The following is a 143,367-nucleotide window of genomic DNA, read 5'->3' as shown; positions in this document are numbered from 1 at the left end:
AAATCACTGCTGCAATAACCTAACTTTGCACACTTGCAAACTTCAGGACCCCATCTTCAACAGTGACATAGGGAAAATACCCTGATGTTGGGAAAGAGTGAAGGCTGAAGAAGGGGGTGACAGAGCTTGAGATGGTTGAATGGCATCACTATTTCACTGGACATGAATTTGGGAAAACTCTGGGAGATGGTGAGGGATAGAGAAGCCTGGCGAGCTGCATGCAGTCCATGGGGCTGCAAAGAGTCAGACAGGACTTGGCAACTGAAGAACAACGACAAATCATGATAAAAACTCTCTAGAAAGTAGGCATAGAAGGAACCTACGTCAACTTAATAAAGGCCATATATGACAAATCCACAGCAAACATTATTCTCAATGGTGAAAAACTGAAAGCATTTCCTCTAAGATCAGGAACAAGACTAGGGTGCACACTCTTGCCACTATAATTCAACATTGTTTTGGAAGTCCTAGCCATGGCAACCAGAGAAGGAAAGAGATAAAAGGAAACCAGACTGGAAAAGAAGAAGTAAACTCTTACTGTATGCAGATGACATGACACTATACATGGAAAACCCTAAAGATAACACTAGAAAATTACTAGAGCTCATCAAAGAATATCATAAAGTCACAGGATATAAAATTAATGCACCGAATTCCCATGTATCCCTATACAGTAACAATGAAAAATAAGAGAAGGAAACAATCCCTTTCAACACTGCAACAAAAAGTATAAAATACCTAGGAATAAATGTACCGAAGGAGGCAAAAGTCTTCCCAGGTGGCACTGGTTGTAAAGAGCCTGCCTGCCAATGCAGGAGACTTAAGAGACGTAAGCTCGATCCCTGGGTCAGGAAGATCTCCTGGAGGAGGGCATGGCAACCCACTCCAGTAGTCTTGCCTGGAAAATCTGAGAACCCCATGGACAGTGAAGCCTGGTGGGCTATTGTCCATGAGGTTGCAGAGTCAGACACAACTAAAGTGACTTAGCACATTGAAGTTAAAGGGCTGAAAGAGTGGATTTTGATTATCAAAAAATCCAGACTATCTTATTCAGTTTGACCCTAATGCTATAAAGAATTTTAAAACTCTGGGAAATTTTAAAAATATTAAATCTCTCCAATGAGTTCATAAGAAGTTAAGAATTCTTTGGTTAGAAACAAAGTGAACCTACAGAGTATATTCAAACTCTTTCTTCTTGGAGATCTTTGTCTTACCAAGTGAAAGTTTGAGAGTCTGAAAAACAGAAAACAAATCTCAGGACCCACCCAAGGCAATAACTGTAAAAGAACAGCCTCCATCTCTAAAGCTGGTACCACAAAGGGCCATATACACAGGATTGAGAGTGAAATAGGAGCAAACTGGCATCCATTTCAGAGGAGAGTTGATTGTCTCCAGTTTGGCTTAGGAGGATAACCTCTGAGAATATCAAAGTGAGAGGTGGTCCTCACATGAGTTTACAGCCTGAATTAATATTACCTGGGAAAATCTGAAAATTGAGAAGTAAATTTAGAGTAAATTCTGGATTGGGAGTCCTTCCAGGAGCCTGGAAGACACAAGCACAAATCCCCTCTGGAAAAATACACATTTTATTCTAGGCCTCAAAGAATTTCTGAAATAAAATTCCAAGAAAAATGAGCGTCTGATAGTCGAAAATAACACAAACAGAAACAAGGCACCATGAGTGAGAAAAAACTCAAACATTCAAGAATTCTAAGTAAATGGAATTATTATCCATAGATTTTATAGTAACTATGTTTAATATTTTTAAAGAAATAAAAGATAATCTTAAATATATTTATCAAAACATGTGAATGAGATTTGAAAAATAATCAAAACAAATAAATTATAATTAAAATCACAAGTGTAATGGGTGGGTTTAACTGCAAATTAGACATACTGAAAAGAAATTGGTGAGTTGAAATATAGAAGTTAAAAAATTATCTAGAATGGAACAAAAAGTCAAAGATAAAATATGAATAAGGGTTAAGAAACACAGAAGATGAAGAAAGTTTAATGTATATGTAATTATTGATCCAGCTGGAAAGGAAGGGAATGTGGAGAAGAAGCAATATCTGAAATACCTGCAGCAATATCTGAAAACATAATGACTAAGAAGTGAGGAAAGGGAACAACTCACAGATCCAACAAGCTAAACAAATCTCAAGCTGAAGAAACAAAAAGAAATCCATACCTGGTTATATAAGAATGAAATGCATAATACACAGAATATACTCTAGGGAAAAGGAAAATTAGCAGGTAGAAGATCTGGGCAGCAAGAGGTAATAAAGAGCACAAGAAGCAGTAACTTTGTGGATAAATTTAAACTAACATTGGCCTTAAAAACAATAAGGATGTATTTGAGGCGGCTGTGACCGGCGCACTAAGTGGGGCCGTGAGGAGCTACCCCACATCCGAGGTCAGGGGCAGAAGCCGGGAGGACCCCATGCCTGAAGGGGGGTGGCAAGAGGAGTTACCCCACGTCCAAGGTCAGGGGCAGCAGCCGAGAGTGCCAGGCTGCGACGGCGCAGGAACAGCCAAGAGGAGCTACCCCGCGTCTGAGGTCAGGGGCGGTGAAGAGAGGAGTTATCCCATATCCGACGTCAGGGGCAGCGGCCGGGAGGAGCTACCCCATGCCTGAGGCCAGGGGCTGCAGCTGGGAGGACCAACCCCACGTCCAAGGAACAGTGGCTGCGCGGATGCAGAACGGCCTAGAGGAGCTATCCCACGTTGAAGGTCAGGAAGGGCGGCGGTGAGGAGATACCCCTCGTCCAAGGTAAGGAGCAGCGGCTGCGCTTTGCTGGAGCAGGCGTGAAGAGACACCCCACGCCCAAGGTAAGAGAAATCCAAGTAAGACGGTAGGTGTTGCAAGAGGGCATCAGAGGGCAGACACACTGAAACCATACTCACAGAAAACTAGTCAATCTAATCACACTAGGACCACAACCTTGTCTAACTCAATGAAAGTAAGCCATGCACGTGGGGCAACCCAAGATGGGCAGGTCATGGTGGAGAGATTTAACAGAATGTGGTCCACTGGAGAAGGGAATGGCAAACCACTTCAGTATTCTTGCCTTGAGAACCCCATGAACAGTATGAAAAGGCAAAATGATAGGATACTGAAAGAGGAACTCCCCAGGTCAGTAGGGGCCCAATATGCTACTGGAGATCAGTGGAGAAATAACTCCAGAAAGAATGAAGGTATGGAGCCAAAGCAAAAAGAATACCCAGCTGTGGATGTGACTGGTGATAGAAGCAAGGTCTGATGCTGTAAAGAGCAATATTGCATAGGAACCTGGAATGTCAGGTCCATGAATCAAGGCAAATTGGAAGTAGTCAAACAAGAGATGGCAAGAGTGAATCAGGAATCTAGGAATCAGAAAACTAAAATGGACTGGAATGGGTGAATTTAACTCAGATGACCATTATATCTACTGCTGCAGGCAGGAATCCCTCAGAAGAAATGGAGTAGCCATCATGGTCAACAAAAGAGTCCGAAATGCGGTACTTGGATGCAATCTCAAAAATGACAGAATGATCTCTGTTTCCAAGGCAAACCATTCAATATCACAGTAATCCAAGCCAATGCCCCAACCACTAACACTGAAGAAGCTGAAGTTGAACAGTTCTGTGAAGACCTACAAGACCTTTTAGAACTAACACCCAAAAAAGATGTCCTTTTCATTATAGGGGACTGGAATGCAAAAGTACGAAGTCAAGAAACACCTGGAGTAACAGGCAAATTTGGCCTTGGAATACAGAATGAAGCAGGGCAAAGACTAATAGAGTTTTGCCAAGAAAATGCACTGGTCATAATGAACACCCTCTTCCAACAACACAAGAGAAGACTCTACACATGGACATCACCAGATGGTCAACACCAAAATCGAATTGATTATATTCTTTGCAGACAAAGATGGAGAAGCTCTATACAGTCAGCAAAAACAAGACCAGGAGCTGACTGTGGCTCAGATCATGAACTCCTTATTGCCAAATTCAGACTTAAATTGAAGAAAGTAGGGAAAACCACTAGACCATTCAGGTATGACCTAAATCAAATCCCTTACGATTATACAGTGGAAGTGAGAAATAGATTTAAGGGCCTAGATCTCATAGATAGAGTGCCTGATGAACTATGGAATGAGGTTTGTGACATTGTAGAGGAGACAGGGATCAAGACCATCCCCATGGAAAAGAAATGCAAACAAGCAAAATGGCTGTCTGAGGAGGCCTTACAAATGGCTGTGAAAAGAAGAGAAGCGAAAAGCAAAGGAGAAAAGGAAAGATATAAGCATCTGAATGCAGAGTTCCAAAGAATAGCAAGAAAAGATAAGAAAGCCTCCCTCAGTGATCAATGCAAAGAAGTAGAGGAAAACAACAGAATGGGAAAGACTAGAGATCTCTTCAAGAAAATTAGAGATACCAAGGGAACATTTTACGCAAAGATGGGCTCGATAAAGGACAGAAATGGTATGGACCTAACAGAAGCAGAAGATATTAAGAAGAGGTGACAAGAATACACAGAAGAACTGTGCAAAAAAGATCTTCACAACCCAGATAATCACGATGGTGTGCTCACTCATCTAGAGCCAGAAATCCTGGAATGTGAAGTCAAATGGGCCTTAGAAAGCATCACTACGAACAAAGCTAGTGGAGGTGATGGAATTCCAGTTGAGCTATTTCAAATTCTGAAAGATGATGCTGTGAAAGTGCTGCACTCAATAGGCCAGCAAATTTGGAAAACTCAGCAGTGGCCACAGGACTGGAAAACGTCAGTTTTCATTCCAATTCCAAAGAAAGGCAATGCCAAAGAATGCTCAAACTACCACACAATTGCACTCATCTCACATGCTAGTAAAGTAATGCTCAAAATTCTCCAAGCCAGGCTTTAGCAATATGTGAACCGTGAACTTCCTGATGTTCAAGCTGGTTTTAGAAAAGGCAGAGGAACCAGAGATCAAATTGCCAACATCCGCTGGATCATGGAAAAAGCAAGAGTTCCAGAAAAACATCTATTTCTGCTTTATTGACTATGTCAAAGCCTTTGACTGTGGATCACAGTAAACTGTGGAAAATTCTGAAAGAGATGGGAATACCAGACCACCTGATCTGCCTTTTGAGAAATCTGTATGCAGGTCAGGAAGCAACAGTTAGAACTGGACATGGAACAACAGACTAGTTCCAAATAGGAAAAGGAGTACGTCAGGGCTATATATTGTCACCCTGCTTATTTAACTTATATGCAGAGTACATCATGAGAAACGCTGGGCTGGAAGAAGCATAAGCTGTAATCAAGATTGCCAAGAGAAATATCAATCACCTCAGATATGCAGATGACACCACCCTTATGGCAGAAAGTGAAGAGGAACTAAAAAGCCTCTTGATGAAAGTGAAAGAGGAGAGTGAAAAAGTTGGCTTAAAGCTCAACAATCAGAAAACGAAGATCATGGCATCTGGTCCCATCACTTCATGGGAAATAGATGGGGAAACAGTGGAAACAATGTCAGACTTTATTTTTCTGGGCTCCAAAATCACTACAGATGGTGACTGCAGCCATGAAATTAAAAGATGCTTACTCCTTGGAAGGAAAGTTATGACCAACCTAGATAGCGTATTCAAAAGCAGAGACATTGCTTTGCCAACAAAGGTTCATCTAGTCAAGGCTATGGTTTTTCCTATGGTCATGTATGGATGTGAGAGTTGGACTGTGAAGAAGGCTGAGCGCCAAAGAATTGATGCTTTTGAACTGTGGTGTTGGAGAAGACTCTTGAGAGTCCCCTGGACTGCAAGGAGATCCAACCAGTTCATTCTGAAGGATATCAGCCCTGGGATTTCTTTGGAAGGAACGATGCTAAAGCTGAAACTCCAGTACTTTGGCCACCTCATGCGAAGAGTTGACTCATTGGAAAAGACTCTGATGCTGGAAGGGATTGGGGGCAGGAGGAGAAGGGGAAGACAGAGGATGAGATGGCTGGATGGCATCACTGACATACGCAAAGGCGGGATCGAGCCTCAGGAGTCCCCCTGGAAATCCTCGAGCGTCTACCCCCATAACCAGAGCCTGCCTACTTTACTACTTTGTGCTCTTACCTACACCTCTGACTTTACGGGGGGCTGTCCCCCACCACCTCTTTCGGAGAAGGAGTTAACCTAGAGCTCCAGTCAATAAAAACTCTTGGGTGTGACAAGAGTGTTTTAACCTACAAACTCCTCTGTAGGTTCTCTAGCCTGCCTGACAGGCTCGTCCGGCCACATGTGATTGCTCACAGCCTCCCAACCGTGAGAGGCACAAGATGCTTCAAACCCTCTAAAAACAGGTTCTTTAGAGAAGTTAGAAAACTATAAGTATAGTGGGCTAATTAGAAATTGTGTTGGTGAAGGGTTTTTCATTTGTTGAGCCAATGTTTGTTGCTAAGTCTCCATATCCCCTGCCCTTACACACATTAATGAATATATAGAATTAACCTTTGATATTAATCACGTTAGACCTTAGGCTAAGTAAATTCTTTCCTTAACTAAAACCCACTACACCCTCACCCTGTAGGAATGTAACTTTATTTGGGTGGCATCTGTTTTGAGAATAATCAGCCCTGGAGAAATAAGTGTCCTGATTGACTGACCGCTGTCACAAGGAGAGGGTCGTAAATTGTCAGCAGGCCCCCCTGCCCATGAATACTAGGTCTCTTTGCCCTCGCTGTCAAAAAGGATATCATTGGGCAAGGGACTGTAGGTCACGATTCCATAGAAACGGAATTTTTTTAGGCCCCGACCAGCACTCGGGAAACGGGTTGAGGGGCCAGCCCCAGGCCCCGACAACGATTGGGGCAGCCTCACTGAACCCATTCATTCCCTTCGTCCCGTCGTAGAGCTTCTTAGAGCAACCCCAGGCAGTGCAGGACTGGACCTCAGTTCCACCACCTCAACAATATTAACTCCAGATAGCCCGAGTGTAAAAATTCCTACAGGAATTAAAGGGCCATTACCAACTGGCCTGGTAGGAATTATACTAGCTATGCAAGGTCTTACAGTTATTCCTGGAGTAATTGATTCAGATTATACAGGAGAAATTCAAATAATGATTTCACCCCCGACTAAAACTTTCCAAATACATCAGGGACAGAGAATAGCCCAACTTTTACTTTTGCCTTATCATACTGCAATTGGGCAAACAGCCACCCAAAATGAAAGACAGGACAAAGGATTTGGGTCTAGGGATATGGCTTTTTGGGTAACAGAAATTACTAAAAAGCGTCCTATGAAATCTATTCTTGTCAGTGGCAAGTCTATTGAAGGGCTATTAGACACAGGAGCAGATGTTTCCTGTATTTCTGGGAAAGACTGGCTCAATTCCTGGCCCACACATACTACCGCAAATAACTTAGTGGGCATCGGGAGAGCTCCTGCAGTAGCCCAAAGTGCAAAAATTTTAGACTGGCAATTTGAGGATACCCGTGGAACATTCCAACCATATGTGATTCCTTCGCTGCCCTTCTCGCTGTGGGGGAGGGATGTGCTGTCTCAAATGGGCATGTTACTTTTTAGCCCTGATGATAAAGTAACTTCTCAAATGCTACAAATGGGCTATGATCCCTCAAAAGGGTTAGGTAGACAGCAGACAGGAATAATTGAGCCAATTTGCCCTGCTCCTCTAAAGTTCCGTGCTGGATTAAGGTATCCAAATTTTTGATGGAGGCCATTGTTTTTGCTGCCGACCCCATTACGTGGAAATCTCAGGACCCAGTATGGGTAGAACAATGGCCTCTGACTAAAGAAAAACTTCTGGCAGCTAAAACATTAATTTTTGAACAACTAGATTTGGGACATATCGAGCCCTCCAATAGCCCCTGGAATACTCCTATTTTTGTTATTAAGAAAAAGTCTGGTAAATGGAGACTTTTACAAGATTTAAGAGCTATTAATGCCACCATGGAGGACATGGGGGCCCTACAACCTGGGCTCCCTTCCCCAGTAGCCATTCCAGAGGGATACAATGTAATTGTAATTGATTTACAAGATTGTTTTTTCACCATTCCCTTAAATACTGAGGATAAAAAGCGATTTGCCTTTAGTCTTCCGTCAGAAAATCTTAAACAGCCTTATCTATGGTTTCAATGGAAGGTTTTGCCTCAAGGAATGAAAAATAGCCCCACCCTATGTCAAAAGTTTGTTAGTGCTGCTTTAGAAGATGTTAGAAGTAAATATGAACAAGTCTATATGATCCATTATATGGATGACATCTTAATTGCCCACCCTGATAGGGCTCATTTACAAACTGTCCTCCAGGATTTGACCCAGGCATTAACAGACAGAGGCTTAAAAATTGCCCCAGAGAAAATTCAAGTCAATCCGCCCATAACCTACTTAGGACGGGTTATCAGTTCAGAAACTGTAACTCATGCCCCCTTAAAATTGAGAAAAGATCACCTTGTTACTTTAAATGATTATCAAAAATTTTTAGGCGATATTAATTGGATCAGACCTTATTTGAAGTTAACCACTGCTGAATTAAAGCCTCTTTTTAATATTTTACTTGGGGATCCTGACCCAACTTCTAAAAGACAATTAACTGCTGAAGCTCAAGAAGCTTTAGACAAAGTAGAAGCGGCCTTATCTGATAGCTATGTAAAAAGAGTTAATTTACAGACAAACTGGCAATTCCTCTGCTTAGCTACTCCAACTGCACCTACGGGAGTTTTATGGCAAAACGGCCCCCTAGAATGGGTCCATCTCCCCGCCCAAGCTAAAAAAGTAGTGGCTTCTTATCCAGGACTGATAGCTACATTGATATTAAAAGGGAGAAAGCGGAGCATTGAAATGTTCGGTGAAGAACCAGCAGAAATTGTAATTCCATATAATAAAGAACAACTTGATGCTCTTCTAATGTTTGATGAGGACTGGCAGATTGCCATAGGAAATTATTGTGGTCAAATTCTGCATCATTTACCTTCGCATGTTTTGCTGAATTTTATATCCAGACATCCAGTTATTTTCCCTGTCAGATGTAAACAATCTCCTATTCCAAATGCTCAGATAGTTTTTACTGATGGGTCAGCAAACGGTAAAGCCTCCATAGTCACTAAAAATCACCAAAAGGTTTTAGAAACACGGGAAACTTCAGCTCAAAAAGCTGAAATAACAGCAGTCATAGAGGCTTTTGCTATGTTTGCAGATGAAGAATTTAACCTTTATTCTGATTCTCAGTATATTGTCAGGTTGTTTCCACACATTGAAACTGCGGTTTTGCCTGAAAATAAGACTACCATATTTCATTTGTTAAGTAATTTACAGCAACAAATTTGGAAAAGAAATAAAATATTTTTCATTGGACACATTCGGGCTCATTCCGGATTGCCTGGCCCTTTAAATGCCTTTAATGACTTGGCTGACTTGTTAACCAGAAATACAGTGGCTACGGCGATTGAGGAAGCCAGAGCCTCTCACTTACTTCATCATCAAAATGCTACTGCTTTAAGATATCAATTCCAAATTCCCAGAGAAACTGCTAGGGAGATTGTGCGCTCTTGCTTACACTGCCCCACTGTTTATAATAGTCTACCTATGGGAGTTAACCCTCGTGGTCTCAAACCTAACGTACTCTGGCAAATGGACGTAACTCATGTCTCTTCATTTGGAAAACTTTCCTTTGTTCATGTAACTGTAGATACCTTTTCTCATGTTATTATTGCAACTGCTCGTACCGGAGAGGCAGTTAAAGACGTTATACAACATCTCTTTACTTGTTTTTCATATCTAGGTCTGCCAAAGGCTTTGAAAACTGATAATGCCCCTGCTTATACTTCTAAGTCTTTTCATGAATTTTGTTTACAGTTTCAAATTAAACACAATACAGGCATCCCTTATAATCCCCAGGGACAAGCCATTGTGGAAAGAGCACATCAAACATTAAAGCTTCAAATTCAAAAATTAAAAGAAGGAGAGTTTAAGTATAGCTGTCCCCATCAAATCTTGCAACATGCTCTTTTTGTAATAAATATTTTAAATGCCGATTCGGCCGGAACTACTGCAATGCTTCGCCGTTGGTGCCCGGAGCAACTGAATGCAAAGCCATTAGTCAAATGGAAGGACCTCCTCTCCGGACAATGGAAAGGTCCCGACTCATTGTTAACCAGCGGTCGAGGATATGCTTGTGTTTTTCCACAGGACGCAGATTCTCCAATTTGGGTTCCAGACAGATTGATTCGTCATGTCTCAGCCCCTCGGATACCGAACTCCACGGCTGCCACGACCCCGCAAGAGGAAGGACCCCCTCTGCCTCCGCTTCCCCCGCCAGCACGGGAGATGTCGCCGACATCGAGACAATTAACTTCAGGGACCTCGGATGAGCAAGGAACGGATCCGCCCACCAAACAGATGTCTCAACTACACATACGGGACACTACTCCCCCTGATTCCCTGCACCGCAGAAACATCCCAGGCCGCCCAACTCAGGCGACCCGGAATGCCCCCATAGCCACATGGGGACAAATAAAAACACTTTGTCACCAGGCACGAGGAATGACTTCCTCGCAGGGATCTCCAGCTTCTCCTGAGAAAATGTTTATTGCCATGCTTGCCTTGCTTTCCTGCTAGGTAAGCGCCTCTCCTATTCCAGCTAAGTATTGGGCATATCTCCCAGATCCTCCAACTTTCCAGGTTGTTTCCTGGAATAATGAGCCTATACAGGTCAACACAGACCAATCTCAGCTTTTGGGAGGATTCTATACTTCTTACACCAAAGATAAATATCCTATTAATTTTAATTATACCTTCAGGGGATTAGTAGACGACCTTCCTGTTTGCTTTAACTTCCCCAATAATCCAAAGAGTTTTATTACACCCACTAAAGAAGGGTGCATTGGGGCCTCTACAAAAATAATTGTAACAGATTCCTCAAAAATAGATTCCCAGTCTTTACGTCATCGGGTAGTTTGGGTATTAGTGGCCCGCTTGCCCGGGATCCGTGACCCTTGTGACCCTGCGTTTTACACCCCCTCCCGGTTATCCAGAGTGTTATAAGGTTGCTCCTTCAGATGAAGTGTGGAAGACCATAGATGGCCGTACTGGGTATCCGACTTGGACAACTTGTACTTATAGTTCAAGGATCAATTATAGAATACCAGGCGGTGGGAATTATACTATTCAGGACTGGAGCAACCCGTATCCGGGTGAGGATCCATTGATCAAGATAACATTTAAAGGCAGATTTGAGAATTGGAATAGGATTCCTCTCCCTTGGCCTGCGCAAGCCACTAGATGGCATATTAACCAATTTGTTCCTCCCATGCTGTCTTATACAACTAAAAGCAAAACCTATTGGCAACCTGAGATTTGGAGAGCCCTTGCTGCTACTGCCCCCGTTTCTTTATCTCGCCCAGATAACGATTCCACTTATTCTGTTTTAGCTTGTTTACCCTCACCTTATGTTTTCCTTTTTACTAATGACTCCAACAAACTTAATGTACGCATGAATTATTCAGGTGGACCTAACGTGGTAAATTGTGAACAATGTATGCTTTCATCCTGTTTGACCCCTCAATATAATGTTTGCTCTTTTGTGGTGTTGCGACGCCCACCCTATCTCATGATACCCGTGACAGTGACCTCCCACTGGTATGACAATTACGGTCTCGCCGTGTTACAACAACTACAGGATTTAATGCGATCACGACGGTTTGTGGGCTTACTTATTTTAGGAATATCAGCTTTAATAGCAGCAATTAGTTCTGTTACTGCAGCAGCAATATCATTGACTCAACAAGTGCATACTGCGCAATATGTTGATACCATGTCTAAAAATGTTTCTTTAACTCTAGCAACTCAGGAAGCTATAGATAGGAAATTAGAGATGAGAGTAGACGCCTTAGAAGAAGCAATTATGCATATTGGGACTGAGTTACAGGCTTTGAAGGTGAAGATGGCTTTGACATGCCACGCTGATTACAGGTGGATATGCGTGACATCTTTGAAGGTAAACGAGACAGATTATGAATGGGAAAAGATTAAAAATCATATCTCAGGTGTTTGGAATAGTTCTGATATTGGCCTGGACTTAGGGAAACTTCATAATCAAATACAGACCTTGGAACACTCTCGACTGGATTTTACCGCCACTGGAGCAGCTAATGACTTTTTTCACACCTTCTCTAATTTTATTTCTGGAAAAAATATTCTGTCTAATATCCCTAGTTATGTTGTTTTTGGTGCTCTAATCCTACTTCTCATAATCATTCTTCCTTGTATTGTCAGGATTCTTCGGCAGAGCATTCGGAGGCTCGCGACTGAGCTGCATCTGGCTGTTTTAAGAAATAAAAAAGGGGGAGATGTTGGGGGCCAGAGTGAGGTACTCCGCCCATGGCAAAGGTCATGAGGAAGGAGGCTCAACATACGCAAAGGCGAGATCGAGCCTCAGGAGTCCCCCTGGAAATCCTCGAGCATCTACCCCCATAACCAGAGCCTGCCTACTTTACTACTTTGTGCTCTTACCTACACCTCTGACTTTACGGGGGGCTGTCCCCCACCACCTCTTTCGGAGAAGGAGTTAACTTAGAGCTCCAGTCAATAAAAACTCTTGGATGTGACAAGAGTGTTTTAACCTACAAACTCCTCTGAAGGTTCTCTAGCCTGCCTGACAGGCTCGTCCGGCCACATGTGATTGCTCACAGCCTCCCAACCGTGAGAGGCACAAGATGCTTCAAACCCTCTAAAAACAGGTTCTTTAGAGAAGTTAGAAAACTATAAGTATAGTGGGCTAATTAGAAATTGTGTTGGTGAAGGGTTTTTCATTTGTTGAGCCAATGTTTGTTGCTAAGTCTCCACATCCCCTGCCCTTACACACATTAATGAATATATAGAATTAACCTTTGATATTAATCACGTTAGACCTTAGGCTAAGTAAATTCTTTCCTTAACTAAAACCCACTACACCCTCACCCTGTAGGAATGTAACTTTATTTGGGTGGCGTCTGTTTTGAGAATAATCAGCCCTGGAGAAATAAGTGTCCTGATTGACTGACTGCTGTCACAAGGAGAGGGTCGTAAATTGTCAGCAGGCCCCCCTGGCCAGAAGATGATGTAACACCCCTAAGACCTCTGTATACCTTTGTATGAAGCACCTGACTTTGATAAAAGTCAGGACTGCTGACCCCGCGTGACTTTTGCATAACATCTCAGTGTATAAAAGTAGACTATGGAAAATAAAGAATTGGGATCAGTTTCTCGAAATACTGGTCTCCCCATGTCTCTCTCTCACTCTGGCTGAGTCTCCATCTGGAGCGCGGAACCCACCAAGCTTACTAATTTTGCCTGGGCTTCTAAGATCCGACCGGGGAGGCCTCAGTGTCTCCTCTCCTTCGGGAGAACGGAAGGACGCCTGCGGCCTACGTAAGTGGTGCAAGCTTCTTGTCTTGAAGTTTTATTGGTCCCCCGTGTAAACCAAGCTGCTCAGCCTCTTTTCTCCACTGAATTTTCCTACTGAGCTATCCTTATTCTATTACTCTTTATATCTCTAATTAATATCTAATTGAAGCTATCATATCCTGACCCTCGCCGACGCCGTCCCCACTTCGAACTCCCTGGATCAGCAGAGGCTGGACCCCGGCACTTGCCTTTCATGACCTTGACACTTTTGAAAAGTACAGGTTCAGTATTTCAAAGAATGTCCTTCAATTTGGGTTTGCCTGATGTTATCTTATAAGTAGTCTGAGGTTATAAGTTTTGGGAAATATCACAGAAATATTACTCAAATTTTTCCAGCTGTGATAACGGGAGCTCTTTCAGGCTGACTACTGTGTCTTTCTACATGTTCCCATTTTCTCTCAGGTTTCCCCTAGCACTTCCTGACTTTCTGCTACAAAAGAAACTCCAGAATTATCTCACATTTTCCTTGTCTCAGCCCTGAAATTAACCACTTCTCCAGGGGGCCCTGGTCATTTTTAATGGAGAATGGTATTTAGAAACCAAAATCTCTGTGCTAGGTAGTTAGTTCATCACCACTGTTGTGTTGCTGCTTCTAGGTCCTCTCAGCTGGCAGAAAAAGGAAATATGTATATACTAAGTCATATAGACACACATCTATATTTAAAAATCCATTAGCACACACACACACACACACACACACATATATATATAGGCAGAAAACAAAAAGTGTTGGCAAGGATGTGGAGAAACTGGAACCTTTGTGGGTTTATAGTGGAATTATAAAATGGTGCAGTCATTGTGGACAAATATGGTTGTCCTCAAAATATTAAACATAGACTTAACATTTAACCCAGATATTTGCCTCTGTGTATGTAACTAAAATAATTGAAAAGATGAACTCAAGCAATTGTCTGTAATCAGTGTTCAAAGAAACATTGTTCACAATAGCCAAAAGGTGGAAATGACCAAAATGTCCATCAGTGGATGAATGGATAAACAAAGTGTGGTATATATAGTCTTTAAAAAAGAATGAAGTTCTGATACATGCTACAATGTAGCTATACCTTGAAGACATTATGCTACATGAAATAAGCCAAACAAAAAAATATAAATATTGTATGCATACATTTATATGAAGGAGTTTGAAGAGTTAAAAACACAAAGAAAGTTGAACAGAAATTATAAGGGGCTGGGGGGAGGGAGAATGGGGAAATATTGTTTAGTAGGTGCAGAGTTTCAGTTTGGGATTATGAAAATGTTCTGGAAATTGATAATGGTAATGCTTGTACAATGATGTGAATATACCTATTTTCACTGGACTAATACTTTAAAATTATCAAAATAACAACTTTGTGTTATGTATTTTTACCACAATAAAAATACATATTAAAAAGGTCAAACTAATACCTCAGAATCTAATTCACTGCAAGCAATAGCATAGCATTTTTCCCTCTGACAGTGAAAAACATGATGTTCATTATCATAGTATATATCAGAATGCATGCAACTTTTATTGATTAAATTCACTGTCTTCCTTAAGGATAGTTTGTGGCATCCCAAAACAATTACTGTAGTAATATCAAGATCACTGATCACAGATCACCATAACAAATGGAATTCATTTTCTAATGACTGCATAATAAATAACCCATAGTAAAGATGTACTCTAGTTTGGCCAAACATTCTATTGATTGGCATTAAGGTAGCTTTCAGTTGTTAATTGTGTATATATTTATGTCCATAGAAAAATATCTGTGGAAAATGCATGTTTGTTTGTGTTCACGTAAGCTTAATTTTCACAAGATACATTATCTAAAATGAAATTTCAGAGAGTATGTGTATTTTTCATCTTAAATCGACCTCCAGGCTTTTATTCCCAAAGAGTAGAGCAATCCATACTCCCATCAGGAGGATCTGAGGCCCTGCTCTGTAGTATTGTGACTATCTGCTGAATGGAAAAGAATATCCCTTTGTTGTTTTTCAATTTCATTTTCCATGATCACTAATGAGGCTAGGAATCATTTCAAACTGTCTTCAATCATTGGATTTGCTCCATTGTAAGTTGTTATTCATACTGTTCACCTGCTTTTTCCATTGAGCTTTTTCCTTATTATTTTTTTTATTGGAATATAATTGCTTTACAATGCTGTGTTAATTTCTGATGTACAATAATGTAAAATAGCTATGCTGTGCTAAGTCACTTCAGTCGTGTCCGACTCTGTGTGACCCCATAGATGGTAGCCTACCAGGCTCCCCCGTCCCTGGGATTCTCCAGACAAGAACACTGGAGTGGGTTGCCATTTCCTTCTCCAATGCATGAAAGTGAAAAGTGAAAGTGAAGTCGTCTAGTCTTGTCCGACTCTTAGCGACCCCATGGACTGCATCCTACCAGGCTCCTCCATCCATGGGATTTTCCAGGCAAGAGTACTGGAGTGGGGTGCCATTGAAATCCCCTCCTCTTGAGCCCCCTTCCTACCCCTCCATCCCACCACTCTAGGTCACCACAGAGCATTGGGCTGAGCTCCCTGTACTATACAGCAGCTCCCCACTAGCTTTCTATTTTATATGTGATAGTGTATATATGTCAATGCTATTCTCTCAGTTGTCCCACCCTCTCCTTCCTTTCCTGTGTCCACAAGTCCATCCTCTACATCTGTGTCTCTATTCCTGTCCTGCAAATAAGTTTATCAGTACCATTTTTCAAGATTCCATGTATATGTGTTAATATATGGTCTTTTTTTTTTTTCCTGGCTTACTTGACTCTGTATGACAGGCTTTTGTTATTGTTCTTCACTCACTTAGTCGTGTCTGACTCTTTGCGACCCCATGGACTGCAGCATGCCAGGCTTCCCTGTCCTTCACTATGTCCCAGAGTTTGCTCAAACTTATGTCCATTGAGTCAGTGATGCCATTCAACCATCTCATCCTCTGTCATTCTCTTCTCCTTCTTCCTTCTGTCTTACCCAGAATCAGGATATTTTCCAATGAGCTGGCTCTTTGCATCAGGTGGCCTAAGTATTGGAGCTTTAACCTCATCATCAGTTCTTCCAATGAATATTCAGGATTGATTTCCTTTAGGATAGACTGGTTTGATCTCCTTACTGTCCAAGGGACTCTCAAGCGTCTTCTCCAGCACCATAGTTCAAAAACATCAGTTCTTCAGAACTAAGCCACTCAGTGGTCCAATTCTTACATCTGTACATGATTACTGGAAAAACCACAGCTTTGTCTATATGGACCTCTGTTGGCAAAGTGATGTCTCTGCTTTTTAATATGCTGTCTAGCTCTGTTACAGCTTTTCTTCCAAGGAGCAAGTATCTTTTAACTTCATGGCTACAGAAATATATCAAGATACTGTACCTTCTGCTTCTGTAAATACTTTTGTAAATACTATTCAATTGGAAATAAAATTACATAGCTCTTTACTTAAGAGAGAAAATATAAGTGATGTAAGAGATGAAAATACAAGAAAAAACATAGTGAAAATTTAAAATCCTGTTATCTAATGTAACATGATTAATGAACTTTTCCTCAAAAGAGGTAGATTAGGTGTAATAAGACATTTAAAATTATTTTCTTTTCATGTAGATTATTTGGTATTTGTGCATATCAATTAAAATTTATAATATATATATAAATTTATCATCAGTTCAGTTCAGTTCAGTTCAGTCGCTGAGTCATGTCCAACTTTTTGTGACCCCATGAAAGGTTAGTTTCCTGTTTTCTTTACAACATAGTATTTCGTTATATTCTCAGAATTGGATTAGAAGTTTCAAGCCTCATTCAAATTTTATTTTTATTAAAAAAAATTTTTTAGTCTCAGTCTTTCTTTTCCTTTTATTATTTTTAAAATTTATTTATTTATTTTATTTCTTAATATAAATTTATTTATTATAATTGGAGGCTAATTACTTTACAATATTGTAGCGGTTTTGCCATACATTGACATGGATCTGCCACAGGTGTACATGTGTTCCCCATTACAACCCCCCTCCCACCTCCCTCCCCATCCAATTCCTCTGGGTCATCACAGTGCACCAGTCCTGAGTACCGTCTCATGCATTGAACCTGGACTGGCGATCTATTTCACATATGATAATATACATGTTTCAATGCCATTCTCCCAAATCATCCCATCCTCACCCTCTCCCACAAAGTCCAAAAGACTGTTCTATATATATGTATTCTTTTGCTGTCTCACACGTGGGGTTATTGTTACTACCTTTCTAAATTCCATATATATGCCTTAGTATACTGTATTGGTGTTTTTCTTTCTGGCTTACTTCACTCTGTATAATAGGCTCCAGTTTCATCCACCTCATTAGAACTGATTCAAATGTTTTCTTTTTAATGGCTGAGTAATATTCCATTGGGTATATGTACCACAGCTTTCTTATCCATTCATCTGCTGATGGACATCTAGGTTGCTTCCATGTCCTGGCTATTATAACAGTGCTGCGATGAACATTAGGGTACCCATGTCTCTTTCAATTCTGGTTTCCTCAGTGTGTATGCCCAGCAGTGGGATTGCTGGATCATAAGGCAGTTCTATTTCCAGTTTTTTAAGGAATGTCCACACTGTTCTCCATAGTGGCTGTACTAGTTTGCATTCCCACCAACAGTGTAAGAGTGTTCCCTTTTCTCCACACCCTCTCCAGCATTTATTGCTTGTAGACTTTTGGATCGCAGCCATTCTGACTGACATGAGATGGTATCTCATTGTGGTTTCGATTTGCATTTCTCTGAGTGATGTTGAGCATCTTTTCATGTTAGCCATCTGTATGTATTCTTTGGAGAAATGTCTGTTTAGTTCTTTGGCCCATGTTTTGATTGGGTCATTTATTTTTCTGGAATTGAGCTGCAAGAGTTGCTTGTATATTTTTGAGATTAAATCTTTGTCAGTTGCTTCGTTTGCTATTATTTTCTCCCATTCTGAAGGCTGTTTTTTCACCTTGCTTATAGTTTCCTTTGTTGTGCAACAGCTTTTACGTTTAATTAGGTCCCATTTGTTTATTTTTCCTTTTATTTCCAATACTCTGGGAGGTGGGTCATAGAGGATCCTGCTGTAATTTATGTCAGAGAGTGTTTTGCCTATGTTTTCCTCTAGGAGTTTTATAGTTTCTGGTCTTAGGTTTAGCTCTTTAATCCATTTTGAGTTTATTTTTGTGTATGGTGTTAGAAAGTATTCCAGTTTCATTCTTTTACAAGTGGTTGACCAGTTTTCCCAGCACCACTTGTTAAAGAGATTGTCTTTTCTCCATTGTATATTCTTGTCTCCTTTGTCAAAGACAAGGTGTCCATAGGTGCGAGGATTTATCTCTGGGCTTTCTATTTTGTTCTATTGATCTATATTTCTGTCTTTGTGCCAGTACCATACTGTCTTGATGACTGTGGCTTTGTAGTATAGCCTGAAGTCAGGCAGGTTGATTTCTCCAGTCCCATTCTTCTGTCTCAAGATTGCTTTGGCTATTCGAGGTTATTTGTATTTCCATACAAATTGTGAAATTATTTGTTCTAGTTCTGTGAAAAACACCATTGGTAGCTTGATAGGGATTGCATTAAATCTATAGATTGATTTGGGTATTATACTCATTTTCACTATATTGATTCTTCCAATCCACGAACATGGTATATTTCTCCATCTATTTGTGTCCTCTTTGATTTCTTTCATCAGTGTTTTATAGTATTCTATATATAGGTCTGTTGTTTCTTTAGTAGATATATTCCTAAGTATTTTATTCTTTTCATTGCAATGGTGAACTGAAGTTTTTCCTTTATTTCTCTTTCTGTTTTCTCATTGTTAGTGTATAGGAATGTAAGGGATTTCTGTGCATTAATTTTATATTCTGAAACTTTACTATATTCATTGATTAGCTCTAGTAATTTTCTGGTGGAGTCTTTAGGGTTTTCTATGTAGAGGATCATGTCATCTGCAAACAGTGAGAGTTTTACTTCTTCTTTTCCAATTTGGATTCCTTTTATTTCTTTTTCTGCTCTGATTGCTGTGGCCAAAACTTCCAAAACTATGTTGAATAGTAGTGGTGAGAGTGGGCACCCTTGTCTTATGCCTGACTTTAGGGGAAATGCTTTCAATTTTTCACCATTGAGGATACTGTTTGCTAAAATGGTGAAAAATTGAAAGCATTTCCCCTAAAGTCAGGCATAAGACAAGGGTGCCCACTCTCACCACTACTATTCAACACAGTTTTGGAAGTTTTGGCCACAGCAATCAGAACAGAAAAAGAAATAAAATAAACTGTGGAAAATTCTCAAAGAGATGGGAATACCAGACCACCTGATCTGCCTTTTGAGAAATTTGTATGCAGGTCAGGAAGCAACAGTTTGAACTGGACATGGAGCAACAGACTGGTTCCAAATAGGAAAAGGAGTACGTCAGGGCTGTATATTGTCACTCTGCTTTTTTAACTTATATGCAGAGTACATCATGAGAAATGCTGGGCTGGAGGAAGCACAAGCTGGAATCAAGATTATTTGGGAGAAATATCAATAACCTCAAATATGCAGATGACACCAACCTTATGGCAGAAAGTGAAGAGGAACTAAAAGGCCTCTTGATGAAAGTGAAAGAGGAGAGTGAAAAAGTTGGCTTAAAGCTGAACATTCAGAAAACAAAGATCATGGCATCTGGTCCCACCACTTAATGGGAAATAGATGGGGAAACAGTGGAAACAGCGTCAGACTTTATTTTTTAGGGCTCCAAAATCACTGCAGATGGTGACTGCAGCCATGAAATTAAAAGACGCTTACTCCTTGGAAGGAAAGTTATGACCAACATAGATAGCATATTCAAAAGCAGAGACATTACTTTGCCAACAAAGGTCCGTCTAGTCAAGGCTATGGCTTTTCCAATGGTCATGTATGGATGTGAGAGTTGGACTGTGAAGAAAGCTGAGCACAGAAGAATTGATGCTTTTGAATTGTGGTGTTGAAGAAGACTCTTGAGAGTCCCTTGGACTGCAAGGAGATCCAACCAGTCCATTCTGAAGGAGATCAGCCCTGGAATTTCTTTGGAAGGAATGATGCTAAAGCTGAAAGTCCAGTACCTTGGCCACCTCATGCAAAGAGTTGACTCATTGGAAAAGACTCTGATTCTGGGAGGGATTGGGGGCAAGAGGAGAAGGGGACGACACAGGATGAGATGGCTGGATGGCATCACTGACTCGATGGACGTGAGTCTGAGTGAACTCCGGGAGTTGGTGATGGACAGGGAGGCCTGGCGTGCTGCAGTTCATGGGGTCGCAAAGAGTCAGACACAGCTGAGCGACTGAGCTGAACTGTCATATATAGCTTTTATTATGTTGAGGTATGTTCCTTCTATTCCTGCTTTTTGGAGAGTTTTTATCATAAATGGATGTTGAATTTTGTCAAACCTTTCTCTTCATCTATTGAGATAATCATCTGGTTTTTAATCTTTCAATTTGTTAATGTGGTGTGTTACATTGATTGATTTGCAGATATTGAAGAATCCCTGCATTACTGGGATAAAGCCCACTTGGTCATGATGTATAATCTTTTTAATATGTTGTTGGATTCTGTTTGCTAGAATTTTATTAAGGATTTTTGCATCTATGTTCATCAGTGATATTGTAGTTTTCTTTTATGGCATCTTTGTCTGGTTTTGGTATTAGGGTGATGGTGGCCTCATAGAATGCGTTTGGAAGTTTACCTTCCTCTGCAATTTTCTGGAAGAGTTTGAGTAGGATAGGTGTTAGCTCTTCTCTAAATTTTTGGTAGAATTCAGCTGTGAAGTCGTTTGGTCCTGGGCTTTTGTTTGTTGGAAGATTTCTGATTAGAGTTTCAATTTCTGTGCTTGTGATGGGTCTGTTAAGATTTTCTATTTCTTCCTGGTTCAGTTTTGGAAAGTTGTAGTTTTCTAAGAATTTGTCCATCTCTTCCAAGTTGTCCTTTTTATTGGCATATAGTTGCTCATAGTAGTCTCTTATGATCCTTTGTATTTCTGTGTTGTCTGTTGTGATTTCTCCATTTTGATTTCTAAGCTTGTTGATCTGATTCTTCTCCATTTGTTTCTTGATGAGTCTGGCTAATGGTTTGTCAATTTTATTTATCTTCTCAAAGAACCAGCTTTTAGCTTTGTTGATTTTTGCTATGGTCTCTTTTGTTTCTTTTGCATTTATTTCTGCCCTAATTTTTTAGAGTTCTTTCCTTCTATTAACCCTGGGGTTCTTCATTGCTTCCTTTTCTAGTTGCTTTAGGTGTAGAGTTAGGTTATTTATTTGACTTTTTTTCTTGTTTCTTGAGGTTTTGCCTGTATTGCTATGAACCTTCCCTTAGCACTGCTTTTACAGTATCCCACAGGTTTTGGGTTGTTGTGTTTTCATTTTCATTCATTTCTATGCATATTTTGATTTCTTTTTTTATTTCTTCTGCGATTTGTTGGTTTTTCAGCAGCGTGTTGTTCAGCCTCCACATGTTGGAATTTTTAATATTTTTTCTCCTGTAATTGAGATCTAATCTTACTGTATTGTGGTCAGAAAAGATGCTTGGAATGATTTCAATTTTTTTGAATTACCAAGGCTAGATTTATGGCCTAGGATGTGATCTGCCTGGAGAAGGTTCCATGTGCACTTGACACAAAAGTGAAATTCATTGTTTTGGAGTGAAATGTCCTAAAGATATCAATTAGGTTTAACTCGTCTGTTGCATCATTTAAAGTTTGTGTTTCCATGTTAATTTTCTGCTTAGTTGATCTATCCATAGTGTGACTGGGGTATTAAAGTCTCCCACCATTATTGTGTTATTGTTAATTTCCCCTTTCATACTTGTTAGCATTTGCCTTACATATTGTGGTGCTCTTATGTTGGGTGCATATATATTTATAACTGTTATATCTTCTCCTTGGATTGATCCTTTGATCATTATGTAGTGTCCTTCTTTGCCTCTTTTCACACCCTTTGTTTTAAAGTCTATTTTATCTGATATGAGTATTGGTACTCCTGCTTTCTTTTGGTCTCTATTTGCATGGAATATCTTTTTCCAGCCCTTCACTTTCAGTCTGTATGTGTCCCATGTTTTGAGGTGGGTCTCTTGTAGACAACATAATAGGGGTCTTGTTTTTGTATCCATTCAGCCAGTCTTTGTCTTTTGGTTGGGGCGTTCAACCCATTCATGTTTAAGGTAATTATTGATAAGTATGATTCCCGTTGCCATTTACTTTATTGTTTTGGGTTCGAGTTTATACACCCTTTCTGTGTTTCCTGTCTAGAGAAGATCCTTTAGCATTTATTGGAGAGCTGGTTTGGTAGTGCTGAATTCTCTCAGCTTTTGCTTGTCTGTAAAGCTTTTGATTTCTCCTTCATATTTGAATGAGATCCTTGCTGGGTACAGTAATCTGGGCTGTACTTTTTTTCTTTCATCATTTTAAGTATGTCCTGCCATTCCTTTCTGGCCTGAAGAGTTTCTATTGAAAGACCAGCTGTTATTCCTATGGGAATCCCCTTGTGTGTTATTGGTTGTTTTTCCCTTACTGCTTTTAATATTTGTTCTTTGTGTTTGATCTTTGTTAATTTGATTAATATATGTCTCAGGGTGTTTCGCCTTGGGTTTATCCTATTTGGGACTCTCCGAGTTTCTTGGACTTGGGTGATTATTTCCTTCCCCATTTTAGGGAAGTTTTCAAGTATTATCTCCTCAAGTATTTTCTCATGGCCTTTCTTTTTGTCTTCTTCTTCTGGGATTCCTATGATTCAAATGTTGGGGCATTTAACATTGTCCCAGAGGTCTCTGAGTTTGTCCTCATTCCTTTTAATTCATTTTTCCTCTCTGCTTCATTTATTTCTACCATTCTATCTTCTATCTCACTTATCCTATCTTCTGCCTCTGTTATTCTACTATTGGTTCCCTCCAGAGTGTTTTTGATGTCATTTATTGCATTATTCATTATATATTGACTCTTTTTTATTTCTTCTAGGTCCTTGTTAAACCTTTCTTGCATCTTCTCAATCCTTGTCTCCAGGCGACTTATCTGTAACTCCATTTTGTTTTCAAGATTTTGGATCATTTTCACTGTCATTATTCTGAATTCTTTATCAAGTAGATTCCCTATCCCTTCCTCTTTTGTTTGTTTTGATGGGCGTTTATCCTGTTCCTTTACCTGCTGTGTATTTCTCTGCCTTTTCATCTTGTTTATATTGCTGTGTGTTGGGGGCCAGCGTGAGGTACTCCGCCCATGGCAAAGGTCATGAGGAAGGAGGCTCGACATACGCAAAGGCGGGATCGAGCCTCAGGAGTCCCCCTGGAAATCCTCGAGCATCTACCTCCATAACCAGAGCCTGCCTACTTTACTACTTTGTGCTCTCCCCTACACCTCTGACTTTACGGGGGGCTGTCCCCCACCACCTCTTTCGGAGAAGGAGTTAACCTAGAGCTCCAGTTAATCAAAACTCCTGGGCGTGATAAGAGTGTTTTAACCTACAAACTCCTCTGAAGGTTCTCTGGCCTGCCTGACAGGCTTGTCCGGCCACATGTGATTGCTCACAGCCTCCCAACCGTGAGAGGCATGAGATGCTTTTAAACCTTCTAAAAACAGGTTCCTTAGAAAAGTTAGAAAACTATTAGTATAAGTATAATGGGCTGATTAGAAATTGTATTGGTGAAGGGTTTTTCATTTGTTGAGCCAATGTTTGTTGCTAAGACTCCACATCCCCTGCCCTTACACACATTAATGAATATATAGAAGAAATAAGTATTAACCTTTGATATTAATCACGTTAGACCTTAGGCTAAGTAAATTCTTTCCTTAACTAAAACCCACTATACCCTCACCCTATAGGAATGTAACTTTATTTGGGTGGCGTCTGTTTTAAGAATAATCACCCTTGGAGAAAAAAGTGTTCTGGTTGACTGACCACTGTCACAAGGAGAGGGTCATAAATTGTCAGCAGCCCCCCCTGGCCAGAAGATGATGTAACACCCCTAAGACCTCTGTATACATTTGTGTGAAGCACCTGACTTTAATAAAAGTCAGGACTGCTGTCCCCACATGACTTTTGTATAACATCTCAGTGTATAAAAACAGACTCTGGAAAATAAAGAATTGGGATCAGTTCCTCGAAAGACTGGTCTCCCCATGTCTCTCTCTCTCTCTCACTCTGGCTGAGTCTCCATCTGGAGCATGGAACCCACCATGCTTACTAATTATGCCTGGGCTTCTAAGATCCAACCGGGGAAGCCTCAGTGTCTCCTCTCCTTCGGGAGAACGGAAGGACGCCTGCGGCCTACATAACTGGTGCAAGCTTCTTGTCTTGAAGTTTTATTGGTCTCTCGCGTAAACCAAGCTACTCAGCCTCTTTTCTTCACTGAATTTTCCTACTGAGCTATCCTCATTCTATTACTCTTTATATCTTTGATGAATATTTAAATAGTCGCCTAAGCCGTCTCCCCTTCGAATACCCTGGATCAGCCAGGGCTGGACCCCGGCAGCTGGCGCCCGAGACAGGGACTTCGAAGGTAAGTCCCCAGCCCTATTCCCCCAGTGTTGAGTTTTCGGGACGGCTAGGACCCCACTTAGGGTGCTGCAGACCCCCCTGTAGGATAGACAGGGTGAAGAGGAGTGGGAAGTGTTGAAAGTGTTGAAGAGTTAGTGATAAAAAACGGATTCCAAAAAGGCTGACAAAAAAGGCCTAATCTTTTGATAGCTAAAAGCAAAATCTTTTACTATACTTAATTTTCTGACATGGGTAACACTGAATCAAACGAAAGACAACTCTTTATATGAGTAATTTTTTTCCATTTGTACAAAAACAATGTCCTTGATTTCCAGAAGAGGGTACTGTTAATTTAGATACATGGGTGAAGGTAAAAAAACAAAACAAAACAAAACAAAACACAACTAAAAACTTATCCTATAAATATGATTAAAAATGTTCTGGAACCCCGTCATGAGGCTGTGGGATAACCTATGGGAGAGGCTATAGCGGTGGATGGTAGTGGGTCTCCACCTTCTGCGCAGATCATATTTTCTGCCATTGACGAAGAAAAGGAGGGAGACTGTGCTCTACCTCCCGAGGAGTGAGAGGGCTTACAGGACGCTGCGGCGGGGCGCCCTGGCGAGCCCCCTCTTCCTCTACACAAACCTTTAAAAAAATTTATCCAACAATTTCTGATTTAAGATGACTACCCCACCTCCGCTTGCACCTCCCAGGGCCTAATAATTCCCCAGTTTACATCCAAAGCCTCCCAGAGCATTGCCTAAAGCTGAAAAAGATAAAAAAAGTTTTCTTTTTAAACAAAGGAGCTTTAAAAAAAATACACAATATACAGAGCCTGCTCCTTGCAGAAATCCCCCTCAGGGGGCGCCTCGCCCAAGCAAAAAAAAAAAAAAGAGAGAGAGAAAAAAAAAAGTGAAAAAGAAAAAATAAGGAAAAAAGGAAAGACAATAGAGAAAGATCTAAAGATAGAGAAAGAACTAAAGAGTGAAAAGGAGAGAGCAACAGAGGAGGAAGGAATCAGGGAACGCAGCAAGATAGAAAAAGGAAAAAAGGAAGTTAAAAAAAAGAGATACAGAGAGAAAGAGGGAGGAGGGAAGAAAAAGTTAGAGAGAAACAGGGTAAAAGGAAAGAAACGAAGGAAAGAGAAGGTAGCAAGAAAGGAAGGGGGAGAGAAAAGTGAGAAAGGCAGGAAGAGAGGGAGAGAGGGAAAGAGAAAGTAAGGAAGAAGGGAGAATGAAAGAGGGAAACAGGAAGGAAATGATAGAAAGTAAAAGAAGAGAAGAGGAAGGAAAAAAGATAGACTGAGGGAAAGAAAACTTGAGAAAGATTTAAAGAGAAGAAGGAAGAAAAAATCAGCAGAGGAGAGAGGAGAGGACTTACAGGACACTGTGGCAAGGTGCCCTGGCGAGCTCCCTCCCTCTCTGCGCAAACCTTTAAAAAAACCTATCCACCAGTTTCTGATTTAAGGCGATCGCTGCCACCTCCGTTTGTGCCTTTCAGGGCCCAAAAGTTCCCCACTTTGCCCCCAAAGCCTCTCAAAGTGTTGCCTAAGCCTGAAAAAGATAAAAAGTTTTTTAAAGAGTGGAGCTTTTAAAACAGACTGCATGCACAATATGCAGAGCGTGCTCCTTGGAGAAACCCCCCTCAGGGGGGTCTCACCCACGCTAAGAGAAAAACAAAATGGTAAGGGGATTTAGCAACAATATTAACCCCTGACAAGCCAACGGGAGTGGCTGGCCCCCTACCTGAGGGCATTGTAGGACTTGTGCTAGGGCGTAGCTAGCTTTCTTTAAAAAAAAAAAAAAAAGAAAAAGAAAGAAAGAAAGAAAAGAAAAAGAAAAAAGGAAAAATTTCGGTGGTGCATGGTGTAGTAGATTCTGATTATATTGAGAAATTAAAGTTTTGACCTCACCACCTACTAAAACTGTGCAAATTAATAAAGGTCAAAGAGTAACACAGCTTTTGCTTTTTACCTTATTATCAGACAAGAAAAAACTTGACTTCTCAGGCTAGGAGCCACAGAGCATTTGGATTTAGTGATCTAGTCTTTTGGGTGCAGGAAATTACAGCTTCTAAGCCTTAAAAAAAATTTTTTTTTAATTCAAAAAAATAAAAAGTCAGGTGCTTCACACAAATGTATACAGAGGTCTTAGGGGTGTTACATCATCTTCTGGCCAGGGGGGGCTGCTGACAATTTATGACCCTCTCCTTGTGACAGTGGTCAGTCAACCAGAACACTTTTTTCTCCAAGGGTGATTATTCTTAAAACAGACGCCACCCAAATAAAGTTACATTCCTATAGGGTGAGGGTATAGTGGGTTTTAGTTAAGGAAAGAATTTACTTAGCCTAAGGTCTAACGTGATTAATATCAAAGGTTAATACTTATTTCTTCTATATATTCATTAATGTGTGTAAGGGCAGGGGATGTGGAGTCTTAGCAACAAACATTGGCTCAACAAATGAAAAACCCTTCACCAATACAATTTCTAATCAGCCCATTATACTTATACTAATAGTTTTCTAACTTTTCTAAGGAACCTGTTTTTAGAAGGTTTAAAGCATCTCATGCCTCTCACGGTTGGGAGGCTGTGAGCAATCACATGTGGCCGGACAAGCCTGTCAGGCAGGCCAGAGAACCTTCAGAGGAGTTTGTAGGTTAAAACACTCTTATCACGCCCAGGAGTTTTGATTAACTGGAGCTCTAGGTTAACTCCTTCTCCGAAAGAGGTGGTGGGGGACAGCCCCCCGTAAAGTCAGAGGTGTAGGGGAGAGCACAAAGTAGTAAAGTAGGCAGGCTCTGGTTATGGAGGTAGATGCTCGAGGATTTCCAGGGGGACTCCTGAGGCTCGATCCCGCCTTTGCGTATGTCGAGCCTCCTTCCTCATGACCTTTGCCATGGGCGGAGTACCTCACGCTGGCCCCCAACAGCTATGTTTGAGGTGGCCTTTCTGTATTCTGGCTCTTTGTGGTTCCTCTTCATTGTGGAGGTTCCTTGCTGTGTGTGGGGTTGGATGAGTAGCTTGTCAAGGTTTCCTGGTTAGAGAAGCTTGTGTCAGTGTTCTGGTGGGTGGAGCTGGATTTTTTTCTCTCTGGAGTGCAATGAAGTGTCAAGCAGTGAGTTTTGAGATGTCAGTGGGTTTGGAGTAACTTTAGGCACCTGTATATTGAAGCTCAGGGCTATGTTCCTGTGTTGCTGGAGAATTTGCATGGTATGTGCTTGGTTTCAGTGTAGGTATGGAGGCGTTGGATGAGCTCTTATTGATTAATGTTCCCTGGAGTCAGGAGTTCTCTGGTGTTCTCAGGTTTTGGACTTAAGCCTCCTGCCTCTGGTTTTCAGTCTTATTCTTACAGCAGCCTCAAGACTTCTCCATCTATACAGCACTGATGATAAAACATTTAGGTTAATGATGAAAAGTTTCTCCACAGTGAGGGACACCCAGAGAGTTTCACAGAGTTACATGGAGAAGAGAAGAGGGAGGAGGGAGATAGAGGTGACCAGGAGGAGAAGACAGGGAAGCAAAAAGGGAGAGATCAGGCTAGCCAGTAATCACTTCCCTATGTGCTCTCCACAATCTGGATCCCTCAGAGATGTTCATGGAGTTACACAGAGAAGAGAAGAGGGAGGACGGTGACAAAGGTGGCCAGGATAAAAGGGGGAATCAAAAGGAGAGAGACAGATCCAGCCAGTAATCAGTTCCCTAAGTGTTCTCCACAGCCCGGAACACACATAAAGAATCACAGAGTTGGATAGAGAAGAGAAGGGAGAGGGAGGAGATAGAGGTGACCTGGTGGAGAAAAAGGAGTCCAAAGGGGGATAGAACAATGAAGCCAGTAATTTCACTCCCAAGTCAAAATGGATACTGAAGATTGGGTTCTTAAAGGTACAAAATTGATAACAAATACCAAAAAGCAAAGTTTAAAAATCTTGAGTAGAGATTAGATTCTCAAAAATACAATATTAAAAAAAAAAAAGTCACAACAATTGTAAAATATATATGTACGAAGGTCTTTCTTTGCAGGGTAATAGTAGGTTATAAAAATGAAAATTAAAAGAGTAATATAGGACTTAATTTTTTTTTAATTTTAAAAAATTATAGTAGTAAAAATATATCTAGGAATTTCTCTGGAGCTGTTGCAGACAGTGTGGGGTCAATTCATTTTCAGATAGTTCCTTGATCTTGCTTATATTTCTTCTCAAGATCTATAGGCCCCTTCCTATGTAGTTAGTGCTAACTACAGGGTTTTAATCTGTTGCACCTGTCACTTCCAAAGCGGTTCCCTCTGTTTATTTTAGCTTCTGTTTGCTGGTCTCTTCAGTGTCTAATTTTCGCCCTGACACAAGGGGGCGATGGTGGTCACTTTTTTAGCTTCACTTGTTCAGTCGTGTTGTGGGGAGGGAGGAACACTTCAAACATCACTGGCATGTGTGGGGAGTGCTAGCTGTCAGCCGCACTGGGTTTGCCCCCGCTCAGGGCTTGTGTGCTTTCATGGTCTACACTTCTCAGGCTCTAGGTTGCTCTGCTGGGAACTGTCAGAGGCAGGCCCTGGGTTGCGTGCGCTTCCCAGGTCTAAGTTGCTCAGGTTCAGGTTCTCGGGTACTCCACAAAGGCGCAGACTCAGTTGGGCCTGCGTTTTGTGCCCTTCCGAGGTCCGAGCAGCTCACGTGACCAGAAAAATCACTAAGATAATACCTTTCTAGACTTTTAGCTGTAATATTAGATGCCAGAATAAGTGGAACTATATCAAAGTTTTGAGTGAATAAAATTAGAAATCTAACATTCTATTCATACTTAGTCAAACAAGTGGAATTAATGTTATATTGTTTTTATTTATGCAAAAACATAAGTTTTCTAACATATGTATTATATTATACATGCTATTTATAGATATATATGTATACAAAAGCTTTCTACTATACTTGATAAAGGCTTAAGAATGAACAACAAAAAAAGAGATCGAGAAATTGGAAAGTATAGATTAAATGAAATGGGAGCACTGAATATGGAATAGAAAAAGTGAAACAGACTAGATAAAAGATCATGATATAGTCCAGTTTTTAAACATGGCTGCTCATTATAATTGTATCTGGAGCTTTCGAGAAAAAAAAACAATACCTGGGCATTCAGTTCAGTTCAGTTCAGTCACTCGGTCATGTCTGACTCTTTGTGACCCGATGAATCTCAGCACGCACCTGGGCATTAATACTTTTCAAAAAATTCCAAGATAATTCTAATGTACATTTGGATTTTGAAAAGTAATTACAGGTTTTTCTATAAATGGTAGTTTTAGTGATATAGAATTATATCATTTTATGTTGACCAATAAAGATACTATTAAAATGAATAACAGTTAATTTCAATAGTAAAAAAATATTTATCATTTTTTATAAACAATAGCCAGGGAAAAGAAAGATTATTGCATTTGTGAGCCATAATGGAAAAATGGTTCACCTAATAATATAAAATAATTAAATACAATTTTGGAAGTTAAGTAGAGTGATATGGCAAGTGAAAGTGCATACATGCACATGTTTTCATTCACCCAGCTAGTCTATGTCTTTTGATTGGTGTGTTTAATCCATTTACCACATTTTTTTTTTTTTTTGAGTTATGGTTTTCTCAGGATGTATGCCCAGTAGTGGGATTGCTTGGTCATATGGTAGTTCTATGTTTAGTTTTTTAAGGAATCTCCATACTATTTCCACAGTGGCTGTATCAATTTACCTTCCCACCAACAGTGTAAGAGGGTTTCATTTTCTTCACACACTCTCCAGCATGTATTGTTTGTAAATTTTTTACAATAGCTGGTGTGAGGCAGTATCTCATTGTAGTTTTGATTTGTATTTCTGTAATAATTAGTGATGTTAAACATCTGTTCATGTCCTTCTTGGCCATCTATGTGTCTTCTTTGAAGAGAGATCTATTTAAGCCTTGCATCCATTTTTTGATCGGGTTGTTTGTATTCTTGATATTGAGCTTCATGAGCTATTTGTATATTTTGGAGATTAAACTTGTTTATGTTATTCATTTGCAAATATTTTCTCCCATTCTGACAGTTATCTTTTCATCTTATTTTGGTTTCTTTTGCTGCACAAAAGCTTTTAAGTTCAATTAGGTACTATTTGCTTATTTTTGTTTTTATTTTCTTTATTCTAGGAGGTAGGTCAAAAAAGATCTTGTGTGGTTTATGTCAAAGAGTGTTTTTCCTATGTTTTCCTTTAAGAGTTTTATAGTGAATGGTCTTGCATGTAGGTCTTTAATCCATTTTGAGTTTATTTTTGTGTATGATGCTAGGTAATGTTAATTTCATTCTTTTATATGTAGTTGTCCAGATTTCTCAGCACCACTTCTTGAAGATGCTGTCTTCTCTATTGTATATTCTTGCCTCCTTTGTCATAGATTAGGTTACCACAGGTGCATGAGTTTGTCTCTGGGTTTTCTATTCTGTACCACTGGTCTATATTTCTGTTTTTGTGCCAGTACCATGCTGTCTTGATTACCGTAGCTTTGTGGTATAGTTTGAAGTTGAGGATCCTGATGTCTCCACTTCTGTTTTTCTTTCTAAAGATATTTTTGCTATTCAAAGTGTTTTGTGTTTCCATACAAATTGTAAAATTATTTGTTTTAATTCTGTGAATAATGTCATTGGTAATTGATTGGACTTGTACTGAATCCATAGATTTCTTTGGGTAGTATATTCATTTTCAGAATATTAATTATTCAAATACAAAACATGGTATATGTCTCCATCTGTTTGTCATCTTTGATTTCTTTCATCGGTGTTTTAAAGTTTTCAGAGTATAGCTCTTTTGCCTGCTGCTGCTAAGTCACTTCAGTCGCGTCCGACTCTGTGTGACCCCATAGACGGCAGCCCACTATGTCTGCCATCTGTCCCTGGGATTCTCCAGGCAAGAACACTGGAGTGGGTTGCCATTTCCTTCTCCAAGGCATGAAAGTGAAAAGTGAAAGTGAAGTCCCTCAGTCGTGCCTGACTCTTAGCAACCCTATGGACTGCAGCCTACCAGGCTCCTCCGTCCATGGGATTTTCCAGGTAAAAGTACTGGAGTGGGTTGCCATTGCCTGCTCCAGCTCTTTTGCCTCCTTTGTTATTATTGTTCTTTGGATGGTGGCTGCAGTCATGAAATTAAAAGCTGCTTGCTCCTTGGAAGGAAAGCCATGACAAACCTAGAGTGTATTAAAAAGCAGAGATATCACCTTGCCAACAGTGGTGCATATAGTCAAAGCTATGGTTTTCCCAGTAGTCATCTACAGATGTGAGAGTTAAACCATAAAAAAGGCTAAACACCAAAGAATTGATGCTTTTGAATTGTGGTGCTGGAGAATACTCTATAGACTCCCTTGAACAGCAAGGAGAACAAACCAGTAAATTCTAAAGGAAATCAACCCTGAATATTCATTGGAAGATCTGTTGCTGAAGCTAAAGCTCCAATACCTTGGCCACCTGATGAGAATGGTCAACTCATTGGAAATGACCCTGATTTTTGGAAAGATTAAAGATTTGGGCAGCAGAGGATGAGATGGTTAGATAGCATCACCAACTCAATGAACATGAATCTGAGCAAACTCTGGGAGTAAGTGGAAGACAGAGGAGCCTGGCATGCTATAGTCCATGAAGTCACAAAGAGTCGTATTCTTAGCAACTGAACAACAACAACAAGTCTTGGATTTGATTTTTGACTCCATTATTCACAAGGCTGTCAAAACTGTCAAGATCAAAGATTAAGTTTCCAGTGCACATGGGCTCAATTGTTTTTTTTTTTTTTTTTTACTGTGATGAAATATACATAACAGAGACACAAAAGTGCTTGCAGAACAACAGCTGAACATGGACAGGAGTACCTAACCACCAGAAAGGAATATATAGACCAATGCAAAACTTGGATGAAGGAAGTAGGGGGGGAAACAGGAGAGTTAGTTGGACTGGACCTGCCTTAGGTGGGTGGGGGAACTGAAGGAAGGGTCTGATCCCCACAAAAGAGCACTTGTTTGGGTCAGAGGAGAAACATTTGAGGCTCAGAGTGAAGCAGCTGATCCGTGGCGGCCTAAATGGAATAAAGATCAGACTATCTTTGCTGCAGCCATTTGTACCCTGGACAGGGACATGGGTCCCCTAGAAGGTGTCGTCTGCATATCTGAGGTTATTGATATTTCTCCAGGAAATCATGACTCCAGCTTGTGCTTCATCCAGCCAGGCATTTTGCATGATGTATTCTGCATATACTGCGTATTCTGCCAGACGTCCTGGAATGTGACATCAAGTGGGCCTTAGAAAGCATCACTATGAACAAAGCTAGTGGAGGTGATGGAATTCCAGTTGAGCTATTTCAAATCCTGAAAGATGATGCTGTGAAAGTGCTGCACTCAATATGCCAGCAAATTTGGAAAACTCAGCAGTGGCCATAGGACTGGAAAAGATGTTTTCATTCCACTTCCAAAGAAAGGCAATGCCAAAAAATGCTCAAACTACCACACAATTGCACTCATCTCACATGCTAGTAAAGTAATGCTCAAAATTCTCCAAGCCAGGCTTCAGCAATACATGAACCGTGAACTTCCTGATGTTCAAGCTGGTTTTAGAAAAGGCAGAGGAACCAGAGATCAATTGCCAACATCCGCTGGATCATGGAAAAAGCAAGAGAGTTGCAGAAAAACATCTATTTCTGCTTTATTGACTATGTCAAAGCCTTTGACTGTGGATCACAGTAAACTGTGGAAAATTCTGAAAGAGATTGGAATACCAGACCACCTGACCTGCCTCTTGAGAAACCTATATGCAGGTCAGGAAGCAACAGTTAGAACTGGACATAGAACAACAGACTGGTTCCAGATAGGAAAAGGAGTTCGTCAAGGCTGTATATTGTCACCCTGCTTATTTAATTTCTATGCAGAGTACATCATGAGAAACCCTGGGCTGGAAGAAGCACAAGCTGGAATCAAGATTGCCGGGAGAAATATCAATAACCTCAGATATGCAGATGACACCAATCTTATGGCAGAAAGTGAAAAGGAACTAAAAAGCCTCTTGATGAAAGTGAAAGAGGAGAGTGAAAAAGTTGGCTTAAAGCTCAACATTCAGAAAACGAAGATCATGGCATCTGGTCCCATCACTTCATGGGAAATAGATGGGGAAACAGTGGGAAATCTTTCCTCTGCTCACTGTATATTCTAAATGTGGTTTGATCAATGGTAATCTTGTCTTGACATTTCACGTCTATTAAAGCAATAGTTCTTAGAATTTTCATATTGTTTACTTAATCCTTCTATGTTTTTATTTTATTATGACTTATTTTATATTTTATATATTCTAGCTGCTTCAATGCAAGTAATTTATTATCTTCTTTATATTTCTTCCCTTCTTTTGTCCCTATTATAAATCCTATGCTAGGTTCTGGAGCTTTAGAAATATCCAAGTTGCAGTCACTGCTGAATATACTGTAGAAGGTGTTTCCCTGCCGAAATGAAAGAATTAGGGTCATTTGGCCTTACTTGCATAATCTAATTTTTTATGTTTACTAAGCAACTACCACAGCAGCATTTCTCACCCTCATTCTATTTCATTTATCTCTGTTCTGATCTTTATGATTACTTCTGAGAAGTTGTTGCTGAACCATGAAAGACGCCGGGATTCTTCACCACTGGGGGAGAAGAATTCAATCCGGGGCCAGAAATGAGGCTTGATCGCTCAGAGCTTTTGTGTAATAAAGTTTTATTAAAGTATAAAAGAGGTAGAGAAAGCTTCTGACATAGACATCAGAAGGGGGCAGAAAGAGTACCCGCCTGTTAGTCTTTAGCTGGATGTTGTATGGCTACTAGCAGTCTATTAATTAAAGAAAGGAAATGTCTCAAAACTCAGAGGTCACCAGGCCCCTCACCTACAAGATGCATTTTGAGATAATCTTGGAACCATATGAGTCATCCCGGCCATAAAACAATTGACTTGAATCTTGAAGAAAAGCAGGTTACCATACAAATAATTTCATTTACATAGATTAGGAGAACAATGTAAGAGTATAACATACTGGTTTGTCAAGTCAGTTCTGAGCCTAAATCTGAGCTTTTAGGCAGAACCGAAGGCAATGGCAAACCACGCCAGTACTCTTGCTGGAAAATCCCGTGGGCGGAGGAGCCTGGTAGGCTGCAGTCTATGGGGTCGCGAAGAGTCGGACACGACTGAGCGACTTCACTTTCACTTTTCACTTTCATGCCTTGGAGAAGGAAATGGCAACCCACTCCAGTATTCTTGCCTGGAGAATCCCAGGGACGGGGGAGCCTGGTGGGCTGCCATCTATGGGGTCGCACGGAGTCAGACACGACTGAAGCGACTTAGCAGCAGCAGCAGCAGCAGACGTGAAGATAGAATCTAGGGTAAATGCATAGTACATTAACATAGCTTAAGACAAACATTTGCATAAGAAAAATGCACTGGTTAGCTCAAGATTTGAGAAAAGTTCAGGTGGAACCAATTATCATTATGGCAGCACAGTATTTTAAGAGAAACCTCTTTTTAAATTTGTATAGAGAAGGGGAAAAAATATATCACTGGTTTGTTTCCCCCTTTCGCTTGAGAGAGAGAAAAAAATGACACTTGGAGCTTATTTCCTCTGTTTGGAGACCCCTGGCCTTCCTGCCTGTTAGCCTCTCACTTCCTTTCTACTAAGTTGCTTTAGGTATAAGGTTAGGTGTATACCTGAGATATTCCTTGTTTCCTGAGGTAAGACTTTATTGCTGTAAACTTCCTTCTTAGAACTGCTTTTGCTGTGTCCATAGGTTTTGGATTGTTGTGCTTTTATTTTCATTTGTTTCCAGGCATTTTTAAATTTTCTCTCTGATTTCTTTAGTGATCCATCCGTTGTTTAGTAGCATATTCTTCAGCCTCCATGTACTTGGGGTTTTTTTACATTTTTTTTTTCTTGTAGTAGATTTCTAATCTCATAGCATTGTATTCAGAAAAGGTGACTAGTATGATTTCAATTTTCTTAAATTTACTGAGGCTCACTTTTTGGACCAGAATGTGATCAATTCTGGAGAATATTCCATGTGCACTTGAGAAGAATGTGTATTCTGCTTCTTTTGTACGGAATGTTCTATAAATATCAATTTAGCCCATCTGATCTAATTGGCCATTTAATGCCTGTGTTTCTTTACTTATTTTCTGCTGGATCATCTGTCCATTGATGAAAAAGTAGGATGTTAAAATCCCCCACTATTATTGTGTTACTGTTGATTTCTCCTTTTATGGTTGATAGTATTTACCTTAAAAATTGAGGTACTCCTATTTTGGATGCATATATATTTACAATTGCTGTGTCTTTTGGGGGGATTGATCCCTTGATCACTATGTAGTGCCCTTTGTATCTCTTATGATAGTCTTTAAAGTCTATTTTGTCTGACATGAATATTGCTACTCCAGCTTTCTTTTCATTTCCATTTGCATGGAATACATTTTTCTATCCCCTCATTTTCAGTCTACACGTGTCCCTTGATCTAAAGTGAGTCTTTTGTAGACAGCATGTGTGTGTTAGTTGTTCAGTTGTGTCTAACTCTTTGTGATCTCATGGATGGTAGCCTACCAGGCTCCTCTGTCCATAGAATTCCCCAGGCAAGAATACTGGAGTGGGTAGCCATGCCCTTTTCCAGGGGTTCTTCCTGACTCAGGGATTGAACCCGGGTTTCCTGCCTTATAGGCAGATTCTTTACTGTCTGGGTCACCAGGGTAGCCTATACAGGTCTTGTTTTTTCATCCATTTAACCAGTCTATGTCTTTTGGTTGGAGCATTTAATCCATTTACATTTAAGGTAATTCTTGATATGTATGTTCTTATTGCCACTTTGTTCATTGTTTTTGATTAGTTTTTGTAGGTGTTTTTTCCTTCCCTTCCTCTTTGGTCTCTTGTGATCTGACGACTAACTCTAGTGTTCTGTTTGGATTCTTTTTTCTTCTTTGTGTGTATCAGTTCAGTTCAGCCACTCAGTCGTGTTCAACTCTTTGCAACCCCATGAACCACAGCACACCAGGCCTCCCTGTCCATCACCAACTCCCAGAGTCCACCCAAACCCATGTCCATTGAGTGTATATCATTATAAGTTTTCAAATCGCTGTTCCCATGAAGTTTTGATATAGGAGTCTATATATGAAAAATAATATATTGTAATATCAAATGCATTTCCAAAATTCTGTATTTGTACTCTCTTCTTCTCGTTGTTGCTGGTTTTGATACCACCCTTGGGTACAGATGATTTCCTCCCTAAACTGTACGTATGACTTTACCAGTGAGCTTTTCCATTTATAATTTTCTTGTTTCTAGTTGTGGCCTTTTATTTTCCACCTAGACAAGCTCCTTCAGCATTTGGTGCAAAACTGGTCTGGTAGTGCAGAATTCTTCTAGATTTCACTTTTGTGTTAAGGTTTCACTTTCTCTGTCAAATCTGAATAAAGATGTTGCTGGGTAGAGTATTCTTGGTTGTAGGTTCTTCCCTTTCATCAGTTTAAATATATTGTGCCACTCCCTTCTGGCCTGCAATGTTTCTGCTGAGAAATCAGCTGATAACTTTATGGGTTTTCCTTATGTATTATTTGTTTTCCCCTGTTGCTTTTAATATTTTTAATTTTTCTAATTAAATGAAAAAATTTAAAATAAAAAGTTTTTCATTTTTAATTTTTGTCAGTTTGATTACTATATGTCTCAGTGTGTTCCTCCTTTGGATTATCCTGGCTGGGACTCTGCACTTCCTGGATTTGGGTGACTGTTTACTTTCCCACGTTAGGGAATATTTCAGCTATTATCTCTTCAAATATTTTCTCAGGCCCTTTCTCTCTCTTCTTTTCCTGGGACCCCTATCATATGATTGTGCATTTAATGTTTTCCCAGAAGTCTTGTACACTGTTCTAATTTTTTTTTTTTTTAATTCTGTTTTGTAGCAGTTCCACCATTTTGCCTTCCAAGTCATTTATCCATTCTTCTGTCTCAATTATTCTACTATTGTTTCCTTCTAGTGTAGTTTTCATTTATTTTATTATTCACCTTTGTTTGGTCTTTAGTTCTTCTAGGTCTTTGCTAAACATTTTTTGTGTCTTCTCAGTCTGTGCCCCCAATATTTTTCTGAGATCTTGGATAATCTTTAATATCATTACTCTGAATTCTTTTTTGGCCAGATCCACCTCGCTTAGTTGTTTTTCTGGATAGATTGCCTATCTCCACTGCTCTTAGTCTGTTCTTAGTTGTTCTGTTCATGGTTTATCATTTTCCTTTATCAGGACATATTCCTCTGCTGTGTCATTTTGTCTAACTTTCTGTGATTGCAGTTCGATGTTGCTGCAGGGTTGTAGTTCTTCTTGCTTCTGTTGTCTGCCACACATAGCTGAGGCCTCCTGGTGGGAGAGACTAGTACTTGCCCAATGGTGGGTGGCATTCAGTCTTATCCCTCTGGTGGGCAGGATCATGTCTGGGTGTATGTTTATTATTGGGCAGCCATGTATCCTGAAAGACTTTAAGAAGCCTCTCTGCTAATGGGTGGGGTTATGTCCCCACTCTGTTGGTTCTTTAGCCTTAGGCACCTCAGGTCTGGAGCCTTCAGGCTGTTGGGTGGGGCCAGGTCTTAGGGAAAAAGTGGCAGCCTCCTAGAGGGCCCATGCCAATTAACACTTGACAGAGTCACTTTTACCAGTCTCCCTTTCCCCACAGTACATCACAGAGGCCCCCTGCCTCTGCAGGGGACACCATCACTTGCAGCTAAGTCTGGCCCAGTCTGTTATCAGGTCACTGCTGTTTTTCCCAGGTCCTGGTGCACACAACACCTTCTAAGAGTGGAGTTTCTGTTTCCCCAAGTTCTGTGGAAGTCTTATGGCCAAATCCAAATGGTCTTCAAAGCTAAACTCTCTGAGGGCTACTCCTCTCATTCCCAGACTCCAAGGCTGAGAAGCCCAATGTAGGGCTCAGAAGTTTCACTCCTGTGGGAAAACTTCTGTGGTATAACTATTTTCCAGTTTGTGGACTGCTCACCCAGCGTGTTTGAGATTTGATTTTACCATGATTGTGTCCCTCTTATCATCTCCTTGTGGCTTCTTCTTTGCCTTTGGATATGAGGTATCTTTTTGGCACGTTCCAGCATTTTTTGTCAGTGGTTTTTCAACAGTTATTTGTGATTTGGGTGTTTCCATAAAAAAGGGTGATCTCATGACCTCTCCTATGCCATCTTGCCCCTCTTCTGCCATAAACTCTATTCAGAGTCAGATTTTGTTGATATACATTTTTGCCTTTGAATGGGTCACACTTTTCTGTTTCTTTGTATGTCTTGTGATGTTTTTGTTGAACACTGGGCATTTGAATGTAATAATGTGGTAGCTCTGGAAATCAGATTCTTCCCCCTTCCCCAAGAATTTGCTGTTGTTGTTTTTGACTGCTGTTGACTGTCTCTGTCCTGAGAATCAGCCTAAGGTGTAAAGTCAAGGGCTTACATATTTTCTGAGAATTTTCTTAGGCATTTGCAATTACCTTCTAATTTTATCCATATATGCAATTGTTCTTTTTTAAATAGTCTTGTCTTTAATTCCTGCCTCTCAAAGAAAAATCTGAAAATGAAAGTGTGAGGAAGAGTGCTAGCTTTTTAAGTATCTTGGAAGACACTTGAGCTAGGAGGGGTAGGAGCTTGCAATAATGGGAAGAGGTGCAACCACAACGGCTCCCTTCTAGCTCTATTTATCTGCACCTCGCTGTTCAGAAGTAGCAATCAACAATTATATCAGAGATCCCTGATACTTGAAAGAAAGGATACTTGTTGCCCACCCTGACTCTCACAAGTTGGGTACAAGCCACTTCAGGAACACAGTTACAGCTGCCTTCAATGTAACTGTATGTTGGAAACTGGTAGCTGCCACTGCGCTAAATGTTGACTGCTGACATAAAATTTACCATCCAGATGTTCCTGTAAATGTTACTTGTGTTCAACAGACTCCAGAGCTCCACAATAGTTTCATAAGATAATGCAGCTGTCAAGTTATTTGCCCAGATAATAGTTGTCGAGTTGGGTAGACAGATTTGTGGTGCTTCTGCCTTCACCATCTATCCAGAAGACTCTTTTTTTTTCTTCAGTCTATCTAGGTAAAAATTGATTTTACATGTTCTTTAAATAATCCTTTGTTTTCACTCATTTTCTCTATAATCTTTCTAATTTATATTTCATTCATCTCTGTTATAATCTTTAGTATTTATACCTTGTGCTAGATTTTGTTCTAATTTTTCCCTCCCTTCTGAAGGACAGCTTTTGACAGATAGAGGATTCTTGATTGACACTTTTTAGAGTTTTTCTTCAGCACACACTTTGAATATACCAACCCTGGTATATATTGAATATATACCAGGTTGACTATATACCAAGGTTGAATATGTCAACCCTGACCTCTGGTCTCCAAAGTTTCAAGGGAGTAATCTTCTTATAACCTATTGAAGATCACTTTTATGTGACAAGTCACTTCTCTCTTGCTATTTTCAAGATTTTCTTTTACTTTCAACAGTTTTTGTGTCTCTGCACATCACATGACTTAGAATTATTCTGATTAGGTATTCATTAAGGTTCTTGAGTGCTTATGTTCAGGTGTTTCTTCAAATTTGGGAAGTTTTTAGGCATTATTTCTTTCCCTTTGCTCCTGTTTCTCTCTTCTTCTGGAACTCCAAAATGTATGCTGATCCTCTGGAAGATGTTCCACAGATTCCTTGCACTTTTTTTCACTTTCCTTCACTCTTTATTCTTTGTTCCCCAGACTTGACAATTTCAATTATTTTATCTTCTAGTTCACTGATTCTTCTCCTACTCAAATCTGTCTTGATTGCCATCTAGTGAGTTTTTTATTCAAGCTATTGTACTTTTCAGTTTCAGAATTTCTTTTTGGTATGTTCTTATATTTTCTCTTTATTCATATTTCCATTTTGTTCATACGTCATTATTAACCTTCTCCATGTCTTCCTTTAGTTTTATGAACATCTTCAAGACATTTTTTCCCCCGATTTTTTGTCTATTGTGTCTGCTATCTGGCCTTTCTCACCAGTTTCTGTTGATTTTTTTCCTTGGAATAGAATTTTTCCCCTATTTCTTTGCGCATCTTATATTTTTTTCTAAAAACTTGATAAGTGAGTCCAGGAATGGAGTAAGTCTGTAAATCAGATTGTTTCAGTTCTCAAGGGATTTCCTTTTGCTTTTGTTTATTTTATTGATATTTTTGTTGTTTTATGTTCTCTTTCCAAGGGATTCGCCTGAGGTATAAACTTAAGGTCTTATCAGATCTTTCTGAGCCTGTATTTTTTTCCTTAGGCATGTATGGTGACATGCATATGTAGTTGCTTTTAAATGTCCTAGTCCTTTAATGTCTGGCTCCCAAAATGAAGAAGAGATAAATAAAAATGGAGAAAGAATTGCCAGCTCTTTAAATCTCCTGGAAGTTGCTTAAGCTATAGAGCAAAGGGCTTGCAACAATGGGAGTGGTGGTGCAGCAATGACTGCCCACCTCTTTGTCTGTACTTCCATTATCAGAAGCAGCAATCAGCAATCAGAAAACAGATCCCTGATATTCGGAGCACAGAGTCCTTATTGCCCACCCTGGGTCAGCAAGCTGCATGTAAACTGCTCCTGGTAGAAATGAACAACTGTTTGTCTCAGAGATATAAGTGGAGGATGGGTAGCCATTGCTGAAATTGACCAAAATTAACTGTAATTCCCATTCAAACCCTGTCCTTGAAGTTCCAAGTCTGAATAGACTCGAGAGTTACAACATAGCTATATCAAGCAGATTCTGACAGTACAACTGTCTAGGAAAGATAAGTTCCTGACACTTCATACTCTGTCATCTTCCCAGAATCCCATAGTTCTCTTATATATTGCTGAATTCCACTTATTAATGTTTCTTTGAGGATTTTTGCACATGTTATCATGAGAGCTATTAATCTGTTTTCCTTTCTTTTTTTTTTTTTTAATTTTATTTTATTTTTAAACTTTACAAATTGTATTAGTTTTGCCAAATATCAAAATGAATCCACCACAGGTATACATGTGTTCCCCATCCTGAACCCTTCTCCCTCCTCCCTCCCCATACCATCCCTCTGGGTCGTCCCAGTGCACTAGCCCTAAGCATCCAGTATCATGCATCAAACCTGGACTGGCAACTCGTTTCATACATGATATTATACATGTTTCAATGACATTCTCCCAGATCTTCCCACCCTCTCCCTCTGCAACAGAGTCCATAAGACTGTTCTATACATCAGTGTCTCTTTTGCTGTCTCGTACACAGGGTTATTGTTAGCATCTTTCTAAATTCCATATATATGCGTTAGTATACTGTATTGGTGTTTTTCTTTCTGGCTTACTTCACTCTGTATAATAGGCTCCAGTTTCATCCACCTCATTAGAACTGATTCAAATGTATTCTTTTTAGTGGCTGAAAAATGAGTTGGGGAATTTCTCCTTTTCTGTTTTCTGGTAGATAATGAGTAGAATTGCTTTTTCTTTAGATGTTTGGTATAATTCTCCATTGAAAACATCTGATTCTTTCCCGGAAGTTTTTATTTTTATTTTTAAAATGTTTGAATCATTTATGTATTTGGCCATACCATGCAACATGTTTAAGATCTTGGTACACTGACCAGGGACTGTACCCATGCCTCTGCATTGGAAGCTCAGAGTCTTAACACTAGACCACCAGGAAAGTCCCTTCTTGGGCATTTTTAAATTAAAAATTCAATTTAATATTTACAGAACTACAAAATTATATATTTCATATTAGGTGATTTTTTAAAGAACTAATCTATTTCCTTTTAGTTGTCAATTTTGTAAAATTTATATTTCCTTATTATTCTTTTGACATCTACAAGATCTGTGTAATATACCATTTCATTTATGGTATTGTTAATTTCTGTTGTTTGGCAATATTATTGGTCTTTTCAAAGAACCATCTTTTGTGTACTTTATTGCTTTTCTATTTTCAGTTTCATTATTTTCCTACTTCTGCACCTCCGGTTTACCCTGCTCTTCTTTTTATATGATCCTAAGGTGAGAGCTTACATTATTTTCTTCAGACTTTCCCTTTAAATTTTTTTTTTTTTTAATTTATTTTTGGCTGCATTGGGTCTCTGTTGCAGCCACAGGCTTTCTCAGGTTGTGGCATACAATTTAGTTGCCTTGTAACATATGGGATCTTAGTTCCTGGCCAGTAATCAAACCTTCATACCCTGCAATGGAAGGTGGATTCTTAACCACTGGAGCATAAGAGAAGTCCCAACTTTGCCTTTTTTCCAATGTAAAAATTTGGTGCTATAAAATTTTCACTCAACACTACTTTAGTTGTGGTCCACTCAACTGGGTACATTTTACTTTCATTTTCATTTAGTTCAATGTGTTGTTTTTAATCTCCCTTGAGATTTCCTCTTTGATACAAAGATTATTGAACAATTTATTGTTTAGCTTCCAACTATTCAGAGATTTTCCTATTATCTTTCTGGTATTGTCTTTTAGTTTGGTTCCTTTGTGGTGAGAACACACACAGTATGACTTCAAGTATTTTAAATATCTTCAAGTCTGTTTTATGGTCCTATTATGCTAAGTGATATGTCCTGGTAAACTATCCACAGGAGAAATGGAAAGTGTGTGTGTGCATGCATGCCCGCTGCATCCTGTTGATTATGATGCTGTTCAGTTATATATCCTTGCTGATATCCATGTAGCTAAACTATCGAAACAGAGGCCCTGGGTGTTCTTTGGAAGGAATGATGCTAAAGCTGAAACTCCAGTACTTTGGCCACCTCATGCGAAGAGTTGACTCATTGGAAAAGACTCTGATGCTGGGAGGGATTGGGGGCAGAAGGAGAAGGGGATGACAGAGGATGAGATGGCTGGATGGCATCACTGACTCGATGGATGTGAGTCTGAGTGAACTCCGGGAGTTGGTGATGGACAGGGAGGCCTGGCGTGCTGCGATTTATGTAGTCGCAAGGAGTCGGACACGACTGAGTGACTGAACTGAACTGAATTGAAAGTCTCCAACTATAATCATGGATTTGTCTATTTCTCTTCTCAGCTCTATCCATTCTGCTTTAAGTGTTTTGCAGCTCTGTTGTTTGGTACATATAAATTTATGATTGCCCTGTCTTCTTGACAAACTGCCCTTTTATTCTTATGAGATGCTCCTCTCTGACCATAGCAATTTTCTCTGCCCTAGAGTCTACTTTATCTAGCATTAATATATCTGCTAATGTATTTTTCTGATTAATGTTTGTATTGCATATCTTTGGCCATCTTTTTCCTTTCAACCTATCCATATGAGAGGGTAAAAGGCAGGAAGGCCAGGGGTCTCCAAATGGAGGACACAGGCTGCAAGTGTCAGACATCTCTTATCTCTCTCTTAAGCAGCAGGAGGAAACAGTACAAGTGCTAGATTTTATTCCCCTTCCCTATACACATTTAAAAAGAAGTTTCTTTTTAAATTCTGTATTGCCAATAAAGACACCTGGTTCCACCTGAACTTAACTTTTCTCAAACCTTGAGCTTACCAATGCATTTTTCTTGTGGAAATGTTTGTTTTAAGCTATGTTAATGAACTATGTATTTACCCTAGACTCTGTCTTCAAGTCGATTCTGCTGAAGACTCAGAATAGTCATAAGATATTACAACAGGTGTATGGACAAAATCAGTCTTTAGATAACCTGTTGCAACTGGCTGAGACAGTCTATTATGGCAGGGAATATGAGGAAAAGAAAGAAAGGCAGAGAAAGACAAAAGAATAGGCAGACGCCCTTGTAATGGCTGTCAGAACCATTCTTAAACAGTCTTGAGAAAAATGCCCAGAGGGACCCAGGTGAAAAGGGATGGGCTTGCTACTACTGTTGAAAGGAGGGGAGCTTCAAGGGGGATTGCCCTCAGGCATCTAAGCTACCCCCTGCTCCATGTCCAGTCTGCAAGGGACCACACTGGAGGAAAGACTGCCCCCAAAGGCATAGGTTTCAGGGGTCAGACTCTCAAGAGAATCAGGACTGAAGGTGCCCAGGGGTATCCACACAAGCTCCTGTCTTAATTACACCTGAGGAACCCCAGGTATTAATAACTGGGGGGAGGAGGGCAATCCATTGATTTCCTTTTAGACACTAGGGCAATTTATTCTGTGCTTACTGAAGCCCCTGGCCAATTCCAATCCGTTTCTGTAATGGGACTGTCTGGATGAGCCAAACATTATTATTTCAGTCGTGCTCTAAGCTGCAACTGGGACTTTGTGCTATTTTCACACGAATTTTTGATCATGCCAGTCTCCCTCACCCCTTTTGGGGAGGGATATATTGAGCAAGGTCCATGCCTCTGTTTTCATGACTATGGAACCCTCTCTTTCTCTCTAATTGAACAAAATGTAATCCTAGAGTGTGGGCTTATGGAAAATCTGTGGGTCAAGCACAAAAATGCTATTTCTATAGCTGTCAAGCTCAAAGGCCCACATTTATTTCTACATAAAAAGCAGTATCTACTGAAACCTGAGGTTAAGGAAGGGTTAAAACCCATCATTGAGAATTTAAAGGAGCAGGGGCTATTAATTCCCTGAAACAGTGCATGCAATACTATTTTTGGTGATAGAGACTAGTTCAAGATTTACAAATAATAAATGAGGCTGTAGTTCCTTTACACCCCATAGTGCCTAATCTTTATACTCTATTGTCTGAAATTCCCGAATGAGCCAAATATTTCTGAGTAATTGATTTGAAATACACCTTCTATTCTGTACCTTTGGCAGAGGAAAGTCAGTTTCTATTTGCCTTTGAAGACCCTATTCAGCCAGCTTCTCAGTTAACCTGGACAGTTTTGCCCCAGAGATGTCGTGACAGCTACCACCTATTGGGCAAAGTTTGTCACAGGATCTACAAAACTTTTAATAGCTCTGAGGCAGTTACAATATGTAAATGATATTTTGCTCTGTTTTGAGACAAAGGGAGCTTGCTCACAAGCCTCAGGAAACTTCCTAAACTTTTTGGCTGGCTGCAGTTATAAGGCATTAAGAGAAAAGGCTCAGCTTTGTCAACAATCTGTTAAATATTTGGGCCTAATCATATTAGAAGGGACTAAGGCCATAGGTCCTGAGAGAATTAAACCTATACTAAATCATCCCCTCAGTTCAGTTCAGTTCAGTTGATCAGTGGTGTCCGACTCTCTGCGACCCCATGAACTGCAACATGCCAGGCCTCCCTGTCCATCACTACCTCCCGGAGTTTACCCAACTCATGTCCATCGAGTTGGTGATGCCATCTAACCATCTCATTCTCTGTCATCCCCTTCTCTTCCTGCCCTCAATCTTTCCCAGCCATCAGGGTCTTTTCAAATGAGTCAGCTCTTCGCATCAGGCCAAAGTTTTGGAGCTTCAGCTTCAGCATCAGTCCTTCCAATGAACACCCAGGACTGATCTCCTTTAGGATTGACTGGTTGGATCTCCTTGCAGTCCAAGGGACTCTCAAGAGTCTTCTCCAACACCACAGTTCAAAAGCATCAATTCTTCAGCCCTCAGCTTTCTTTGTAGCCCAACTCTCACATCCATACATGACTACGGGAAAAACCATAGCCTTGACTAGATGGACCTTTGCTGACAAAAGTAATGTCTCTGCTTTTTAATATGCTGTCTAGGTTGGTAATAACTTTCCTTCCAGGGAGCAAGCCTCTTTTAATTTCTTGGCTGCAATCACCATCTGCAGTGATTTTGGAGCCCAGAAAAATAAAGTCTGACACTGTTTCCCCATCTATTTGCCATGAAGTGATGGGACCAGGTACCATGATCTTAGTTTTCTGAATGTTGAGCTTTAAGCCAACTTTTTCACTCTCCTCTTTCACTTTCATCAAGAGGCTCTTCAGTTCTTCACTTTCTGCCATAAGGCTGGTGTCATCTGCATATCTGAGGTTATTGATATTTCTCCCAGCAATCTTGATTCCAGCTTGTGTTTCATCCAGCCCAGCATTTCTCATGATGTAATCTGCATGTAAGTTAAATAAGCAGGGTGACAATATAAGCCTTGACGTACTCCTTTTCCTATTTGTAACCAGTCTGTTGTTCCATATCCAGTTCTAACTGTTGCTTCCTGACTTGCATACAGATTTCTCAAACGGCAGGTCAGGTGGTCTGGTATTCTCATCTCTTTCATAATTTTCCACAGTTTATTGTGATCCACACAGTCAAAGGCTTTGGCATAGTCAATAAAGCAGAGATGTTGGCAATTTGATCTCTGGTTCCTCTGCCTTTTCTAAAACCAGCTTGAACATCTGGAAGTTCACGGTTCACATATTGCTGAAATCATCCACTACCTATGACTTTAAGACAACTGAGAGGACTTTTAGGAATCACAGACTACTGCTGCATTTGGATTCCTGGTTACGGGGAACTTGCCCGGCCTTTATATAAATTTCTAACTGAAACTCAACAAGCCCAAACTGACAAACTGGTTTGGTCTCCAGATACTCAAAAGGCTTTTAAGGCTCTTCAGACTGCTATTCTGCAAGCTTCTGCTTTGAGTCTGCCCACAGGGTCAGAATTTAATTTGTCACTGAAAGAAAAGGTACAGCCTTGGGAGTTTTGACACAACCCTGAGGGCTTCACCAGAAACCTATAGCATGTCTGAGCAGAGACTCAGATGTAGTGTCACATGGGTGGCCACACTGTCTAGTAGTAATTAAGGCAACTCTTTTATTAACACCCGAATCCCTCAAAATAATTAATAGGTGATTTCTTACTGTACTGACTTCTCATGATGTGAGTGGACTGTTAAACTCTAAGGTTAATACTTGGATGACAGACAGTAGGCTTCTTAAATATCAGTCCTTGTTGTTCCAAGGACCAAAAATTAAGCTTAAAGTTAGTGGAAATTTAAATCCTGCCACTTTCCTTCCTGAAAAGGAAAATGAAACACCTGATCACAATTGTTCCCAATATCTAATTTAAACTATGCAGTTCAGGAAGATCTGATGGATACCACACTGGACAATCAGATATGGAAATATTTACAGATGGCAGTTCTTTTGTTCGGGATGGGAATTTTAAAACAAGTTACACTGTGGTGATGGCTGAACAGGTTTTAGAGGCAAAATCTCTCCCCCAGGGAATGAGTGCTCAGTTAGAGGAGCTTGTGTCCTGAGCTCTAGAGTTAAGCAAAGGGCAGCAAGTAAATATCTACACTGATTCTAAATATGCTTATTTGACTTTACATGCTCATGCTGCAATACGGAAAGACAGTTTAAAATGGCAACAGGAGAACCTATTAACCATTTCAGAGAGATTGAGACACTTTTAACTGCTATATATTGTCCTAAAGAATTAGCTGTTATGCACTGCAAAGGGCACAGCAGGGGTGAGAGCAAAGTAGCTGAAGGTAATCAGCTGGCTGGCTGTCAAGCAAGAAAAGTGGCACTTTCCAAAACCCCTTCACTACAGACACCTTTGATCTAGACAGGTTCTGTGGAACAGGAAAAACCACAATATACTGAGGAAGAATTAGAAAGATATGAGAAAAGAGGAGCAAAGATTACTGATAAAGGATTTTTACAGTCCAAGGATGGACAGTTAATAATTCCTGAAAATGCTTAATGGAAAATTCTTAAGAGTTTACACCAGAGTTTTCATTTAGGTGTAGAGAGTACTTACCAGATGGCTTCTCATTTGTTTGAAGGTGAAAATGTAATGAAGACTAAAGAACATTATGAAAAGACGTGAGGTTTGTCAGAAAAATAACCCAAAGACTGAAAATCTAACAAAATCCTGGGTTACAATGAAGTGGAAAATATCCTAAAGAGGACTGGGAAATTGATTTTACTCATATGCCAAAAGCAAATGGATATTCTTGCTTACAAGTTTGGGTGGATACCTTTACCGGATGGATGAGGCTTTTCCCTGTCGTAGTGAACAGGCTAAAGAATTTTAATCCATAAAATTATTTAATCCATGATTAAATTATTTAATCCATGAAAATTATTTAATCCATGAAATTATTTCCAGGTTTGGGCTGCCATGGAGCCTTCAGAGTGACAATGGCTCTGCCTTTAAAGCTGCTGTAACCCAGGGTGTGTCAAAAGTTCTAGGAATAGAATATCACTTACGCTGTTCCTGGAGACCCCAGTCCTCAGAAAAGGTTGATAAAAGCTAATGACATTATTAAGTGACATCTGCGCAAATTAACTCAAGAGACACAAGACAATTGGATAAAAGTTCTACCTATAGCTTTAGTTCAGTTCAGTTCAGTCGCTCAGTCGTGTCCGACTCTTTGCGACTCCATGAATTGCAGCACGCCAGGCCTCCCTGTCCATCACCAACTCCCAGAGTTCACTCAGACTCACGTCCATAGAGTCAGTGATGCCAGCCAGCCATCTCATCCCCGTCGTCCCTTTCTCCTCCTGCCCCCAATCCCTCCCAGCATCAGAGTCTTTTCCAATGAGTCAACTCTTCACATGAGATGGCCAAAGTACTGGAGTTTCAGCTTTAGCATCATTCCTTCCAAAGAAATCCCAGGGCTGATCTCCTTTAGAATGGACTGGTTGGATCTCCTTGCAGTCCAAGGGACTCTCAAGAGTCTTCTCCAACACCACAGTTCAAAAGCATCAATTCTTCGGTGCTCAGCTTTCTTCACAGTCCAACTCTCACATCCATACATGACCACAGGAAAAACCATAGCCTTGACTAGACGGACCTTTGTTGGCAAAGTACCTGAATAGTCTAGTGGTTTTCCCTATTTTGTTCAATTTCAGTCTGAATTTGGTAATAAGGAGTTCATGATCTGAGCCACAGTCAGCTCCCAGTCTTGTTTTTGTTGACTGTATAGAGCTTCTCCATCTTTGGCTGCAAAGAACATAATCAATCTGATTTCGGTGTTGACCATCTGGTGATGTCCATGTGTAGAGTCTTCTCTTGTGTTGTTGGAAGACGGTGTTTGCTATGACCAGTGCATTTTCTTGGCAAAACTCTATTAGTCTTTGCCCTGCTTCATTCTGTACTCCAAGGCCAAATTTGCCAGTTATTCCAGGTGTTTCTTGACGTCGTACTTTTGCATTCCAGTCCCCTATAATGAAAAGGACATCTATTTTGGGTGTTAGTTCTAAAAGGTCTTGTAGGTCTTCATAGAAACGTTCAACTTCAGCTTCTTCAGTGTTACTGGTCGGGGCATAGACTTGAATTACCGGGATATTGAATGGTTTGCCTTGGAAACGAACAGAGATCATTCTGTCGTTTTTGAGATTGCATCCAAGTACTGCATTACGGACTCTTTGGTTGACTGTGATGGCTACTCCATTTCTTCTGAGGGATTCCTGCCCGCAGCAGTAGATATAATGGTCATCTGAGTTAAATTCACCCATTCCAGTCCATTTGAGTTGGCTGATTCCTAGAATGTCGACATTCACTCTAATGAGGTTCAAATTGCCCCTAAAAGGAGGAACTGTCCCCCTTTGAATGTATTTATGGAAAGTGAAAGTGAAGTCGCTCAGTCGTGTCTGACTCTTTGCGACCCCATGGACTGTAGCCTATCAGGCTCCTCTGTCCATGGGATTTTCCAGGCAATAGTACTGGAGTGGATTGCCATTTTCTTCTCCAGCGGATCTTCCCGACCCAGGGATCGAACCCGGGTCTCCCGCATTGTAGGTGACTCCTGATCCTGCCTCTGAGTCAAGCAAGCCTCTATTTGAACCAGGAACCAAGGTCTTCATAAAACCATTGGGATCTTGGGGGCAATCCCTTGAGCCCCTCAGGGAAGGCCGTTACCAGGTTACTCTTTCTTCTCCCATAGTTGTCAAAGTGCCAGGAATTGATTCCTGGGTGCATCACACTTGATATAAGAGGTAGCATACTGACCAGATGCTAAGTGATGTCATTTTATGTCTTTATTTTGTAGGCTCTGACTTTGTACTTTTCAGATCAGCCTGATAATCTATATGAGCTTGCTTCTGCTGACTCCAAAAATCCTGAGTCTGCCGTTTGATCCTCAAGACAATGCCTTCCTGTCCTGGGCTCACTCCAATGCTGCATTCCACAATTGGTCTAACTGTTGGGTCTGCGGAGCGCTCCCCTCTTCATCAGTGGAAGGCTTCCCGTAGTGGGCATCTCCACTTCAAGGAAAGAACTTTCTCCAAGTCTGTGAATACCTTCGACAACAACAATCATATGTGATGCCTCTTCTTAATGTGATTACATTTAACAATCCTTAAAAAAGTGCAACATTTTGTACTTTAGCGATAGACATAATGTGACTTTCAATTTTGATTATACATTGTCTTGCTTTAATGACTATTCTGCTACATACAAGAAGGTCAATGGGTCTAGATCTGGTGGCTACCTGACGTTTACCAAATATGGGATGAAATTACATGGCTAACTCCTAGAAAGGGACACCTAATATCTAGTGCCCCCATATACTGGGAACAAATAAAGCCATCCCCAGAAATTAGCCAACAACTTAATTATAATGATTGGAAACACTTGGGATTTTTGCCTCAGGAAATATGCAACGTAATCATTCCTGTGTTTTCCAATCCCAGTTCAGGTCCTCCCTTTGCCTGGCCAGGCACTAGTTGGGACTGGATATCTCAGTCATGCTGGCTTGCTCCAAACGGGACCTATTGGATATGTGGCTCTTACGTATGGGCATGGCTTCCCCCTGGTGGATAGGGAGATGAATCCTAGGTCTACCTTTTCCTCAGGGTTTCATATTTTCAGAGCTTCCAGAGAAGCCTGCTAATTTACGACACCTTAGAACTTGCAGTGGAGAAGGCAATGGCACCCCACTCCAGTACTTTTGCCTGGAAAATCCAATGGATGGAGGAGCCTGGTAGGCTGCAGTCCATGGGGTCGCTAAGAGTCGGACACGACTGAGCGACTTCACTTTCACTTTTCACTTTCATGCATGGGAGAAGGAAATGGCAACCCACTCCAGTGTTCTTGCCTGAAGAATCCCAGGGACGGGGAAGCCTGGTGGGCTGCCATCTATGGGGTCGCACAGAGTCGGACACAATTGAAGAGACTTAGTAGCAGCAGCAGCAGCACTTGCAGGGCAAGGTCTGTATTTCACTGGTATGATTATTTGGCTGCAGTATTTGTTCCCTCTCTGGGAACTACAGATGTTATGCTTCAAGTGGATGCTCTGACTAACTTTACTCAACAGGCTTTACAAGATTCTCAAAAAGCTATTTCAGCTCTTAATGCTGAACAAAGACAAATTAGAAACATGGTTTTACAAAACAGATTGGCCTTATTCTGACAGCTGCACAAGGAGGAACTTGTGCCATTATTCATACCCAGTGCATACATATATACCTGATATGAGCACTATTGTTACTCAATTTACTAAACATATGAACAAAATGATTCCGGCTATGGATACTCCTGAATCCTCAATTGCCTCACTTTGGGAGATGCTAACTAGTTCCTCATGGTGGAAAACTATCTAAATTGTGATGATTTCAATTGCTCTGTTTTTGCTGTTTTCTCCATCCATCTGTAACTGTGTAGCTGGATTTGTTTCTAATTGCATGACAGCTTTTAAGTTACAAATGGTTGCTCAAACTGTTGCAGGAAGAGGGACCCCTTCCAGGGCCCGAAACTGGGCTCTTGTCTAACACTCAGAAATGAATTGTCCGAGGAGACACATGCGCTAACAAAGCAAGAAATTTTATTGGGAAAGGGCACCCGGGTGGAGAGCAGTAGGGTAAGGGAACCCAGGAGAACTGCTCTGCCACATGGCTCGCAGTCTTGGGTTTTATGGTGATGGGATTAGTTTCCAGGTGGTCTTTGGCCAATCATTCTAATTCAGAGTCTTTCCTGGTGGCGCATGCATCGCTCAGCCAAGATGGATGCTAGCCAGAGGGATTCCAGGACGTGGACAGACACGTGGTGTCTCCTTTAGACCTTTTCCGAAATCTTCTGGTTGGTGGTGGCTTATTAGTTCTGTATTCCTTATCTGGATCTCCTGTCATAAAACAACTCATGCAAATAGTTACTATGGTGCCTGGCCAGGGTGGGTGGTTTCAATCAGTGTGCTTCCCCTAACAAAACTCCTATAACTGTGGCAGCTCCCTCCAACTATTACTTGGGTCCTTGGATCAGAGACCTTCAGTATTAGGGTTAGGAGAGTATCTTGCCTCACCAATTTAGTGACGACACCCCTTATCAGCTTGGAAGCAGTTACAGAATGAGAATGATGCCCCTTTCCCTAGGCAACATAATTCTCCTAAAAGAAAAGGGGGGAATGAGAGGGTAAGGAAGGCAGGCCAGGGATCTCCAAATGGAAGAAATAGGCTGCAAGTCTCAGACATTTTTTCTCTCTCTCTCTTAAGCAGCAGGAGGAAACAAACTACAAGTGTTAGATTTTTTCCCCCCTTCTTTATATGAATTTTAAAACAGGTTTCTCTTAAAATTGTGCTGCCATAAAGACACCTGGTTCCACCTGAACTTAACTATTCTCAAATCTTGAGCTAACCAATGCATTTTTCTTGTGGAAATGTTTGTCTTAAGCTATGTTAATGAACTATGTATTTACCCTAGACTGTCTTCACGTTGTTCGCCTAAGACTCAGAACCCACTTGACAAACCAGTATCTTTTACTCATGCAAATGTTCTCTTAAGCTATGTTAATGAGACTATATTTGCTTGGAAACCTACCTTTCTTCAAGATTCATGTCAATCGTTTATGGCCCAGGACAACTCACCTTGTGCCAATGTTATCTCAAAATGCATGTTGTGGGTGACGGGCATGGTGCCAGGCTCGGAGTTTTGAGACATTTCCTTTCTCTAACAGACTGCTAGTAGCTATATAACCTCTGGCTAAAGACTAGCAGCGGGGCATTCTTTCTGCCCCATTCTGATGTTTATGTCAGAAGCTGTCTCTATCTCTTGTATAGTTTAATAAAACTTTATTACACAAAAGCTCTGAGTGATCAAGCCTTGTCACTGACCCCGGATTCAATTCCTCTCCTCCGGAGGCCAAGAATCCTGGCATCTTTCATGGCTCAACAACAACTTTTTTTTTTTTTTTTTTCATTTTGCAACCCATGGACTGTAACCTGCCAGGCTCCTCTGTCCATGGGGATTCTCCAGGCAAGAATACTGGAGTGGGTTGCCATCTCAACAACAACTTTTAACACTACTCATTTTGAACTCAGTTTCTTCTGGGGAGTATAGAGTAGGGTATTGTTTTTATGTACTCTGTCCCTCTCTTTTAGTTGATATATTCGAACATTTACATTTAATATAATTATTGCTGGGCTAGGACTTCAGTGGGATTTGTTTCTTCTATTCTATTGCTTTGGGTTACTTGTACCATTTTTAGAATTCCATTTTATCAATAGTGGTTTTGTATCTCTTTCTGTAGATATTTAGTTCTTGTATTATATTATGTATATGTAAGTTTTCATAGTCCTCTGGTGTCAAGATTTCACCAGTTCCAGTGAAGTGCAAAAACCTTTCAATCCTTTAAGATCCTTTACTATTAGTTGTTCAGTTGCTGAGTCATGTCCGAATATTTGCAACCCCTAAACTGCAGCAAACCAGGCTTCCCTGTCCTTCACTATCTCCTGGAATTTGCTCAAACTCACATCCATTGAATCAGTGATGCTAATCATCTCATCGTTTTCTGCCCCCTTCTCCTCTTGTCCTCAATCTTTCCCACCCACAAGGTGGCCAAATTATTGGAGCTTCAGCTTCAGCCTCAGTCCTTCCAATGAATGTTCAGGACTGATTTCCTTTAGGATGGACTGGTTGGATCTCCTTGCTGTCCAAGGGAATCTCAGGAGTCTTCTCCAGCACAATTCAAAAGCATCAATTCTTCAGCACTCAGCCTTCTTTATGGCCCAACTCTCACAAACATATGTTACTGGAAAAACCATAGCTTTGACCATACAGACTTCTGTCAGCAAAGTTATGCCTTGGCTTTTTAATACACTTTTTCATAGCTTTTCTTCCAAGGAGCAAGGGTCTTTTAATTTCATGGCTGCAGTCACCATCCACAGTGACTTTGGAGCCCAAGAAAATAAAATCTGTCACTGCTTCCATTTCCCCCCCTTCTATTTGCCATAAAGCGATGGGGTCAGATGCCATGATCTTCGGTTTTTGAATGTTGAGTTTTAAGCCAGCTTTTTCACTCTCTTTTTTCACCTTCAAGAGACTCTTTAGTTTCTCACTTTCTGCCATTAGGGTGGTGTTACCTGCATATCTGAGATTGCTGGTATTTTCCCCAGTAATCTTGACTCCAGCTTGTGAATCATCCAGCCCAGCATTCTGCATGATGTACTCTGCATATAAGTTAAATAAGCAGGGTGACAATATACAGCCTTGATGTATTCCTTTCCCAATTTGGAACCAGACCATTGTTCCATGTCTGGTTCTAACTGTTGCTTCTTGTCCTACAAACAGATTTCCCAGGAGACAGGTAAGGTGGTCTGGTATTCCCATCTCTCTAAGAATTTTCCACAATTTGTTGTGATCCATATTCCCTTGCTTTTTCTATGATCCAACGGATGCTGGCAATTTAATCTCTGGTTCCTATGCCTTTTCTAAATCCAGCTTGTACATTTGCTAGTTCTTGGTTCACATAGTATTGAAGCCTACCTTGAAAAATTTTGAGCATTATCTTGCTAGAATGTGAAATGAGTGCAACTGTATGGTAGTTACTATCAGACAATGTTATAATTTTGCTTCAGATACAATTTAGAAAACTTAAGAAAAAATTCCACTGTATTAACTATTTACTCTTTGTATTGTTCAATCTCCTTCCCTAATGTTTCAAGTTTCCTCTTTTTATCATTTCCTTTCCAATTCAAGAACCTCCTGCAGGTCTTTTACTTTTTTTAAAAATTAGGTAGATCTACTGGTGACAAATCCTTCTAGTTTTCTTTCATCTGAGAATGTCTTGATATCTAACCCCTTTATTCCTGAAGAATATTTTCACTGCATATCAAATTCTGAATCACAGTTCTTCGTTTTCAGCACTTGGAAATGTAATGCTCCTTCTTTCTGGCCTCTTTGGTTTCTGTTAAGAAACTTAATATGATTCAAATTGCTTTTCAGTTATAGGTAAAGTATTATCTTTTTCTTTCTGCTTTCAAGATTTTTCACCATTAGTTTTCAGAATTTTGATTATGATGTATCTTGGCAAGATAATTTTTGGGGTGTATCCTATTTGGGGTTAGCTCAGCTTCTTGAATTTGTAGGTTTCTGTCTTTCACCAATTTTTTTTCCAGACATTAAATAGCTTTTCAACCCCACCCTCTTTCTCCTCACCCTCCAGGACACAGATGAAATAAATATTAGATCATTTGTTATACTACCACAGATCCCTGGGGCTCTTTTTACTTTTTTTCCAATCTATTCTCTGCTGGTTAATTTCTATTGCTTTATCTTTACTTTCACTGATCCTTTCACTATTGTTTCCATTTCCACTCTGCTACTGGGTCCATCTAGTGAGCTTATTATTTCCTTTATTGTATTGTTCAGTTTTTAAATTTCCATTTGATTCCTTTTTATATTTTGTACTTCTTTGCTGAGACTTTACAGTTTTGTTTCAAGCTTTTTCATAAATTTTCATCCAAGTATTTTTATCATGCCTGCTTTAAATCCTTTGTCAGATAATTCCCATCTCTGTATCAAGACAGTTGTCTTACTCAAGATAGTCCTGATTCTTGGTATCTATCAGTGGTTTTCAGTTGTAGCCTGGTCATTTTTGATTACTACATCATGAGACTGGATCCTACTTAAATCTGTTTCACAGGCGCCTCTGACATCAGCACAGAAAGGCAGACCTCACCCTATTTCTGCCAAGTTGGGGGTGAAAGTCCACCACCCTGGCTGGGAGAGTATGATAATTAATTTTATGCTTCAATTTGATTAGGCTACAGAATGCCTAGATAGCTAAAGATTATTTCTGGATGTCTGTGAGAGTGTTTCCAGAAGCAATTACTAGCACTTGAATTGGTGAGCTGAATAAAGCTAACTGTCCTCCCCAACGTGGGTGGATATCATCCAATCTATGAATGCTTGAGTTTAAGATACCAGTCTTCTGCCCTTAGTGTTTCTGGTCCATCTCCTCTTCTTTCTACCTTCCTCCAGTTTCTCAGGAGAACCCTAATACCAACTGCCAGTTTGAGGGTAGGGGTGAATGCCTTGCAATTGTTCCCTACATTACTTTCAAAAACACTATAGAGGAAAGGTCTCCTTACCACTGAGTCACCATGACAATCCCAGCTCCTCTTAGCCTTTTCTGAAATCATATCAGCAAGACTATCATGGAAGTCTAGGCTCCCCACTTAATCTACGCTGAGGGGGATAAGGGCCCATTTTATTTCACCGTGTTTGGCTGCAGTAAAGCATTTGTTGTCTGTTAATTTTTCTCTCTTGCTAAGTTGCCTCTTTCTTGGTCCTTATTTATTTCCCCCCAAAGTCCATATGTTCAAGCTCCCAGGGTGGCTATACTGGGAAATGGGGTTTCTAAGTAATAATTAAAGTTAATGAGGTCATAATATTGGGCTTTGATTCAATAGGACTAGTGTCCTTGTATAAAGCACACCAGAGAACTAGTGCTCTCCCCACCCAGGCCCTCTCCCTATGTACACACACCAAAAAATGACGATGTAACTATATAGTGAGAAGGAGGCCATCTACATACCAGGAAGAGGGCCCTCACTGGAAACCAAGTCAGCTAGACACTTGATCTTGGACTTCTAACCTCCAGAGCTGTGAGAAAATTAATTCCTGCTGTTTAAGCCACCCATTCTGTGGTATTTATGACAGTCCTAGCAAACTAATACAGATTGCCTTGGCTCAAAGTTTTCCATGGGGTTGCAATCAAACTGTCAGCCAGGATCATGCCAGGGATCAACTTCCACGCTCACTAACAAGGTTTTGGATTCAGTTTCTTGTGGGATGCTGGACCAAGAACCTTTATTTCACTAGCTATTGTGAGGAGGCCTCTCTCAGTTCCATGGCACAGGGGTCTCTCCATAGGACAGCTAACAATATGGTAGCTGGTTTCCATCACAGCAAGGACCTGAAGGAGCAAGGGAATAAGAGAATCTGGGAGCAACTCTCTGCTCAAGATGGAAGCCAGTCTTTTACTTCAACCTAATCTCAGCAGTGACATCCCATCACCTTTTCTTTTCATTAGAAATGTCACTAAATCTAGCCCACACTCAAAGAGAGATTTTAAAAGGGCCTGAATACTAGGAGGTAGGTATTATTGGAGGTCATCCTAGAGGCTCCCTACAAGGTCTCACACTATCGTGATTATCTGGTTCATGAAGATCTTTTCTGTACCATTCTGTGTATTCTTGCCACCTCTTCTTAATAGCCTCTGCTTCAGTTAGATCCCTACCATTTCTGTCCTTTATCGAGTCCATCTTTGCATAAAAAGTTCCCTTGGAATCTCTAATTTTCTTGAAGAGATCTCTAGTCTTTCCCATTCTATTGTTTCCCTCTATTTCTTCGCTTTGATCGCTGAGGAAGACTTTCTTATCTCTCCTTGCTATTTTTTGGAACTCTGCATTCAGATGCTTATATCTTTCCTTTTCTCAATTGCTTTTCACTTCCTGTTTTCTCAGAGCTATTTGTAAGGCCTCCTCAGACAGCCATTTTTCTTTTCTGCATTTCTTTTTCTTGGGGATCGTCTTGATTCCTGTCTCCTGTACAATGTCACGAACCTCCATCCAAAATTCATCAGGCACGCTATCAGATCTAGTCCCTTAAATCTATTTCTCACTTCCACTGTATAATCATAAGGGACTTGATTTAGGTCATACCTGAATGGTCTAGTGGTTTTCTCCATTTTCTTCAATTTCATTCTGAATTTGGCAATAAGGAGTTCATGATCTGAGACACAGTCAGCTCCTGGTCTTGTTTTTGCTGACTGTATAGAGCTTCTCCATCTTTAGCTGCAAAGAACATAATCAATCTGATTTCAGTGTCAACCATCTGGTGATGTCCATCTGTAGAGTCTTCTCTTTTGTTGTTGGAAGAGGGTGTTTGCTATGACCAGTGCGTTCTCTTGTCAGAACTCTATTAGCCTTTGCCCTGTTTCATTCTATACTCCAAGGCCAAATTTGCCAGTTATTCCAGGTGTTTCTTGACTTCCTACTTTTGCATTCCAGTCCCCTATAATGAAAAGGACATCTTTTTTGGGTGTTAGTTCTAGAAGGTCTTGTAGGTCCTCATAGAACTGTTCAACTTCAGCTTCTTCAGCATTACAGGTCAGGGCATAGACTTGGATTACCATGATACTGAATGGTTTGCCTTGGAAATGAACAGAGATCATTCGGTCGTTTTTGAGATCGCATCCAAGTACTGCAATTTGGACTCTTTGGTTGACTATGATGGCTACTCCATTTTTTCCTAAGGGATTCCTGCCCACAGTAGTAGATATAACGGTCATCTGAGTTAAATTCACCCATTCCAGTCCATCTTAGTTCACTGATTCCTAGAATGTCTATGTTCTCTCTTGTCTTCTGTCAGTTTTCATTCCAATCACAAAGAAAGGCAATGCCAAAGAATGCTCAAACTACCGCACAATTGCACTCATTTCACACGCTAGTAAAGTAATCCTCAAAATTCTCCAAGCCAGGCTTCAGCAATACGTGAACCGTGAACTTCCAGAGTTCAAGCTGGTTTTAGAAAAGACAGAGGAACCAGAAACCAAATTGCCTACATCTGCTGGATCATCGAAAAAGCAAGAGACTTGCAGAAAAACATCTATTTCTGCTTTATTGACTATGCCAAAGCCTTTGACTGTGTGGATCACAATAAACTGTGGAAAATTCTGAAAGAGATGGGAATACCAGACCACCTGACCTGCCTCTTGAGACCTGTATGCAGATCAGGAAGCAACAGTTAGAACTGGACATGGAACAACAGATTGGATCCAAATAGGAAAAGGAGTACGTCAAGGCTGTATATTGTCACCCTGCTTATTTAACTTATATGCAGAGTACATCATGAGAAACGCTGGGCTGGAGGAAGCACAAGTTGGAATGAAGATTGCCAAGAGAAATATCAATAACCTCAGATATGCAGATGACACCAGCCTTATGGCAGAAAGTAAAGAAGAACTAAAAAGCCTCTTGATGCAAGTGAAAGAGGAGAGTGAAAAAGTTGGCTTAACGCTCAACATTCAGAAAACGAAGATCATGGCATCCGGCCCCATCACTTTATGGCAAATAGATGGGGGAATAGTGGAAGCAATGGCTGACTTTATTTTTCTGGGCTCCAAAATCACTGCAGATGGTAATGGCAGTCATGAAATTAAAAGACGCTTGCTCCTTGAAAGGAAAGTTATGACCAACCTCGACAGCATATTAAAAAGCAGAGACATTACTTTGCCAACAAAGGTCCATCTAGTCAAGGCTATGATTTTTCCAGTGGTCACGTATGGATGTGAGATTTGGACTGTAAAGAAAGCTGAGTGCCAAAGAACTGATGCTTTTGAACTGTGGTGTTGGAGAAGTCTCTCAAGGAGATCCAACCAGTCCATCCTAAAGGAGTTCAGTCCTGGGTGTTCATTGGAAAGACTGATGTTGAAGCTGAAACTCCAATATTTTGGCCACCTGATGCAAAGAGCTGACCTATTTCAAAAGACCCTGATACTGGGAAAGATTGAGGGCAGGAGGAGAAGAGGACGACAGAGGATGAGATGCTTGGATGGCATCAACGACTCAATGGACATGGGTTTGGGTGGACTCGGGGAGTTGGTGATGGACAGGGTGGCCTGGCATGCTGTGGTTTATGGTGTCACAAAGAGTGGGACATGACTGAGCAACTGAACTGAACTAAACAAGGTCTCAATGGCCCAATTTGGGACAATTCGAGCAGCATAATAAATGATGACACTAATGGATTAAAACTGATAGAATAAAAATCCATGAGTCCATACTGTTATATAAAACAATTGAATAAATAAACACAAATCAACACATGATGAGGTTATATCCTGATAAACCCATCATAAATTGAAAATACATTTAATACACCTAACTTACTGGACATCACAGTTCAGCCAAGCCTATCGTAAATGTGCCTAGAACACTTACAGTAACCTAAAGTTGGAAAAAGTCATCTAACACAAAATCTACAATAAAATATTGAATATCTCATGTATTTTACTGAATACTATACTGAAAGTAAAGATTCAGAATGGATGTATGGAATGGTTGCAAGTGTATTTGTAGTTTACCTTTCTGACTGTGTGGCTGACAGCTTCACTGTCACTGCCCAGCATCATTAAGAGTATCATACTACTTCTTGCCAGCTCAGGAAATGATCAAAGTTCAAAATTCCATGTACAGTTTGTACTCAACTTTTGCTTTTGCAAAACACAAAATTATAGATGGAATCACAGTAAGTCAGGGACTGTCTGTAAATAAATGGAGGGGAAAGGACAAAGCTATTCCTTACAGCAGAATTCCATTTAACAAAGGTAGAAAGAAAATTACCATTTGGTACATACCACATAAATAAATGCTGTGAGCCACAATGGAATCTAAAATTACTGGATGAAATTTTGATTCTAAAAAATAAGGTAAAGGCAAAGTCTTAAATTTTCTCCCCACAGGCTACTTATTAATTTATAAAGAAAAATTTTAAGTTTATACTACACAAATCTAATAACAGAATAACCAGGCTTAACCAGTAATGACATCAGTTTCATATACCTGTAATATGCTGCACAAGAAACATAGAACATCACTTCTGTAAAATGTCTCGCCAAAAATGCATAACCTTAATTTAACCAATCAGAAAACCCCAACTGAGGGATATCTTACAAAATAACTTTCCAATACTCGAAGTGTCAAGGGCATCAAAGACAAGAAGTACTAAAGAATTGCCTAAGATTGCAGGTGGCTAAGATGACAGGAAAAACAAACAACATAAGATCCTAAATCAGATTTTAACCAGAAAAATGACACAGTTTGGATGGTGAAATTTAAATGAAGTCCAGTTGAGCTATTCCAAATCCTGAAAGACGATGCTGTGAAAGTGCTGTACTCAATATGCCAGCAAATTTGGAAAACTCAGCAGTGGCCATAGGACTAGAAAAGGTCAGTTTTCATTCCAATCCCAAAGAAAGGCAATGCCAAAGAATGCTCAAACTACCACACAATTGCACTCATCTCACATGCTAGTAAAGTAATGCTTGAAATTCTCCAAGCCAGGCTTCAGCAATATGTGAACCGTGAATTTCCTGATGTTCAAGCTGGTTTTAGAAAAGGCAGAGGAACCAGAGATCAAATTGCCAACATTCGCTGGATCATGGAAAAAGCAAGAGAATTCCAGAAAAACATCTATTTCTGCTTTGTTGACTATGCCAAAGCCTTTGACTGTGTGGATCACAATAAACTGTGGAAAATTCTGAAAGAGATGGGAATACCAGACCACCTGACCTGCCTCTTGGGAAATCTGTATGCAGATCAGGAAGCAACAGTTAGAACTGGACATGGAACAACAGACTGGTTCCAAATAGGAAAAGGAGTACGTCAAGGCTGTATATTGTCACCCTGTTTATTTAACTTATATGCAGAGTACATCATGAGAAACGCTGGACTGGAAGAAACACAAACTGGAATCAAGATTGCCGGGAAAAATATCAATAATCTTAGATATGCAGATGACACCAGCCTTATGGCAGAAAGTGAAGAGGAACTCAAAAGCCTTTTGATGAAAGTGAAAGAGGAGAGTGAAAAAGTTGGCTTAAAGCTCGACATTCAGAAAACGAAGATCATGGCATCCAGTCCCACCACTTCATGGGAAATAGATGGGGAAACAGTGGAAACAGTGTCAGACTTTATTTTTCTGGGCTCCAAAATCACTACAGATGGTGACTGCAGCCATGAAATTAAAAGACGCTTACTTCTTGGAAGGAAAGTTATGACCTACCTAGATAGCATATTGAAAACCAGAGACATTACTTTGCCAACAAAGATCCGTCTAGTCAAGGCTATGGTTTTTCCTGTGGTCATGTATGGATGTGAGATTTGGACTGTGAAGAAGGCTGAGCACCGAAGAACTGATGCTTTTGAACTGTGGTGTTGGAGAAGACTCTCGAGAGTCCCTTGGACTGCAAGGAGATCCAACCAGTCCATTCTGAAGGAGATCAGCCCTGGGATTTCTTTGGAAGGAATGATGCTGAAGCTGAAACTCCAGTACTTTGGCCACCTCATGCGAAGCGTTGACTCATTGGAAAAGACCCTAATGCTGGGAGGGATTGGGGGCAGGAGAAGGGGGCGACAGAGGATGAGATGGCTGGATGGCATCACTGACTTGATGGACGTGAGTCTGAGTGAACTCTGGGAGTTGGTGATGGACAGGGAGGCCTGGCGTGCTGCGATTCATGGGGTCGCAAAGAGTCAGACATGACTGAGCGACTGATCTGATTGTATAGGTGTTTTCTCAATCAATTAATTATGTAATATGTGAACATTAAAAGCTGGATGAATGGTATACAAGGACTCTGTGTACTGCTGTTATTATATTTCAAACAGCTTTGCCTGCTTGCTAAGATACTTCAGTCATGTCCAGCTTTTTGCGACCCTATGGACCATAGCCCGCCAGGCTCCTCTGTCCATGGGATTCTCCAGGCAAGGATACTGGAGTAGGTTGCCATTTCCTTCTCCAGGGGAATTTTCCTGACATAGGGATTGAACAAAATGGCTGTCTGGGGAGGCCTTACAAATAGCTGTGAAAAGAAGAGAAGCGAAAAGCAAAGGAGTAAAGGAAAGATATAAACAACTCAATGCAGAGTTCCAAAAAATAGCAAGGAGAGATAAAAAAGCCTTCCTCAGCGATCAATGCAAAGAAATAGAGGAAAACAAAAGAATGGGAAAGACTAGAGATCTCTTCAAGAAAATTAGAGACACCAAGGGAAAATTTCATGCAAAGATGGGCTTGATAAAGGACAGAAGTGGTATGGACCTAATAGAAGCAGAACAGATTAAGAGGAGGTGGCAAGAATACACAGAAGAACTGTACAAAAAAGATCTTCATGACCCAGATAATCATGATGGTGTGATCACTCATCTAGGGCCAGATATCCTGGAATGTGAAGTCAAGTGGGCCTTAGAAAGCATCACTACGAACAAAGCTAGTGGGAGTGATGGAATTCCAGTTGAGCTATTTCAAATCCTGAAAGATGATGCTGTGAAAGTGCTGCACTCAATATGCCAGCAAAGTTGGAAAACTCAGCAGTGGCCACAGGACTGGAAAAGGTCAGTTTTCATTCCAATCCCAAAGAAAGGCAATGCCAAAGAATGCTCAAACTACCGCACAATTGCACTCATCTCACATGCTAGTAAAGTAATCCTCAAAATTCTCCAAGCCAGCCTTCAGCAATAGATGAACCCTGAACTTCCAGATGTTCAAGCTGGTTTTAGAAAAGGCAGAGGAACCAGAGATCAAATTGCCAACATCTGCTGGATCACTGAAAAAGCAAGAGAGGTGCAGAAAAACATCTATTTCTGCTTTATTGACTATGCCAAAGCCTTTGACTCTGTGGATCAAAATGAACTGTGGAAAATTCTGAAAGAGATTGGAATACCAGACCACCTGATCTGCCTCTTGAGAAATTTGTATGCAGATCAGGAAGCAACAGTTAGAACTGGACATGGAACAACAGACTGGTTCCAAATAGGAAAAGGAGTTCGTCAAGGCTGTATATTGTCACCCTGTTTATTTAACTTATATGCAGAGTACATCATGAGAAACGCTGGACTGGAAGAAGCACAAAATATCAATAACCTCAGATATGCAGATGATACCACCCTTATGGCAGAAAGTGAAGAGGAACTAAAAAGCCTCTTGATGAAGGTCAAAGTGGAGAGTGAAAAAGTTGGCTTAAAGCTTAACATTCAGAAAACGAAGATCATGGCATCCGGTCCCATCACTTCATGGGAAATAGATGGGGAAACAGTGGAAACAGTGTCAGACTTTATTTTTCTGGGCTCCAAAATCACTGCAGATGGTGACTGCAGCCATGAAATTAAAAGACGCTTACTCCTTGGAAGGAAAGTTATGGCCAACCTAGATAGCATATTGAAAAGCAGAGACATTACTTTGCCAACAAAGGTCCGTCTAGTCAAGGCTATGGTTTTTCCTGTGGTCATGTATGGATGTGAGAGTTGGACTGTGAAGAAGGCTGAGCGCTGAAGAATTGGTGCTTTTGAAATGTGGTGTTGGAGAAGACTCTTGAGAGTCCCTTGGACTGCAAGGAGATCCAACCAGTCCATTCTGTAGGAGATCAGCCCTGGGATTTCTTTGGAAGGAATGATGCTAAAGCTGAAACTCCAGTACTTTGACCACCTCATGCGAAGAGTTGACTCACTGGAAAAGACTCTGATGCTGGGAGGGATTGGGGGCAGGAGGAGAAGGGGACAACAGAGGATGAGATGGCTGGATGGCATCACCGACTCGATGGACATGAGTCTGAGTGAACTCCGGGAGATAGTGATGGACAGGGACGCCTGGCATGCTGCGATTCATGGGGTCGCAGAGAGTCGGACACGACTGAGCAACGGTAGTGAACTGAAAAGATGTTGACAGTCTAATGCCAGTACCTATGAAGAGTGCGTTTATTTTAAATTTGGATCTTTGCAGATGTCAAGTAAAGATGAGGTCATTAGGTGTGGTGAACCCTAATCCAATGATTGAGTCCTTATAAAAAGGGGAAATTTGGACATGAGGTAAGACACACACAGAGGAAAAGAGGTTGAACTTTTTTATGTGCTTTATTGACCATTTCTCTATCTTCTTTGAAGAGATTTCTACTCAAATCCTTTCCCTAGTTTTTAATCAGCTTATCTTTTTTATTGAGTTTTAAGAGTTCTTTATATATACTGAATGCATGCACACACGCTGTCGTGTCCAACTGTTTGCAATCCCATGGACTGTATCCTACCAGATACCTCTGTTTATGGGATTTCCCAGACAAAAGTGCTGGAGTAAGTTGCCATTTCCCCCTCTAGGGGATCTTCCCGATCCAGGGATTGAACCTGCATCTCCTGCATTGCAGGTGATTCTTTACTGCTTTAGCCATCTGGGCAACAACTCTGGATACTGAATCTTTATCAAATACACGATTTGCAAGTATTTTCTCCCATTCTGTGGGTTGTCTTTTTGCTTTCTTGATAGTGCTATTTAAAGCACAGAAGTTTTACAATGTTATATCTGGTTTCCAATACTTCTATACATCTAAAATTACTTCAACATAAAAAAAACTAAAAATCTGTGTAAGACATTTAGAAGACTGTGCTCTAGACTACCGAAAGGAAGGAGAAATGGAATTTTTCCTTTGCTATTAAATACAATTCTGTTTCTTTTCTTTTCCAGATTATACAAGTGATGCAAATTCTCTGGAAATTAACGTTAGTAAACTCACCATCCAGAGATAATTATCACTGTTACTGAGGGTCATATTCTCATACAAATATATAAATATTCATAAAAATTGAGGAGCACTTGTTCTGTGCAGGGAGAGCTATTGTGACGCCATGTGACACCAAAGAGAGATAGTGGTGGGCTTAACTGACTTTACAGGTGTGCTTTAGGGGGAAAAGAAAGTTTTATAGAGGGCAACCAGAAGTAAAAGAATGTCAAGGGAGCAGTGAGTAACCTCTTGATACTAAGCCAGACTGGATGACATTGGATTTTGAAGGGCTTTACCTGCAATGAATGTGATACATGCAGGCAATGGGACATCCTTATGGACTTCTGGACAAAGATGGCTGAGGACAATGGAAATGTGATACACTTTATATTGTGATACACTCATATACAGTATATATGAGTACTCACATATAGATGACCATATGTCCTGGTTGGTCACAGTCTCAGGTATACCTTTGGTCTTCTAGTGGCACCCCCTTTCACTCTCAAAATGCCTAAGTTTGGAGGATAAATATCATCTACACACACACACACACACACACATAACTTTCACAATTCTCACCTTTACTATGCTAAATGCACTGAGATTTTGTATTCTAATTCACTAAAAAAAAATGTACATTGGCTGTGAGGCAGGCGGTAGATAGCCCCAGGCGATTGGAGATTAATTCCCTGTAGACCGAAAAACTCCAAGATGAGAACAATGCAATTAGGGGAGGAGGCTTGGGCCCAGTCCAGACCACATATTTCTCAAAGTCAGGAGACTTCCCTGACCACACACGCACAGAAAGGCTCCTTAGAAGTCAAAGTGGGAGTGATGTCAAGAGCTGTTCTACCAACTCGCCTTTACAGTAGAATCCATCTTGGCTAAGAGATGCATGTGCATACGTGGGTGGATCCTGAGATATACCAAATATGGGCTGTGAAACAGGAGAATCAAAATGATTGGCCAAAGGAAACCCAGAAGAAATGCCCCATAAAAGTAATTCTAACTACCCTGAGGGTGTGACTCAGCGACTCACTCTCAGTCTTCCTGTGTGTCTATCCACAAGTCCTGTATTCTTTTTCCTCCTATTAAATCCTTTATTTGCTTCACTACTTTCCTTCTTTGGGGCAATTCTTCTCTGCAAAGCCAAAGAGCCAGGGCCTTTGTCACTGACCACATGTCTAGTGGTTAGGATTTGGTGCTCTCACTGCCAGGACCCTGCCTCAGTCTCTGGCTGGGAACACACGCCCCACTCCAAGCCTTATTGCTGGCACCCTAGATGAGCTGCAACACATTAAATTGACTTTACGACATACATTAATTGTTCCTAATCCCAAAACTGCTTATTTAACTTATATGCAAAGTACATGATGAGAAACGCTGGACTGGAAGAAGCACAGGCTGGAATCAGGATTGCCGGGAGAAATATCAATAATCTCTGACATGCAGATACCACCCTTATGGCAGAAAGTGAAGAGGAACTAAAAAGCCTCTTGATGAAAGTGAAAGTGGACAGAGAAAAAGTTGGCTTAAAGCTCAACATTCAGAAAACGAAGATCAAGGCATCCGGTCCCATCATTTCACAGGAAATAGATGGGGAAACAGTGGAAAGTGTCAGACTTTATTTTTGGGGGCTCCAAAATCACTGCAGATGGTGACTGCAGCCATGAAATTAAAAGACGCTTACTCCTTGAAAGGAAAGTTATGACCAACCTAGATAGCATATTGAAAAGCAGAGACATTACTTTGCCAACAAAGGTCCGTCTAGTCAAGGCTATGGTTTTTCCTGTGGTCATGTATGGATGTGAGAGTTGGACTGTGAAGAAAGCTGAGCACCGAAGAATTGATGCTTTTGAACTGTGGTGTTGGAGAAGACTCTTGAGAGTCCCTTGGACTGCAAGGAGATCCAACCAGTCCATTCTGAAGGAGATCAGCCCTGGGATTTCTATGGAAGGAATGATGCTGAAGCTGAAACTCCAGTACTTTGGCCACCTCATGAGAAGAGTTGACTCATTGGAAAAGACTCTGATGCTGGGAGGGATTGGGGGCAGGAGGAGAAGGGGACGACAGAGGATGAGATGGCTGGATGGCATCACTGACTCGACGGACGTGAGACTAAGTGAACTCCGGGAGTTGGTGATGGACAGGGAGGCCTGGTGTGCTGCGATTCATGGGGTCGCAGAGTCGGACACGACTGAGCGACTTTACTGAACTGAACTGAATCCCAAAACTCTGACCAAGATGCCTGTCAGGTTTTAAGGAGGAAAAGGACACAGTTTAAGTTTGGATATGCACACTTTTGAGGCCCTGGTTCTCAACCTTGGGCGTCCATCAAAAAAGACTGAAACATTACTGAAAATGCACACCTCCAGGTCCACTGCATATAAAGCTCTATTACATGTATTTCTATGGAAAGAACTGTAACATATTTGACATATAACAAATGAAAAGGTATGAATACTTACAGACTTAAGTTCAAAGCAGAACCACTAAGAACCACTATGTACAGGAATATGTGACAGCCTGAGATGGAATACAGGCAGAAGCTAAAAGGGCACGACCCGGGAACGTCCTGTGTTAAACCAACCAGTGCCCGTCTCCGCAGGCCTCCCCAGGCCCTCGCCGACCCAGAGGTAAGGTGGCGGGGCGACGTAAAGCGTAGGAAAGGCAGCAGCCGACATGACAGGTTGCCCAGGCCAGGCCCGCTATGCTTGCCCGCGCCGGTACCGGCCACACGCGGAACGCCTACCCACAGTGCCCCGCGGCGCGCACGCGCGCAAGCGGCCGTTCCCAGCTTGCAGCGCTGCGCGGCGGCCGAGCCGGCAGCGGGCCGCCTCTGGCAGCCCCGGGCCAGGCGCCCCCGTCCCCTGCAGCGGGGGTAAGATGGCGCTGAAGAGGATCCAAAAGGTAAGCAGTCCTTCCGTCTGAGGGCTCCTTGCGAGTCCGAAGCGTCGACTCCCGGGTGGGGGCGCCACGGCCGCCAAATGAACGGCGGCTGAGACCGAGCAGAGAACGGTAACACCTGCCAGAAGGGAGGCGGAACCGCCGCCCGCGCAGCCTTAAAAGGGTACCGCGCAGCGCGCGGGGGCGGGGCTGCGTCACGTGGGGTTAGCGTCGCGCGGGACGGGGCGGGGCCACGGAGGGTTAGCGTTCCACACGCCTTCCCCGCCTCCCATCTCGGCATCTGTGGCAAGGTGCGGGCTCATTGCACCTTGGACGCTGTGTTCCGGGCGCCTGGGCGGAGAGGTAGCGCCTGGCCTCAGAGGAAGAAGGGCATGCCCTTGTGGGGGTGTCTGGAGGGCTGGTCAGAGGAGTCGAGGCTGGAGCTGGATTCTAGGGGATGAGTACGAACTCTGCAAGTGCAGAAAAGGAATAAGGGAGTTCGCGGCCTTGGAGAGATGCCGTGGCTGGGCTTGGAGAGGGGAGAGCATGACTGGGGTTTAAGTGCCGCTGGAACAGGGGATGGGAGTGGGTGGGCAGGACTAGGGTGGGGGTATTAGGGGCAGTGCTGGGATAACTTTTTTATCCTGTAGGTAATTGGGAGTGCTTATGGGCATTTAATATATTAACTAGAATTTGGAAAATGCACAATAGGAGGAAGAAAAAGTATTTTCAGTTATGCAATATTATTTGTTTACATCGTTGTATATCTACTATCAGTCTTTTCCCTTTTCTTAAAAAAAAATTACACTTTGCATCCCGCTTTTTCACATAGCATTAAACTAGGCATTTTTCATGTAGTTAAATAGTATTCATAACTGTAGTTTTTAACATCAGCTTTCCAAAAGTATATGACCATTAATTTAGTTAATCATCACCTGTAGTGAATAAACACATGGAAATGGATGTCAGAAGGCAAAGAACTTAATCATTTCCAGCCTCCGTGTCCACATGTTTTTATAAGTTGGTTTGGTTTTTTTTTTAGACTTAGATGATATATGTTTAGTACATGCGTGGAATATATCAAGCGTTCAGTATGAATTAACGACCACTGATATTCTAAATTTTATAAGAAGTAAATAATACTGTGATAAGCATCATTGTATCGTGAGTTTGGTCAATCAGTGGTAAAGAATCCGTCTGCCAATGCAGGAGACTCTAGTTCGATCCCTGGGTTAGGAAGACCCCCTGGAGAAGGAAATGGCAACCCACTCCAATATTCTTGCCTGGAAAATCCCATGAACAGAGAAGCCTGGTGGGATATAGTCCATGGGGTCCCGAGAGTCGGCTGTGACTTGGTGACTAAAAGCAACATGGTGAGCTTAGGTTTGATTGCCTGAGGTGGGATTGCAGGATCTCTTAAGAGTATGATGTTATTCAATCGCTAAGTGCTGTCTGACTGCATCCCCACAGACTGCAGCACACCAGGCTCCTCTGTCCTCCACTATCTCCCAGAGTTTGCTCAGATTCATGTCCATTGAGTCAATGATGCTGTTTAACCATCTTATTCTCTGCTGTCCCCTTCTCCTTTTGCCTTCAGTCTTTCCCAACATCAGGGTCTTTTCCAATGAGTTGGCTCTTCACATCAAGTGGCCAAAGTATTGGAGCTTCAGCTTCAGCATCAGTACTATCAATGAATATTCAGGGTTGATTTCCTTTAGAACTGACTGGTTTGGTTTGATCTCCTTGCAGTCCAAGGGACTCTCAAGAGTCTTCTTTAGCACCACGATTCAAAAGCATCAAGGGGATGCTAAGGGTAAGGTTCATTTTTAATAAACAGCTCTCCTAAAAGTAATATGTTTAGCAAATTATTCTCTGAAAGAGGTCATCTGTTATCCTAGGACTTTGAAACAGGTGAATGATATGCTCAAATCTGTGTCGTGAAAAGAGGCTCCTGGCTCTGCTGTAGCCTGGAGTGGCCAGAGGGGGAACTGAGGGCACCGTGAACGTCCAGCAAAGCTGTCGTCCAAGTGACCAACCATGGAGCAGATGCCAAGATGGGAACTGTGCTTGGATGACATGCAAAGGGTACAATCGACAGAACTTGAAAAAGAATATGTGGTGAAAGTGAGAGAGGGGGATGCACAACATGGATAACTGATTGGATGGCAGTGTTATTGCCTGTGTTGGAAATCAGACATTTTGAGGGCAGGGAGTAAGGTGAGGGAGATAAGGGTGTAGGTTTGAACTTATATGTCTGAACATATAGACTGATAAGATTTGTAAAAAGGAGAACTAAGAGAAAGTGAAGAGAAACTAAAGAGCCTTTTGATGAAAGTGAAAGAGTTAAAAGCTGGCTTAAAATATACTGTCTAGGTTTGTCATAGCTTTTCTTCCAAGGAGCAAGCTTCTTTTAATTTCATGGCTGCAGTCACCATCTACAGTGATTTTGGAGCCCAAGAAAATAAAGTCTGTCACTGTTTCCATTGTTTCCCCATCTATTTGCCATGAAGTGATGGGACTGGATGCCATGATGTTTGTTTTTTGAATGTTGAGCTTTAAGCCAACTTTTTCACTCCCCTCATTCCCTTTAATCAAGAGGCTCTTTAGTTCTTCTTCACTTTCTGCCATAAGGGTGGTGGTATCTGCATATCTCAGGTTATTGATATTTCTCCTGGAAATTTTTTTTTTCTCCTGGCAATCTTGATTCCAGCTTACGTTTTATGCAGCCCAGTATTTTGCATGATGTACTCTGCATGTAAGTTAAATAAGCAGGGTGACAATATACAGCCTTGTACTCCTTTCCCAATTCAGAACCAGTCCATTGTTCCATGTTTGGTTCTAACTGTTGCTTCTTAACCTGCGTACAGATTTCTCAGGAGTCAGGTAAGGTGGTCTGGTATCCCCATCTTTTTAAGAGTGTTCCACAGTTTGTTGTGATCCCTGGTGGCTCAGACAGTAAAGTGTCTGTCTACAATGTGAGAGACCTGGGTTTGATCCCTGGGTTGGGAAGATTCCCTGGAGAAGGAAATGGCAACCCACTCCAGTACTCTTGGCTTGAAAATCCCATGGACGGAGGAGCTTGGTGCAGGCTACTATCCATGGGGTCACAAAGAGTCGGGCATGACTGAGCAACTTCACTTTCACCCAGTCAAAGGCTTTGACATAGTCAATAAAGCAGAAATAGATGTTTTGCTGGAACTCTTTTGCTTTTTCAATGATTGAACCAACGTTGGCAATTTGATCTCTGGTTCCTCTGCCTTTTTAAAAATGCAGCTTGAACATCTGGAAGTTCTCAGTTCATGTACTGTTGAAGCCTAGCTTGGAGAACCTTGAGCATTAATTTGCTGGCATGTGAGATGAGTGCAATTGTGTGGTAGTTTGAACATTCTTTGGCATTGCCTTTCTTAGGGATTGGAATGAAAACTGACCTTTTCCAGTCCCGTGGCCACTGCTGAGTTTTCCAAATTTGCTGACATATTGAGTGCAGCACTTTAACAGCATTGTCTTTTAGGATTTGAAATAGCTCAGCTGGAATTTCATCACCCCCACTAGCTTTGTTCAGAGTGATGCTTCCTAAGACCCACTTGACTTCACATTCCAGGATGTCTGGCTCTAGGTGAGTGATCACAGCATCGTGGTTATCTGGCTCTAACATCTTTTGCGTATAGTTCTCTGTGTATTTCTGCCACCTCTTCTTAAGCTCCTCTGCTTCTGTTAGGTCCATACCATTTCTGTCCTTTATTGTGCCCATCTTTGCATGAAATTTTCCCTTGATATCTCTGATTTTCTTGAAGAGATCTCTGGTCTTTCCCATTCTATTGTTTTCCTCTATTTCTTTGCACTGATCACTGAGAAGGGCTTTCTTATCTCTCCTTTCTATTCTTTGAAACTCTGTGTTCAGATGAATATATCTTTCCTTTTCCTTTCACTACTCTTCTTTTCTCAGCTATTTGTAAGGCATCCTCAGACAAGCATTTTGCCTTTTTGCATTTTTCTTGGGGATGATTTTGACCACTGCCTCCTGTACAATGTCACAAACCTCCGCCCATAGTTCTTCAGGCACTCTGTCTACCAGATCCAATCCCTTGAATCTGTCACTTCCACTGTATAATCATAAGGAATATGATTTAGGTCATACCTGAATGGTCTAGTGATTTTCCCTACTTTCTTCAATTTAAGTGTGAATTTGGCAATAAAGAGTTCATGATCTGAGCCACAGTCAGCTCCCAGTCTTGTTTTTGCTGACTGTATAGAGCTTCTCCATCTTCGGGTGCAAAGAATATAATCAATCTGATTTTGGTATTGACCATCTGGTGATGTCCATGTGTAGAGTCGTCTTTTGTGTTGTTGGAAGAGGGTGTTTGCTATGACCAATGCGTTCTCTTGGCAGAACTCTGTTAGCCTTTGCCCTGTTTCATTTTGTACTCCAAGGCCAAACTTGCCTGTTACTCTTGACTTCTTACTTTTGCATTCTAGTCCTCTGTGATGAAAAGGATGTCTTTTTTTCTTTTTTTTTTTGCTGTTAGCTCTAGAAAGTCTTGTAGGTCTCCATAGCACTGTTCATCTTCTTTGGCATTAGTGACTGGGGCATAGATTTGGAGTGGTTTGCCTTGGAAACAAACAGAGATCGTTCTGTCATTTTTGAGATTGCACCCAGGTGCTGCATTTTGGACTCTTGTTGACTATGAGGGCTACTCTGTTTCTTTTAAGGGATTCTTGTCCACAGTGGTAGATGTAATGATCTGACTATAAATGTTAATTGTTCTTTAGAGATAACTTGCAAAATCAGGAAAGTAGAGATAATACCATATTTACATCTACTCTAAGATGAACAGTTTTTTATATTTTCACACCTTTGAAATTGGGATGCTGCTTAAAATCACTGGCAGTATGACTGTCATTGTGTGAAAGCCATGTCACAGCAGTGTATGTTGAGGTTAAGTGCATTGTTGATGTGTTGAGTTTAATTGCTTTAAAAATGTCTCCAAAAAGATATTTTGATTTAATGCTGAAGATTAAAGCTTTTGTGAACACAGGCACAGAAACAAAACAGTGGGGAATAAATTTCATACTAATGGAATAAATGTTGCTGGAAAAGGGATTGCAGTTCTTTATTTCCATGCCAAGCTAACCAAATGCTTCATAGACCACAGAAAGGAAGATACCATGTACCCTCTAGTCAGTGAGGCTGGCTCACCTGTATTTGCTGAAGTTTGTGCAAAAGATTGTGTATTGTGGGCCTTTCTGTAAGAAAACTCCAGAAACATTCATGGAGGACTGTTTAAGAATTGCCACATCACCATTGCCTGGAATGCACAGGGGATGACTGGGAGGATACCCATGACCCAGGGTTAGTATAGACTCTAAACGAGGAGAGCCCATTCATTTATTTCACTTGTCTTCCACTCCTTTTTTGCTATGCATGAATGATTTAAAAATAAAAACATATGCCCAAGTAAGCTTTGTGTTGTTGTTGTTTAGTCACTAAGTTGTGTCTGCCTCTTTGCAACCCCATGAACTGTAGCATGCCAGGCTTCCCTGTCCTTCACTGTCTCCTGGAGTTGCTCAATCTCATGTGCATTGAGTCAGTGGTGCTATTCAACCATCTCATCATCCTCTGTTGCCTTTTTCTCCATCTGCCCTCAGTCTTTCCCAGCATCAAGATTTTTTCCAGTGAGTCAGCTCTTCTTAGCAGGTAGCCAAAGTATTGGAGCTTCAGCATTAGTCCTTCCAATGAAAGTTCAGGGTTGATTTAAAGGATTGACTGGTTTGATCTCCTTGTATTTCAAGGGACTCTCAAGAATCTTATCCAGCACCACATTTCAAAAGCATGAATTCTTCCATGCTCAGCTCTCACATCCACACATGACTACTGGAAAAACCATAGCTTTGACTTAAAGCTTAGTTTCAAATTAAAATTAAAATTTTAAGTGTAAAGAATCTCATAGGATATCACTTATATGTGGAGTTTTTTTTTTAATTATACAAAAATGAATTGATTTACAAAGTAAAAATCAGACATAGAAAACAAACTTATGGTTACCAAAGGGGAAGAGGGGATGATAAGTTAGGAGTTTGGGTTTAACAGATACACAGTATAAAATACACAAGGACCTATTGTATAACCCAGGGAACTATATTCAATATCTTGCAATAACCTATAATGGAAAAGCATCTGAAAAAGAAAAAAAAATTATAAAACTGAATCACTTTGCTGTACACCTGAAACTAACACAGCACTGTAAATCAACTATACTTAAAAAAAAAAAAAATTTAAAGATAGCAATAATACAACCCACAGAATGGAGGAAAGTATTTCTCAAATATTAACATCTGAAAAGGGATATATATCCAGAATATGTAAAAATTCTTACAATGCAAGAATAAAAGACTCCAATTAAAAAATGGAAAGAAAAGAATGCATTTGGTCTTAGTTTCATTGCCAGTGTGTTTTCTTTCTTAGTTGCCTATAAGATTGTGTCTTGCATTGAATGAGATCTTGAATTGAGTACAGCACAGTAAGAGAAATGAGTGTGTGCTATGTTTGCATCACTGTTTTCCTCTGGTAATCCACTCTACTTTAACCTTTTTCCTTTTCAAAACTCACTTATCATCAGTGTTACTTATAAAAATAAGTATTACGCAATGTTAATGTGCTTAGTCCTTTACAATTTATGAAATATTTATGCATTTATCATTTGAACCATCCCATGGTTCAAAATGCAAAAAATGCAAAAGAGTCTACAGGGAAACCTCTCCCATCCACTCCTGTCCCCAGCCACCCAGTTCCTCTTCCAAGGTGTGATTAGTGTTATTAGTTTCTTCTATACTCTTACAGTACTAGGTATCTCTATACATGCCTCATTCTTCTTATTATAGTGCTAATAATTGAATCCTCTATACAGTGTCATCCTTAATTTTTTACCAAGTACGTTTGTATACATTATAAACATTACAAAATTATAGCCAAATATTAGTGCTGGCCAGTTGGCAGGCAAATGTAATTACAACTCAACAGATAATGTATACTGAGGCCCAAAGAGGTCAAAGTTGTTTTCCCAGTGACAAAGCTGGAATTCAGACCTGGGTCTTCTGGCCTCTGTTGGGAAAGCACAGGAATGCAATATATTGGTAGACTAGTTTCTTTCAAATCACTGTTCTTCCTTGAAATGCCAGTTAGCATTTGAAACTCCTTGGTGCTAGTTGGAGTCTCTGTCAGTTGAGACCCACTTCTGGGCCTTCAGGAATCATCAACTCTTAGTAACCATTCACCACACCCTTTACAAGGTATTTGCCTTCTAGGGACAGGGAACAGCCCATGTAGATGCCTGGAGGTATGGAGAAACCTGGTGACTTGGTGGGAATTGGCCAGTTCTGCTAGCTTTCCTGCCCCCAGTTGCTCATGTGATCTCCCCAGGATTTGCCTTGGCCTCATCACAGAGCTCATTCATTCATACAGGATTGCAGAGAGTATAAACAGTCCCCTACAGAGTGGTTGTAGAGGTGTGGAAGCGCAAAGTAGAGGTAAGCAGGCAAGGGACTGTTCTGTGGAGCTTCCTGTAGGCATGCTGCATTTCTGATCATGTCCTCTGGTCCCGTCACCTGACATTAGTTGTTCCCCAAGCTCATTTCTATTGCGACAACTAGTAACACTGGGTACTTAGTGCTTATAAAGAGTAGCCTATTTAGATACATTAGATACTAGCTAAGACAGAGAAGGCAATGGCAGCCCACTCCAGTACTCTTGCCTGGAAAATCCCATGGACGGAGGAGCCTGGTAGGCTGCAGTCCATGGGGTCGCTAAGAGTCGGACACGACTGAGCGACTTCACTTTCACTTTTCACTTTCATGCCTTGGAGAAGGAAATGGCAACCCACTCCAGTGTTCTTGCCTGGAGAATCCCAGGGACGGGGGACCTGGTGGGCTGCCGTCTCTGGGGTCGCAGAGTCGGACATGACTGAAGCGACTGAGAAGCATTAGCAGCTAAGAACTGACCAGTGGTATACTAGTAGGTATTTAAAAACCAACCACTCTCTGGGATAAAACTTGGCCCTGACTTGTGGTACTTGCCGGCTTCTGTAATATAAATATTCCCACTGTGGCCAATTGTATTTGTGTGTAGGTGGGATAAGTACAGAATGGCCAGAGAGGCAGGCATTATTAGAATGATCAGCATGCCCAGAGATTACAAGGTGGGATCAGGAGGTTCTTTGTAGATGAGCTCAGTTTCAAGCATTGTTCAGGTAAGGAGGAATGTGATCAGCCAGGTTTAAACTTCATACATAATGCCCTAGACCCTGGGATTTGCCATCCTCTGAGGAGTTTCCCTGCAACCTGATGGACCATTACTTGTGCCTCTCTTTGTGCCTTCCTTCTCTTTGGAACTCCTCTGGAGACCACAAGAAGTTTACCCAGATCTGGAACCTAGGGAGAGTGAGGAGTATTAGGAAACATCCTAGTTCATACAAACTATAGTTTTTAAGTCACTGCCCAAAATCTTAGACCTTGAGGCTAATCTGGGCTAGGATGACTTTTGGGGATTATGTCCACAAGTTGTATCCTATTTAGGGAATCTAGTTATAATGTGATTCCTGTTTTCCCCCATTGGTACATAGTATAGCTGTGCTAGACTGGCTCACAAGTCCTTCATCTCCCACTTGGAGCCTTAGGACTCCCATACAACCAGTGGCAAGTAGGGCAGTAGTGGGGCAGAGAGATTGAAATACAGGAGGCCTGTCCTTGACTAGGCACTTCCTCTGGGCTAAGTGCTTCCGTTCAGAAGCTCAGAGCTAAAGCCCAGCCCCTGCCCTTCTCCACCTGAGTGGTGTTGGGGCCCTGCCCCCTTTCAGCTCTGTGACCTTGGGTAAGTAACTCAACCTCTTTACCTCTCAATTTTCTAGCTTATTAATTGGATATGGTAATACATTTTTCACACATATCTTCACAGACATGAGCAGACCCTTGTTTTCAAGGGTATTGCAGATCACTTGTTTTCATTAGCCAGGCTCACCCCCCTCCTGAAGTCTGGAAGCCCCCTCCCACTAGGAGAATGCACTTCTGGCCAAAACGTGTGGGGTGTAGAGCAGTATCCCCAGTTCACACCCTGGCTCTGAGCTCACTATTTTGTGTTCCAGGAATTAACTGACTTGCAGAGGGACCCCCCTGCCCAGTGCTCTGCAGGACCTGTGGGAGATGATTGTAAGTACTGTTCAGGGCTCCAGATCCCATGAGCCTTGCAATTAAGACCCCCAAATTTATCCATCCCTCAGTGTTTTTTTTGTTTTTTGTTTTAAGAAAACCTACCGTTGTTACTGTTGCTTTGTCTTCCTTTACTTGTGAGTAGCTTTTTCATTAGATGCATTGACTTCATAGCCCAGCTGGTCAAGATGTTGCTGGAAATCAACATTTCCCTCCATTGAGGCACAAGAAAGCCATCTGGAAAGCCAACTAAAACTTGGGGCATTGCTGGAAAAATGGTCATGAAGCTAATCATGGAAGACCTGTTGCTGTTGCACTTGGGGGTAGAACTGGAGGGTTGGTGAAGGGTGGGAAATGGGGCTAGCTCCTCGCCTCTGCGAAGGGAAGGGGCAGTTCTTTTCTCCCACTTCTGCTCCCAGGGGGAGACTGAAGGAGCTGCAGTGGGCAGCCCTCTGCCACCCTCTGTAGCCGACTGGCCGTAGGCCATGCCGCCCAACACTTGGGTATCTCAAATCTACTCTGCTATCCTATTTCACCTCTACTTTCTGAGCATCTTAGGCTCCAGGATGCTCATCCTTTACTGTGAGGCTCTAATAGCTGCATCTGAAGGAAAAATAGGCTGGAGAGGGAGAGACTGTGTAAAAAGGGGGGTGGTGCCCTTCAAGGACACCAAAGAATTAAAAACAGGTACTCAAACAGAACTCATATATCAGTGTTCATTGCACCATTGTTTATAACCCCCCATTAACAATCCCCCATTACATGCTCATTAACAAATTAATGAATAAGCAAAGTGGTATATATGTGTGTGTGTATACATATGTACACAATAGTATATTATTTAGCAATAAAAATTGATAAAGTTCTGACACATGCAATAACATGGATGAATCTTGAAAATATGCCATATAAAATAAACCAGAAACAAAAGGACAGATATTATATGATTCCATTTATATGAACTATCTAGCTAGACAAGGCAGATATAGAGACAGAAAGTAGAGTAGAGAGGTTTATAGACACTGAGAGGAGGCAGAAATGGGAAAATATTTCATGGTACAGAATTTCTGTTTGGAGTGATGGAAAAGTTTCAGAAATGGATAATGTTGGTGGTTGCACTGCATTGTGAATGCACTTAATGCCACTGACATGACACTTAAAAATGGCTTAAATGACATATTTTATGCTACATTTTTGTGTCCAACTCTTTGCAACCCCATGGAATTCTCCAGGCAAGAATACTGGAGTGGGTAGCCATTCCCTTCTCCAGAGGATCTTCCCGACCCAGGGATCAAACCTGGGTCTCTCGTGTGCAGGCAGAGGGAAGGCATATGCTACATTTTTTAAAAACTTTCACTGTGTTAAAATGCAAGAAAGAAAAATTTCACAGAGATGAAAAAAAAAAAAAAGAGGAAGTAGTCATATGTGAGGGAGAAGTCATATGTGTGTGTTCCTGCATGTTCTGTGGGCTGATGCTTAGAGGAACTGAAAGTGGGCAGACAGCTTCTGAAAATGGAGGATTCCAAAAGCTTTATGTGAGAGTTTAAATAATTCTTTAGAGCAGAACAGAAATGATTCCCATTGCATATGCAGAGTTAATAAACAAGTGTGGCTTCACCGGTTTGTTACTTGATATGTGCTGTCCTTCCAAGTGTCATAGGTCTCAGTAACATATTTCCCCCTCTTACCTCTTGCTTAAAATAATGTAAACTGGGGTTACTGAGAAGATTGAACTGGTAATGATTCAGCTTCCGCTTTCTAAAGGTACCCCTTGGTTTTCCTCTGCACCACACATTCTCACCCTTCACTGCAGCCCTGTACTGGGAAGCAGCCATCTTTATCTGAGAGTCTAGCCACTCTCCATACTCAGTACCTGAGTTTTGATGAGGTTTGCACAGTCTTGGAAACTAGCTAACTTTTTGGGGCCATTTCATGCCTGCCCTGTGAGTTAACAGCCCCTTTCCGGCATCCCTCTGCAATTTCCTTTCTCTTCCTGTCTCTTTTGGAGCCTTCTGTTCTGACTGTGCCTTTGGGTTCTGCTCAGCCCCTCAGCAGACTTCAGAGGTTAAAGTGAATGGGACCAAAGGGTCACCTGTTTGCCAGAAGGAACCACTCATATTATCTACTCCTCCCCTTCTCTGTATATTAATTATCAAAAAACATTTAATAAGGAATTCCATTCTATACTATGATTAGGAAAATGTATACTTACCAGCTAATGATTAGTATGAGTTGGAATAAAAGCAGTCAAAAGAAAAAGAAGTGACACTTTATTAGCTTAGGCAGCCTCATTGTAGATAAAAGTGTTCCCATCAGTAGCATTTCTTGAAACATTTGAAAAAGGGCAAGGGCTGCTGTGACTATCTTTGGATACCTGTAGGGGCTTGGGAAACCTCTTCTCTTGTCCCTTCTATTCCTTCCCCTCCTCATGCTGTGGCAATTTCTGGCAAGGGCAGAGTCTGTGAGATATTTGAATAGATGGCAGGAAACCCAGTACAGGACCAGGTCTGAAAATTGGGGCTGATTTCACACCCATGATGGATCCATGAGACAGAATTCCCTAGAGAATAACAGATCCCTCAGAGGTTCTCAGCACACCCCCCAGGTGGGTATATAGGCACTTTCCACAAAGACTGGACAGTGTCCTGGGAGCTTTGGAACTGAGTCATCCGCCTGCTCTAGGCCAGTCTTGCTGAGCGCACAGTAGCTTTTCTAGGGATGTGTACAGCAGTAAAAGTAGCCTGACTCCAGAGAGGGCAGCAGGCGTGACGTGCAGCAGGAGAAAGCTCTAACGCTGTAAGGAGGGACGTGGCCTGACCACCAGGTTGGTGGGAACCTGGGAGGGAAGAACACGAGGGGCTGCTCTTGGCTTGTCACCTAGTCCTGGGGATGTGTGAGAGGACACAGGTGGGAAATAGCCACTGAAGCCCCGGGCCACAGGCAGTGATTGACTCCTGGAAGAGACCCTTTGGAGAAGGCTTCAGAGTAAATAATGAAGAACTAAGGAGAAGAGAGGTTTATGAAAGTAATGTGGAAAGTGGCTAAAGCCTACCTAAGGCTTAATTCTGTGCAGAGAGAAGACTGAATTGTAGTTCACTGGCACCTGGATAGTAAAGAATTTAATTTTGTCCTTAAAATATCTGGCTTTTGTCCCTAGCCTCAGGAAGGCAATCTCTAAACTACCCTGCCTGATAGGACTGTCTGTTTAGCTGAAGGCCTTGACCCAAACCAGCAATGTGAGTTAGGTGGGGGCAGGCCACACTAGACAGACCAGCCAGCTGGTTTAAGATGGAGGTTTTGGATCATTGCCAGAGGAACTGGAGACATAGATCAGCCATGTGAATAGTCCATTAATCCATCCTGCTAACCTGATGGAGTTCCAGTAGAAACTCTGTACGCTGAGCCAGGGGTGAGCATCCCTGTAGGCAGTATTCTGTGTGTTGTCACACATCAATGCCAGGACTCCAGGGAAGAGGACAGTTGAAGGTCTACGTTTGGACTCTGCCTGTTACTTTCCCCATGAGCTCTTTCCTTAGCTGACATTGACCTCAGCCTTTCACTGTGATAAATCAGAGCTGTGAGCACAACAATCTTTCATGAGTCTGGAGTCCAATTAAATTACAGAAACCCTTATAGAAGTGGTTGGTGTCAGAAGTGAGGGCAGGCTTGTGTGTAAACAGCACCCTCTGAACAGAGCAGCTCCTCTTTGGTGGAGAGACGTGTTTGCTGGAGAGGCTTACCTTCCTGTCTCTTTTTTGTCTTGCAGTGTTCCACTGGCAAGCTACCATCATGGGCCCGGTAGGTAGCAGCTGCTGAGCACAGCCCTTGCTTTGCCTGTTGTGCCTCTTGCACTTGTACTAATCTGCTTTCGGTGTCTCATCCTCCAGAATGACAGTCCTTACCAAGGAGGCGTTTTCTTCCTGACCATCCACTTCCCTACCGATTATCCTTTCAAGCCCCCAAAGGTGAGGACAGGGGACAGGGACAGTGTGTGATGAAGTCACTGGTACAGAAAGCTGCACCTGGGGCTTTTCCCAGGGGCCCTTATCCACCACCAGGAGTACAGCTTTCCAGGAATTAAACTCTGGACTTTCAGGACTCACTCTTCATGTGAGCAAGGGCTGGCGTGGTGAGGGCTTCCTACTGAAGCCATGTTTTCAGGGGTGTTCCTTGTCGGGTGGCTGAGTTAAGATGTGTCTCAGGCTCCAGCTCCCTTCTCTGGAGTCCCTTTTAGTCTAGGACAGGACTTCTCAGCCCCTGCCCCAGGGACACTGAGATTTTTGTGGTAATAAAGCCTGAGATGGGAGGTGAGGAGAGGATTGCTTCTAGTATCTAGTGGAGGCCAGGAATGCTGCTCAGCATCCTGAATTGCACAGGATGGCCCTGAATGTTCACAGGTGGAGAGATGATGGCCTAGGACCCTGGCACGTCACCTCCTTCCTGCACCTGGAGGAGTCCTGCCTTCATGAGATTCATAGTCCCGTGCGGGAGAAGTTTAGTATGAGAGCTACACCATGCTGAGGAAAAGCGCAGAGCAGGAAAGTGGGATAGGACAGTGAGGGCAGGTGGTGGTGGGATCACCCTGAGCATGGAAAGGGTCACAGGGAACTGGAGGGCAAGCCTTTGGGGGTGGGAACGATGACCCCAAGGGGACCCACGGTGTGCAGTCAGTTGCTCTGCTGTGGTGAGAGGCTGGGTAGGGCAGAGACTGGTTGTTATGGCAATGCAGGTGGCATGTTCCAAGGTGAGCCAACAGCACAGGCAGATGTGGTCACACAGCAGTGATTGTATGTTATTCGTATCATTTTTAACATATTTTTATCTTTCTGATTGAAAAATTGATAAAAGTGGGTTATTTTAAAAATTAGAGCATATGGAGAACTAACTAATACACAGATGGAAATCAGTCTATTTATAAACCTATCCCCAGAGAATATCACAGCTAATAGCCCTACCGATTATCCTTTCAAGCCCCCAAGGGTGAGGACAGGGGATAGGGACAATGTACATTCGTCCAGGGTTTTGCTTCATATACCAATATATATTTTAATTCTTATTTTTAAAATAAAATGGTCAGTTCTGGTTGTGAATGAGGAAACTGAGGCTTTGAATGGGCACTCCCATTTCCTGAAAATGGTGTGGCTTATAGTGGAGGGTGGGACTTGAAGCCAGATGTGTCATCCTATTTTTTGGTAACTAATTATTTTAAATTAATTTTAGACCTAGAAAAAGGTTGCAAAAATAGTACAGACTTTCCATATATGCCTTGTCAAGCTTTCCCTGAAGTCAGCATCTTACTTTATTGAAGTCCAAGTATAAATCCAGGAAGTCAGTGTTGGCCACATGCTCAGAGCTAAACTGATGGCCTTACTTTTTTACCAGTTTTCCTCGTGTTCTAGGACCCTGCACTGTATTTATTGTCTTGTCTCCTCCATCTCCACAGTCTGTAACAGAACCTCCATTTCCTCTGGTCTTTCATGACCTTGATGCTCTTGAGAGGTAATGATCATTGTCAGAGTCCCCCGCCCCATTTGGGGTTTGTGTGCTGTTTTCTTAGGATTGACCTAAGGTTTTGCATTTTAGCAAGACTTACACAGAAGTCTTGAATCTGTGCCAGGGCCCCCTGTCTCAGGGTTTGTGATGTGTCTTACTGCCCTGAGGTTGACCTTAATGGCTCAGTTAAAGTCAGACCTTTCACCCCTGTGTGCACATTCTATCTAAGCCATGAGAAGAAGCCCCTCTGGGCTTCCCAGCCCACAGCTCTTCTTGGTCATTGCCACCAGATGCCATTGGTGCCTCCATATTTTAAATCAGAGTTAAATGTGGTTAAGATTCTGGAGACTTTGCCAGCTTTTAACGAAGAAGACTGGGTTGTGCTGGGCACAGGGGGACAGATAGTAAAATACCTCTTTTAAGTATAACTGTTATTTCAGGGGTTTGGTTGAAAAAGCATGTTTCATGGTCTTGAATCTACCCCACTCTCCCATTTCCCTGTTGAGATTTGCTGCAGTGTCTTGTAAAGTAGCATCTTATACCCTTCATTCGTGTGTAAGTTGCTGCTGATATTTTTAAAAATAAACAGATAGGATATAATCCTGTATGTCTGTTGGGCATTTTCAGGATTCCTGATTGCCCAAGGACAAAGTAAAAGCAGCGCCTATTATTAGAAACTGAAGTCAGCCCTGTGAGTTGGATTTACTGTAACAAGGAGAGTTGTGTGCCAAAATGTTGTGTCTTCTACAATAGAAGAGTTTCTGTCTTTTTAAAAATCTCCTTTCCACAGGAGAACAAGATAAAATAAGATTGCTGTTTGGGCAAGAATTTTCTGGGTCTATGGGGGGAATCTGGCAAGGTTGCATGATCTTCTCTACAGGAGATAATAAAGAATAAGGCAAATATTTAGTGCCTGAGTCACTTTGGAAGTTTGATGCTTCCTGGAAAAAAGTGAAAGTGTTAGTCGCTCAGTCATGTCCAACTCTATACAGTCCATGGACTGTAGCCTGCCAGACTCCTCTGTCCATGGGATTCTCCAGGCAAGACTACTACAGTGGGTATACTGGATCTTCCCTCCCAGGGACTGTCAGGAAGTCTCCTGCATTCCAGGCAGATTCTTTACCCTTTGAGCCACCAGGGAAACCCTTCCTGGAAAAAGTCATTTGGTAACAGATGCTGAGCCTCACATACACAGCCTTCCTTCTCCTCATATTCTGAAGTGAGTTGTTTTAAAATGAAACCAACAAAAAAAAAATCCTGTTTTATTATAAACCATTTCAGGCATGTAAAGTATTGTAGATAATCATATAATGGATGCCTACGTATTCATCATCTGGCTTAAGAACTCCATTATTCAAGAAGACTTCTGAGTCCTGGCCATTGCTCTTCTTGTTAGCCCTCAGAGCACACTATTCTGGGAGAGATGGTGTCAGTCCCCGCGTCTAGTTCAAGAGCCCAGCAGGGAATGGGTTGGGGAACTTCTCCTCCAGGTGCACCCTCCTGTATCCCATTCTGGTTTGGAATAATGCCCAGCTCACCCAGGATTGTGCAGGGCCAGGTATATCCCAGTAGTGGTCATTTCCACCTTACTTGGTTCATTTTCCAGACAGATAAACAATCTAGAATGTCCCTGTGGTCTGTCTGACTTGAGGTCTCTCATCTCTGCAGGTTGTTTTCACAACCAAAATTTATCATCCCAACATCAACAGCAACGGCAGCATCTGCCTTGACATCCTGCGGTCCCAGTGGTCTCCAGCACTGACTGTGTCAAAAGGTAAAAAGGTAGATGTGTACACTAGGTTCTGATGCTGTGAGTGCCTGTCTCATGCCCGTCTCTGTCACAGCTGTGTTTCTACCCCCACACTCCTGAGAGCAAATTCAGGCTCCGGGGAAGCAGCCACAGTCCTAGCCCGTGGTCACAGCTGGAGGGGAGGAGGCCGAAGTGGTGCTTTCCCCACCCCCACCGTGTCCCCCTGGATCTGTTGCAGCAGGGTGCTCCAGCCAGACTGTTGCACGGGTGCAAAAGAAAATATTGATCCTATTTATACTTTTGATCTAAAAATAAAAAAGGCAAATAGTAAATATTACATTGCCTCTTCCATTCTCTCATTTATTCATTTATGCAACATGGATTGTGAACCAGCCCTGAGTGAAGAGGACACAGGGCCTGCGCTCTGCGCGAGGGTGAAGAAACCAGTCTAAACTGGGCTTAAAGGATGCAGATATTCCTTCCCAACTAAGACAGACTGAACATGGTTGTATGAATACTGAGACTTGAACAAAGAAGGTGTGAGTTACCTGTCAGTGGAGTGAGTAAGGTGGTAAAAAAAGCAGCCGGGGTACCAGAGCCCAACAAACCGAGTGGAGTGTGAGGCAGTGCAGGTGGCAGAGCTTTAGCAGCAGGGGGTGGGCTACAAGGCACCAGGACAGCTGACCGGAGCAGGCTCTTTGAGACTGGGTGGTAAATCTACAGGGAAAGCTGCCCACTCCCATGTGCTGGTGCAGATGCCGTGGAGGCAGAGCTGACTCCAGTACTCAGGCCTCCAGGAGACAACTCCACACTGGGGGCCTGCTCCTCTCTGAGCTGAATCCTCACCCCACTGCCTAGCATGCCTTTGGATGTGGGGGGTCAGGACACTCTCTAAGAAAGTAGGGAGAGGAAATCAGAATGGCCAGGAGTAGGCACTTGAATGTGGAAGGAAGGAAGAAATTAGCCCTCTCATGACACATCCTTTGAGCTCAGAACAGCAGGAGAGTTGAATAGCTTTAAAAAGACAAATCATCCCTCAATCATAGTGTACCTGGTTTACCATAGTTTAACTGTGGTCAAGGCTTGGATAGATTCACTGAGGCAAGGATGATACTTGTTTGGGGTGGTACAGAGGGTTCCAGAGCAAATCTAGGATTGACAATGCATTTAGCCTAGACCCTAACAATCCCAGCAGCACCGCTTCCTCAGCCTCCAACCACAGCCCTGGTGGGAGTGTCCTCACAGGTCCAGAGCAGAACTGAGAGTGTAGGGCAGTGCGCGTTTGCTTGGCAGTCACACAGACCTGATTCTGAATCTTGTTTTTACCCATTTGGTGGGTGTTCCAAGTCTGTAACCTTGGACAGGTCACCAGAATCTTCTGAGTTCTGGTTTCTTTAATAGTGAACAGGGCCCCTGGGACCAAACAACAAAGATACATGGCACGGAGCCAAAGAACTTCTGAGATCAGGAAAGGGAGGCCAGACGTGCCCTAGAGCAGATGTAGGTGGGACACCACAGGGTACAGTTGCTGTTCACCTGGTAGATGGACAAAGTAAATACATTCATGACTCTTGGGGTATCAGAATCATTTTGATGGGATGTTGAAGAGAAAATAATTGCTCTGTCAACAGAGAGTTCAAGTTGAGGGGCTCACTGGACCTGGGGTGACCTGGGAGCCTTGTGACTGCAGTTGACTCATTGTTTCTTTTCTTTCCAGTTCTCTTATCCATCTGTTCTCTGCTCTGCGACCCCAACCCTGATGACCCTCTCGTGCCAGAAATAGCCCATACCTACAAGGCTGATAGAGAGAAGTATGTGTCTTCTTTGGATTGCCTTTGGGCCCCAGCTGCTCCAGGTAGCTCCCAGAAATACCCTAAGCTGGTGCTTCCAGGCCAACAAGGTTTTCCCATGGACATCATCCTGCCCATTCTGAGCTGGGCTGAGACTCCTGCCTCTCTCACTAACATATCCTTTGACTCTGAGGAGGGAGAAGAAGATAAAAGCAGTTTTCCCTCCTGTTATAGCTCATTAGCTGCCATTACTGAATCCTAAAATATTATTGCCAAACCTGCCCTTGAGGCCAATAATATCAGTGGTCAGCCAACAATGGACTCAGAAGAATCTGACAGCAAGAAAATTCTGGATTAAAATACAAGGATTTTATCACAAGATAATGGGGTGTCTGCTCAGATATGCCCAGGGTGAGGCCAAGGCTGATTGAGGTGGGAAACACTGCTGTGCTCAGTTTGCTAGATGAGGCTAAGAAGTAAGCAGTGTGTTCCTGATTTATTGACAGACCCTCACTGCTAACTCTGATTACCAGACTCATAACTGTAGAATTCTGACTCATGTGGCCAGACACAACTGTGTGCACTGTAGCCTGAGCAGATGTCTGTGGCTGCTGGGGCAGGTACATTGTGTGAAAACCTCTGAGCGTTGACAGCACTGTGAGAAAGAGCCAGACATGGCAGGGCCCCAGGCATCAGCAGTGGCAGCCCTGTGAGCAGCTCTGGGCAGGAGCAGGGTGCAGAGGGTGGAGTTGCTGGCTTTTAAAAGAACTCTCCAGTAGGTCTTTTAGTTCATTGTTTCTCTTCTATTTAAAGAGATTGGAATGGAATGTGCTATTTCCAGCATATATTTCTTGAAACCTTTATAGAGCTCATTATTTCCCTCATTTCAATTCTCCTGTATGAAAAAGTGATTTTTAATTGACGAGATCTTAATTTGTATTTATTTCAACACTTATTATGATATATTTTAGATATACTAGAAGTGATTCTCTTCACTGTCTCCTCTGGTTACATAGCTCTCTTACAGTGTCATGGCACCAGGTTTCATTACAGTAATGTGGATAAATGCACATATTCTCAATGGGCACCAAACCTGCTCTGTGGCTGCCAGTGGTGGCACTGACTCACACTCTGGTGGCCAGATTCATGGAGCCCATGTGCTGGATACGAGGGACTGTCCCAAGCTGACCTCTGTGTATCTCTTCCTGATCCAAATGCATCCATGTTGAAAGACAAGAGAGAGGGAGGGAGGAGGTCTATTATGCTCTTAAATATTCCACAGCAGATCGTTGTGAAGAACTACTAGGACTCACCAAGCTCGGGATTGTGGCCGTGAATGACATGTTCCTGCTCCAGGTGGTCTACTTCATTCATTCATCCGTCTTAGGCATTTGATGAGAAGCAACAGCATTTCTCCTGTATCAGTTCTTTTCTCTACTGCGCGTTGAAACGAAGTGACCTTTATGAATTAGGGTGTCACTTCCTCTGCTTTTTTCTTCCAGGTACAACAGACTAGCAAGAGAATGGACACAGAAATATGCTATGTAAGTGCCTCAGAGGTTTTACAGGAGACATTGTCCAAGAGAAGCTGAGCTGAGCTGTTGGCTGAGCCACTCACAGAGCGTCATCTCTTCTGCAAACAAATGCTGATTACCCACTTTCTCCAACCACAGCATGTTGGTACCACTCTCAGCCATCATGGTTTTGACAACGTCATGTCTCTGGTGCCAGATCAGTAGTCACTGTTGTGATCTGCAGCCTTCCTGGCTACATTGGAATCGGTCCCTCCACCCCAACTCACTGCTCACCTGTTCGGGGGACCTGTGTGCCTCCCCTGCCTGGCCTCACTTTAGGCGGCATCGCTTACCATGGCGCCACACAGGGGCCCCAGTCTGGCCCCTTACCACGTGCTCTTTGTCTTTTAGAACTCAGTGCCCAGGGAGGAGCGGGCAGGCTTTCCTCACATCGTGTCTGCCACAAACCACATCCTGAGGACTCTCACCTCATCCCAGGAGTTCTGGGAATTGGAAACAGTGTCACTGGGAAGTGGAGGCCTTGCCCCACAGCTCCCACCAGTCTTCCTCGGCAGTGCCACGTGCTGGCACTCTCCTCCCACACCAAGAAGCTGTAAATAGAAAGTCAGGATATAAAGCACATAACATGCCATGAGAGATGACTGTCCTTTTAGAAGCAAGAACAAAATTATGAAACCTGAAAAGATTGGGGTTATGCTTTTCTATCTGATGAGATTTTCACCACCCCTACCTCCTCCCACTCTGAGCCTACATAAAGTCAAAGTGTGAGCCATTCACTGAACACAACACAGGGAGAGAGGGGAACTGTTAAATGTAAATAAAAATGTAATGTACTCATAACCCTAAATGATAACTGACATTTAAGTCTCTTTTTTTTTCCAGGCAGAACAGAAGATACGGAAACTTTTAACAGGTAGCCCATCGGGTAACTGGCCTCCTCTCTTAAGTTTCTGATGTAACACATTTCAAGAGCTGCCTTTAGAGTTCAGAGGTTTGAGATTAGGTTAGTGAGGAGAAGGGTAGTAAAGGGATTATTCTAATTGAACCTCCAAAGAGAGGAGGAAAATTGAGGGACTTCACATCTCTAAACATCCAATTTGGCCTAGTCTTTTCTAAGTGGTTTTCAAAGCTAGTCCACTCCCAGAACAGCCCTATGAGAATAATGTTTGGGTAAGTAGGACCAGGAAGTGGAGAAACACTAAAATTCTTCAACCAGATGGCCAGGTCTGTGGAGTTTGGAAGGAGGCCTGCAGACCTTGCACCTGGGCTGACCATGTGAGCCTGACCTGCTCCAGAAACTCTGAAGTTGTAGCACAGCTTCACTGGGATTAGTCACCACCACTTCCTTAGCAAAGCAGACAGCAGTCTGAGCCTGGTCTGCATTTACTTTACGGGGGCCCGCATTTAGGATCCTCAGTTACAGGGCTGCTTTCTGTGTTCCATGGGACCCATTCCCTGATTTGTACCATGGTGAGGATTTGCCCTGTTAATTTTTTCTCTCTTTGCTACCCCTTGGGTCTTTACTTAAACAAAATGATAAACTTCAGGTGTCCCCTGGGAACACTGCCATCACACAACTCTGCCATTTCAGACAGTGGCCATAATGCTCCTTGAACCAAATATAACAAAGTATGGGAAGGTGGGACAGATTCAAATTTCAGAGACAAGTCAGAAGAATATCCAGGCCCAAGTTGGTGTTGAGTTGGAGGGTGTCATTTTCAGCCTTTCAAGCATAATAGGTTTGACTCCCCAGAAGCTCATGAATTTTCTCTGTCTAGTTAAAATTTTCCCAAGCCTGCTATCTCTGTTGGAGATAATGCAGTAGAAAAAGTAAAATTATCCTTTGGGATCCCCACTATGAATTACGATTCACCCTTTGCTTGATTTGCACTCCGTACTTGGACAGCCCTTTACTTGTGCCAGGCCAAGTGATAGACAGGCCAGCACAGTGATGTTCTGCAGGCCTGTCCCTGGCAAGTTCCTTGGACTCCGTACCCCTGAGAAACTTGCTTTTCAAGCCTTCCAGGGCTCAGGTCAGCCTGAAGGACAGGCATCTTAAGTTGAAACCCTTATTTTAAAATGCATTGTGTGCAGGCAGCTCCCAGTTATCACACAGGTGTAGATATCATGTTTCCAAGGTGAGTCCCAGGTCAGTAACTTAACAGCAGATCTAAAAATCTAACTGTGCAGTGATACTGTGTTTTCTCCATGGGCCAGAGATAGCAGGGAATTGCATGATCTTAAGCAATTAATCCAACAGGAACAAATGACTTAACTGTGGCCAATAGTGTCTCAGTTTGCTGGATGGAGCTGTGATCTTGATCCTTTGGCAGACTACAGGAAGACCCAAGAGTTCCAAGAATATAGCAAAGGGTCAAAATCTCCCGACAAGGGATTAAAACACCAGAACACCCATGTCCAATGGGCCTGGCAGCTCACAGCTGACCCATGTGTCAGCACCATGGGATCCCACACCACCTGACCACAGAGGCTCAAGGATGGGCAGGTTTCTGTCTCTCAAATTCAGGACAAAGTATCCTAAAGTGATAAAGAGGTGCTTGTGAGACTGATCAACAGAGCTCCTGGCCGGAAGGCCTGTTCTAGTAGAGGCAGAGAAAGCCTTGGGAGCAGCACGGGCCACCTGTCCCTTTGCCCTCGCCTACCCCCTCTTCTGTGCCTCTGTTCCTCCAGCTCTTCTCACTGTGACACATGCTTCCTCCCTGGCAGCACTGGTTGAATGAGGATTAGATCTAGCCATGAAAGCTAGTCTGAGAAAGAGGATGGCTTACCAGTGTTACCAACCTGAGTCCTTGGACTCTAATCAATAGAAACTGATAAGAGATCAGACAAGAAATTTAGGCAAGGCTTTACTGGAACTCACACTGCAGCAGTGGGGAGTAAGAACAAGTGAACCGGTGCCCTTGCTTGACCCCTGCAGGTGGCAGGGCAAGCTGGTCCCTTAAATGAGGTTGAGGGTGGGGTGGACCAGTGGGTCAGGTTGGAAGGGTGGCTTGGGTGGTCTGCCAGCCCACATGGCGGTGCTATGTGCTCCCCGTACCTCAGAAATGACAGTTGGGTTTTGGTCTTTTTGTATTAGTCAGAATTGACCCCAACTGTGCATTCATCAAGTTATTTTTAGTCCCTTATAGTTTCTTTGTGTTCTGTTGCTCAAGGAGCTGTTTGTCCAGGTGCCAGCACTCCAGTAAAGGGACCCAGGCCCCAACCTATCTCACCAGCACCCTCACAACAGCAGCCTGGTGCCATGCAGGCAGGCATGCACACTGGCTCCCTCAGGCCTGGTGATCTTCCCAGCCAGTCTTCTGGCCTCATCATGACCACCATTGGGGTTTCTTTTCTGTTGGCAGAGGGATTTTATTAAAAACAAAACTAAAAGCCACAGAAAATCTGCACAACCTCTCTCAAACCAAATAGTGGTTTCTTGATTTTCCTAAAAACTGTCACATCTCCATATTACCCCATCTCCACCGCACTTCTCCCAGGCTCCTAATCCTTACCTTCAGATAGGCCCACTTGAGCTGTCCAGCTCCCTGCAACAGAGCTTACCTCTGGGTGCACAGGCTTGACTGGGCTCCACTTTAGGAGGTAATGACAGAATTGCCCTCACAGAGCCTGCATCTCACCCATGCTGCCCACCCCACCACCACCAGCCACCACAGTAGCTCAAGGGGCTAGTCACGGGGCATGTCCATCACCACTGGCTAGTCATTACTTTCTATTGACTTTAGGTGGCTTTATCCAAGCAATGAATGAGCACTTGCCAAGTGCAAGGTGTGAAGAGGAGGGGAAAGGAAAAGAATTATACAAAGAAAATGTGGTTGCTTTCTGGGAGTTCACTGGAACTACACAGGCCTCAGGACGGAGCTGAAACTAGGGTAGGACCTGATGGATGGATAGGAAGGAGGGTCCTACAGGCAAAGGACTGTGTTCCCCAACAAGCACAGCACATTCTGGGACCTCACTCAGCAACCTGGCAACACTCCCACACATGGCCCTTCTGAAATTGGGGCCCTGTTACCTTCTTGGTGGCACAGGGCTCACCTTTCTGGAGAATCACTGAAGGCAGAGGAGTGCAGGATGAACAGCAATTTTCATATTAAGTGGATGGCATAGTTCATATAAGCTGGTGTGTAAAACCATTTTGCACCATAGACTCCCAGGGAAACAAGCACATCACTGGGCCAGGGGCTTTGTAGGGGCAAGGACACGGGCACAGAGCTACATCTGTCCCTCCATCCACATGAAGAAAGGAACAAAATGACATTAGGCCTGGGCCCAGCCTCATCTCAAATCTTGTTCCCAGGAGCAATAATGACCTGGCCAGGGCCCTAGAAGGCCAGGCATGCTCAATGGGCAAAATGATCTACCAGCTGCAGAAATAAGGATGTAGATGGAGGCATGGGCTGTAAAGTTGGGGGTGGCAGAGGCAAGGGTTGAAAGGCTAACTACCCATCTGAGGGAACTTGGCTAGTTCTTCTTTCTGTGTCAAATATCCAGCAGTAGGAATAACCTGGTGGTCCAGTGGTTAGCAGTCTGTGCTTCCACTGTAAGGGTCACAGGTTCAATCCGTAGTCGGGAAACTATGATCCCACATGCCATGTGACCAGAAGCAAGCTCAGGACACCATCCTGGAACAGGAGGAACTAACAATAACCTGTCAACATCTTTGGGTTTCAAATGTTGGCAGAGTTGTAGTTAAACTGCAAAATCCCCATCACCTGTACCTTCTGTTCCCTTTGAACCTAAAATTTCTGCTGACTCCTTGCTGTGAGCCCATCTGTCTACAGCAGGGAGCTTGGCTGATGCACACATGTCTCCAGGTCTTTGAGGTCAAGGCTTCAGTAAGACTTGAGAAGCTAGAAGCCCTCACAGCAAGAGCTATGTGAGCAGCAAGTGTGCCCTCTCTGTAAAGGGTTAGGATGGCAGGAAAGAGCACTGCTTCTCCTGAAGGAGGCAGTTTTGCCCTTTCTGTGAGACACCACATACTGACTTGTGGCAGCCCCTCATAGCCAAGCCTTAAATGACAAGCAGACCACATTGGCCATTCCCTACCTGCAGGCCTGAGTCACAGATCAAGCTCAGGATTGCAGCCTTCCCACCTTTCTACCCTTGACTGCTTACCCTCTGTTTAAATCATAACAGGGATTCAACTAGAAAGGTTTGGGGTTTTTTTTTGTTTTGTTTTTAATCTCTCAAGATGTGAAGTATTTGCTTACTGGATTCTACTTACCATGCAGCATAAATAAGTTTTCTTTTTAGGGCAGGAAAACCAATGATTTCTTTTCCCCCTTTCTGTAGTAATATGGCCATGTGTGGCTGGAGCATAGAGATGTAATCCTGGTGGTTTTTAAGAAAATTATTTTCTTGCTAATTGACACTTCTGTGGATGAAGACTTTGAATAAAAACCTATTATTTTCTACCGATTGTTGTGGTGTCAATTATTATGTACCCTCAAAATTCCTGTGTTGAAATCTTAACCCTCAAGGTAATGATATTGGGGGGTGGGGCCTTTAGGAGGTGATTAGGTCACAGCAGTGGAGCCCTCATGAATGGCATTAGTGTGCTTATAAAAGAGGTGCCCCAGAGAGCTTCTTGGTCCCTTTTGCTATGTGAGAACACTATGAACTGTCAGCAGAAGGAGAGTGTCAAGACCCTTTCTCCTATGGGCCTCTTGGTAAGGATGCAAAGAAGAATCTAAGGTCTTACCTGTTGCAAGGAAGTTTATTAACAATCAGGAAAGAACAGATCACAAAGAGTTGGACAAAACTGGGTATACTGTAGATGGTGACCGCAGCCATGAAATTAAAAGACATTTGCCCCTTGGATAAAAGCTATGACAACTCAGCATATTAAAAAGCAGAAATGTTACTTTGCCAACAAAGGTCCATATAGTCAAAGCTGTGATTTTTCCAGTAGTCATGTATGGATGTGAGAGTCGGACAGAAAGCTGAGAGCCGAAGAATTGATGCTTTTGAACTGTGGTGTTGGAGAAGACTCTTGAGAGTCCCTTGGACAGCAAAGAGATCAAACCAGTCAATCCTAAAGGAAATCAGTCCTGAATATTCATTGGAAGGACTGATGCTGAAGCTGATGCTCCAATACTTTGGCCACCTGATGTGAAGAACTGACTCCTTAGAAAAGACCCTGATGCTGGGAAAGATTGAAGGCAGGAGGAGAAGGGGATAACAGAGGATGAGATGGTTGGATGGCATCGTCAACTCGACGGACATGAGTTTGAGCAAGCTCCGGGAGTTGATGGACAGGGAAGCCTGGTGTGTTGCAGTCTATAGGGTTGCAAAGAGTTGGACACGACTGAGCGACTGAACTGAGTATACACAAAAAAAGTACAGAAAGAACACTTTGAGAGGAGGGCCGTGCAGGGGAGGCAAATGGCCCTGGAGGGCTGGAGTACAGTTTTTAAGGCAGGGTCATTTGCGTAATTGGGGGGTGTCATTGATTGATAGCTGCAGGTTATATAACAAGGTGCTCTACTGTGCATGTTTTTCCTATAATTTAGTCTGTTATAATTAGATGTATATATTCATGCAATGGGCTTCCCTGGTCGCTCAGCTGGTAAAGAATCTGTCTGCAATGCAGGAGACCTGGGTTCGATCCCTGTGTTGGGAAGATTCCTTGGAGGAAAGTCAGAGCAACCCATTCCAGTATTCTTGCCTGGAGAATCCCTATGGACAGAGGAGCCTGGCGGGCTACAGTCCCTGGGGTCACAAAGAGTCAGACACAAGTGAGCAACTAAGCACAGCACATTCATGGAATATTTATGAGCAGTTAATGAGTCCAGTGGCTGACAAAGATTACTTTAGTACAGGATACTGTGAGGTGAGTACATGTGCTAAAGTGGGGAAAGTCCCACCAGTTGGCAGGTGGGGGCTTTTTACAGCCCCCTGACTATTTTTGTAGTACTAGTGGGTGTATTAGGGGCAGGGCTGGTAAATTGCTTTGTGGGATTAGGCAGCTATTGGACAGGTAGCTGAATGGTCCACCTCTCTGTTGCTCTCAGCTAACTTCCTGCCTATCAGAACCAGGAAGTGGGCTCTCACTAGACACCAAATCTACCAGTGCCCTGATCTTGGACTTCCAGGCTCTAGGAATTGTGTTGTTCATAAGCCACCCAGTATGTGGTATTTTATTGTATCAGCTTGAATGGATGTAAATACTGGGGGACACTGCTGCTGTCGATTCCTTCTAGACAGTGGACTACAAAGGGAGTTTGCCAGCATGTTCCCTCTACAGTTGGGCTCACATGCCTTCAGGACGCAGTCAACTGCCCTCAGAGTTCGAAGGACACTGACTATTTGGAGTTCTGCTTTAATTCCTTGGATCTGTTACCTAAACCCACTAGGAGAGCTTCAAGAAGCAAAGCAGATCTGAGTTTACCTACATGCAAGAAAAGTATAGAGGCTTGTGTGAATGATGGGGGCAATTTGCTAAGAAAAGAGAAGAGTCCTAGGAATGACCTCTGGGAACATCTCAACCCACAGTCTTATTGTTTTTCTTCCTTATTCTCTTTGGCCTCTCGTGTCTTTGTTTCTCTTCTTTCTCTGGTAATATTGCTATAAACACATCCTAGTTACCAGTTTCCTGAATCCCTAGAGCCTACTAGGGAGCACTTTTCAACACTTTAGTCAACTTGGGGAGGCCCCACCTTGCCTGAATCAGGTTGTTCAGACAAAAGAGGCAGGTAGGTCTCTTTGTTCTGGAAATAGATCAACTCAGTGTGGTGACCAGGTTTATCCATACTGATGAGGGAAAAGCAGGGGGACCCAGGCTCCACTGAAAGAAGACTATGACTGTGAAGAGAGTCATAGTTTGAGGGTCATTCTCAAACCAAGGGACAATCAACCAACAAGAGAGAGATGGCCAAAAGGAAACAGAAACTCCAGAAAAGCTGGAGTAGGAGGGAGAAGAACATGGAGAGGATCTACACACAGCAGCTAGAGGAAAATTTGAAAAATATCCTACTTCCCTGGTGGCTCAGACAGTAAAGAATCTACCTGCAATGAGGGAGACCTGGGTTCGATCCCTGGGTTGGGAAGATCCCCTGGAGGAGGGCACAGTAACTCACTCCAGTACTTTTGCCTGGAGAATCCCCATGGACAGAGGTGCCTGGCGGGCTATAGTCCATGGGGTCACAGAGTTGGACACCACTGAATGACTGAGCACGGCACACAAGGATTCCATCACACCTAAGAATAAAACCTAAAGTCCTTCCCCTAACTCACAGGGTGGTATAGGATCCAACCTGCACCCATTCCTCCTTCCTTCTCTTTCTCTCTGTGCTTTCACCTCAGAGCTCTGTTTCCTCTGCTTAGAACACTTCCACCAAGATCTTCCATAGCCACATCTGCCACCCTCCAGCCCTCATATCTAGTCTGCTCCAGTGTTACCTCTGAGAGGCCCTACCTAATCTGTCAAGTTGAAATAGGCTACCACACACTAAAGCAGAAAACAGAATCCTAATGCCCCCACGTTCCCACACCAAGGACCCCTCTTCACAGTCATAGTCTTCTTTCAGTGGAGCCTGGGTCCCCCTGCTTTTCCCTCATCAGTATGGATAAACCTGGTCACCACACTGAGTTGATCTATTTCCAGAACAAAGAGACCTACCTGCCTCTTTTGTCTGAACAACCTGATTCAGGCAAGGTGGGCCCTCCCCAAGTTGACTAAAGTGTTGAAAAGTGCTCCCTAGTAGGCACTAGGGATTCGGGAAACTGGTAACTAGGATGTGTTTATAGCAATATTACCAGAGAAAGAAGAGAAACAAAGACACGAGAGGCCAAAGAGAATAAGGAAGAAAAACAATAAGACTGTGGGTTGAACTCCTCTGAACTATGGAGATTCTAAAAGGACTGTGGTGGAAGCAAGGTCTGATGCTATAAAGGGCACTATTGCATAGAAACCTGGAACGTTAAGTCCATGAATCAAGACAAATTGGAAGTGGTCAAACAGGAGATGGCAAGAGTGAACGTTGACCTTTCAGGAATCAGCGAACTAAAATGGACTGGAATGGGTGAATTTAACTCAGATGGCCATGTCTACTACTGTGTGAACCGTGAACTTCCAGATGTTTTAGAAAAGGCAGAGGAACCAGAGATCAAATTGCCAACATCCACTGGATCATCGAAAAAGCAAGAGAGTTCCAGAAAAACATCTATTTCTGCTTTATTGACTATGCCAAAGCCTTTGACTGTGTGGATCACAATAAACTGTGGAAAATTCTGAAACGGATGGGAATACCAGACCACCTGACTTGCCTCTTGAGAAACCTATATGCAGGTCAGGCAGCAACAGTTAGAACCGGACATGGAACAATAGACTGGTTCCAAATAGGAAAAGGAGTACGTCAAGGCTGTATATTGTCACCCTGCTTATTTAACTTCTATACAGAGTACATCATGAGAAACGCTGGGCTGGAAGAAACACAAGCTGGAATCAAGATTGCCGGGAGACATATCAATAACCTCAGATATGCAGATGACACCAGCCTTATGGCAGAAAGTGAAGAGGAACTAAAAAGCCTCTTGATGAAAGTGAAAGAGGAGAGTGAAAAAGTTTGGCTTAAAGCTCAACATCCAGAAAAAGAAGAACTCGGGGTGTTGGTGATGGACAGGGAGGCCTGGCATGCTGCAATTCATGGGGTCACAAAGAGTCGGAAACGACTGAGCAACTGAACCGAACTGAACTGAACTGTGGGCAAGAATCCCTTAGAAGAAACGGAGTAGCCATCATAGTCAACAAAAGAGTCCAAAATGCAGTACCTAGATGCAATCTCAAAAACAACAGAATGATTTTTGTTCATTTCCAAGGCAAACCATTCAATATCATGGTAATCCATGTCTATGTCCCAACCAGTAATTCTGAAGAAGCTGAAGTTCAATGGTTCTATGAAGACCTACAAGACCTTCTAGAACTAACACCCCAAAAAGATGTCCTTTTCATTATAGGGGACTGGAATGCAAAAGTAGGAAGTCAAGAAACACCTAGAGTAACAGGCAAATTTGGCCTTGCAGTACAGAATGAAGCAGGGTAAAGGCTAATAGAGTTTTGCCAAGAGAACACACTGGTCATAGCAAACACCCGCATCCAACAACACAAGAAAAGACTCTACACATGGATATCACCAGATGGTCAACACTGAAGTCAGATTGATTATATTCTTTGCAGCCAAAGATGGAGAAACTCTATACAGTCAGTAAAAACAAGACTGGGAGCTGACTGTGGCTCAGATCATGAACTCCTTATTGCCAAATTCAGACTTAAATTGAAGAAAGTAGGGAAAACCACTAGACCATTCAGGTTTGACCTAAATCACATCCCTTATGATTATACAGTGAAAGTGACAAACAAATTCAAGGAATTAGATCTGATAGAGTGCCTGATGAACTATGGACGGAGGTTCATGACATTGTACAGGAGACAAGATCAAGACCATCCCCATGGAAAAGAAATGCAAAAAAGCAAAATGGCTGTCTGAGGAGGCCTTACAAATAGCTGTGAAAAGAAGAGACATGAAAAGCAAAGGAGAAAAGGAAAGGTTTACCCATTTGAATGCAGAGTTCCAAAAAAGACATAAGAAAGCCTTCCTCAGTGATCAGTGCAAAGAAATAGAGGAAAACTATAGAATCAGAAAGACGAGATCTCTTCAAGAAAATTAGAGATACCAAGGGAACATTTCAGGCAAAGATGGCTCAATAAAGGACAGAAATTGTATGGACCTAACAGAAGCAGAAGATATTAAGAGGTGGCAAAAATACACAGAAGAACTATAAAAAAAATTATCTTCATGACTCAGATAACCATGATGGTGCGATCACTCACCTAGAGCCAGATATCCTGGAATGCGAAGTCAAGTGGGTCTTAGGAAGCATCAATCTGAACAAAGATAGTGGGGGCGATGGAATTCCAGTTGAGCTATTTCAAATCCTAAAAGATGATGCTATGAAAGTGCTGCACTCAATATGCCAGCAAATTTGGAAAACTCAGCAGTGGCCACAGGACTGGAAAAGGTCAGTTTTCATTCCAATTCCAAAGAAAGGAGTGCCAAAGAATGCTCAAACTACCATACAATTGCACTCATCTCACACACTAGTAAGGTTCAAAATTCTCCAAGCCATTCTTCAACAATATGTGAACTGTGAACTTCCAGATGTTCAAGCTGGTTTTAGAAAAGGCAGAGGAACCAGAGATCAAATTGCCAACATCTGTTGTATCATCGAAAAAGCAAGAGAATTCCAGAAAAATGTCTATTTCTTCTTTATCAACTATGCCAAAGCCTTTGACTGTGTGGATCACAACAAACTGTGGAAAATTCTGAAAGAGATAGGAATACAACACCACCTGACCTGCCTCTTGAGAAACCTGTATTCAGGTCAAGAAGCAGCAGTTAGAACTGGACGTGGAACAACAGACTGGTTCCGAATAGGAAAAGGAATATATCAAGGCTGTAAATTGTCACCGCACTTATTTAACTTCTATGCCGAGTACATCATGAGAAACGCTGGGCTGGATGAAACACAAGCTGGAATCAAGATTGCTGGCAGAAATATCAATAACCTCAGATACGCAGATGACACCATGCTTATGGCAGAAAGCGAGGAAGAACTAAAGAGTCTCTTGATGAAAGTGAAAGAGGAGAGTGAAAAAGTTGGCTTAAAGCTCAACATTCAGAAAATGAAGATCATGTCATCTGGTCCCATCACTTCATGGCAAATCAATGGGGAAGCAGTGGAAACAATGGAAGACTTTATTTTGGGGGCTCCAAAATCACTGCAGATGGTTACTGTAGCCATGAAATTAAAAGACGCTTACTCCTTGGAAGGAAAGTTATGACCATTCTAGACAGCATATTAAAAAGCAGAGACATTACTTTGCCAACAAAGGTCCATCTAGTCAAAGCTATGGTTTTTCCAATAGTCACGTATGGATATGAGAGTTGGGCTATAAAGAAAGCTGAGTGCTGAAGAACTGATGCTTTTGAACTGTGGTGTTGGAGGTGACTCTTGAGAGTCCCTTGGACTGTAAGGAGATCCAACCAGTCCATCCTATAGAAATCAATCCTATATACTCATTGGATGGACTGATGTTGAAGCTGCAACTCCAATACTTTGGCCACGTGATGCGAAGAACTGACTCCTTAGAAAAGACCGTGATGCTGGGAAAGATTGAAGGCGGGAGGAGAAGGGGATGAAAGAGCATGAGATGGTTGGATGGCATCACTGACCCAATGGACATGAGTTTGAATAAACGTCAGGAGTTGGTGATGGACAGGGAGGCCTGGTGTGCTGCAGTCCATGGGGTCACAAAGAGTCATGACAAAGACGTGACTGAGTGACTGAACTGAACTGAACTGTGGTGGATCAGGAAGTCACCTGAAGGTTGGGTCTGAGGGAAAAATGACAGCATAGATGTTACTAAGCAAAACAAAAAAGACTAGAGATTGGGAGATCTGGGAGTCCTCTATTTACAAGAGTTTGGTTTTCCGATGCAAACACATTGGTGAAGTCAAAGTGGTGAAATGAGACCTGTACACTGTAGAAGAAAAGATCCAGGGTGAACCGGGGGAGGGAGGAGGGCTGGAGATGGAGTTGCTGAATGGAGGGAGTATTTGGCTAGGACCCAGGGTTTCCCCAGGGTGGGACCAGGTAACTGCTCTGCCCATCAGAGAGATGTCAGAGTTTCTGCCTGTAAGACAAGCAGTGATGTGAACAGAAATGAAAATAGATGTAACAAATGAACAGTATATTTCCCCAAATAAGGCTTACAAGTCCTTAAATATGCAGTCCAGACCCCAACACCTTAAGATTGTGGTAATTGATTTAGCAGCAAAATCTGACCTGAACTGTCATGAGGCTGTTAGAGTCTTTCTATAAGCCACTTAACTGATTTCTCAGACATTGCTGCAGAAAAATGAACATATTTGACTACCAGATTCTGCTCAGGATCCTGTGGTACAGTTTATATAGTACCAAGGATATACTTGATATTTTCTGAAAACTGAAAGACTGAATTTCAAACATGGAATTCTAATGGGCTACGGGACTGTGGATATGAATTTTAGGGAAATGAGAGTTCTCTAAGGCGAGAAGGAAGCTGTGAGCTGCTATAGGCCAGGCATGTGTCTCTGTTTCTCTCCAGATAGGTCAGTCACAGTCAGGTGCAGATTGACGCATGGGGAGCTCCTTCCATCAGTCAGCTAGGGCCTGGAAAGAATAAGAACCATAATAGTAAGACCCTAGGAGGCCTCCCTGGGACAGACACCCCCCCCCCCACCACCACCACCACCAGGTCCTCTGTGTGCCTCTTGTCTGTAGAAAAACTTTAGCCTCCTAGGCCTTCCCTGAGTTTCAAAGAAGAAATTTAAGCAGATAAGTGAGACAATGCAGAAACAAAGGAAAAGTCAAACAAGGTGAAATAATAAGTTTCATCACTAAATAAAGTCAAGGACCATTAGTTCCTTTTAAGAGCTATAGATAATATTCTGAGCTACATCCTTGAGCTATTTTTTTTCAGATACTGAAACCCCTGCCAGGTGGAAGAAGTTGACTTCATGCTGCTCATTGGCAGGTAGACCTCAGACTGGTTGGAACCAGAAGGTTGATGATGCTGACTGTTGATTACCTCACCACCAGCCAATCAGAAGAATGTCCACAGGCTGATCTTGAACCCCACAACCCCCCTCACTCACCCTATCTTTTAAAACCTTCTGAAAGCCAGTGGGTGGTCTGGGCACTAGTTGCCTGGACTCCTTGCTTGGTGCTGACAGTGACTGCTGCACTTTTCCCACCACAACCTTATGTTAGTAGACTGGCTCTACTGCACTGGGACCAGCGGACAAGTGGACCCAAGTTTGGCTGGGTAACAGGACCAGCACTGGGCAGGTTCTGATCTTTCTTTCCTTACCCCATCCTTGACCTCTCTAGAAAATGCAGGTGAGGTCTGAGAAACACAACTGCACTTTGAGGTAGGTCTGTGGACATCCCTGGTGGCTCAGATGGTAAAGTGTCTGCCTATCATGAGAAATGCTGGACTGGAAGAAACACAAGCTGGAATCAAGATTGCCGGGAGAAATATCAATAACCTCAGATATGCAGATGACACCACCCTTATGGTAGAAAGTAAAGAGGAACTTTTTTATGGATGAAAGTGAAAGTGGAGAGTGAAAAAGTTGGCTTAAAGCTCAACATTCAGAAAACGAAGATCATGGCATCCAGTCCCATCACTTCATGGGAAATAGATGGGGAAACAGTGGAAACAGTGTCAGACTTTATTTTTCTGGGCTCCAAAATCACTGCAGATGGTGACTGCAGCCATGAAATTAAAAGACGCTTACTCCTTGAAAGGAAAGTTATGACCAACCTAGATAGCATATTAAAAAGCAGAGCATTACTTTGCCAACAAAGGTTCGTCTAGTCAAGGTTATGGTTTTTCCTGTGGTCATGTATGGATGTGAGAGTTGGACTGTGAAGAAAGCTGAGCACCGAAGAATTGATGCTTTTGAACTGTGGTGTTGGAGAAGACTCTTGAGAGTCCCTTGGACTGCAAGGAGATCCAACCAGTCCATTCTGAAGGAGATCAGCCCTGGGATTTCTTTGGAAGAAATGATGCTAAAGCTGAAATTCCAGTACTTTGGCCACCTCATGCGAAGAGTTGACTCATTGGAAAAGACTCTGATGCTGGGAGGGATTGGGGGCAGGAGGAGAAGGGGACAACAGAGGATGAGATGGCTGAATGGCATCACTGACTCGATGGACGTGAGTCTGAGTGAACTCCGGGAGTTGGTGATGGACAGGGAGGCCTGGCGTGCTGCGATTCATGGGGTCGCAGAGTCGGACACGACTGAGCGACTGATCTGATCTGATCTGATTTGACAATGCGGGAGGCCTGGATTCAATCCCTGGGTCAGGAAGATCTCCAGGTGAAAGAAATGGCATCCCCTCCAGTATTCTTGCCTGGAAAATCCCATAGACGGGAGAAGCCCTGGTAGGCTACAGTCCATTGGGTCGCAAAGAGTCAGACACCACTGAGCGACTTCACTTTCTTTCTTTGTGGCAGTGTGGCCATCACTTAGTGTTCATTTTTATTCTTCTGCTCATTAATTTTCACGCATGCTTCATTCTTAGATAAAACTTCTATTCGGAGTTCACATAGACGATCAAGGGACCCCCGTGCCCGTCACAGGATCCTCTAACAAGTGCTTTTAACTGTGGTAAGAGTAAGAAAGTGCTCCACGAGTGTAACTAATAAGGGGCTGGGTAGTATCTTTCGGCCAGACTCAGAGAGCGTGCCTTGGCTCGGCAGGACAGAGCACGGGGACACGCAGAAGGCCACACCTTCCCTCCAACGCCACATACAGCTATCTACACACCTCGACACCCCCAAGAGCTTCCAACCCGCCGTCAGCCCAACAAACGCCCAGCCTACACTCGCCCGCTCACCCAGGGTCCCGCCGGCCCCGTTTCCGCTTCCGGCCGTCGGGGCGGGGCTTCCGGCCGCCGGGCGGGGCCTTGGGCTGCCTTGCGAGGCAGGTCGGGGAAGCGGCGGAGGCGGTGGCGGCGGTAGTGTCGCGGAGACCGAGGCGTGGGCTATGGCTGTGAACCTGAGCCGCAATGGGCCGGCGCTGCTGGAGGCCTACGAGCAAGTGGTCAACGAGAAGTCCTCGACCGACTGGTGGGCGACGGGGCGGGCCGGGAGCGGGCCGGGAACGGGCCGGGAACGGGCCGGGGCCGGGGAGCCAGGGCGCGCGGAACGCTGACGGCCGCGCACCTGCGCCACACCCCGCGAGATTAGGTTCCCACCTCCGTCACGCTGTGCCCCACTGCTTGTGCAGCTTAAACCCGGGTGGGGGCCCGCTAAGTCCCCAGCCCTTCCACTCAGCTAGCCACCGGTCTCGGCCCGCGGGCCTTGTTGGATCCTGGGCCTGGCTGTGCCTGATGGCTTCGCCTGGTTCTCGTTTCCTGCTCGGGGACTTCCGTGGACAATGGGGCACTCTGAGAAAGCCCTCTCAGCCCTCCTTGAGAAAGCGGAAGCTACATCTGCCTTCATTCCGAATGAAGGGTGGTCTAGCAGCCAGACTGGAAATGGGAGCCTTGCTTTGGGGGCGTCAAACAGAGAGATCGAGGGGTTTAGGTCCTTGGCTCTCCAGGGATTTTAAGAACCTCCCTTTCATCAAGAAGAATACTACTTCATATGCGTGAACTATAGGGGAATGAATGAAAGGAAGATGCTGGTTGTGTGTTTGGAAAAAGGTCCCATCTTCACCTCCAGTAACATCCTTTGCTGGAATGTTGGTAATAGGGCCTTTATAGTACAGAAGGCCTAAATCTGAAATCTCTGGCAGAGCCCAGGGTAGCCCACACATAGACCCTTGTTCTGTCCTGCAACAAGGGTCGTTGTATGCATAGTAATTCTGTTACTTTCCATATGTCTTAAATTGCATTCACAGACCAGTTTTAAGCATTTACAGTTCTAAGAAATATGCTGAGTATAAAGAAGTAAGGTGACCAGCTTTAGGAGCGTTATTCCTTTGCCTGGGAAAGGGCTCTCTGGGCGAGGCTGAACAACTGTGGCTTTCTCCACTTGTCAAGTGCTACTGCTTTCTCATCTCTGCTTTCCCTGGTGCCCAGCCCAGTGGCTTTTGTATAGTGTACTATTGGGATATTGAGAACACTAGTGCCTATCCTTTCCTTCACTCCCAGGCATTTTAGGGAAGAGCTTCAGAATACCAGCTTCCTGGGTCTGCAGAATCTCTGGTGCTACGTCAGTGTGGGCAGGTCTGCATGTACAGACCTGCTGAAAAAATATCTGACCATGTCACTTCCCTGCTTAAACTCCGCAGTGGCTTCCTGTTGCATAAATACAGCCTGGACTCTTTGCCATGGCTGACAGGCCCTGCATGACCTGGCTCCTAACTGCCCCACCTGTTTACCACAACTTTAGCCTTCTTTCGAGAAGGCAATGGCAACCCACTCCAGTACTCTTGCCTGGAAAATCCCACGGACGGAGGAGCCTGGTAGGCTGCAGTCCATGGGGTAGCTAAGAGTCGGACACGACTGAGCGACTTCACTTTCACTTTTCACTTTCATGTGTTGGAGAAGGAAATGCAACCACTCCAGTGTTCTTGCCTGGAGAATCCCAGGGACGGGGGAGCCTGGTGGTCTCCCGTCTGTGGGGTCGCACAGAGTTGGCCACGACTGAAGTGACTTAGCAGCAGCAGCCTTTCTTTTCCTTAAACTTGCAAGCTGGTGTTCCTCACAACCCTTGTTCTTTCTGCTTCCTCTGCCTGGAGCGCCTTTCTACATCATCCAAGGGGGCTCCCCAAACTTTATTTCTCAAGCTCTGGTATTGCCTTTTTGGAGAGGCCTTTCTGGATTCCTGTCCCTTTGATTGCAGTCAAATATTCCCATCTCCCTTGTTGACTTCCTCAGACACACACTAGGCATCCTCTTTGATTTTCTTGTCACCTTTTCTCATCACCAGAAAGGGTAGGGTGGGCCCCATCTCTGTCCCAGGTGTAGGGGTACTGAGAGGAGTACAGAAAAAATGGCAGAGAAGGAAGAAGTGGTCTCCAGTCATAAAATTTCACATTCAGAGTGGGTGCATTGGAACAGGCCCTAAAGCAAGGTGGAATAGGGAGCAGACCTAACATCAGCTCTCTATACTGGGTCTTTCTCCTGGAGAAACCAGATTCTTCCCGTGGGTTGTGGCATGTTTGCTCACTTCCTGTACCCACTTCACTACCTGACGATATGTTAGTGTGATGTGTTTGCGTGTGTGTTTTGTCTCCCATTAGTAAGTTCTGTGGTTATGTCCTATTAAGGATTATTCATAGCTGCATTCCATCACTAGCAAGTAACAGGTTTTCAGACTGTTTCTGAAAGTGATTGAATGATAAGATACTTAGTGCCCCCATGCTCCTTGTGCTGTGTGCCTGCACAAGCCAACACATTTTTTTTTTTTTTTTTTTAATGTTGATTTAGAAGAAGCATTGTTTGATTGAATGTTGGATGAACTTCTGAACTGGGAACATTCAAGAAGGTGGCTTAGGCTAGAGCCTAGAATAAAGGGGAATGAAGTCAGAGGGGTAGATGGTAGGCATGGGGCGTGGCTCGTTAGCTGCTGGAGCTTTTCTTGGAAAAGCTAAGCCTGAGCCGCAGTCTCTGTTTCTTGGTGCTTGTCCAGTGTGCCTGTCTTTTGCAGCCAAGGTTTGTGGCCTTCAAGAGGAATGGGCTTCTTTCCTCCAGGAGGAAGGCTGGTCAGAACTCTGGCCACCAGATTCTGGATGTCTACCAGATCTTTAGACCTGAGTATAATTTCTTCTGACTTTCTTAGGCTTAGGCAGCTCTGCCCAGTGGTGTTTTCTAGGCCCTTGGAAAGCTGAGTGGAACTTGATTTGGTTCCTCTCAGACTATTGACCCTGCAGTTTCTGTCTGGCACACCTGTGCTCTGGAGCATGGGGAGATGACACACCAGACTGGGTTTTGCCTTTGACTTACCGTCCCATGGATTATCATCTTCACCTTGGGGTCTGCCAGCACTCTCTGGAGCTGAGCTTCTGCAGAGTTCATGCTGATAGCTGGGCTTTATGTGGACTGCATGGATGCTATCTCTTCTAGAATGTTCTCTTTGACTAACCTTTGTTCTGGTCAAAGGACCTTCCATGGCCCAGATTTAATACAATTTACCATACTTCTCAACACTAATAGAGCACAGATTTATAAGCCCAAATCTTTGCCAGCATTCTTATGAATAGTCTAATAGAAGGAAGGTATGACCCAGGGTCACCTGTGGAGACCTAAGGCTCTGCTAGGTTATAGAACTTGCCCATAGGAGCCTGTCATGTGAGGAAACTGACTTCATGTTGAGTCATGGCCTCTATGGTTTCTGATGCCAGATGCAACCTATAAAATTCTGCATTTGCTGGAAGAGTTTCAAGCCCAGACAGACCTGCTCCACCAATCTTTCAGACTTTCCAGAAGACTGCAGACATGCACAAGGGCATTGGTTATTAAAAATGCACGTATTTCTCTTTTCTACTTCTCCTTGGTGTGCTCTGGTTTCAGAAATATGCAAGTATCTTTTGCTTGTTCATATGGACATACGTGGGCTTCCCTCATAGCTCAGTCAGTAGAGAATCTGTCTGCAGTGCAGGAGACCCAGTTTCAATTCCTGGGTCGAGAAGATCCCTGGAGAAGGAAATGGCAGCCCACTCCAGTATTCTTGCCTAGAGAATCCCATGGACAGAGGAACCTGGCAGGCTACAGTCCATGGAGTCGCGATAGTCAGACAGGACTTAATGAGTAAACCACTACCACCATTGACAGGTAAATGTTTCACACATAAATGTGTAGAACTTTGCCATAAAATTTCACAGCCTAGTTTTCTGCAAAGTAGATGCATGCTTCCCATCTCCATAGATTTGGTCCTCACGACAAGCCGCTCTGGTAAGTTGGGCCAATTCCAGATGAGAAGGCTCAGCTCTGGGAGCCCCAGCAGCCTACTGAGATCCTGCCTCAGAGTGGGGCTTGTGTCAACCCACTTGTTACTGTCAGGCTGAGCTCTTGGGGTGCAGCTTGAAGCTTTGGTGGGTTCAGTGAGGGCACAAGGTTACCAGGGCACTGGTTATGAGCTTGTTTGTGTTTTGTTTCAGGGCCCTCTTTACTTATGAAGGAAACAGCAATGACATCCGTGTGGCTGGCACTGGGGGTGAGTATGGTCAAATGAGGAAGTGGATGGGCTACAAGAGCATCAGGAGATGGGGGGGCGGCAGGGAGAGTTGTGACATCAGTGCTCTATCTCTGCTGGCATTGACGCCATCACAGCAGGAGGAAGGACATTCAGGGTGCAGAGGTATTCCCTGCACGTGGCATGACCAGTGACACCTTCCCTGGCTAACAATGAGCCTACCCCACATCAGTGTCAATGTTGAGGAATTCCCTGCTCCCCTGATCTGAGTGACTGCAGCCAGCTAGGCAGGACAGAGGCTTTCCCCCAGCAGTGTGGAGCCCACAGTGCCCACAGCTCCTTCTGGCTTGCTTTGGGTTTCAGATGTTTCTAAGTGCGAATACATACTCTTTGCCTGGAGGTGCAAGGCAGCAGTGTTCTCTGTGTCATAATTGGGAAGAGCTGAAATGGGGAATAGGCCTGCCCTCTCTAGCTTGCAGACAGCCCAAGGCCTGGCCTGTGCTCTGTCCTTATCCCCGGGCTGTAGCTGAGACAAAATGACAGTCCCACAGAGCTGGGTGTTAGTGGAGGAAGAGAAGGTGCAGACACATCCTTCCTTCTGCCCTCTTTCTGCTGGACTGAATATCTGCTGGGCATACCCTCACCTGGGAGAGGTCACATCAGTGTATATGGTCAGCTGGGATGGGGTGACCTGGAAAAATGCTGTTCAAATACAGAGAAATAGGAAGTCTTGGGAAGAACAGGCTCTTGGCCAGTGCTGGGCAGAGGGGTATAAACTGTAGATCCCCCACCTCATACCCTTGACTCCTCAATTCTCAAGGCCAGCTCACCTGACCTGAGTGACATAGCTTCATTATTCAGTGCATGCTCACTGGCATGTTCTCTGCTTGCTGCATGAATGATTCTAGTAACTTGTTGGTAGAAAACCTCTTCCATGAGCAGTTGTTCTTGGTGGTCATCTTTCTAGAAGGACTGCCACTGACAGTGGTATCAGGTGCACTGTGATGTCATAGGGAACTGAGTTGCAGAGTTCAGTTTTCATGCCACCATTCGCAGTGGTATTCACAGGCTCTGCTGTGGGTGCTCAGAGCAGGGCCGCAGGACTGCCCCAGGTTCTGTGGAGCCCAATAGATAAAATACCTGATCCAGCACCTTCTCACAACCTGGGAATGTTTGGGGTACCTGAGAAGAATCCAGAACTCCAGTACATGCTGGGGCTTACAGCCTAAGTGTCAGGGTAGAGTGGCATAGGGTCGTCCACTCCTATTTCCGCATCATTCCCTTGTCCCTACTCAGGGAGTCTAAGAGCTGAGCCCCAGTATGGCTATGGGCAGTTAACATCTGCTCAGGAGCCTCTGGGTAGCCCTGGAGTCTGAGCAGACATGTGAGGACAGGGTGACTCAGAGCAGGCCCTGCTGTCCCAGGGTGGTTAGTGGAGTTCAGGCTGTGGTAAAACTATTGCAGAGCTCCTCCATCGGAGGTCTTGTGCCTGCCTGGTTTGCAGCAGAAATGACATTTTTACTTCCAGAATTACCTGTGGGTTTGCAGGAGGAGTGATTTTTAGACTAGTGTAGCTTAAAAATCACTTGAGGTGCTTTTCACAAATGCAGACCCTGGATTCCATCTAGTTCTCATAAGTCAGCCTGATGGGGATAGGCCTAGGAATCTGATTCTGTTTCAGATAGGACTGAGAACCCTGGCTTAGAAGCAGCTTGGGTTTCCTTTCCTGGTGGACTAGGTGCCAGGGTGGGCTGGGGTGCCTGGGCCACCTCTGACTTTCCTTGTGACTGCTGCAGAGGGGGGCCTGGAGGAGATGGTGGAGGAGCTCAACAGTGGGAAGGTGATGTACGCCTTCTGCAGGGTCAAGGACCCCAACTCCGGCCTGCCCAAGTTTGTCCTCATCAACTGGGTATGTGGAACTTGAGGGCTTCCGAGTTCTCATCTAGATGTGATCCAGAAAAACTCCCTTTTCTTATTTCCTTCTTTGCTTTTTGTGACTGGAGCAGGGGAGAACTTGACTTCCCAACAGCTTGAATCTAGTGACTGAACAGAATAGTGGGTTCATTCAGTGTGGCCCAAAGGGCACCTGGGGCCTTACTTGTGCAGACTTCACTGTCCTGGCCCCGAATTATTCCTGTGAAATGGAGTACAGGCAATCATAGGACACTCTTGTCCTTGTCCCTTTCAGTGTAGTCATCCTGAGGGAGCAGAGGGCCTGGATAAGGGCTAGGAGGGCTCTGGGAGTATAGGACAGGGACTCTAATGAAATGGCTCCCCTGGGTGGGGACTACGGAATTCTAAGGAAACTTACCACAGGTGACCGTCCTTCTCCAAGAGTCCCCCTAACTTGGAGGTTTGGGGTCTCACCATGTCCTCTGCTTTAGGGTTGCAGTTTTCTCTTTCCTGGAACACAGGGAATCTGCCGAGTCCCTGGGGTGGGCGGTGACTTTGCAAGGAGACCTGGGTCACACCGAGGAATGTGCTGTGTTGCAGACCGGTGAGGGCGTGAATGACGTGCGGAAGGGAGCATGCGCCAACCACGTCAGCACCATGGCCGGCTTCTTGAAGGTGAGGGCTGCTCCGTACGGGGCCTCCCAGCATTCACCAGATCCCCAGGTTCCAGGGTGTGAGTTAGCAGGAATCCCATCCAGAGTTGGAAGTGTGCCTTACATCTGAGGCTGCTCCACTCTTGCCCAGGATGTAGCCAGAGCCCCTGCAAGCTGGTCTCACTAGGGACGAAGGACCACAAGGAGGCCATGCTGGAGCAGGTCTTACGGCAGGGCTAAGCCTTGGGTTCCACTTGTTTTATGAGTACAAATTTTCAGCAGTACTTTCAGGATCTGGAGGAGAAGGATAGTTGCTTATGTCCACAACCTCAATGTGCGTGTTCCCTTTAATGCTTTTTTTTTCCAGTCCATTTCTGCATATATTTATTTTAGTCATCATATAATGGAACTTTGTTTCATTTCAAAAGCATTGTGATCAAAAAGTATTTGTTGTTCACTTGTTAGCTTACTCTTTGCATTTCTTTGGTTACTGGCAAGGAGATACAGGACTTTGTTTTCTGGTTCTGCCAACATTTCTTCAGATATACTTCAGTTTCTCCATCTAGGAGATAAAAGAGAGGGTCCCAAGCTTATTGGTATTTAGTACCAATAAGTTCATAGTTCTCATTTCTCATGGAGAAATAGTAACTTGCTTTTTGCAGAAAATGTGTTTGTTTCCAGGTGCCTTTTGAGGTTAGTTTTCATTCACTAGAAAGAAGCTCTTTAATGCCAGGGCTGTCTTGTAGCACCACTGAACAGGCCACACTGTGGAGGGCATGGGCCTTCCATGAAAGCTGGGACAAGAACGGTAGGTTTCCCTCAGCTGGTTTTCCTGAGGCCTTGGTGAGAGCAGGCCTCCTGACCCTGAGCCCTGTGCAGCCACTGTGCTGTGCAGACTGAGGTGTGCAGCCTGTCCTCTCTCGGGGCTGCAATGGTTTTTTTTTCATCAAGTCCTGCTCCTGCTGCAGGGGGCCCATGTGACCATCAATGCCAGGGCCGAGGAGGATGTGGAGCCCGAGTGCATCATGCAAAAGGTGGCCAGGGCCTCAGGTGCTAACTACACCTTCCACAAGGAGAGTAGCCGCTTCCAGGACACGGGCCCCCAGGCCCCAGTGGTGAGTGCTGTGTGGGCCTGAGGGCAACCGGACAGGAGTGTGCAATCCCTAACTTCAGACTGATTAAACCCACATTCAGTGCTTTATTCCCAAAGGGACTGGGCTGCCACCTGTCTGGCTTCTAGTCCTGGAGCCTGATTGAGGTGCCTGTGGTGACCCTGTGCCTGACAGGAGCAGGAATTCCCTCCTTGAGGCAGGCACCAGTGTGCATGAGGAGTGGCCTTTCACCCTATGTGGTGGTGCTGGAGCCTCTTATGCTGCGCCTGTGTGGTCAGGGGTTCTCAGCAGAGAAATTCCATCCACCCTCCAGGCCATGGCACCAGAGTATCCTGTGCGGCCCTGGACAGTGGTTGCTTTGGAGAAACTCCTGTTGGTGTTCAGGGCAAGCCTCTCTTGAGTTGTGGCCAGACACCTCTGGGCTTGTGGCCTGGTGCTTGGTGTGGAGCTGAGTCTCCCAACACAAAGCTGAGGTTCTTGGGTATTCTGTGGGTGCTGCATTGCAGTTAGCTGTCTGAGGGGACCCCTATCCAGAGTTTGCCTCAGCACGGCCCAGATTCCAGGATTCTCAGGCAGGCCCACGGGCCTTTCCTGCCTTGGCTTCCGTGCACAAGGGTCTGGTGCAACCAGAGACGACTCCAGTTTTCTCTGGGGCTGAGCATCCCCACTTGTTTTCCAGGGCCTTTCAGGCTGTTTTTGTTTCAGGCCTCCTTAAGAGGCACTGGGCCAAGTGCCGCTGCTTCTGCCATGGCCATCACAGCAGTTCTTCGCCATTCTGTGCTCCTGTCAGTGGCCCTGTAGTGAATTCTCTGTCCCTCTCAGGGCTCAGTGTACCAGAAGACCAATGCTGTGTCTGAGATCAAAAGGGTTGGCAAAGACAGCTTCTGGGCCAAAGCAGAGGTAAGTGCTGCCATTTATGAAGCATTGTCTGTGCACCAAACATGAGCTGCTACATCTCAGTATTTCTTATGATAAGTTCACTGATATTTGTTCAATAAGGGATTTGAATAAATAACCCTTTTAGCACCCTTTTGCAAATGGTTGAACTAAGGGTTAGAGGTGTTAAGTAACATAGCTAGTGGGCGTTGCTTTAGAGCCCACGCTTGACCACAGCCTATGCAGCCTGCCTGAATAGGACAGGGGTGAGAGGGCAGGTCTATGTTGCTGGCAGTGCAGAGGCTGAGTGGGACAGGCGGGTGCGACTCTCCCTGCAGAAGGAGGAGGAGAACCGCAGGCTAGAGGAGAAGCGGCGCGCAGAGGAGGAGCGGCAGCAGCTGGAGCAGGAGCGCCGGGAGCGGGAGCTGCGTGAGGCTGCCCTCCGGGAGCAGCGCTATCAGGAGCAGGGAGGCGAGGCTGGCCTCCAGAGGTGAGGTTGGGGCCGGCACCTACCCGGAGGGGCTAACTCTCCTTCTCCCTAGGAGTGTCCCCCAGAAGCAGGTAAGGAGTATGCTGAGGCCAGGCTGCAGCTCTTCCCTTTGCCCCTCCCAGCAGGAAGTATGAACAGCATGAGGTGCTTTCAAGGAACAGAGAGGAGCAGGTGAGTCTTGGATGCTCCCACCTTGAGAGGCCGAAGTAATACGTGGAGGCTTGTCCAGGACAGGTGTGCAGGCTGCCTGCTGGGAGCGATGATAGCCATATGGATTCCTCCAGATGCACGCATATTGCCCCACATGCCCAAGAGAGGGGCTTCCTTTAAGGGGCCTGCAGGGGGCTAGGCAGATCTGAACACAGGACATGTGGTGTCTCAGAGCTGGCAGTGGAGAGGAGGCTGAGGGCAGAAGTTTGGCCCGATGTGGGTCTCCTGTGGTCCTGGAAAAGACCTGTGAGCCCCTCAGCTTTGGGGTGTTGCTTCCTGACCTCCCTGCACAGCTGCAGGGAGCCAGGCAGGCCGATGGACTCTTGGGCCTCATTCACTACCGGGTCCATGTGCACTCCTCTAGGAGTTTGTTTGTTCACAGCCAGCACACCCACGGGAGATTTTCAAGCAGAAGGAGAGGGCCATGTCTACCACATCCATCTCCAGCCCCCAGCCAGGTGAGACTTCCCTTGGTCCAGCTGTGAAGCAGGGGATGGCTGAAGGGGTCTGGGGTCCCAGTACAGGCCGCCCTGAATTAGTGACAGATGTATCAGAACGTGAAAGGGATGAGTAAGGAGAGCCTGTGCTCGTGTGGGTAGCTTCTGGGATGCGAGCCTGGGACCCAAGTGTCACCTTCCTGCTCTTGACCTCTTCCTCCAGAGACCTGGTGGGACAGGAGGGGCCATGTGTGGCTCTGGAAAGAATACTCACCAGTCCTAGCCCTGTACACCTGGCACACCTCCCGTGCTGGGCTGTTATCTGGGCCTCAGGGGCCTGGATCAGTCCTCTCTCTGGCCCTCAAAGGCTGTATCAGACTACACTGCTGGCCAGCCCTCGAACACTGTACAAAGCCCACGATACACATATATGATGTGTGCATGCTAGGTGGTATTCCTGTAGCTGTTGCATGTCCACATTGACTCCCTGTGTGATGCTCACTGTCCCAGAACAGGTCCCCCCTCTGAGCAATACAGAGCACAGAAAAAGCAAGTACTTGCTTCTTCCTCTTTTCCAGCTGTGTCATGTCTTACATGTTTGCCATTGGTTTGTAGGCAAGCTGAAGAGCCCCTTCCTGCAGAAGCAACTCACTCAACCAGATACCCCCGTCAGCAGAGAGTCACCTCATGCCACCTCAAGGCCCAGGCCAGGCAAGGCTGTTGGCTGCCCCGTTGGGGGTTGAGGGTGGAAGGGAGACGTGGGCTGTCCTCTCCCCTCCCCTGGATCAGAGTGAGCTGTGTCCCCTCACACAGATCTCCGCGAGGAGCCGGTGCCCAGCATCCCTCCGTGTTCGGTGCAGGTGGAAGAAGAGGCTGTGTATGAGGAGCCCCCAGAGCAGGAGACTTTCTATGAGGAGCCTCCAGCGGTGGGTTCTCTGCAGCAGGGCAGATCTGTGAAGGGGCCACATACCCAGAAATGCACTCCTTGGCTCTCCCATCATGGGACACCTAACTTCCGTGACTCACTACCTGTGAATTATCTTGCTTAGCTCTGGAGGAGGCCCTGTCCCACGTGCCCTCCCCACAAGTCTGTGGTGAGCCCTGGTCACAAGCAGGGTTGAATCTGGGGTAATCAAGACCTTAGACTTTGCTTCTTCTTTCCCGTCCATGGGCAGGTGCAGCAGCAAGATGCCAGCTCTGAGCCCATTGACCACTACCCTGGGCTGAGTGGGAAAGGGCTCTGTGCCCGGGCCCTGTATGACTACCAGGCAGGTAATGTGCTGTCCAACCACCTCAGACCACAGGGCTCAAGATCAGGAGGCAGGATTTAGGGGTCCCCTCAAGGAAATAGCCCTAGGAGGTGTCGGAAATGAAAACAGGAGGGTGAGAAGGAAGAATGGGTGGGTGTCCTGCACAACTCAGGCCTCCCCACATGCTCTGAGCAGCTGCTTGCTGTCCACTGGTGTGAATCCTGGTTGCCCACTTTGTTCTGGAACTAGAAATATGACCAGAGGGATGGGTCAGGCCTGGATGCTGGTACCCCTCCCGTTGACCTTGGGTGGAGGCTTCGGGGAGCAGGCTGATGTGTGGAAGTGCTATACTCTAGCCTTTCACTGGGACAGTGGTCCCAGAGCCAGACTGTGTAGAAAGATGTGTCCTTGGGGACTGGCCACAGGAGCAGCATCAGGACAGGCTGGTGGCCAGGGTCCCTGAGCTCTCAGCACAGCATCTGGGCTCACCTTCTTTGCAGCCGACGAGACCGAGATCTCCTTTGACCCTGAGAACCTCATCACCGGCATTGAGGTGATTGACGAAGGCTGGTGGCGTGGCTATGGGCCAGATGGCCACTTTGGCATGTTTCCTGCCAACTATGTGGAGCTCATTGAGTAAGGACTCTCGACTGCTGGCTGAAGCCAAGGGGTGTCCTTCCCTTGCCCACCCAGATGTGATTTCCTTCTTGCTGGAAGAGGTCGGGTGAGGGTTGTATATGGCACTTTTCCAGGAATGGTATCTGCTGGTGAGGACAAGTCCTCTGGCTCCCTCTGGCTTGGGTGGCTTGGCCTCTGTTACCCCAAATGCAGCAATAACCTGGTGATCTCCAAACGTGCTACCAGAGCTTCCCAAACTTGACCCAACCAGCCTGGCCCTTGACCCCCAACAGAAGACACTGAGCCAAGGCCTGCCCAGAGCCAGTCCTCAGTAACCTCTGCCCCAGGAGTATGGCACTGCCAGGTGGCGGGGGGTCTGAGCAGGGGCACCTCGAGGCCTCCTGCATTTGCCTTTTTTTCCTATTCCTCTTGGCTCCAAGGGATGATTTCTATAACTAGAATGTCAGTGATCATTGGGAACAATGAACTTAGTTTATGACCAAAGTCAGAGTGGGTCATGACAATTTTGACCACAGTCTTTCTGGATCCTACTCTGTCCTCCCCATTTCTTTGTCCCTCTGCCTGGGCTGTAGGCAGTGGAGACAGGGACAACCAAGCCCCCATCTGAATATATGAAGAAGGAGGTAAAAACATCAAGAGACACTGCATTTCCTTCCATGTGGCTCAGTCTTGTCTCCTGGCCCCAGTGTGCCTGAGAGGTTCAGGAAAAGTAACCTTGGTGGCCTGTTGCTGTCTTTCCTTATTTCTGCCCCAGCCCACTCATGTCTGCTTTGGAGTAACACCTGCCCCACACAGGTGCTAGCTCTGATTCATCCTATTGTAGCCCTCACGTGTACACCCTCTGACCGACCGTTAGCCACCTGAAGAGGCATAAAGATCTACATGTGACTGAAGTCAGCCTCCTGCATCTCAGTTCTCTGGGAGGGGCCGAGGAGCACTCTGATCCCTGCCATAGGGAACTTCCCCTCACCCAGGACAGCCCATGTCCTTGTGTGCATGGAGCGAGGCACCTGCACCACCACGTCTGGGCAATTACAGCTCCTCTTGCTAGTGCCGGACGGAAGCAGCGTGGGACAAAGGATGTGCTGAGGAGGCTGCCAGCCCCACCCAATGGGGCTGGTGGCCAACCCCAGTGCCCCCTCACCTGCCTGGCTGCAGACGGCACTTCCTGTCTACTTAGGCTGAGCTGCAGGCAGGTCCCACCATGTCCCGATTTCCTAGGACAGCTCCAAGGCTCAACCCAGCCATGGGAGCTCCATGAATCATGTATTGCCAGCTTTAAGACCACCTGTGGGCTTATCTGTCCCTGGACAAGGGGACACTCATAGGGCAGGGCCCAGGGTACCATCTTGCCCTTCCCACCCTGGGGCTGCAAAGACAGTAGAGGACAACCAGTGTGAAGGAAGTGGTGTCCTGGCTGCAGTCCTGGCTCACCACGGGGTGGGCTGCATCATTTGAACACCCCTTAGGTGACCTTGGGCACTCTTAATTTAGAGGAAGGCTACCAAGTGGCTCTTCAGCTTCAGGGGTTATGGGGTGAGTTGTCAGGAGCCACCTGATAGCCAGGCATAGGGAGTCTCTTGGCCACCATCACTGGGGGTGGGTTGGGCAAGCAGCACAGGCCTGGGGCTGTGCTTATGGCATCCCAGGCAGCAGACCTGTGGAACTAGCCCTGAGTGAGTGCTGGGGTAGAGGGTGGGCTTCTGCCAAGCCACCTGCCGGACGTCTGGGGCCGTGCTGAACTCGACGCTGTGGAAGGAGGTGCCTTTATTGCCAGCACCCACCCTTCACTTAGCCTTTCCCTGAGCAGCCACAGCTTCCATGGCCTTGCGCACGGTCTCCTCGTCCCCCAGGAAGCGCATGGGCTTGGTGGGCTTCAGTGCCTGGTCCAGCTCGTACACAATGGGGATCCCCGTGGGCAGGTTCAGCTCCATGATGGCCTGGTCCGACATCCCTAGACCAGAGGAATAGGGTCCTTAGTCCTGCCCAGCCTGCTGAGCAGCTAGCCACCTGCTCGTGCATTTAGCAGGTTTCGTGACCTTTATGGGCCACGGTGCTGTCAGCCAGGCAGCAATCCTCCCACCCCTGACAGCAAAGCCACAGGAGTATGCCCGGAGAAGGTCAAGGCAGCACTGAGACAGCAGCCTACAGAAATAGCTGTGGCACACCAAGGACCTCACTCCACCCCAAGCTGTCTTGATCTGGGGCAAGGCCATCAGCCCCCTTGGCCCAGCGTGAACTCTGGCCAGACTCTGGATGTTTGGGATCAGGGAAAACATTAACCATTTGGTTTCTAGAGAGTTACAGTTTCTGGACATTCTGAGCAAAGGAGCACCAGTGCATTGAGAAGGGGGAGGGGGCAGGGAGGGACAGCGAGAAGGGCTGCTTACGGCCACGGCGGATGGGAGGTCCTGCCACATGTAAAGGAGAGATTTCCGAGGAAACCCAAGCCTGCTGGCCTCCAGTCCGTGGCCTGGAATAGCAGCTCGACCTTTGGTATTCCTGTCACCCCACTCTTAATGCAAGGAGAGCTTAAGAGAACATGCTCTGGTCAGTGCAAGACCCCAATCAGCTTTGCCTCAGTGCATTCATTTCTCCTAGACCAGGCTGCAGGAAGTCCCAGGAGGGAGGGCAGGTGGTCTTCCGTCCGCCTGGCCCAACGCCAAATGTGAGGCGCTTGTGTGGACTCAGCATCAGAAAGGCAGCTGGGGCGTCCATGAAGGAGCCTGTCATGCTGGGACGTGTTGCTCTCTTAATGAAAGCCAAGTTACAAACCTAAGGTCTCCACTGTTCTCCACACCCTGTTCCCTTCTTTTGACTAATCTTTGTTTGGAGTGGGTATGAGCCCGGGTGTGGGCAGGACCTTGCCCTTGGTTACCAGTAACATGACTTGACCAAGTTCACTCAGCAAACTGGGATTTAGAACCAGATGGCCCTGACTTTTCAGGAGTCGGTGTCCTTCAGCAGGATGCCAGCCCCTGGGCCTTCCCCCTTCTCACCTAGGGAATCCAGGCCAGTGGACCCCTGTACAGGGCCTGGGCCCTGAGTCTGGTGGCAGACATTTTCACCCAGAATCCTTAGAAGGAGACTCATGTTACATGGTGTCCCAGTACACAGAGAAATTTTTTTTTTTTTTTTTTTAACAGAGAAGGTTTCTCAACCCTCCTGGCTGTGAACTGGAGTTCACAATTAAAAAACCCTACCCTGATGCTAATGTCTACAAAGCTGCCTCAACGAAGTGACTGTCCTATGAAAAGAGCAGTTGGGGCTTGATTGGTTCATGGGAATGTGTCATCCCACCCGCCTCTGCCCATTCCGAATGTGAGGATGGGCCTCACCTTCCAGGTGCTTGACGATTCCCCGTAGGCTGTTCCCGTGGGCTGCAATGAGCACTCTCTTGCCAGCCTTGATCTGAGGGGCGATCTCATCATTCCAGAAGGGCAGGGCCCGTGCAATGGTGTCCTTGAGGCTCTCACACGTGGGCAGTTCCCCAGCTTTCAGGCCTGCATACCGACGCTCCTGGGGGCATCCATGCTGCTGTTCACTCCCCAGGTGGGCACCCCCGCCTCAACCCGGCTTCCATCCCTGAAGCCCTGGTCCCCAGGCCTTCCCTTTGCCCTCCCACATCCCAGCACCTCACCTTGCTGATGGACTTGTAGTAGGGGTGTTTCTCATCCATGGGGGGTGGTGGGATGTCAAAGGAGCGCCTCCAGATCTTCACCTGCTCCTCCCCGTGCTTTGCAGCCGTCTCTGCCTTGTTGAGGCCAGTGAGACCCCCATAGTGCCGCTCGTTGAGGCGCCAGGTACGCACCACAGGCAGCCACATTTGGTCCGTCCCATCCAGGATGGTCCAGAGGGTGCGTATGGCCCGCTTCAGCACCGATGTGTAGCAGATGTCAAATTCCATCTTTGCGTCCTTGATGGCCTGGGCCCCCCTCTTGGCCTCCTCAGCCCCCTTCTCGCTCAGCTCTGCATCGAACCAACCACAGAAGCGATTCTCCTGGTTCCAGGTGCTCTCACCATGCCGAACCATCACAAGGCGGTGGGTAGACATAGTGGTGGAGACTGGTGGGTTGTGGACAGGGGCGGGTGACTCCAGGGTGCCCCAGCTTTATAACAGTCTGTCCCCAGCCCCCGCCCCAGCCAACTGCCAATCGGCATTCCAGGCCTGACAGGCAGCGGCAGGTGGCCAGTAGCAGAGTTGGGTGTAAGGCAGGCCAAGAGCTGGACTTAAAATAGCCTCACCAGTCCCCACTCCCCACAGCCCAGGCTGGGTGGGGCTGCTGAGCAGGGCTGGGCGTGAAGAACAGAAGCCAGGGCTTCTGACAAACCTGAAATGCGAGGGCTAGCAGAAACAGGGACTCTGGGGAAAGACCCCCAGAGGTTGGCGCTCCCAGCCCTGTCACCGTTTGCTCCCAGGGAACTTGTCACTCCTAGGCAGAGGCACAATAAAATCCTAACTGCTTTCTTCAAATCACTCAACACAATTGGGGCACAAGCCTGCATTTCAGTAAGGATACTACTATGCTGTCAAAGGAACCAAAGTATATGAGTATGCACACGTGTTTGCCCACCCACGTGTGCGTGCCTGTGAGCACGTGTGTGTGTGCATGCATATACTACATGTACACATATTTGTGCCTTGCACTCACATCTGTGTTGCCTGTGTGCTCACATACGTGCATACATGTGAGCTGCCACAAGGCTACCCCCGTGGCTCTGCTCTGTTAACCTATGAATGGGGTCTGTATATTGGCAGGGGACCTTCCGCAGCACTCCTGACCTCCCTCCTCAGGTCCCTCTTGCCCTGGCAGACTCTTGCTCTGCCTTGCCTGCTCACAGGATGGGTGGTATGGAAGCCTCTGGCTGACAGCCAGGCTGGGAGGAACTCTGATATCTCCACTAATCCCCTCAAAGGACAGGGGAGAAGGAAAGAGTGCTGTGGACAGAACAAGGGAATGGGTGAGGGCCGCAGCCCTGAAGGGAGAGTCTGGCCCTGTGGGAAGTGGCAGCAGTGTGGGGCAAGGGCTGAGGTGGGTTTCCAGGACAAATGAGAGCTGCGGGCCTGGCTGCTTGGTCCAGAGAGGGGCAGAAGGTTTTCAGCTCTCACATCCTTTTGTCAAGTTCTTACCCACATCTGCCACACTCTCCCACCTTACCTGCCTTCATGCAAGACAGGCATATTCTCAATTGAAAGTACCTTTAAAAAGAAAAAGAAATCCAGGACTCATAATGGGTCCCAGAATCAGAGGTACTGCATGTTAGGTCTGTACCCAACTTAACAGAAGCATACAGAGGTCAGCTGAGGTTGGGACTTGGGGGCAGTAGAGTTGGGTACAGGCCCAGGACTTCTGCATTCAGCTTTTGGGGGGACAAGGGCCGCTGGGGTCTTGGCAGTGAAGAAACCAAGCAGAGGGGCAGGGTTAAGATGCCAAGTTGCAACTGCACCAGCAAAGAACCAGTCTTTATAGAACAGCAAACAAGTGTGTGGTAAAGAGGCATGGAGGGCCTGGGTCATGTGCCCTAATGAGTGAGAATCACTGGAGAGTCTGAAGCATGACTGTAAAGTCAGTTGCAGCTGTGGAGGCAGGATTGCAAGCCAGCGGCCCTGGTAGAGGTGGTGGCTTTGGGTTAGGTGCAAATGAGGCTGCTTAGCCTGGGCTGGGTGCAGATGGCCTGGTGAGGAGGTGATAGACTGGGGAGCCAGTGGGCTTACTGCAAATCAAAGGAAGAGATGGGACATGCCTTTCTGTCTGTCTGAGGTATGTTGAGAAAACAGGGGACCTCAAAGGAAGTTTTAAGATCGAGTAGACACACAGCTTCTCAGTCGTGGCACACTTCAACCTGTCTTGTTCATTCAAAAAAGCATTTGCTGGGCATGTCTAGTGTGCCAGGGCTGTTCAAGCACTGGGCAAGCAAGGCTCTGCCTGGGGGGGTCTCCGTCCCAGTGAAGGGACATGGACAACAACGTGATGTGTGTAGCATGGTGGACAGTTAAGAGGTCCATGGAGAAGCAAGCAGAGGGGCAGGAGGACTGCTCTTTAATGGGAGGATGGAGTGAGCACCCTCCACTGGTCTCCCCATGACCAGAGCTGTAAATCCTGGACAGAGGCAGAATGCAGATCTCAGAGAACTGAAAAGTATCAGGCAGATGAAGCAGGTCAGATTCAAAGTTGCATGTTTTTTCTTTCAGAATTGCCCAACTTGAAACCTAGAAGTGTGCCCAATGTGGACAGAAAGGGCTCCAGAGAATATCTCTGGTCCAAGGAATAGAAATAAAGTTCCTACAAGCCCCTTCCTTTTCTCCCCTTCTTACCACCACAGCTCCTGGGCAGTAATGTGGAGGTGGCCCTGTCAGCCAGGCAGGTACCTAAAACCCTGAGAGAAGAGCTACCCTCTAGCCAGAGGAGGAGAGGCTGCAAGAGTGCATGGCAACTACCCACTGCTTTCTCTCTCTGCCCTCCTGCAGCTGAGGACTGCATGCAGCTACAGGAGCTGTGCAGCAAGCTTGGGGATGGAGGGGGAATAAGACCCCAAATTGCTGGCCAGTGGCCTTGAAAAGCAAGGACCAGGGAACTGTCAAGTATCTGGGCAAGCATGGAGAAGAGACAGATTCAGTGAGTGATTCAGTACAATTACAGGTGAATTCCTGGGCTCCCCGAACTTGTGGGCTTCGACCTAGACTGACCCACTGGTGACCTGATTATCTGCCAAAATGATAAGATCAACGTTCTCCTTAGAATTTAAACAGACTCTCAATATCCAAAATACCTAGGACAATTTTGTATGTGGCAGTCTAGTTTTTCCCAAACCATTTATTGCATGTCCTTTCCCTATTATTGTCTATTCTTGGTTCTTTTGTTGTGAATTAGTTGACCACTCATGGGTTTATTTCTGAGTTCTCTATTCTGTCTGTTGGCCTATGTGTGTGTTTTATGCCAATATCATACTTTTTTGATCACTGTAGCTTTGTAATATAGTTACAAACAACTGTGTATCTCCAGCTTTGTTCCTGTTTTTCAAAATTCCTTTAACTATTCATGGTCTTTTGAGGTTCCATACAAAGTTTTAGCTTTTTGTTTTGTTTTCTGTTTTGAGAAAAATGCCACTGGAATTTTGATAGGGACTGTATTGAATCTATAAATTGCTTTTTGTAGCATGGACATTTTAGCAATATTAATTCTTCCAGTCTATGAGCATAGAATAGTTTTACACTTATTTGTATCATCTTCAAATTTTTCATCAGTGTCTTAGGTTTCAGTGTATAGATCTTCCACCACCTTGATTAAATTTATTTCTAGTTATTTTATTCTTTTTGATACAATTGTAAATAGGATTGTTTTCTTAATTTTTTTCTGCTATTTTTTAGTATATAGAAACATAACTGATACTTGTATATTTTGTATTTCAAAACTTCATTGAGTTTATTAGTTCTGACAGTTCTAGATTTCTTCTAGATTGTTGAATTTGTTGGTATATAATTGTTCGTAGTAGTTCTTAAGATCTTTTATGTGTTCTTAGTTGTAATGTATCTTCTTCCTCTTTCATTTATAGTTTTGTTTGATTCCTCTCATTGATGAGTAGCTAAAGTTTTGTCTGCTTCATTTCTTTTTTCGAATAACCAGCTCTTTGTTTCACTGGTATTTACTGTTATCTGGTGATTCATTTCTGCTCTGATTTTTGTTACTTCTGTCCTTCTACTAACTTTGGACTTTTCTGGTTCCTTGAGGTGTAAGGTTAGATTGCTTATTTAAGCTCTTTCTTTTTCTTAATGTAGGTGTATATTACTATGAACTTCCCTCTTCGAACTGCTTTTGCTGCATTCCGTATGCTTTGGTATGTTGTATTTTCATTTCCATTTGTTTCAAAATATATTTTGCTTTCTCTTTTGACTTCTTTTTTGATTCATTGATTATTCAGGAGTATATTATGACATCTCCACATATTTGTGAATTTTCCAGGTTTCTTCTTGCAGAAGAAATTTATTAAGAAAATTATTTAAGAACTTGCTTTGTGGATATGACCTATCTTGGAGCATACTCCATGTGTGTTTGAGAGGAATGTGTATTCTGTTGATAGATGAAATGTTCTGTATATGTCTGTTAAGTCCATTTGGTGTAATACATAGTTTTAAGTCTAATTTTTCCTTATTTTCTGTCTATATGATCTATCCTTTGTTGAAAGTGGGATACTAAAGTCCCCAATTATTACTCTGTATTTCTATTTTCCCTTAATGTCTGTTAATATAAACATAAACATATTTAATAAAGATGTAAGTTATACAAATATACAATAATATACATATATTAAAAATATATATTTGCTTTCCCTAATGCAGGTACAAAATATTTTTGGGGGGGGTATTCATCTTTTTTTATTATTTTAATTGGAGGCTAATTCCTTTACAGTATTGTGGTGGGTTTTGCCATACATTGACATGAATGAGTCATGGGTGTACATGTGTTCCCCATCCTGAACCTCCTTCCACCTCCCTCCCCATCCCATCCCTCAGGGTCATCCTAGTGCAACCAGCCCTGAGCACCCTGCCTCATGCATCGAACCTGGACTGGTGATCTATTTCACATATGTTAATATACATGTTTCAATGCTATTCTCTCAAATCATCCCACCCTTGCCTTCTCCCACAGAGTCCAACAGTTTGTTCTTTACATCTGTGTCTCTTTTGCTGTCTTGCACATATGGTCATCATTACCATCTTTCTAAATTCCATATGTATGTGTTAATATACTGTATTGGTGTGTTTCTTTCTGACTTACTTCGCTTTGTATAATAGGCTCCAGTTTCATCTACCTCATAAGAACTGATTCAAATGCATACTTTTTAATAGCTGAGTAAATATTTAAAATTACCCTTGTTGGATTGACCCTTTTATCTTTATGCAATAACCTCTACATCTCTTTATATATATATGTGTGTTTATATATGTAGAGAGAGAGCAAAGTAAATCAGCTATATATATGTATGTATATCCACTGTTTAGATTCTTTTCCCAGATAGGCCATTATAGTGTTGTGTAGAGTTCCCTGTGAAAACAGTAGGTCCTTATTTGTTATGTATTTTAGTTTTGTTATTGAAGTATAGATGACTTACAATGTTGTGCCAATTTCTGCTGTGCAGCAAAATAACTCAGTTATACACATATATACATTCTTTTTAAATATTCTTTATCATTATGGTTTACCACAGGATATTGACCATAGCTCCCTGTATGTTAAGACCTTTTTGTTTATCCAGTGCAAATGTAACAGTTTGCATCTACCAACTCCAAACTCCTGGCCCCTCCCTCGCCCTCCCCACTACCGTGCCAACCATAATCTGTTCTCTGTTTCTATGAGTTTGTTTCTGTTTTGCAGATAGGTTCATTCCGCATATGGAAAGTGAAATCTCTCAGTTGTGTCCGACTCTTTGCGACTTCCTGGACTGTAGCCTGCCAGGCTCCTCTGTCCATGGGATTTTCCAGACAAGAATACTGGAGTGGGTTGCCATTGCCTTCTCCAGGGGATCTTCCTGACCCAGGTATCGAACCCAGGTCTCCCACATCGTAGGCAGATGCTTTACTGTCTGAGTCACCAGGGAAGTCATTCCACATATAAGTGATCAGTTTCGTTCAGTCGCTCAGTCGTGTCTGACTCTTTGCGACCCCATGAATTGCAGTATGCCAGGCCTCCCTCTCCATCACCAACTCCCGGAGTTCACCCAGACTCACATCCATCGAGTCAGTGATGCCATCCAGCCATCTCATCCTCTGTCGTCCCCTTCTCCTCCTGCCCCCAATCCCTCCCAGCATCAGAGGCTTTTCCAATGAGTCAACTCTTCGCTTCAGGTGGCCAAAGTATTGGAGCTTCAGCTTTAGCATCATTCCTTCCAAAGAACACCTAGGACTGATCTCCTTTAGGATGGACTGGTTGGATTGCCTTGCAGTCCAAGGGACTCTCAAGAGTCTTCTCCAACACCACAGTTCAAAAGCATCAATTCTTCGGCGCTCAGCTTTCTTCACAGTTCAACTCTCATATCCATACATGATTACTGGAAAAACCATAGCCTTGACTAGATGGACCTTTGTTGGCAAAGTAACATCTCTGCTTTTGAATATGCTATCTAGGTTGGTCATAACTTTCCTTCCAAGGAGTAAGCGTCTTTTAATTTCATGGCTGCAGTCACCATCTGCAGTGATTTTGGAGCCCAAAAAAATAAAGTGTGACACTGTTTCCACTTTTTCCCCATCTATTTCCCATGAAGTGATGGGACCAGATGCCATGATCTTCGTTTTCTGAATGTTGAGCTTTAAGCCAACTTTTTCACTCTCCTCTTTCACTTTCATCAAGAGGCTTTTTAGTTCCTCTTCACTTTCTGCCATAAGGCTGGTGTCATCTGCATATCTGAGGTTATTGATATTTCTCCTGGCAATCTTGATTCCAGCTTGTGTTTCTTCCAGCCCAGCATTTCTCATGATGTAACTCTGCATAGAAGTTAAATAAGCAGGGTGACAGTATACAGACTTGACGTAGTCCTTTTCCTATTTGGAACCAGTCTGTTGTTCCATGTCCAGTTCTAACTATTGTTTCCTGACCTGCATATAGGTTTCTCAAGAGGCAGGTCAGATGGTCCAGTATTCCCATCTCTTTCAGAATTTTCTACAGTTTATTGTGATCCACACAGTCAAAGGCTTTGGCATAGTAAATAAAGCAGAAATAGATGTTTTTCTGGAACTCTCTTGGCTTTTCAATGATCCAGTGGATGTTGGCAATTTGATCTCTGGTTCCTCTGCCTTTTCTAAAACCAGCTTGAACATCTGGAAGTTCACTGTTCACGTATTACTGAAGCCTGGCTTGGAGAATTTTGAGCATTACTTTACTAGTGTGTGAGATGAGTGCAATTGTGTGGTAGTTTGAGCATTCTTTGACATTGCCTTTCTTTGGGATTGGAATTAAAACCGACCTTTTCCAGTCCTGTGGCCACTGCTGAGTTTTCCAAATTTGCTGGCATATTGCGTGCAGCACTTTCACAGCATTGTCTTTTAGGATTTGAAATAGCTCAACTGGAATTCCATCACCTCCACTAGCTTTGTTTGTAGTGATGCTTTCTAAGGCCCACTTGACTTCACATTCCAGGATGTCTGGCTCTAGGTGAGTGATCACACCATCGTGATTATCTGGGTTGTGAAGATCTTTTTTGTACAATTCTTCTGTGTATTCTTGTCACCTCTTCTTAATATCTTCTGCTTCTGTTAGGTCCCTACCATTTCTGTCTTTTATCGAACCCATCATAGTGATATCATATGTTATTTGTCTTTCTTTTTCTGACTTATGATAATAATCTAGTTGCATCTGTATTGACGCAAATGGCATTATTCATTAATTTTTGTAGCTAAGTAGCAGCCCATCATATGTATGTACACATCTTCTTTATCTGTCCCTCTGTTGATGGACATTTTGATTCTTTTTATGTTTTGGCTACTATGAACAGTGCTGCTACTATGAGCAGTGCTGCTATGAATATAGGGGTGTATATATCTTTTTGAATTATAGCTTTAAATTTTTTTTTTCTTTTTTAAGAAAGTATTTATTTTGATTGGAGGCTAATTAACTTTACAATATTGTGCTGGTTCTTGCCATACCCTGACATGAATCAGTCATGTGTGTACATGTGTCCCACCAAACTGAAGCCCCCTCCCACCTCCCTCCCCACCCATCCCTCTGGGTTGTCCCAGAGCACCAGCTTTGAGTGTCCAGCTTCACGCATTGGATTTGCACTGGTCATCTATTTTACATATGGTAGTATACATGTTTCAATGTTATTCTCTCATATTGTCCCATCCTTGCTTTCTCCCACAGAGTCCAAAAGTCTGTTCTTTACCTCTGTGTCTCTTTTGTTGTCTTGCATATAGGGTCATCATTACCATCTTTCTAAATTCCATATGTATGTGTTATTGTACTGTATTGGTGTTTTTCTTTCTGGCTTACTTCACTCTGTATAATAGGCTCCAGTTTCATCCATCTCATTGGAACTGACTCAAATGTGTTCTTTTGTATAGCTGAGTAATATTCCATTGTGTATATGTACCACAGCTTTCTTATCCATTCATCTACCGATGGACATCTAGGTTGCTTCCATGTCCTAGCTATTGTGAACACTGTGTACTAGGGTACACATGTCTCTTTCAATTCTGGTTCCCTTGCTGTGTATGCCCAGCAGTGGGATTGCTGGGTCATAAGGCAGTTCTATTTCCAGTTTTTTAAGGAATCTCCACATTATTCTCCATAGTGGCTGTACTAGTTTGCATTCCCACCAACAGTGTAAAAGGGTTCCCTTTTCTCTGCACCCTCTCTAGCATTTATTGTTTGTAGACTCTTGGATAGCAGCCATTCTGACCAGCATGAAATGGTACCTCATTGTGGTTTCAGTGTGCATTTCTCTGATAATGAGTGATGTTGAGCATCTTTTCATGTGTGTGTTAGCTATCTGTATGTCTTCTTTGGAAAAATGTCTGTTCTTTGGCTCATTTTTTGATAGAGTTGTTTATTTTTCTGGTTTTGAACTTCATGAGCTGCTTGTATATTTTGGGATTAATTCTTTGTCAGTTGCTTAGTTTGCTATTATTTTCTCTCATTCTGTAGGCTGTGTTTTCTGACTGGTATGAGGTGATACCTCATTGTAGTTTCAACTTGCATTTCTCTCATAATCACTGATATTGAACATCTTTTCATGTGTCTGCTGGCCATCTGTATGTCTTCTTTGGAGAAATATCTAAAGTTTTTCTGCCCATTTTTTGAATGGATTTTTTGGGGAGTTTTTTTGTTATTGTTTGAGCATTCTTTGGCATTGCCTTTCTTTGGGATTGGAATGAAAACTGACCTTTTCCAGTCCTGTGGCCACTGCTGAGTTTTCCAAATTTGCTGCTGAGTGCAGCACTTTCACAGCATCATCTTTGAGGATTTGAAATAGCTCAACTGGAATTCTATCACCTCCACTAGCTTTGTTTGTAGTGATGCTTTCTAAGGCCCACTTGACTTCATGTTCCAGGATGTCTGGCTCTAGGTGAGTGATCACACCATCATGATTATCTGGGTCGTGAAGATCTTTTTTGTACAATTCTTCTGTGTATTCTTGCCACCTCTTCTTAATATCTTCTGCTTCTGTTAGGTCCATACCATTTCTGTCCTTTATCGAGCCCATCTTTGCATGAAATGTTCCCTTGGTATCTCTAATTTTCTTGAAGAGATTTCTAGTCTTTCCCATTCTGTTGTTTTCCTCTATTTCTTTGCATTGATCACTGAGGAAGGCTTTCTTATCTCTTCTTGCTATTCTCTGGAACTCTGCATTCAGATGCTTATATCTTTCCTTTTCTCCTTTGCGTTTCACTTCTCTTCTTTTCACAGCTATTTGTAAGGCCTCCCCAGACAGCCATTTTGCTTTTTTGCATTTCTTTTCCATGGGGATGGTCTTGATCCCTGTCTCCTGTACAATGTCACGAACCTCATTCCATAGTTCATCAGGTACTCTATCTATCAGATCTAGGCCCTTAAATCTACTTCTCACTTCCACTGTATAATCATAAGGGATTTGATTTAGGTCATACCTGAATGGTCTAGTGCTTTTCCCTACTTTCTTCAATTTCAGTCTGAATTTGGTAATAAGGAGTTCATGATCTGAGCCACAGTCAGCTCCTGGTCTTGTTTTTGTTGACTGTATAGAGCTTTTCTATCTTTGGCTGCAAAGAATATAATCAGTCTGATTTCGGTGTTGACCATCTGGTGATGTCCATGTGTAGAGTCTTCTCTTGTGTTGTTGGAAAAGGGTGTTTGCTATGACCAGTGCATTTTCTTGGCAAAACTCTATTAGTCTTTGCCCTGCTTCATTCCGCATTCCAAGGCCAAATTTGCCTGTTACTCCAGGTGTTTCTTGACTTCCTACTTTTGCATTCCAGTCCCCTATAATGAAAAGGACATCTTTTTTGGGTGTTAGTTCTAAAAGGTCTTTAGGTCTTCATAGAACTGTTCAACTTCAGCTTCTTCAGCATTACTGGTTGGGGCATAGACTTGGATTACTGTGATACTGAATTGTTTGCCTTGGAAACAAACAGAAATCATTCTGTCATTTTTGAGATTTCATCCAATGTTTGTTATTGTTGACTTATATGAAAAGACCCTGATGCTGGGAAAGATTGAAGGTGAGAGGAGAAGGGGATGACAGAGGATGAAATGGTTGGATGGTATCACGGACTCAATGGACATGAGTTTGAGTAAACTCTGGGAGTTGGTGATGGACAGGGAGGCCTGGTGTGTTGCAGTCAGTGGGGCCGCAAAGAGTTGGACACAACTGAGCAGCTGAACTGAACTGAACTGATAAGCGATTTTGGAGATCAATCCCTTGTCTGTCGTATCATTTGCAGATATTTTCTCCCCTTCTGTAGGTTATCTTTTTTTTTTTTTTTTTTCTGGTTTCCTTTGCTGTTCAAAAGCTTATAAGTTTGATAAGGTTCCATTTGTTTATTTTTGTTTTTCTTTCTATTGAATTGGGAGAGTGACCTAAGAAAACATGATTTATGTCAGAGAATGTTTTGCCTATTCTGCCTTCTAGGAGTTTTATAGTGTCATATATTGTGTTTAAATCTTTAAGCCATTTTAAGTTTATTATTGTGCTTGGTGTGCAGGTGTATTCTAACTTCATTGATTTACATGCAGCTGTCCAGCTTTCCCAGTGCTCTTGCTGAAGAGACTGCCATTTCCCCCTTTTATATTCTTGCATCCTTTGTTAAAGATTAATTAACCATAGATGTTTGAGTTTATTTCAGGGCTCTCTATTCTGTTTCATTGATCCATATACCTGTTTTTGTACCAAATACCACACTGTTTTGATACTCTAGCTTTGTAGTATTGTCTGATGTCTGGGAGAGTTATGCCTTGTGCTCTGTTCATTTTCCTCAGGATTGCTTTAGCAATTCTGGGTCTTTTATTTTTCCATATATATTTTGGGGTTATTTGTTCCAATTCTGTGAAAAATGTCATGGGTAATTTGATAGGACTCAAATCTGTAGATTGCTTTGAGTATTATTGCCACTTTGACAGTATTAATTCTTCCAGTCAAAGAGCATGGGATATCTTCTTGTTTCTTTGAATCATCTTTTTTTTTTTTAATCATCTTTTATTTCTTTTTAAAATGTTTTATAGTTCTTAGTGTGTAAGTTGTTCACCTCCTTGGTCAGTTTTATTCCTAGGTTGAGTGGGGCTTGGTACAATTTTAAAAGGTATTGGTTTTTTTTACATTCCCTTTCTGATACATTGTTAGTATAAAGTTCAGTTCAGTTCAGTTGCTCAGTCATGTCTGACTCTTTGCAACCTCATGGACGGCAGCATGTCCATCTGTCCAGGTTCCCCTGTCCATCAGTAACTCTCAGAGTTTGCTCAAATTCAGGTCCATCAAGGTGGTGATGCCATCCAACCATTTCATCCTCTGTCATCCCCTTCTCCTCCTGCCTTCAATCTTTCCCAGCATCAGGGTCTTTTCAAATGAGTCAGTTCTTCACATCAGGTGGCCAAAGTAGTGGAGTTTCAGCTTCAGCATCAGTCCTTCCAATGAATATTCAGGATTAATTTCCTTTAGGATAGATTGGTGTATTGCATTGATGGATGTATTTACATATGTTGAAGCATCCCCTTGTGAACCTGGGATGAATCCCATTTTGTCAGGGTGTATAATTTTTTTTTTTTTAATGGACCATATTTTAAAGTCTTTATGGAATTTGTTACAATATTGCTACTTTTTTTTTTTTCTTTTGCTCTGAGGCATGTGGGGTCCTACCTTCCCGGCTAGAGGTCAAACCTGCACACCCTGCATTGGAAGGTTAAGTATTAACCCCTGGACCACCAGAGTAATCCCTGTATGATCTTTCTTATATCTTGTTGGCTTCAGTTTGCTAATATTTTGTTGAATTTTTACATCTATATTCATCAAGGATATCGGCCTGTAGTTTTCTTTTTTGGTGGTGTCTTTGTCTGGTTTTCGTATCAGGGTGATGGTAGCTTCATAGAATGACTTTGGGAATGTTCCTTCCTCTTCAGTCTTCCAGAAGAATTTGAGAATAGTCAGTATACTTTCTTTTTATGTTTGGTAGAATGTGCCTGTGAAGCCATCTGGTCGTGGACTTTTGTTTGTAGGAAATTTATTATTATTATTATTACAGATTCTATTTAATTTCTAGTGATTGGTCTGTTCAAATTATCTGTTTCTTCTTGATCCAGTTTTAGTAGGCTGTGTGTTTCTAAAATGTTGTCCATTTCTTCTAGGTTGTCAAATTTGTTGTCATATAATTGTTCATAGTATTCTCTTAATGGTTGTATTTTAGTGGTACAGTTGAGATTTCTCCTTTTTCATTTGTTATTTTGTTTATTTGGGTTTCCTCTCTTTTCTTCTTGGTAAGCCTGGCCAGAAGTTTATCAATCTTGTTTACTCTTTCAAAACCAGCTCTTGGTTTTGTTGATTTTTTCTATTATTTTTTAACCTCTATTTTATTTATTTCCTCCCTGATTATTATTATTTCCTTCCTTCTGATGACTTTAGGTTTTGTTTGTTCTTATTTTTCTAATTTTCTTAGGTGATAGGTTAGACTTCCTTGAGATTTTTCTTGTTTTGTTTGTTTTAATGAAGGCCTATATCACTGTGAACTTCCCTTTAAGCACTGCTTTTGCTGTGGACCATAGGTTTTGTATGATTATGTTTTCATTGTCATTTGTTTCAAGGCATTTTTAAGTTTCCTTTGTGATTCCCTTTTTGATCCATTTGCTTTTTAATAGAAAGTTATTTAGTTTCCATGTAATCATTTTTTTCTAATTTATTTTCCTGTGGTTGATTTCTAGTTTCATGCCATTGGCATCAGAGAAGATGCTTGATATAATTTCTGTACTCTTAAATTTGTTGAGGTTAGTTTTGTGCCCTAGGATGTGTTCAGTCCTAAAGAATGTTCTGTGTACACTTGAAAAGGATGTGTATTCTGGTTTTTTGGGGTTTTGTGTCCTGAAAAATATTAATTGTTGAATTGTTCTGCTGTATCATTTAGGACCTCTGTTGCTTTATTGATTCTGTCTGGAAGATTTGTCCATTGGTATGAGTGGGATATTAAAGTCTCCTACTACTATTGTATTGTTATTAATTTCTCCCTTTATGTCAGTATTTGTTTTATTATTTGGGTTCTTCTATGTATGGATGTGAAAGTTGGACTGTGAAGAAAGCTGAGTGCCAAAGAATTGATGCTTTTGAAGTGTGGTGTTGGAGAAGACTCTTGAGAGTCCCTTGGACTACAAGGAGATCCAACCAGTCCATCCTAAAGGAGATCAGTCCTGGGTATTCATTGGAAGGACTGATGCTGAAGCTGAAACTCCAATACTTTGGCCACCTGATGCGAAGAGTTGACCCATTGGAAAAGACCCTGATGCTGGGAGGGATTGGGGGCAGGAGGAGAAGGGGACGACAGAGGATGAGATGGCTGGATGGCATCACCGACTCGATGGACATGAGTTTGGGTAAACTCCAGGAGTTGGTGATGGACAGGGAGGCCTGGTGTGTGGTGATTCATGGGGTCTCAAAGAGTCGGACACAGCTGAGCAACTGAACTGAACTGAACTGATGTTAAGTACATATATGTTAATGAGTGTAAAATCTTTTTTTTAATTGATCCTTTTATCTTTATGTCTTCTTATATTGATCCTTTTATCGTTATATATGTCCTTCTTTATCTTTCTTTATAGCCTTTGCTTTAAAGTCTACTTTGTCCGATATAAGCGTTGCAACTCTTGCTTTCCTGTCATTTCCGTTTGCACGAAATATCTTTTTCCATCCCCTCACTGTCAGTGTATGCGTCTTTTGTCCTGAGGTGGATCTCTTGTAAGCAGAATATTATAAGCTCTTGTGTTTTTTATTTTAAACCAGTATGTCACTCTTTGTCTTTTGATTGGAAAGAAAGTGAAAGTGAAAGTCGCTTAGTCGTGTCCGACTCTTTGTGACCCCATGAACTGTATAGTCCATGGAATTCTTCAGGCCAGAATACTGAAGTGGGTAGCCTTTCCCTTCTCCAGGGGATCTTCCCAACCCTGGAATCAAACCCAGGTCTCCCACATTGTAGGTGGATTCTTTACCAGCTGAGCCAAATATCCGGTCAATTGACATTTAAGTTAATTGTTGATGCATATGTATTTTTCTTACAATTAAATAGATTTTTATTTTTTAATTAATTAATTAATTTTAATTGGAGCCTAATTACAATATTGTGGTTTTTGCCATACATTGACATGAATCATATGTATTAATTGCCATTTTAAACCTTGTTTTCTGGTTGATTCTTTGTTTCTTCTTTGTTCCTTTTTTTTTTTTTTTTTGGCTTCTTTTTGTGGTTTGATCAATTTCTTTCTTTTTAATGCTTGTATTCTCTATTAGGTTTTTGTGAATCTGTTCTATTGTTTTTGATTTGTGGTTTCCGTTTTTAAATTATGTTAACCCCTTCCTATATCTGCTTGCTTTAGACTAATAGTCCTATAGACTTAAACACATTCTAAAAAAAGAATCTTCATTTTCTTATTTTCCTTTCCTGAATTATATGATATTGATGTCCCTTTTTACCTATTTGTGTTTATCCTTTTGCTGTTGCTTGTGTTTATCATTGTTTTCATAAATAGGTTGCTTGCCTGCTTGCTAAGTCACTTCAGTCGTGTCCGACTCTGTGCGACCACATAGACGGCAGCCCACCAGGCTCTCCCGTCCCTGGGATTCTCCAGGCAAGAACACTGGAGTGGGTTGCTATTTCCTTCTCTAATGCATGAAAAGGAAAAGTGAAAGTGAAGTCGCTCAGTCGTGTCCGACTCCTAGCGACCCCATGGACTGCAGCCTACCAGGCTCCTCTATCCATGGGATTTTCCAGGCGAGAGTACTGGAGTGGGTGCCATCGCCTTCTCCGTATAAATAGGTTATCTGTCTCTTATGTCTCCTGTATTGACAGGCAGGTTCTTTACCACTAGTGCCACCTGGGAAGCCCAGTTTAAGTGACTTACTTGTGATTTCTTCCCGCCTGTTTTCTTCTTGTTTCTTTTCTATGTAGAGACCACCTTTCATTATTTCTTTTAGGATAGGTTTAGTATTAATGTATTCTTTTAGCTTCTGCTTATTTGAGAAATTCTTTATTTCTCCTCCTATTTTAAATGATAATCTTGGTGGGAAGGTTGCAGATTTTTCTCTTTCAAGACTTTAAATATATTTTGCCACTCCCTTCTGGCCAGCAGTGTTTCTATAGAGAAATCACCTGATAGCCCTATGAGGGTTTCTTGGTAAGGAACTCTTTTTTCTCTTGCTGCCTTTAGAATTCTCTCTTTATCTTTAATCTTTGTCATTTTTATTATAATATGTCTTGGTGTAGGTCTGTTTGGGTTTATTTTGTTTGGAACCATCTGTGCTTTCTGTTCTGGGTATCTGTTCTGGATATATTCTTTAGATTTTGGGAATTTTCAGCCATAATTTCTTCAAATACATGTTTAATCCCATTTCTCTTTCTTCTTTTTCTGGAATCCCTATTATGTATAGATTGTCCTGTGTTATATTATCTGATAGGTCTCTAATACTGCTTGCTTTTTTTTTTTTTTTTTTTTCTGTATGCTGTTTTGATTGGGTAATTTACATTAGTCTATCGTCCAGGTCACTTATTCTTCTGCATTATTCATTCTGCTATTCATTCCTTTGAGCTCAGATTTCATCTTGGCAAATGGATTTTCTAAATTTTCTTGTTTCCTCATTATAGTTTCTAGTTCCTTTTTACAGTAATCTTCATTTCTGTCACTATCCTTTCTTAATTCCTTCAGCAATTTTGTTACCTTCTTTTTGAACTGAGTGTTAGACTGAAGAGGTTTATTTCACTTTTCCTTCAGAGGAATTTTCTTAGTTTTAACTGAGAGTGGTTCCTCTGCTTCTTCATTTTTGCTTATATATCTCTTAGTCTGTTAGTTTAGGAAAAACAGTAACAATTGTAGTCTTGCAGGATTATTTATAAATTGGAGCATCCCTGCATAGCTTGTATGGGTTTGATATTTTTTGGTATGGGGCTGTTTTGGGTTTGGATGCTTGCTGTCCTTTCCTCACCATGTTCTGGCTATTACCACCTTGATAAGGGGATGTGCAGATGCTCAGGTTCACAGCTCACGCAGGTTCCCAGGAAGGTGGGGGCAGGGGGTCCCTCCTCAGCAGAATCAGTGGCAGGTCACACCCCCTCCCAGGGAAGCTGGCCCTAGATTACAGAGCCCTTAGTGGTGGTAGCTGTGTAAGCTCCCAGGAAGGTGGAGGCAGTGACCCGAGCAGGTGCCCTCGCCTGCTCACAGGCAGCAGCAACAGCAGTCTGTGCTGTCACTTGGGTTGGCCCCTGGAGCTCATGCAGGTGCTATCTGCTGCCTGTGAGCTTGGAGAAAGAAGCTCCTACTGTGGGCCGACTCTTGTCCTCGCATGCTTCCCAACAATGATCCCTTATCTGTCTGGCAGGCCCAGGCTTCTTCCTGGACTCCCTCAGGTGTGATGCACTACACTCTATCCCCCTCAGGCTCTCTTCACACAACCCCAATCCTCTTTCCAGGGTGTGACCCCTGAAGCCTGAGCCTCAGTACCCAGCCCTCACCTACCCCAGTGGGGGAGTGGACAGCTTCTTAGCTGGGGAGTGCCAGTTGGCACTGACCCTAATTGAGGGTCTTTCTCAACTTTGACCTCAATACACCTGTTGCTGCCCTGTCCTCCAAGGCTCTGAAGCTCTCTCAATTCCTGCTAGTGAGGGGACTTCCCAGTGTGCAGAAACCTTTCCTCTTTCACAGCTCCCTCCCAGAGGCACAAGGCCCATCCAGATTTCTTTCTCTTTCTTTTGTTCTTTCTTCTTTTGCCATGCTCAGTTACATGGAGGTTTTCTTGCCCTTTTGGAAGTCTGAGGTCTGCCAGCATTCAGTAGAAGTTGTATGAGAGTTGTTCCACATGTGGATGTATTTTGATGTATCTGTGGGGAGAAGGTGAGCTCCACATCTTATTCCTCCACCATCTTGATCTGATCTCCCTAGTTATCTATTTTATATATAGTAGTTTTTCTCTCTCCCCTCTTCCCCAGTCTGCCAGTAATCATGTTTGTTTTCTACATCTGTAGCTCCATTTCTGCTTCATAGAGAAGTTCATTTGTACCTCTTCTTCAGATTCCACATATACTAGACATCATATAATTGTCTTTCTCTGTCTGACTTACTTCGCTCAGTATGACAATCTCTGGATCCATCTGTGCTGCTGCAAATGGCATTATTTTGTTCCTTTTAATGACTGAGTAATCCTGGAATGTGAAGTCAGATGGACCTTGGGAAGCATCACTACACACAAAGCTAGTGGAGGTGATGGAATTCCAGTTCAGCTTTTTCAGATCCTAAAAGATGATGCTCTGAAAGTGCTGCACTCAATATGTCAGCAAATTTGGAAAACTCAGCACTGGCCACAGGACTGGAAAAGGTCAGTTTTCATTCCAATCCCAAAGAAAGGCAATGTCAAAGAATGCTCAAACTACTGCACAATTGCACTCATCTCACATGCTAGTAAAGTAATGCTCAAAATTCTCCAAGCCAGGCTTCAGCAATACCTGAACCAGGAACTTCCAGATGTTCTAGCTGGTTTTAGAAAAGGCAGAGGAACCAGAGATCAAATTGCCAACATCTGCTGGATCATCAAAAAAGCAAGAGCGTTCCAGAAAAACATCTATTTCTGCTTTATTGACTATGCCAAAGCCTTTGACTGTGTGGGTCACAATAAACTGTGGAAAATTCTGAAAGAGCTGGGAATACCAGACCACCTGACCTACCTCTTGAGAAGGCTGTATGCACGTCAGGAAGCAACAGTTAGAACTGGACATGGAACAACAGACTGGTTCCAAATAGGAAAAGGAGTACGTCAAGTCTGTATATTGTCACCCTGCTTATTTAACTTCTATGCAGAGTACATCATGAGAAACGCTGCGCTGGAGGAAGCACAAGCTGGAATCAAGATTGCCCGGAGAAATGTCAATAACCTCAGATATGCAGATGACACAACGCTTATAGCAGAAAGTGAAGAAGAACTAAAGAGCCTCTTGATGAAAGTGAAAGAGGAGAGTGAAAAGTTTGGCTTAAAGCTCAACATTCAGAAAACTAAGATCATGGCATCTGGTCCCATCACTTCATGGCAAATAGATGGGGAAACAGTGGAAGCAGTGGCTAACTTTATTTTTCTGGAATCCGAAATCACTGCAGATGGTGATTGTAGTCATGAAATTAAAAGATGCTTGCTCCTTGGAAGGAAAGTTATGACCATCCTAGACAGCATATTAAAAAGCAGAGACATTGCTTTGCCAACAAGGCTATGGTTTTTCCGGTAGTCATGTATGGATGTGAAAGTTGGACTATAAAGAAAGCTTAGTGCCAAAGAATTGATGCTTTTGAACTTTGGTGTTGGAGAAGACTCTTGAGAGTCGCTTGGACTGCAAGGAGATCTAACCAGTCCATCCTAAAGGAGATCAGTCCTGGATGTTCATTGGAAGGAGTGATGCTGAAGCTGAAACGCCAATACTTTGGCCACCTGAAGCGCAGAGTTGACTCATTGGAAAACACTCTGATGCTGGGAGGGATTGGGGGCAGGAGGAGAAGGGGACGACAGAGGATGAGATGGCTGGCTGGCATCACCGACTCGATGGACATGAGTTTGAGTGAACTTCGGGAGTTGGTGATGGACAGGGAGGCCTGGCGTGCTGCGATTCATGGAGTCGCAAAGAGTTGAACACGACTAAGTGACTGAACTGAACTGAACTGAACACCTAAAGCAACTAGAAAAAGACGAAAAGAAGAACCCCAATGTTAGTAGAAAGAAAGAAGTCATTAAAAGCAGAGCAGAAATAAAAAGAAGGAGATTATAGCAAAAATTAATAAAAACTAAAAACTGATTCTTTGAGAAGATAAATAAAATAGACGAACTATTAGCCAGACTCATCAAGAATAAAAGGGAGAAGAATCAAATCAATAAAATTAGAAATGTAAATGGAGAAATCACAACAGACAACTGAGAAATACAAAGGATCATAAAAGACTACTCTCAGCAACTATATGCCAATAAAATGGACAACCTGGAAGAAATGGACAAATTCTTAGAAAAGTTTCCAAAACTTTCCAAAACTGAACCAGAAAGAAATAGAAAATCTTCACAGACCCATTACAAGCATGGAATTGGAAACTGGAATAAAAAATCTTCCAACAAACAAAAGCCTGGGACCAGATGGCTTCACAGGTGAATTCTACCAATTTAGAGAAGAGCTAACACCTACCCTACTCAAACTCTTCCAGAAAATTGCAGAGGAAGGTAAACTCCCAAACCATTCTGTGAGGCCACCATAACCCTAATACCAAAACCAGACAAACATGCCACCAAAAAAGAAAACCACAGGCCAGTATCACTGATGAACATAGATGCAAAAATCCTCAACAAAGTTCTACCAAACAGAATCCAACAACATATTAAAAAAGATCATACATCATGACCAAGTGGGCTTTATTCCAGGGATTCAAGGATTCTTTAATATTTGCAAATCAATCAATGTGATACGCTATGTTAACTAATTGAAAGATAGAAACCATATGAGTATCTTATTTCAAATATTTTTATTGAGATATTCAATCAAATAGTATCTCAATTACTCAAACATTTAAAGTAATTACTGATAGATATGTACTTATTGTAATTTTAAATTTGATTTCCCAGTTGATTTTGTTCATTACTTTTTTTTTTTGTCCTTTCTGGTTTGATGGTTTCTTTTTGTATTATGCTTGAATTCCTTTACTTTTGGTTTTTATAACTCTTTTATGTTTCTGGGTTTTAGTTACCATGGTTTTCTAATATGGCAACCAATAACCATACCTACTTACTTTAAACTGGTAGTCATGTAAGTTCAAACACATTCTAAAGATCAGTTGTTTTTTTTTTTACTTTCCTTCTGCACATTTTGTGATTTTGATGCCCTATTTTACATCTTCATGTTTATCCTTTTGCTGTTAATAGTTATAATCACTTTTACAAAAATTTTTGGTTGTTTTTTAATCTATGTGCTGGTTTATTTAAGTGATCTTCAGTCCTTTTCTATATTTGTTTTTTCTATTGTGATTTTCCCCTTCCCATAGACTCTCGTTTCTTTTCTGTTAGAGAAGATCCTTTAATATTTCTTTTAGGGTAGGTTTTATATTGCTAAATTCTTTTCATTTTTGCTTGTCTGAGGAATTGTTTGTTTCTCCTTCTATTCTTAATGATAATCTGCTTGGTAGAATATACTATGTTTCAGATTTCTCTCTTTCAAATTTTGAATATATGCCACTCCCTCTGCCCTGCAGAGTTTCAGCAGAGAAATCAGCTAATTGCCTTATGGGGGTTTCTTTGTAATTGAGTTTAAGATTTTTTTCTTGCTTTCTTTAAAATCCTTTTTCTGTAAAATTTGTCACTTTACTTCTGATATATGTTGGTGTGGGTCTGTTTGGGTTCATCTTGTTTGGGGCTCCTGTGCTTCCTGTGCCTGAGTATTGGTGTTCTTTTTTTAAGTTTGGGAAGTTCTCAGCCATAATTTCATTAAATACATTTTTGATCCCCTTCTCTCTTCTCATTGTCCTGGAACCTTGATTATATGTAGTTTCAGTTCAGTTCAGTCGCTTAGTTGTGTCCAACTCTTTGCAACCCCATGCACTGCAGCACGCCAGGCCTCCCTGTCCATCACCAGCTCCTGGAGTTTACCCAAACTCATGTCCATTGAGTCGGTGATGCCATCCAACCATCTCATCTTCTATCTTCCCCTTCTCCTCCTGCCCTCAATCTTTGGCATGCTTTAAATTATCTCATAGATCTCATGTTGCTTTCACTTTTTAAGTTTGTCTTTCCATACGCTGCTCTGATTAGGTCATTTCCAATATTCTATCTTCCAGATTACTTATTTCTTACTTAGTCTGCTGCTTGTTGCCTCAAGGTTGGTTTTTACCTTGGCAGTTGACTTGCCTAATTTTAACTGGCGTATCTTTATAATGTCTAGTTCCTTGTTACATGTTATACATTTCTATTTATAATTTCTAGTTCCTTGCTATGTGTCCTGCTTTTCTATGGGGAACCTTTTTAGTTCCTTTAGCATTTTTAATACCTTTTTTAAAATTTGGGGTTTCATAGACTGGTGAGGTGCCGGGGACCAGCCCCGGCTGATCCAGGGTATTCGAAGGAGAGACGGCGTAGGCGAAGATCAGGAAACAATTGCTAATTAAATGTTAATTAAGGATATAAAGAGTAATAAAATGAGGATAGCTCAGTGAAGAAATTCAGTGGAGAAAAGAGGCTGAATAATTCAGCCAGAAGGTAAGAGAAAGAACGACATGGTGAGACCAAGTTTTGGTGAACAAGGCCCGCACTTTATTTTCCAAAGTAGTTTTTATACCTTAAGTTATGCATAGAGGATAATGGGGAAAGGGGTAGAGGTCTTGCAGCAAGCCTGCAAGACTTATCATATGCAAAAGCTTAGGTGATTTGCATCATCTTCTGGCCTGGAGGCCTGTTAACATTTTAAGACCTTCTCTTCAGAAAACTTATTTTTCTCTAAAGGTGATTGGTCAGGAGCCACCCTCCAAAAGCATTAGATAAAGTTGCATTCCTACAGAGCAAAGGTGTGGTGGGCTATAACAAGAAAAAGAATTAACTCAAGGGTCCCAGGTTACAAACATTAAAGCTACTATTTACACCAATTATATTAATCAATACACTGCCAGGGACACAGCAGGTAAGGGATATGGAGACTTAGCAGCAAACATTGGCCCAACAAGTGAAAATCCCTTCACCAATACAATTTCTAATCAATCTTTTAACTGCTCAAAAGAATCTGTGTTTACACAGTTTAGAACATCTCCTGCCTCTCACAGTTGGGAGGCTCTGAACAATCACATGTGGCCGGAAAAACCTATTCAGGCAGGCTAGAGGATTTCCAAAGGAGTTTGTAGGTTGAAACACTGTCACACCCAGGAATTATTAACTGGAGCTGTAAGCTAACTCTTTTTTCAGAGAGGTAGTGGGGGACAGCCCCCCGTAAAGTCAGAGGTGTAGGTGAAAGCACAAAGCAGAAAGTAGGCAGACTCTGGTTTTGAGGGTATATGCTCGAGAATTTCCAGGGGGACTCCTGAAGCTCGATCCCGCCTTTGCGTATGCCGAGCCTCCTTCCTCATGACCTTTGTCATGGGTGGAGTTCCTCACGCTGTGATAGAATTCCAGTTGAGCTATTCCAGATCCTGAAAGATGATGCTGTGGAAAGTGCTGCACTCAATATGCACTATGCACTCAATATGCAATATGCCGGCTCCCGGCAGTGAGGTCTGTTTTATTGTTTGTTCTTTCAGAGGATTTCTCCTGTTCTTTTCATTGGGAATAGTTCTTTTCCTTTTCTTATTTTATTTAACTTTCTCTGTCTCTATGAATTCAGGAGAAACAGTTATCTACTGTGGTCTTAAAGAGGGTTGCTTATGTGGGAGCATCACTGTGTAGATTGTGTGAGTCCAGTGTTTTTGGTGTAAGGACTGCTTTGGACATGTTGCGAGCCTTGTCTTTCCTTAGAGTATGCTGGCTGTTATCCCCTTGATAAGAGTGTGGTTGCTGTTGTGAAGTTCAGACCTGTGCTGGATGTAGGCAAGGCCTCCTCTTTGCTCAGTGGCTGCCACAGCCCTGCTCGGGGGTAGGTTCTGCTCTGCAGTTGTTGCACTAGAAACCCTTAAGGTTGGGTTTGGTAAGGCTTTGTTGCCCTTGAGTGCGTGCCCTGTCTCAAAGGAGGTGACTGCTAAAGCGCGTTAAGCCCATATGGCCACAGGGAACTTATATGCAACCTGTGTGAGCATCTGCAGTTCTGCCCAAAGCAGCTCAAGGTAAATATCCTTTCTCTCTTGTGTTCATCCTAGATCTAGTGCTAGGCTGTGGTGTGGAATGGGCTGGTGCTGAGTACTGAGGAGGTAAGAATTGAGATTTTGCATCCACCTGGGACCAACCTGGGCTGACTCTGTGGCAGACCTTCCCCAGGACCTCTCTGCCCCAGGTCTGGCTCCAAACTGCAGTGCAG

At 43.2% G+C, this 143,367-nt stretch overlaps 3 protein-coding genes across 14 annotated transcripts; 2 read left to right on the top strand and 1 right to left on the bottom strand.

Annotated features, from left to right (window-relative positions):
* The first annotated feature begins 68,961 nt into the window (after positions 1-68,961).
* UBE2D4 (ubiquitin conjugating enzyme E2 D4) lies at positions 68,962-94,373 on the top strand. 8 transcript variants are annotated; one of them, XM_070360058.1, is made up of 11 exons: positions 69,175-69,191; positions 70,917-70,980; positions 71,066-71,252; positions 78,302-78,365; positions 82,132-82,163; positions 82,253-82,330; positions 85,527-85,632; positions 87,326-87,419; positions 88,901-88,942; positions 89,816-89,846; positions 92,107-94,373. In XM_070360058.1, the coding sequence occupies exons 3-10, from the start codon at positions 71,205-71,207 to the stop codon at positions 89,841-89,843; spliced, it is 492 nt and encodes a 163-aa protein (XP_070216159.1). In that variant the 5' UTR covers positions 69,175-69,191; positions 70,917-70,980; positions 71,066-71,204; the 3' UTR covers positions 89,844-89,846; positions 92,107-94,373. The 8 variants fall into 8 exon arrangements, 6 of the variants coding, with proteins under 6 accessions (XP_070216158.1, XP_070216157.1, XP_070216156.1 ...); XM_070360059.1 differs by lacking the exon at positions 71,066-71,252 and having other exon boundaries at positions 69,143-69,191; XR_011462007.1 differs by lacking the exons at positions 70,917-70,980; positions 71,066-71,252 and having other exon boundaries at positions 68,962-69,191; positions 87,326-87,463; positions 92,680-94,373.
* A 10,093-nt stretch (positions 94,374-104,466) lies between these two features.
* DBNL (drebrin like) lies at positions 104,467-117,103 on the top strand. 5 transcript variants are annotated; one of them, XM_070360161.1, is made up of 13 exons: positions 104,468-104,636; positions 108,616-108,671; positions 110,447-110,559; positions 111,144-111,218; positions 112,165-112,311; positions 113,131-113,208; positions 113,523-113,674; positions 113,800-113,845; positions 114,267-114,342; positions 114,937-115,032; positions 115,135-115,247; positions 115,497-115,593; positions 116,072-117,103. In XM_070360161.1, the coding sequence occupies exons 1-13, from the start codon at positions 104,554-104,556 to the stop codon at positions 116,209-116,211; spliced, it is 1,272 nt and encodes a 423-aa protein (XP_070216262.1). In that variant the 5' UTR covers positions 104,468-104,553; the 3' UTR covers positions 116,212-117,103. The 5 variants fall into 5 exon arrangements, with proteins under 5 accessions (XP_070216263.1, XP_070216262.1, XP_070216260.1 ...); XM_070360159.1 differs by having other exon boundaries at positions 114,249-114,342; XM_070360158.1 differs by having other exon boundaries at positions 113,797-113,845; positions 114,249-114,342.
* An 857-nt stretch (positions 117,104-117,960) lies between these two features.
* PGAM2 (phosphoglycerate mutase 2) lies at positions 117,961-120,315 on the bottom strand. The gene is made up of 3 exons (XM_005904394.3): positions 119,851-120,315; positions 119,549-119,729; positions 117,961-118,164 (listed from the first exon to the last, which is right to left on the bottom strand). The coding sequence occupies exons 1-3, from the start codon at positions 120,262-120,264 to the stop codon at positions 117,998-118,000; spliced, it is 762 nt and encodes a 253-aa protein (XP_005904456.1). The 5' UTR covers positions 120,265-120,315; the 3' UTR covers positions 117,961-117,997.
* Positions 120,316-143,367: the final 23,052 nt, after the last annotated feature.

Source organism: Bos mutus, chromosome 22, assembly GCF_027580195.1.
Source record: "Bos mutus isolate GX-2022 chromosome 22, NWIPB_WYAK_1.1, whole genome shotgun sequence".
NCBI lineage: Eukaryota > Metazoa > Chordata > Mammalia > Artiodactyla > Bovidae > Bos > Bos mutus.
The sequence above is the reverse complement of the archived record's forward strand: the minus strand, read 5'-3'. Positions and strand labels throughout refer to the sequence as shown.

What these genes read in the sequence shown, in the direction of transcription:
- UBE2D4 (XM_070360057.1), top strand. Translation starts at nt 68,964, where the DNA reads ATGACAGGTTGCCCAGGCCAGGCCCGCTATGCTTGCCCGCGCCGGTAC. An exon ending in CGCTGAAGAGGATCCAAAAG is followed by an intron (nt 69,192 to 78,301) that starts GTAAGCAGTCCT and finishes TTTGTGTTCCAG; the next exon opens with GAATTAACTGACTTGCAGAG. An exon ending in ATCCTTTCAAGCCCCCAAAG is followed by an intron (nt 82,331 to 85,526) that starts GTGAGGACAGGG and finishes TCATCTCTGCAG; the next exon opens with GTTGTTTTCACAACCAAAAT.
- DBNL (XM_070360158.1), top strand. Translation starts at nt 104,554, where the DNA reads ATGGCTGTGAACCTGAGCCGCAATGGGCCGGCGCTGCTGGAGGCCTAC. An exon ending in GCTTCTGGGCCAAAGCAGAG is followed by an intron (nt 113,209 to 113,522) that starts GTAAGTGCTGCC and finishes CTCTCCCTGCAG; the next exon opens with AAGGAGGAGGAGAACCGCAG. An exon ending in CAAGGAACAGAGAGGAGCAG is followed by an intron (nt 113,846 to 114,248) that starts GTGAGTCTTGGA and finishes GCACTCCTCTAG; the next exon opens with GAGTTTGTTTGTTCACAGCC.
- PGAM2 (XM_005904394.3), bottom strand. Translation starts at nt 120,264, where the DNA reads ATGTCTACCCACCGCCTTGTGATGGTTCGGCATGGTGAGAGCACCTGG. An exon ending in ACTACAAGTCCATCAGCAAG is followed by an intron (nt 119,730 to 119,850) that starts GTGAGGTGCTGG and finishes GGATGCCCCCAG; the next exon opens with GAGCGTCGGTATGCAGGCCT. An exon ending in AATCGTCAAGCACCTGGAAG is followed by an intron (nt 118,165 to 119,548) that starts GTGAGGCCCATC and finishes CCTCTGGTCTAG; the next exon opens with GGATGTCGGACCAGGCCATC.